The 124425-nt window shown below is 46.8% G+C and overlaps 4 protein-coding genes across 9 annotated transcripts; 2 read left to right on the top strand and 2 right to left on the bottom strand.

Moving 5' to 3' along the window:
* Window positions 1–3099: 3099 nt before the first annotated feature.
* MYBBP1A (MYB binding protein 1a) lies at window positions 3100–62979 on the bottom strand. 3 transcript variants are annotated; one of them, XM_082328356.1, is made up of 27 exons: window positions 62807–62979; window positions 62581–62676; window positions 61678–61761; window positions 61214–61288; window positions 60684–60791; window positions 59442–59632; window positions 58984–59151; window positions 58606–58723; window positions 55922–56211; window positions 54911–55018; window positions 54173–54298; window positions 53206–53409; window positions 52515–52623; window positions 52030–52117; window positions 50764–50915; window positions 49957–50046; window positions 49138–49278; window positions 48502–48666; window positions 47275–47432; window positions 46320–46454; window positions 44967–45078; window positions 42513–42644; window positions 40571–40639; window positions 18689–18802; window positions 7006–7107; window positions 5720–5844; window positions 3100–3745 (listed from the first exon to the last, which is right to left on the bottom strand). In XM_082328356.1, the coding sequence occupies exons 1-27, from the start codon at window positions 62972–62974 to the stop codon at window positions 3214–3216; spliced, it is 3960 nt and encodes a 1319-aa protein (XP_082184482.1). In that variant the 5' UTR covers window positions 62975–62979; the 3' UTR covers window positions 3100–3213. The 3 variants fall into 3 exon arrangements, with proteins under 3 accessions (XP_082184482.1, XP_082184484.1, XP_082184483.1); XM_082328358.1 differs by lacking the exons at window positions 3100–3745; window positions 5720–5844; window positions 7006–7107 and adding an exon at window positions 11174–11279; XM_082328357.1 differs by lacking the exons at window positions 3100–3745; window positions 5720–5844; window positions 7006–7107 and adding an exon at window positions 15000–15162.
* A 1022-nt stretch (window positions 62980–64001) lies between these two features.
* EIF4H (eukaryotic translation initiation factor 4H) lies at window positions 64002–75915 on the top strand. Of its 2 annotated transcripts, XM_082328216.1 has the most exons (7): window positions 64002–64118; window positions 69755–69936; window positions 70945–71009; window positions 71119–71218; window positions 71890–71955; window positions 73846–74004; window positions 74129–75915. In XM_082328216.1, the coding sequence occupies exons 1-7, from the start codon at window positions 64060–64062 to the stop codon at window positions 74263–74265; spliced, it is 768 nt and encodes a 255-aa protein (XP_082184342.1). In that variant the 5' UTR covers window positions 64002–64059; the 3' UTR covers window positions 74266–75915. The 2 variants fall into 2 exon arrangements, with proteins under 2 accessions (XP_082184342.1, XP_082184343.1); XM_082328217.1 differs by lacking the exon at window positions 71890–71955.
* A 7386-nt stretch (window positions 75916–83301) lies between these two features.
* Window positions 83302–101146, top strand: LAT2 (linker for activation of T cells family member 2). 3 transcript variants are annotated; one of them, XM_082327952.1, is made up of 13 exons: window positions 83302–83391; window positions 88648–88753; window positions 89498–89537; window positions 91080–91123; window positions 91986–92040; window positions 92603–92646; window positions 93243–93281; window positions 93860–93890; window positions 94043–94098; window positions 95891–95956; window positions 96773–96841; window positions 97720–97804; window positions 100232–101146. In XM_082327952.1, exons 2-13 carry the CDS (start codon window positions 88666–88668, stop codon window positions 100248–100250), a joined length of 636 nt encoding a protein of 211 aa, XP_082184078.1. In that variant the 5' UTR covers window positions 83302–83391; window positions 88648–88665; the 3' UTR covers window positions 100251–101146. The 3 variants fall into 3 exon arrangements, with proteins under 3 accessions (XP_082184078.1, XP_082184079.1, XP_082184080.1); XM_082327954.1 differs by having other exon boundaries at window positions 83304–83396; XM_082327953.1 differs by lacking the exon at window positions 93243–93281.
* A 3385-nt stretch (window positions 101147–104531) lies between these two features.
* On the bottom strand, window positions 104532–111999 carry RFC2 (replication factor C subunit 2). Its single transcript, XM_082327909.1, has 11 exons — window positions 111812–111999; window positions 111062–111131; window positions 110356–110397; window positions 109829–109935; window positions 108521–108622; window positions 107814–107914; window positions 106957–107114; window positions 106524–106589; window positions 105950–106030; window positions 105490–105603; window positions 104532–104813 (listed from the first exon to the last, which is right to left on the bottom strand). The coding sequence occupies exons 1-11, from the start codon at window positions 111934–111936 to the stop codon at window positions 104703–104705; spliced, it is 1077 nt and encodes a 358-aa protein (XP_082184035.1). The 5' UTR covers window positions 111937–111999; the 3' UTR covers window positions 104532–104702.
* Between the last annotated feature and the right edge of the window lie 12426 nt (window positions 112000–124425).

Below are 124425 nucleotides of genomic sequence, written 5' to 3'. Positions count from 1 at the left end.
AGAGCTCTCTCATCCAGCTCACTCCAGTGAGTCAAGTCAAACCCTGCTGTTTAAGCCAGTCATACATTGGCAGCAGCAAGCTAGAAAGAGGAGATACAGAAAATCATGCCTATCCCTAGCAAAAGCACTGGCCTTGCCCTGTGCCGGGGAAGCAGGCTTCAGCCTGCTGCGGCAGCTCTGCGGACAGCACGGTGAAAGGCTCTTTCTCCAACACGGTTACTTTCACCAGGACCTTCTGCTGTCCCACGGCTCGGCTGCGGTTGCATCTCTGAGCCTGCAAGTGACGGAGAGCTCACCTGGTCCTTAAAACAGCTCAGCATGCTCCGTGGGGCAGAAACCACACCAGCTGAGGGGGGAAAACACTCGTAGACAAGGCTTCACCCCAGAAGTCTCACAGGGGCAGAAGCCCCTGTTGTGAGGCCACAGGACCTGCTCTGCCCACCACCTGCCAGGCCCAGGAGCAGGCTCACGTTCCCACAGAAGAGTGAGGTGGCAGCATCCAAACTGGAGAGCCTGGTGTGGCATGGCCCTGGCACTGCTCCAGGCTGCTGGAGGCCCTGCGGACTTGAGCACCAGGCTCAGCTCCCACAACACCGTCCAGCTGCTGCCCCGCTGCACATCTGAAGAGACGGCCCAGTGGGCTCCAACGCTGTCTTCCCACTCCCAGCACACCCACGTACCTGTGCGCTCGCCTTGCTTCCCCCCACACACCTGCATGCTGTTTCTCCTCTAGTTCTGCAGGGGCAGTGGTACCAAGTCCCAGGATGTCCTGCTTACAGGCACAGAAAGAAGGAAAGAAATCTTTACTGAAGACAGTGTTCAGATTTGAAACCCCTGCTCCCCTTCAGAGCATCTCCAGATCATTAAACACAGATGGCCCTGACCTGCTGGCCTCTTGTGTGCTGCATTTGCATAACATATTAAAAGTCATCACTCAGGAGACATCTGGAAGGGCTTAGCTGGGATTGAGGCTTTAACAAGGCAATGAACCAGCTTTCAGCATTAAATGGCAGAGGCAGGGAAGCCTCGCCAGTGCCAAGTCCCCTTTGAAGCAGAGGCACCCTTTTTCTTGGAGACAAGACTGGCAATAATAATTGCCAGTAGCTCCTGACTGGGAACAAAGACTTGCAGCTCTTCTGCGGGCTGCAAGAGCAGCTCTTCCAGTCAAGACCCTACAACAACCTTCACATTAATAAGTGGCTTGGGAGAAAAGGTCCAGCAGGACGAGTCTGGCCCTGAATTGCTCAGAATTGGCTGGTGTTTGAGGTGGGGCAATTCCAGGTGTGGGAGCACCACAGAGATGCAGGCACCAGCCACTGAGGGAAGGTCTGATCTGCATTGTCCTGGTCACCTACCTGCAGCCTAAGCCTCCACCCTGCTTGGGGACCAGTGGCTTCCTGCAGCCCCGGAGGCTGGAGGCCAACACTTAGTGCGTGTGGGCAAAAGGAGAGCTTCCCTTCACATGCTAAGGCACCTCGGCAGCCTTGCAGAGCTCCCCTTCACCTCCTGCCCCAATCTTGCCCCCACTACCTGAAGGCCGCTTGACTTGCAGAGTCCAGCTCTGGTCCGCCTACGCCTCCTCACCCAGGACAGACAAGGGCTGCGTCCTCCAAGGCAACGACAAAGCGCTCCTCTCTTCTGCCTCCCTCGAGTGCCAGAGGCGGCCAGCTGTGAAGGCAGAAAGCAAACGGCAGGGAAAGGAAGGACGTTCTCTGCTAAACCCTGCCAGCAGATGGGCACGGTAACTCCAGCCCTCACCTGCTGCTAACGGGCGCCGGCGCAGTCCTTGGGATGCGCAGCAGACCTGGCAGATCGCTGCTGCGACACCGAAACGAGAAGGGAGAGGGCTGCACCTACCCAGGGCTCTGCAATTGAACGTGTCTGCGGTGCTGCCAGCAGCTGTCTCCCAGGGAGTTTTATGCCTTTGGAGAAAAGAATCATTGCAAAGGCAGATAAATAGCCACAGGCAAACACAGCCCTTTGCAGCTCTTCTCTCACTCCTTCCAAAAGCATCATGACATTTCCTGCGCCCTTCTCTCTGTCTGGTGGTGCAGACCCACCTCGGGAGGAGAGCTGAAGGCACAGCAGGAACAGCCCTGCTCCAGGGCCCTTCACTCTGCCAGCAGCCGCCTGCTTCTGACAGGAGCCAGCACCAAACTCCTCTGCAGGAGGACGGAGAGCAGCTGGGCCTTCATGGGGACCGCTCCCCCCACGGCTGGGAGAGGAGTCAGGGCCAGCCGCCGGCCCACACCTTCTGGCCTCCAGGAGCAAGGTGGTCAGCAGGTGGGGTGAGGAAAGGAGGGAAGAGGCTTTAGAGGCAACTACAACACGAGCAGGGTTTCAAACACTTTGAGACTCAGCTCTGAACAAGAATCAGATACCCAACGCGTCAGAAAACCTGGCCCTGGCCTCTCCAAAGGGGTGATGGCATTCAGGAGCCTGGAGACAGATAAGCGGATGCAATTCCAAGCAGTCCCCTTCATAGCCTGCTGTAAGCCTGCTGGTAACGGGTGCCCTGCATGGCTGCACAGAGCCCGCTGGCCCGGCAGACCAGCAAAGCCATCAGCCGCTTCAATTGTTTCACCATTTTATTGATGTCCCTGTGCTATCACAGGGGCCATCACCCCTCCTGCACCCAGCAACAAAAAGGCAAGAAAGCCAGATCATGGTAGTTACTGATGACACCTGAGTGGCTAAATTGGATATATTTGACCCCAGAATATGCATGTGCAAGCCCATTTAACCCCAGGCATGTCAGAGGCAGCATCTCCCAGACTGGAAAAGCTGTGAGTACTGCCGGGCCTGGGCAGGACAGAAACGTGCCTGTAGGAGTTACTTCTGAACCTCCCACAGGGCTTGACCGCAGGACTCGGCAGTGCCAGCACACCTACCGCAACTCCCCAAGAAATCCAAACAACTTCTGCCTTGGGAAATCGGGGAGACGGGAGTCTGTGCTCCCAAGCACAGGCTGTTATGCACTGCCAGAGCAGAGAGAGTGGGCATCCACCAGAGCCTGGAGGGTATGCGACCTCCTGAAGCTCCCTGTGCTCTAGGCTGAACCCTCCACACAAGTCAGACCCGCAGCTTTAGAGCTCAGCATCATGGAAGGTTTATTTAAAGTCATGGAGGACATAAAAACTATAGTTATAAAAGATATTAAAACAGTCCTCTGAGCCACGCTAGCCATGCCAGGCCTGGGTGAGTCCACAGAGTTTACTCCTGTAGCACTGGAGTCTTTTTCTCTTTTCTTTTCTTCTTGGCTTTGCCCTGCTTCTGCTGGTTGGCTTTGCCCTGCTTCTTCTGGGTCTCCTGGCTGACATTCCCCTTGGTTTTCTTTGCAGCTGGAACCTGCTCAGCTTCATTGCCTGCATCACCTTTTCTTTTTCTGTTCATATTCTTCTTCTTTTTCTTCTTCTTGTCAGCCACAGCATCTCCTCCATTAGCAGCTTCCTTCCTGCTGCCCGCCATTGCCACTCCGTTCTCCCTGACCCCTCTGTCCTGATTCTTGCACTTGCTGCTACCGGGCACGAGGCCTTTCTTCTGCTTGGGGGTTTCTGTTCCCGGGGGCTGCTCCTCTGGGGCTGCTGGTTCTCCATCTTCACTAGATGGTGTTACCCCATTCTCCTGGATGCTCTTCTTGCGGTTCTTGCGTTTCTTGGTCTCTGGCAGGAAGCCTTTCTTCTTCCGCTTAAGCGGCTCTGCTTCCTGCGCAGGCTTATTGGCTGTCTTCTCTTTCTTGGGCTTCCTGCAGAGAGAACGCCAAAAATCAAGAGCAACTTAGTTTACAGCCGAGGAGCAGTGTGATCCATGCTACAGGCAGTCCACGAACAGGCAGAAGCACAGGAAAGGCGCAGGAAGCACAGGCATGCTGCAAGGACGAGCGTTATCCCTGGAGGCGGTCCCCAGTCTGCACGGGGAGTGGGTAAAGGAACAGCAGGAGCCAGGCCAGGACTCAAGAGGGCACAAGGAGACTCGAGGAAGAATCCCCAGTTCCACAGACCAGATAACGCTGTACTTACCACTTTCTCGAGCACACCCGCCTGTGGCCCTGTGCAAAGCTACTGAGACACCGTCTGTCCAAGATGACAGCCCCAACAAGGCCTTCACTGCCCTAACAACCCCAAGAGGTCTTCCATAAGAACCCCCAACAGACCATTGCAGTCTCATCTAGGCAGCCTTCGTACGCATGCCACACAGCCACTGCTGCTGCTCTTCTCTGACCGAGTCCGTCAGCAACTTCACCACCGCCCAGCCCACGCTGCTCAGCACCAGCTCAGTCCCCAGAGAGGAGTCCTGCAAAGGAACCGGGCTCTAATTCCGTGGCCTGGTTTTCAATGTGAAGCTTTTCAGAGAGTTTTTCAAGCTGCATCTCTTCAGGGTGGAAAAACACCATCCTGACAACCTGACGTTAGCACTCGCCTCTCAGCACCTCCACCAGGATCCTGTGCACAAACCACAGCTGCTGTAAGCTTGTTCCAAGCTGCTGTAAGATTGATCTCTGCGTGTCACAGCAAGACAGCACCAACAGCGACAGCAGGCTGCACCCCTGAACCCCAATCCCTTCCTCAGACAGCATGCACAAGCTCAGCGTTTCCTACCTTAGCGATCCCCCTCCTAGCTGCAGTCTCTCCTAGCTCCTAAACCAAGCCTTCTCCTTGTGCCAGCCCTGGCAGTACGATGCCAGTGAGATTGGGAAGGGGCCTGGAGCTGTGTCATAGGGCTGGGTGAGGCCACCGTGCTCTGCAAGCCTGTTCAAAGCATGAGAAGGGGCCGCAACAGCTTCAGCTGCCTTGTACAATTCCCCCCTGCCTGTGAGCCCTCTCACAGTGAGCCACATGGAAGCATTTCCCTGAGAGCCTCTTGCTGGGCTGAGATACCACAGACCAGGCCACCCACACGCTGGGACCGCAGCTCCTAGTCATGAGCAAAGCGCCCAGCATTCCCTAACGCTGTGTGTCTCGCTAAATACTGCCAGCAGGAAGGGGAAACAAAAGTTCTGGTTGCAAGCTATTGATAGAAAGGAAAAAGAGATCCTATACTTTTTTTTAGCCCTGGAGCAAAAGTCAAATCCAGCTGCCATTTAACACAGGAGCACTAAAGCATAAACACTGAATGCTCCCCAGCTTTCAGAGCCGCAAGGCAACCAAGCATCAGGCTGGGGATCCAGACACTAAGGAGCCCAAAAATCACTGGAGAGGACTGAAGGTCCCGGCATGTACGCTCTGGTATCCAGTCACTTCCCAGGACAGCTACTCATTCCCTCCAGGCTCACATTTGCAGAATCAATCCATAGCGATGTGGTAGGAGCTTAGTGACTCATCCTAGCCTAGAAATTTCTCTGCAGCTTTGGCGATGGCTCTTAAACCAGGCCACCACTTGGGACTGCTGAAAGCAGGCGCTCTAACCTTGGGTGATCAGCTGTCCTACCTCTACTGGCAAGACACGATCAGATATCAGATATCCATTACAATCCTTTCCCATCAAGGGCCAATCCTAAGCATGTAAGCACCTGGAACAACGAGCCTGGCATTATTCCAAACAAGCAAAACAACAAGCGTTTCAACCTCACCAACCCAGGAGGTCCACTTAACTCAAACTCCAGCCAGCTCGCTGCCTTGACTTCCTTTCTCTTCCTACTTCCCCACATCAATAAAGACAAGTAGGAGAGGCAGGCAGTCCCCCAGGCAAGCCAAGAAGCCCGAGTGCCAAGCACACATACGTGTAATTCAGCCAGCGCATGACGTTCCAGTAGAGAGAGTCGAGACGTGCCGAATTCCCAATGCCTTCTGGCTGGTTCAGAGCTACCAGCACTTTGTCCAACTCCGTCAACTTCACACGCAGCTTCTGCAAGAGGCAAGTACAAACAGACAATCTGCAGAGCGAACACAGAGGGGCACTCGTAGCTGCAGGGCACAGGCCATCCTCGGGATAAGACTATGGCAGGAATAACCGATCCTGTCCAGCTTCTCCGACCTGCTGCCCCGAGCCCAACTGCAACACCACTCCAATTTGGGGGCAAAAACCACGCCATCAGGTACAGGGTTTGCTTGAAAACTGGGTCTCTAGCATAGAAGCATGAGTCTAACAGCTAGAATTGTACTGGCATAAAAAGGAGTGAAAGGTCCTTGGGCCCTCTTTCCTTTTCAGTCCATGGCTGGGAGCAGGGGGAAGAAGACGCATTACTATGTACCTATCTAAAAGAAAAGCAGCAGCATTTTCAGTCTGGTTTCTAAAGGACAGAATCACACTGCCTCTGGCTGCCTCTACAGCTTCCCTAACCCACCGGATAATTTCAGTAAAGCCAGACAGAACGGGGCGTCTCAAAGGCTATTCAGTTCCTACAAGAGCCTTGGAAATAATCTCTCCCCTCCACCCACTTTCCTATTAGGTCTTCACAAAGAAACAGGCTGTGGTGCGAGCTCAGTGCTTATCAGTAGGAAACTGGGCTTCAGCAATTCTGCTGCTTGTGTTACTTTGCTCCAGTAAATAAGACCATGTTGGAGACTTATTTTGTCACCTATAGAAAAATCTTCTTGTGTTCAAAAAAGATGTTTTTCATTAGGGAAAACAAAGCCCTAGAACTTCACTCCCACTCACAAAGCTTCTGATTAAGTCTCAGTTTCTGGAAACTAAAATCTCTGGAGTTCAGTGGAGAGGACAGAGCAGTCATCTGGGACAAAACCCAGCTCACTCTCACTGTATCCCAGGCCGTATTTCTGCTGATAAGAAAGAAGATGCCACATGCATTTGCAGAACACTGCACAAATCCTTCAACAAACTCTTGGAGATCAGCTCTCAAGAGCTGTGGATCACTCCTGTAGACACAAGGGCTTTTCTGTCCTCAAATCCAGCTAGGCATTCCCTCCAGGGGTACCTTCGGTAAGAAATGAGGTGGGATGTAGCGATGGAGCAGTCACAAGGTAAAATCCAAGCGTGACATTTAAAAGAGGCTTTGGTGGTATTCAGAAGAACGGCCATTTGCCACACATCGGGTCACACACTCACCTGCTCTGTCACAGTTTTGAGGAGCAAGTTCAACAGCTCCAAGCTCTTGGCAACTTTCTCTTTCTCAGCCTTCAGGATACACTTGCCAACCGTTTTCAAACTCTGCAAATTAAATGGGGAGATGGAGAAGAAGCACGCATTAAGTGGAGAAACAAATCACTCTTCTCAAGAGAAAGCAGAAAATGAATAAGGGTTGGCGGGATTAACCTGTCACCAAAATAACTCTGGAACACAAAACCCACCAAACTCTGGAAATGCTCAGGAGGGTACATGGTGGAAGCTGCTGATGCCCAGGTTAATTAAGAAACAACTGGACAAAACAAAAGCAAGCATACCACAAAGGCACAACCCTGCTGCTCTCCCTAGTTTCTAAGCTAAAGCACAACTGGAGACGTGTTGCTGCCTCCTGGAGAAAAAGAGGAAAGACTATATCCACCCCGGCACTGGAAAGGCCAGGAGGCTGCCAGACAACAGACTCACCTGAGGGACAGCAGCTACTCAGCTGCAGAAGCTGGGATTTACGCCCAAAGTGCTAATGCAAAAATCCATTAACACTTACGCCTAGGAAATCCCAGTTGCCAGCACTAGAACGGGGCTTGTCAATCAAGCTTAAATTCACTGAAATGACTGAGAGAAAAATCTCATCTCTTTGTGTTCCCTTTATGTACTGCAGGGTTTCTGAGACACTGAAAGGTCTGGCTGAGAGGAAAATCACTCCAAAGATAGGTCAAATAAAAGCCAGAGTTATTTACAAGTGGAGAAGGGCAGAAAATAGCCATAAAAAGGCAGCCGGATCAAAGAGGTGGCCCAGGGGCACTGATCCTCTGCCTGCAGCTGGCCCTCGCAGCCCCGCTTACATGGTGGTTTTCTTCCCCACGATGTATCGGTGTGGATGCACGCACCACAGCAAGCCCCGCAGCTTGCATGGATTACACTAATATGAGATCGGAGTTGCAGGGACAAGCTTATCGTAGACAGTGGCCTGCCCCATCACAGCCTATTTCTCTAAAGCCTGCCTTTGCTTGGAGTTTGAACGTGCCGGGGTTCACCCCAGGCTCAGCATCCTCGGTGCCTCAGGCGACACGCATCGCTCGGAAGTCGCTGCACCAAACCTCTCCCCAGCAGTGGAAGGCCGTAGCTCTCCAGGAGATGCAACCTCTCCCATTAGACCATCTATTGCTTTTGCTCCATTCAGACTGGAAGTAATTTTAAGGATGCAGAGCAAACTATTTTCCATCTATATCAGCATAAAGCTGGCAAATAAGGTAAAAATCCTTGCAGACACAGACAGAAGTAAGAAATTTATTCCCCAAAAGCTAGCTCTTTCAGTAATGACACCCACAACAGAAAAATAATGATGGCCAGCAAGAGCGTAAGGAACACTTTTAGCAGAAAAAAGCGGGGAGACCAGATAACATATCTGCAGGAACAGCAGCCTTCAAGTAGCATCATTTACTATCTGTACAGGCTCCACACCCTGGCAGTATCTTTTGAAAATAATAAAGACACAGGTATTTGCTGATCAGGATGGTCCACTCAAGCCCTGTATCAGAAAGCCCCCATGTTCTGCTGGCTGGAATTCACGCTGCAACTTCATCTGACTGTCAATAACTTGCTAATTAGTCTCTCCTGATATAGATGCACTGCAACTCTATTCCAGAGCTGTCATTAACCTACAAGGTCATACAATTCAGCAGCTCTAAAGTCTCTCAGGTAAAACGAGAAACAAATACAGGGTGTTTGATTTTTAAAAAAAAAAAAAAAAAAATCTTCCCATGTGGGATAGAACACTCCATGGGCCATGCACACTCCATTTATTAGGCTTACTACTACTACTACTAATGATCAGCAAATCAATAATGAAAACAAAACAGACTGATTTGCATAAAAATTTTCTTTGCAATTTGAAGGACAAGATATTGCCAGGCTAACAGTCATTACTTGTGGTTAAAGTAGCTTTCAGAGAGGCTATTAAGTTGAGATCCCTATTTTGCTAAGTTGCATACAGGTTCACAGTGAGAGAAAATCAGTATGGATTGTCAGCTCTTCAGGACGAGAGGAACCAGGGCAGTACTGTGAGAAGGAGCCACAGTGAAGTCAACTGTCATTTCATCTTTTTAATATATGAACATTTTGGAATTAAGAAGGTGTTAAAAATAAATTGCATTTTCTCTTCACTGTAGATGAATGATGTAGATGACTGCATTTAAATCGCGCTGGCTGGACTCTGGCTGTTCTTGCTGCCATCCCTACTTCCCAGAATTGCCCTGATGCTTTCAAGGGTTTGAAATAAATCCTGCTGAAGTCAATAGAAAAGTCCTATAGCTCTGAACAACACCTGAGGGGCTGATTTTCACAAGTCTGCAAGCAGTTTTCAGGTGCTTGGGAAATTGGGACATGCGTCTGGTTTGGGGTGCCCAACCAAATTCATGCAGACCTGTAGAACGAAGAGGGTGGCTTGGCCAGCTGGAGATGGAAGATAGCACTGGTCTAGCAACACCAGTGCTGTAAGACTAAGCATCTATATTAAAAGCAGTGTTTTGCATGAGTCTGGAAACACAAGCACAGTTCCACCAGCACAAATAGCCAGAAGCAATCCCATACAATTTAGGTGCTCTGCAAACAAATAGCTCCCTACTGAAATGGATCACTTTTAAACAGCTCTCAAAGGCGAGGAAGGAACAAAGAAGAGGATGGGGGTGGGTGAAGAAGCCAAAGGAGCAGCAAAGAAGCAGCAGATAATTAATTCCTACAGAATGTACAATTCTCTCTAGTCCAGAAGCAGAATGGATTGGCTTTAAGGAAGCTGGATTCAGATAAAGCCTTACTATTTCTCAATGTGTCTTTTCCCTTTCCCTTCTGCTACAAAGGGTGTAAAAGGAATTTACTCCAAAGAGCACAAAACCGCCAGCACCTCTGTATGCGGTGTGGTTCAGACAGTCAAGCCTCCTTAAAGACTTGAGTCCAATTCCTGCTCAGCTCAGTGTCACTTACTATCCTGATCTCATCACCACTGCCTCAGAGCACTTCCCAGTTACGCATTACATGAGATGGTATCTTCTGTCATGCACTCGTTGCTTCCCTCTCCTCCTCCCATAGCAGGGAGCATACACAGCGGAGGGTTTGCCCCACGGGATTTGTGTTAGCATGCGACATCAATACAAACTTGGACTGGGGCTGCTGGCAAGCCTTGGGGAACCGCTTCCGAGGAATGAAATCCCAAGTCTCTTCAATGGGAATTGGGTCCAAACCTCAAAAAGCAGCTTTCCCAAGTATTTGTCATAACTTCTTACTACATAAGGTACCAGCCATTGTCTGTACGTTATGGGCTCGCAGAGCAGATTGCTTTGGTCTGCTCCCTTGCTCAGCTATCTGAAAGATGAAATTAGCACTGCCACCCTGATTGCGCAGGTCAATCCTTTTGCAGGCCGACCGTGATTTCATTTGGGGAATGTATAAAATGCAATCATAAAATTAAAGCAAAAGCTATTATGTAACAGATGGCAAACTGCAACACATGGCAAACATGCTTTAAAAAGAAAAGTAGTATTTCAGTCATCTGCAGCATCCTTAGGAGAGCCTCAAACACTGATTAGATTGCAAGACTTGCACAAGGTTGGCAAGTATCTCCATTTTACATAGCAAGACTGAAGCACAAAGCAGGGGTTTTGCTTCCAGCTATGCTACAGGTGGAGGCTTAAGCGAAAACCCAGAAGAACTTGTCTAACCACCTCTTCTGTGATTCCCTGCCATGTGCTGTTTGCAAAGGTATCCAACTCTCCCTTCCCCTGCCCTCTGAAAGCATTACCAACCTGAGTCACACAACCCAATCACTCGGTACTAAAAGCAGAGAGACCGCATGGCTTATATTCAACAGCCACACTTGTATCACTTGCTGATTATGTTGTTTTTCTCCCATTTTCTGCTTTTCTTACTTTGCTCCTTCAGTAACAGCCAGTCCCACTTTGCAGGGAATCTCAGTTCCAGTTACAGCTCAGCAATACCTGTGACGGTTAATCAAGCCTGCACATCGGAGTTGTCAGCAGATCTGGGCAGGTCATTTTCCAAAGGGAAAAAATATGGAGGCAGTTTTCACAGCTGGAACTCCCATCTCATCTCAAGCCAATACAGCAGTACAGTTCCTGCCTCACCCTACATGGGTTCAGCTGGCAGAGATGGTTTTGTCTTCTTATGTCAAACATGCTGCTTCCAAAAGCCTGACTGTTTCTGGTGGATGGCACTCCTGGATCCAAAGTTCTCTGCTTCTAGGACTTCTACAAGGAGAACAGCACACCCCCAGCATCTTATCAATCAGTGCTTTTTCTTATGTTCCCAATTCCTGCACCACAGATGGAGCTACCCCAACTACTGCAGGACCCAACCTTCATTCCACCTCTCATTGCACTTCACAGCATTCCTTCATCTTCACAAAGCATAAAACAAGTTTGTCAGAGCACGGGAAGTAAATACCGGCAGTCACTCAGTCACACCAGTAGGACAGAGGGCTGGCAGCCAGAAAGGGGTGTTAACCACACAGCTCCATGCCTCAGTTTCCCAGGTAGGATTTTAGTCTAAGCCCAAGGCTCCCCTGAAAGCTGCAATACAGCAAAAAGTGGTGCATGTGCATCTAGAGCCAAAGCCAGCATCCCAGCCACTGCCCAGCCCTCCCTGCAAGGGAGATGGCAATATGCTGTTATACGGAGCCAGGCAACGTTTCTGGAAGCCTCCGCATTCACATCTGCCTGCAATCTCAGCCTGTCTGCACCTCTTCCCTTTGCACAGGTACCGCAGCGGGGGACACACTTAGCCCAGACTTAGAAGGCACAGCAGTATCTCGAGACTGCAGACGAGTGTTCTGCTACCAAGAGACGAGCACATTTCCTAGCTGGAAGTTTGAACACCATTTAATATTTATGCATTCCCAGCACATCCTTCAGCCTATTTCATTGTTCAAAACAAACAGCCCTTCCCCTCCATGGGATCAGCCTGACAGATCCATCACTGCTCCGTGAGCTGGAGAAGCCCGGCCAACCTGCATTCTTTCCGCACGCTGCGCTGTCTCCATCCTTCCCCCTCCTCCCCCATAACAGACCTGATGCTGATGGATAAATGTGCAGATTCATGGCCGAGTACAGTGCCAAGTGCCTTCTGCAAAACACATACCTCCACCCACCCTGCACGACCTCACACCCCCTAGCACAGCTCAAGGTTACCAAGGTAAACTCTCTTCTCTAGCAGCAAATAGTTCAGCAAAATTTCCACCCTACTGAACGTCCACAGTCACGACGAGAAAGCGTTTAAGAGGTCTGAAACTCAGCATGCTGACTGTTTTCACACTGTGAAAGCTAAAGCTTTGCCCTAGCTCCATGCTGCATGCAGGGTCCCAGAGCAAAGACACAACCTGGCATTTTGCTGCTGTTGTGGCTCAGGTCCCTATGGTGGGGTTGCACCCAGAGGGGCCCCAGCAAGTGGGTTTGGGGCCCTACGAGAGCGTGCCCATTACCTGAGCCAAAGCAGAAGATTTTCCATGTCCATATACAGGTAAGCTGAGAGGTTTGGGAGGGGCACAGCCTTCCTCTGCTATTTAGAGGCTAATAACAAACTGACAACCAAATGAAGTATTTTAGTATTCTGTATACTCATAACTCCTGTTATTATCCGATGTAAGCACCCTCGCCTCACCTGTAATTACTCTCACATTTCTCCTGAGAAGTAAAAGGTAAGCCAGCATCATTCCCTCCATTTCACAGAGGCCAAGTAACATGACTGAGTCACACAGACCATGACGCAGCCAGGAATCAGCTGTGAGCTTCCCAAAACCCAGACAAGCCGCCCCCAAATACTTTCTTTCATGACAATATTCACTATACAACAGAACCCAAACTAGAACTTAGGGCTAAATCATGGAAGACAAAGCAGGGAGGAGGGAAGAGTATGCCTCTTCAAACCAGTTTCCGTCTATCCACAGAGCCGGATCCGTTTCCAACTCCAGGTACACAAGGTACACAAGCACACAAGGAGAGGTTCCCATGCCACCCACCTGAACAGCACAGCAGCTGCTGCCGAGTGCTAAAAGGAGGAAAAAAAAAAGCCCTGACAGTCCCTCCTCCCTCCATTCTCTCTCACTAAGTTTCTGAAGACTGAAAGTATAAACGTTCGAAACTTTTTTCCTTGCATCTCTAGCAGAAACAAGTCGTCAAGAAACGCTCACAAAGGGAAGGGAACCACCAAGTTTCTGCTTGTCCCTGACCGAGAGAGAGCGGGAAGGTAGGGGACTAAGCATACCCTTCAGCATGTGGGTCTAACTAAAGGGCATTTTTTTTTTTTTCAATGTTTATTTTGGCTGTTATTGAAGGGAGGAGCCCAAAAATCCAGAAGCCATTCTCACAGAAAATGTCAATGCTTTCCCAAGTTTAAAGATCTGATTTTTTTTTTTCCATAGACGATATGAAAATGCAGCAGGGAAAAACCATACAGGACAGCTGAGGGAACAGAGGAGATTGAATTCTCCACAGAGACATCCAGTACTCTGAAAGGACGTCAAAGATATCAGTTAAATCACTACTGGCCTCATTTTACAAGCTAAGAGGCTGAGAAAGGGCAATGAATTAAGATTTTATAAAGACAGACAGATAAAAGTTCAGGCGATCTTCAAGAAAAAAATTGAAGATTGGCTTTTTTAGAGATTTGATGAAGTCACTGTTAATAATTTATCTCCCTACAAATTAAGCCACTGATAATCAAATGTGATGCCCTTCAGAAATGAAGGGCATGTCTACGCTGGAAGGCTATATATAGCATATCCCTCTCTCCCCCCCACATTCTGAGTGGCTCCAGCTAGTTATTTTAAATCCCTACCTGAACAACGCAATAGCAACAAAACTGCCTAAAGCCACACAATAAAAGTCTTCAGAGAGCATACGGTAACTTCCAAACGATATGAGTCTTGGAGAAGAGGTCTTGGGTTATCTATACCATCCCTTGCACAGGCCATGTAATCCCCTGTCTGTCTACATTTATGCCTTTCCACAGAAACATGGTTGCCTGCCCAGTCCAAGTCTAAGTAACCACCTAAGCGGAAGGAGGCACCACGTGCATGTCATTAGGATTATGTGTATATTTATCTGAAAGTCTCCAATACTGGTGACCTGGAGTGCTTTGGTCTTGCACTGAACTTAGGTATCAGATTCTGTGAGCATTTTTACGTTCCAGGATGCCTTGATGCCATTTTGGTTTCAAACAGCCAACCTGAACATTATCCGCTCTGCCCGTCCCTTATCACTTCGACAAAACAAGCAGAGGAAAAAAACAGTAGTAAAGTCGGGCCCTTCCTATGATGTACCTACTGCAGAAGACAGACGAAGGAAACCCTCAGGAAACTGCTGTGTACAAGCCAGAGAAAGCAGTTTTAACAACAGTTTTCTGAGGGCTGTTTTGTTTTGAAGTTGCTCAGCCGTGAAAATATACATTTTCTGGAATATTCCTCAAAATCCTTTCCCGCTTCCCCCTGGCTTTCACATCGTAACTGGGAGTTTCAGCATAAGTTGGGAGTTAGACAACGCACCTCCGTTCCGGAGGGCAAGCCAGTTCCTGGGAAAAGGATGACATAAAAAGGTAATGAAACTATGTATTCCGATCCTGGAGCTTCCTGCCCCAAATCTGTCAGTGAGTTACTAAAAAATTGGCATGGCTTCAGGATCACTCTAAAGCCAAGACAGCAATTTTGTAACGTATCAGAAAGAAAACAGAAATATATCTAACACCGGGAACAAACACCAAAATGTGCCCACAATGACAACTGGGAGAGCTGAAAGATGACATTGAGAGGCGCTTGATAGAGTAAAAAGACAGCGTGAGAGCCCTAGCAGCAACCCTAGAGATCCCTCGCCAAAACCGTGCGACAGGTCCCTGCGTGAAACGGGGAACCCGGGCCTCTCGGGCTCTGCCACGAGCCTCATCGCAGGACTCCGGGCAGTCCCAACTCACAACAGCCAGCGTCCTCCTTAGGTAACATGGGGACGGAGACTGCCGTCCAGCACAGCGGGATGTTCTGAAGCCAAGTTAAGAAACAGATTGTCCATGCAGAAGGAGGGTCTCTGGGATGTCTCAGGAGACCCAAGTTTGATTCTTGGCTCAGCTCCCAGCCAAGTGTGTCATCTGTAAAACAGGGTGAACGACTTTAGTAAACTAAATACATTAGCTCTTGGGTTTCTGCAAAATACTTTCTTCATTACATCAACAACTCACTGGTTTGAATTTCCTTTGTAAAGCGCTTTGAGACCTACCGATAAAAGAACAAAGCTCTCGAAGAGGAAGAAGCCTCTGTCAGATGCTTTAGCATCTCAGGTGAGCTCTGTCATTTACAACATGAAGCAACTCTGTTTCTTTATACTGTAAACACAACTGAGTTGTCTAGACTCCCAACATTAGAATAAACCCGAACCACCGTAGCAAGGTTCTGCTTTGTTTAAAGTAACTAGGACCAGGGAGGCTAAAACTGTGCCGGAGCTATTTCTCTGCCTCCTTACCTTTGCTTGCTGTCCAGTAAAAAAGAGCTGGCAGGGCAGTCCCACAGCTTGTGGACAAGGCTTTCTGCCCAGGCGACCCAGCAGAACGAGCCAAGCGCACCAACCCCAAGCAGGGCTCGCACAAGAACAAGTCAACTCCAAAGTACCCGCTAGGATATCAAGACTTCCCTCGCTGACAGTAAGGGGATGGCAAGCATGAATCCTTCATGACTGTGATATATGTTTTATAAGCATGCTTAAACATTTGGGGAACAAATAAGGTCAAGTTAGCTTATGTAAGCACAACAGCCATTGCCTCGCAGCAGCCGGAGCTGCTATTTCAGGAAGCTGTCTCTTCATTTAAAGTTCCTGGCCACTGATTCTCCCTCATCTGTCTCTTAGTTTTACACGCATAATTCAACGATATCCAAGACTGCAGTTTTCTCACATTGCTTCTTTCCCAGTTCCAGCACGTATCACTGCCTAAAACCACCCCAGGCTCCCTGCTCCTCACCGAGTGATCTGCAGGTATGCAATGCAACCACTGAGGCAAGGCAGGATGAGAAAGCAGGCACCAGGAGACAGCATCCCACCCTCTCTCACAGCCTTACACCTGCAATGGCAATCCTGCACTTCAAGAGCTACCAGCCCCACAGCTGCAAATCTGGCCAAGGACACAGAGAGCATAGCAAAGCCTTCAGGTGACAGCTTCCTTGCGAACAATACCGCTGCTTGAATTACAAGTGCACATCAGTATAGTCAGTTAAAGAGTTGGCCCTGGGTCAAAGAAAGGTATAAAATTCTGCGTCATCATTTTTTCCTCTTAAGACAGCTATTTGTGAGGGATGGTGGCAGGAATGGCCAATGACACCAAACGCAGACCTTTCAACTAGAGGCAGGGCAATAAAACTTCATCATTTTCCAAAGCATCATGAATTATTGCTCTCCGTCAAGGTTCTCATGGTTAAGCACTCACCCACCTCCGAAATCATGGCCTTCAGTGGAATGGCCCACTGAAACAAGTCTCAGATGAAAAGGGACGAGACTGAGCTGCAGAGAAACTCTCGGTTCTGCAAACGCCCTCCTTACCCTCCCGCTAAGCAGAGGCACGTGTGGACATCAAGGACAGAAAGGGCTAGTGTTTAGCCTAAGCTCTTGCCTAACACAGTCCAAGCAAACTCACCCCATAATTTCAGCACCAAGCCCATAACTTCCACTCAACCTGCAGCTCCTCTTTCAGTGAAGCAAACAATCTCCACCTGGCGATTCAGAGCTAATACACTCTTCAGCAAGTTATTTTAATGGTGAATTACTCTCTTTGACAAATACGTACTTTCTACAGATTCTAAATTCTAAACAGACTCGGTTTCCAGCCTCTGATTTCTGCTACAAGGGATTTTTTACTATCTCCAAAAGAAATCAGTCATGATGTGAGTATTGTTCTACTACACCATAAAGCCACTGCATATTTTTACAGCTATTACTCAAATAAGTGAGCATTTCTGCACCACCAAAAGACACACAATACCTTTTGCAGCTTTAGAAAGTTTTGCAGCACAAGCATCAGCCTTTGGCTATGAACCAAAACTGTTATATGGAATATAAAGTCCTTGATCCCTCCTAATTACAGCAGCATTTAAAGACGCGCAGCTGCCCTAGCACCAAGGAGCCATACCAGCACTGTGTTAGCGCAAGGAGGGAGCAGGAGGAAGGGAGACGAAACCCAATACATACATGCCCACCAACAGAGCACTCCGTAAAAATGTCATGCCAGGGTTTTTTCAGGCCAAAAAGAGAACTAGCACCTATATGCCACTGCCAGTTAATAGTGTGGGAGGCCTCCAGCCCGCAGGGTATACCTTGGACAGCCCAAACAAAGTGACAATATTTCCCAGGAATTTTTCTTTAAACACAGACGACCACAGAAATGAGAGGCACTGAGGCAGCTTTGGTAGCAAAGCTCATTAAAATACTGGATGGGTTGCAAGTTGCTAAACTTTCCCTGACAAGAACAACATGAAGGCATTGTAAATGTTTGTGGTTTCCCAGTCAGCTGCTAGAGAGAAACATGGAGATGACTGGGTTGGAAGGAGTGGCATGTTTTATGTAGCTGGAAAATAAAATCATACCTGACTCCACCCATTGGATTCCTGATGCAACCATTAAATAAAAGCTATTTAATGAAACCCAGGATTACCTGCTTCCTCAAGAATCATAAACAGTACCTCCAAATTCCATGCTTAGATTTTGTCCCTCCTTGACACAAGAAAACCAAGCCAATCATCCTGTTCCAGTATGGTAAATTATAGAATGGCCTAAATCACCTTGTAACCAGCATTTAAAGAAGTAAGTAAATGAAAGCTACACTTAGAAAGAGGTCAATATTACTGTTACGTAGGAACACCAAGACTGGAATCTCCCATGTCATCAAGTTTAGTCACCACATCATAACATTATTTTGGCTGCTTGGTTCCCCTCACGTCAATCCACAAGAATATAATTGAATGGCATTTGCTTCTTCAGTCTCCTGTCCCACAGATCACCTCCTACATAACAGCTGCACCCAAAAACTGTCTTCAGGTACAATCCGCACTTGCCACTGAATCAGGAACCCTGCAATTTCTGTCACTGTTTTTACTGCGCAAATTATCTCCCAATGTATTTTAAGGTTTCCTTGATAAACAATGTTAGCAAGGGAGTCTGGTCCAAAGGGCCTGCAACGCACCAGGAGTCAGGAGTCTACTGCGCTTCAGCTCTCTCTCTTGGGCCCTGAAGTTCATTCAAATACAGAACTTCCATAACATTTTTTGAAACTTTGTAAATGTTCACAATACCTTTCAATTCAAAACTTGATTTTTAAAACCACCTTAAATTGATCCGTATGAGTGTATTCCCTAAAACTCGAGCTCTGTCTGTTGGATCCAGACACAGGCACCGCTGAGCTGTACCCGGCAACATTTCTTGCACTCTGTGAAAATACATCTGAACGGTGGTGTTACAAGAATGCTGTAATGCTGGTGGACGCTACTCAGACCTGGCGCAAGCAGGTACAACCCCTCTAAGATCAGTTAAGTCGAGCACAGCCACGGACTCCAGCTCTGAGAACGAGCACCACAGTAGTAAAAGCAGCATCCATTAGGTGCTATCTATACGTTTAACACGTTGAAGCTTGTTACCTCTGTCACTTGGCTGATGCTTTCTCTGATCAATTCCTCCCACTCCTCTTCTGTCATGAAGAGCTTCAGATCGTGAAGTAGCAGAACCTTCTGGAGAAGCAAACAGGCCTGGGCCTGAAAGAAAAAGGGGAGAGGAGACGTGAAACTCCGCACTCTCTAGGGAAGGTGTTAGCAATGCAAATACCCTGCTGAAGCAAACAGGGAATGCCATATTACGGATGCTGCATATCCTCACCAACATCTACGACGCTCTGTTAGAAAACATTATCTAGACCCTAACAGAGTCACTCCTCAGGAGACAGGGTGGTGGGTTTTGGTTGAATGCACATACTTAAAAGAGAAGGTCAAAGGAGAGGGGAGGGATCATGCCGCCTCTAGATTTAGGCATTAATATCCAAAATATGCTTCAGTAGCTGCTCTGAGTGCATCACTTTCAGTCTCCAGAAGTCTTCAGGCAGCCCTTTGCGTGACTGTGCCCTTCACCGTGCTCTGATGAATGCAGTAGGCACAAATAAACAAAAATAAAAGCTGGCAGGTTAGCAAATGCTTCGTTTCAAAGGAACCCTAGATGGAAACTGCTGTTCAGAGCAGCACTCAGCCTTGCCCTGGAGTCAGACTTGCTCATTAAGTCTCTACCTTAACACAGCAATGAAAAGAGTAGCCACTAGAAAACCAACAGTAATCTGCAATCTTCTTACAAGTCATTTTCTATTCCAGAATTCCTATTTTAAGGCTTTTTTAGGTACAAGAAAAATGCAGCAACAGACAAAAGCAAATGACAGAAATGTACAGAATACACTAATGAGGACTAGCGCAAATAGTTTAGAGGATTTAAAGGGAAAATTTTTGTAGCAGCATGGAGTTAGTGAGCAAATTCTACCCGCATATAAAGAAAAACCGTTGCCTCTAGCTGCCATCACACAGACCGAAACTGAATGCAGGTATAAATACCAAAAAACATTAGGAACTACACCAAGATTTAATCTTGTCCAAAGAAAGCAAGGGCTGCCATTTTTTAACCACACTCTGCAACTGAACCCACCCTACAGAAAACAACTGAGCAGAGTTTGTAAAACTCTTTATCAAAGACACCATTAAGATCAAAAGTCTAAGAGGCCTCAAGAAAAAATACAGCCTGGCGATACCCAACCTGGCCTCCAGATAGCCCTTGGGTCCAAAGGAAGCAATCTGGAAAACATGTAGCAGGAGGCTAAAAACTGGCTATAGGGTACCCGCACTTCTACTGGAGCATTTTTAGGGAACTATTTACTGAAGAATTCGAAGTGAGGGAAGAGAAGAAATCCCTGGATCTCCTGAGAGCAGTAAGACCATCCAAAGTTGTAGGCAGTCGAACAGAACACCTCACAAGCTCAAGGAGGTCTGTGTTTCCTATACAACATCTCCAGACTTCTGGGGGGGACAGGACACTGCGCTGACTATCCCCCACGGGATAATTCCAGCACTCGTATTTGTGTTACAACAGAGCAATGTCACACATCTACGTAAGCTTACCTCCAGTTTGCACCAGTATGGCCAACGAAGAGAATTATCCAAATAGAGTGAGCTTTCACTCACAAACAGAAATTCTGTTCTTTACTCAAGGGACAAAATGCAGCAGGGAACCAACAAGACTATGTCAAAAGATTTATGTTGATTTAATGAGAGAGCACCCTAATGCCATATTTGAGGCAGGCAAGCTTACATATTCCTTGTAATTATGGGGAGGCTGTGTCTTACAGAACAAATTACGGCATGTCTGCATGCATGTACCAAATGTAGTGGAAAGTCACTTCAGTGCAATTACAAAGAGAACGTGACCCTCCGAGCAGATGAAAGGCCATAACTTATTCTGAAAGGCTCAGGCAGGGTCATAAACCTCAAGGCACTGTCTCTTCTTTGACAATTACAAAAGCATTCGTATTGCAAATGGGTGCAAGGCATGGAGAAGGGTCCTGTTAAGCCATCCTGGTAGTACCTCAGGACTACAGATTTACTCAAGGGGCGAACAGAGGACCAGAGGCAACAGCAATAAAGGCCTGCTGAGGAATCGTACCAGTTAGCACTGGGTGGGACCCCTGCAAGTCAATGAGGAAAAGAACTGGAAAGAAATCAAAGCCATCCAAAGGAAGAGGGAGCTCTGCAGACCTGGGACTCAAATGCTGGACTGACAGAACAGACCCTGAATGGGACCTAGTCCTCAGTAAGCACTAAGCTTGAAAATGATTTTAGAAGGAAGGAAAAAAAACCCACCGAACATTCCCTTCTGTGTGTCATAAATGAGGAAGGCAAAACACCCAGTCATCTGAGAATCCTGGCTGGTGCTATCGCTCTTTAGTAATTTTGTCACACTCATAGCTTTCACGCCTCCAGCCCATATATTAGATTCAAGCAAAGAGAAAATAGGTTTTGAGTTTCATGTAATTAAAACATTGCTATTTCTGGTCTCATTACAATCCTGTGTTTCCTGATTGTTTTTTAAACCAATGACAATTTAGTACTAAGCCTGAAAAACTTCTCTTATTTGAAAGAATAAAAATAAAACAAAAGCTTTACCTGCTGGTTGAAATAAAATTTGGCTTAAGAACATCTCAGTCAGAAAGCAAACGTGACGCTAATAACGACAAGGTCCTCAGTGCCCAGTACCATGCTATGCTGTAGTTTAAGGTTATCGCATTCATCACAGAGTCAGTGACTCTTCTATTCCTAGAGCTAGTTATTAACACGTAGCGCTCGTGTAGCCTATTTTTCCAGAGCAAACTGCACAGTTAAATAGTGAAAGTTAAACCACAGGGAGAGGAACTGACATCCACGGAGTCCGCCAGAAAAATCAGGGGCAGAACCAAAGCTAAAACCCAGTTCTTCAATCCCAGTCCAAGGGTAAACCCAGTAAGAAACAGCACTTCCCACTCCTCCGGCTGATGCCATCCCATATCGGCAAGTTCAAACTGAAACATGAGGGGCACCGAGTTTCTTCTTTAGAAAGAGATGCAACCATCACATCTCACTCAAAGCATCTATCAGCATGTGAAAAAGGGTCCTGGATGTCATCAGAAGATTGCTTAACAAGTAAATGTACTCAGAGAAAACAATCCAGCACCCAGGACCACAAAGCTGCCACATCACCTTGGAAAGTAACGGTCCTCAGCGATGGCTTTTCAGGCACACGTTCACCTGTCAGGGCTGAGACATGGCAAACCGCTGGCTGGAAGGGCATGAAACAGCTCCCTGGAGAATAGTCCCTGGCAGGATTCGCAAAAAGGATTTTAAACACTCAAAGAGGAATCGCTTTCATGACCTCCAGGAGCTTCACTGGGTAACATACGCTTTATCACCTAATGTAAGAGGGGTTGAGAGTATGAGCACTCCGCAGAAGCAAGGGAAGACCCAAAGTGAGTCAGATCTCTACGAACCGTTTCCTTGAGGTCACAAAGAAACAGCTCTTTGCAGTTCATTTTCCTTGTTTTATCTTCTCAAATAAATTGGACACAATGCAGCTGAAAGTAGACAGAGGTCTGAACACTTATGCATTTGGAAGTGAATGTTCATCTCCCCCTCGCACCTGCTTTAGAGGGCTAGTCAGAGTTTCCAGATGCCACAAGCCATCTTACTTGCCCATCCTGACACATCACACTAGCCTGATTTTTGGGAGCCCAGACACTCAATATTTTCATGAAAACAGCCTCAAAAGAAAAAAAAAGGCTGCTCAGAGGATTTTTCAAGCCATCTCCTGGAATGAGGCTCTTCCCATAGCTAGCCACTTCTGAAAACACACACCACTACCATTTGTGACAATACTAGTAATCTCAAAAGATCCTTCAGAAATAAAATAGTCACAAAATCTACCTATTTTCTGTTCCATGAAAGAGGTTCTGGTGTGTGTGTGCATGCATGCAAGAAAATACATGTGTGCAAGAAAATTACATGAATACAAGCATGCAAGATGTTTTCACACACGTTTAAAAAAAAATAAACAGCAGCATTTTACAGGCTTGCGCTCGAAGACACAAGCCCTCTCCTTGCTGAGCAGCAGAAAAAAGAACCAGCAGCAAAAAGACACTTTCCCAGCGCACACATCACACGTCTGATTCCTGTCTACTTTCTTACAGCTCCCTCAGAAGCAGCTGGGACCTGTTCACTACAGGAGGCACCGACCTTACACAGCCAACCAACTCCTACGTCCTCACCAAGACTTGTGAAGTGCAAGGCCACACACAAAACACCTTAGGAGGAGCCAAGCCACCCCAGCTAGTTCAAATCTTTTGTATCAGAACACTATCAACCCCCATAATTCCTCGCAGTCCATCATTTACCCTTGAAATCTTCATGATGTGACTTTTATACACGATACAGAGACCAGCTACATGTTTTACCATCACATCACACAATTAAACGTTTGGAAAGTACTCCTACAAAATTCAGCACAGACCTGGAGCTCAACAAGTACCCAGTTCTGTCCCTCTCCCTCCTGCCCTTCCCAGCATCACTGAGTTTTTTGAATGTCTTACAAGCATTTGGCAATTTTGGAGGCTGCCAGAACAATACTGTTCCCAAGAATATCACGGAGGATTCTCTGCATTTTCTCAGTGCCAAATCAAGCCTGCTGTGTTCATGACAGCCCTGTGAGAGCGCCAAGTATTATCAACACTTCACAAATGGACAAAAATAACGGAAGACCCAAGAGTCCCAGCTACCAAACTCCAGTCCAGTTCAGAAGAGAAAGTTGACGTCCCCCCATATGCACAATCTCTGAAATGAGAAGGTGTGAGAGTAGTTACAAGCAGTTGACAGCCACGTTAGAGCTTTTCATTACGGGCAGAGGAGAATGCTGCAGCCCATCCTGTGCCCTAGGAGCCACCCAGCTGCCTAATGAAAACATTTTCTCCTTAATGTCAGTTTTTAAAAAGAAAGACCATAAAATAGTACAAAAATAAATAAAAGTGAAGTCTATTCAAGCAAGGATAGTAGATACATACATACACTCCCACCTATATCTATCAACCACATGACTAAATGAGGCAGAAACGCTCATTATCAGTCCACGTGGGAGAAGAGAACACACAATAAGTGCAGTGCTGACCCTCTGCTTTATTTATTTCTTACCTACAATGCTTACACAAAATACCGTTCAGTAGAAACAGTCAAGATTTCTTTCTCAAATAGTAAACGTGCTGACTGCAGTAACAGAGATGTGCTGGTACTTCCCAGATGTGCTCACCCACCTTATTTAGACACTAAAAAGCAGTGCAAACTGGCAGGTTGCTGGGTTATACAACCTACCTTTACCCTTTGCAGTAAAGGACAAGATATACAGCCTGACTATTTAAAATGGCAAGCAATGGATTAACCCCTAGCAATTCAGCCACTGTTTTCTTATCGAAAGCAAATATCTGGCACAGGCACGGTGTAGGCTGGCACAGCAGCTCTCCCCAGTCACCATCCAGGTGACTCACCTGAGCTGGACGGGGGGGAACAGATCTAGGATGTCTTTCAGTCACTGCAGTTGTGAAAGAGAAAAGCCAAAACCAAACAAGTCTTTGCAACGATGTAGGGATTCTGTTTGCAATGTTGAAGAGATGAAGGCATGACCTAAATTCAGGGTTGTTTTTCAAAGAAAAGCACACTGTTAGTAAGAAGACACTCGTTTCTGATGTGAAAAGAAATGCTTTTCTCGGTCCCAAGTGTTTTAGGAGCCTGGCTGGAGGTGGCTTTGCAAGCAAGTGACAGAAGATACCGCACAGACACGCTCCCCTGAGAAAAGACACTGAAATCAGCAGCCACCCTCTGCCACCATCAGAGGAGCAGGCGGCTGAGGATGCGCCCACTGCAACACGCCGAACACCAAGCCCGAGGTTTCACACAGCCGTTCTGTCAGATGATCTCAAAGCAGCTTGCAGGCTACAGCTGATTAACCCTTCCAGAGTCCCTCTCGGCCCTGCCAGCTCACAGGAGAGAGGCGGTACGTTTAACCGGCTTGCCTGAAGCACGTGGCAGGACAGAAACGTCTCATGAGGTCTGCCCCAGGACAGTATTTCAGCTGCATCAGACCTCCCTGCACGTTATAACAGAAGCCGTGGGGAGTTTAAATGCTTACCGAAGACATCAAGATGGATTTCCCCCACCTTGTGCCTATCATTTTTGCATCGTGGAGACAGTTTTATCAACATGAAGCATGTCACCAGCGTGGCAAGAGCTTCTTTTTCCCTTTATATATATAATATATATAAAAAGAAAACGTTACCTGGAAAATTACAAGTTTGTGCAACTCAAATATATTTTTAGAACTGAAAAAGCATCAGGAGCTTTAGTGCTATCATCATTTCACTGCTCCTGGAAGTCCAGGAGACAAAAATATAAAGGTGGTATCACACCAGACAGGCTACTGGTATTTCAGAGCGCTGATGTCTCCCTCCTGGCACACACAGCAGCAAAGCTACAGCATAACCTGACCTGCCAGCACATCTGATTCAGTGCCAGCGCACATTATAAAACAGCAGTATGTAATCCTCAGCATTAAGACTATTCTACAATCATAAGGATACGGCAAAAAATAATTGCACTTCTAGAAATTCTCACCTACTAAGCCCTTTGAGACTGCAATCACATGAATCATATACTGCATTCGTGACAAATGCTGCCAGGAAAGCTGGGGTAAAAGAACATATGCCAAGAATATGGGAAATTCTAAAAAAGCTTTCTTTGAATTTTAAGAAATAGTCAAACTATGAAATAAATTTCTCAACTATCTGCAATTTGTTACACGTTTAAAAAAAACCAAAAACCCAAACCCACTGCAAGCTCCAGCTAACAGGACTATTGGTTATAGGAGAATAACCTGCCATTTCTTACTACGGGGCAGGATATCCAGGGCACCACAGCAAAAGTCTCTTCCAATTACTGTCAAAGCTTTTGTAAAAAGAAAACAAACAGCATGCAAAGCCACGAAGCAAGTGTCAATCTATCCCCATTTCTGCTCCCACGGCTAAACGGCTCTATTTTTACACTTACATGGGGTGTGGGATGGAAAGAAAGGCTCCAACAGAGCAGTCTTGAGTTTCAGGGCTTGCTTTCCATTTCTCTACCACATTTGTTTCGTGCATTTGAGCATTTCTGAGCCTATAAGCTACAAGTTTGTTTGATATGGTTTGGCAGGCAGGGTCCAAGTTAGGACAGCCTAGAAGCTTATTCAAAATGGCAAATTACGAAAGGGAAAGAATAAGGCCCACAACCATGGTGCTCCCTGTTCCGTACAGCAAATTCACAGCAGGTAGGAAGAGAAGCAGCAGCAGTTCAATGTATGCTATATACATGCAGGTTCCCTAACGTTCCTTGACACATTACAATCAGATTTATAAAAGACTGAGCACTCCAACACTGTGGGCCAGGCAGTCTTCTTGGCTAGGAACTGTCATGACAATACTTAACAGAGGACTGAAACTTGTGACTAAAAGTCTGGAGTTTCACACAGCCTGTTGACCTCAACAGGACCAAGCTGCAAATTCTCTGGGGGAGGCGAGAAGAGGAAAAAGAAAAAAAAAGGACTCCTTCCTAAGTTAAGGACAAACAAAAAAATTATCCTTCAAGATCCTTAACAAGTATCCTCACTGAACAAGCATCAAATGCCAATTATTTACTTAAAACATACAAAACTTATTTGAAGGCTTTAGATGTAAAAAGTGAAAACCAGAGGTGATTAAGAAACACTTCCCAAAGCAATTTTCCTCAATCCACAAGCTGTAACTGCAGTATTTCACACAGGGCGCATACACACACATTCCATGTTTCAAATTCAAGGGGGAGGATAAAGCAAAGCCGCGGCTGTGGCTTAAAAAAAACCTATTTTTGAGAACAAAGATTAATTTTTAACCTCCTCAGCACTGCTGAAACAAGGCGCACACAAGCAGTGAAGTCAAGATCCTCATTTAGCCACTCTCTAAAAGGTCTCAGAGGGACAAGTGCTAGCGCCTTCTGGGATAAATGGGACTGTTAGGACAACACGGCTAGTACGTTTGGTTATGCAGCACTGCCCATGCCAGGACACCTGAGCATCTCCATAACTACTTCTTGGTTTAAAAATGTGCTGCCAATGCTCCAAGGCAGCATTATAAATTAGACATCTACTTTTACCCCAAATTTACCCTGTTGTCCCCTCTGATGAAGGGACCCAGGGAGCGCCTTTCCTGCACCCTGTTGCCGGCTGCCTGGCCGGAGACGTGGCCAGGCTCAAGCGGAGCTGGAAGCCCTGCTGCGCACCACGCTGCAGCAGCCGGTACGAGAGAGCCTCCTGCGCAGAGCTCCTGTCTGCAGGGCCCGTTGCACACAGGGACGCGGGCACCGCAGGCCTGCGTGGCGGCACTGACACGGTGCGGTGCCCGGGCTGCGCGGCCGGCTCTCAGCAGGAAAGCCGTGTTATCCGTCACTACACAGGCTCCTGGTGCCTGCAAGCAGGGTCAGAGAGAGCTCATGCTGGCCCAGGAAAGACCATGAAAATCTCTTCTGCACGATCATCTGGCTCAGGAGCTGAATTCAATATTTCTTCAGACTAATCAATCAGCTCTTTCAAGATGTTCCCTCAGCCAGCCTTGACAAGGCCCAATAGCGTTGTCTGGGGTAGGCAGAACGTGAGCAGGATCCAATCTGGCCAGCACAGAAATTATCCTACCAGACACCAATTTCCAAGTCTGCAAATTTGCCCTCCTGCCTCCAGGAACAGACAAGGCACAAAAATGCAGCAGAAGTAAAGGCTGATCAGAACCCCCCCATCAGCCGCTGCCCCCTGCTCCCGCACCTTCCCATGCCCACACGCCAGGCTCTGGGCCAGGGAGTTTCTTCCCAGCCCTCCCTCAGTCCGGCCTTGCCAAAAAAACACCACATAGGAGATTTACGAGCCCAGGAACAAAATTATCCTTGCCAAAAAAGCGATCAAAACAAATGATGTTTTACAGCTTAAATTAAGTTCCTGCGACAAATGGATTTGAAAAATTTTGCAAGGCTGGTTAATTACAACATGTAAAGCATTTAAGTGACACCTAAATCACATTTTACAACCTTGGACGAGAAAGGCAATCTTACCCAGTGTACTCCCACCAAACATCCTAGGTCATCAAGCTCTTGCAATTTTCAGCATTTTAGAATAAGCCAACCTGCACTGCAACCCAGTTTCATACAAAGCAGATTGCACCTGTTCCTCCTTCCTAGTAAAAAAGAGATTTCCACAGATGCAGCAGGATGCTTTCCATCCAGGAACCTTTAAACAACTCACAACAGCTTGCATATTAGCACATTGAAAATAATTGTCACACGTGAGACACATTTTGCTCATTTGATCATCATCATGTAGATGATCTGTTTAGGCCTTCCCGAGTGCAAAAAATTATCAATGACCTCTGTTGGGTTTGTGGGTTTTTTAATGATAACTTTTATTTTTAAACCTCTGAAACAGCCAACATCCCTCTCTCTAGCTAGTTTCTAAACAAGCGAAACAGTAGTTTGCACACAAGGGTTCGTGTATCCTCTCAAGCCCTTGGAACATACGACCCCAGTAATTCCTAGTGTGGGCCAACTTCCCAGTCACTATCTCAGCAATGGAAAAAATGGAAAAGCAATCACCTGCTCATCACCTGCTAGGTAGGGTGTTAAGGCCCTTCGGTAGCAGGCAAATCGGGTCTCACCTCCACGAGAGAGGCTCAACACCCACGACTCAGGGATGGTGGAAATCTCTTCCTAAAAGGCCTGCAAGTAGGGGAAAATTGCACACAATGTGGTGCTATGCTCAGATCTTGGTCCCCACTTTGGAAGCTCTGCTTTTGGATTTGAGGTTTTACTACCTTGCTTACTGAAAAAGAACAAAGCCCCCTGGAAGACAGCAATGGAGACAAAACTGACTGGGAAGAAATCTCCATCTTTCTACCCCTCCGGCTGACTCCCCTCCCCTCTTTATTTTTGTTATCCTTCATAAACCTCTTCACCCGTGGCTCAGATGTCCTGCTTTAAGCAGCAGCAATGAGAAGTTAAGAAATCTATACAATTCTACTACTATTCCCAAGGCTCTGAGCAGCAGCTGTCGCATCGATCAGACGGGCTGTTAACTTCATCCTGCTGGTACTGAGTAGTTGTCTACACTACGGAAAGTTTTATCACATTAGCTATGCTGGCATATCCTCCTCCTCCACAGCATGCAAACAGCTATTGCAAGACACAAGCACTTAAACCACCACCGCTCAATCTGGCTGAAAACATGGAAGGAGCTACACCCCATAGAAACCACCTTTATACAGGGCAGCTGCACCTACACTAGTTATGTCAGCCTTAGCTCTACAGGTAAAAACAGTCATTGCCTTCACTGACAAAGTCACACCAGTATGGTTTTGTAAACGTACTTGAGCCAGCAGAAAATCCAGGACTAGCAGTCAAGACACTGCAGCAGCCTGCCTGCAGACCAGGGCATATATACAGTATTCACTTACATACAGGTTTCTTCATGCCCTAAAACATCGTTACTTAATTTGTTTAATCAGGGACTCTGCAAATCACGTTCTCTCCACTGCTGCTGAGGAGTGGATTTTTGCCATGCTTAGTTCCTCTGCAAACAGTGCTCTGGAGGATGTTCTTGTCAGAGCAAAAGCCCCGTCTTGCACGTGCCCAACCAGGGGAGCCCATTTGTGAGAGCTGGCTCACCGCAACGGGACATTTGAGCCCAGTACAAGTGGGCACACATACAGCTGCTTCCTTCAGCACTGTTCTGTTGGCAGCTGGGAAAGGAGGGGGGAAAATAATTACAAAATAATTAAAAAAAAAAAAAAAAATCAAAGCTTCCTCCTACGGTCACCACAATCTAACAAGAACTAGTGACAGAAATAAGATATTGCTAGATTTTAAAGGCAGTAGAGATGAGTCAGCACACACAGGGAGAAGATTTGACACGGCAATTTTTCCGAGGCTATCTGCACGTTAAATACTAGGCTTCACCGGCAGGCTTTCTGCCTGAGCTGAAGGGTCTGCAGGACGTGGGGGCAGTCAAAACAACAAACATATAAAATAATACACTGGACCCTGGGCCAGGCCCGGCTGATGGCATTAGATACTAGCTTTGAATATTTCCTTTGCATACAACAAAGATACAGCTAGTGAGCATTCAGGGGAAGACATTTACTTTGTGCTCTTCCTTCGCCAGAGGCCAACAGGCAGACCCTCCGGACACAGCAATCCATACAGCACAATCCATATATTGGTCTGCTGCTTTGGTGAACGCAGAGATTCATTTCTCCCAGGGGTAACCACTTACCATATCAGAAAGGCCAATCAGTCTTAATGTTTCCCTCCCCGCAAAAAAGTCAATATCTTATTATCCTAAATTCTTGAAAAATAAAAAGATGCCATAATTAAGTGAGCCATGAGAACACAAGATACATCAGTAGCAGACACAGATTAGCGCCCATGAGCACTGATGTTTTCTTGCTCTTTCTGTAATGCTCAATTACAGGACTGAAATATTGGTGGGGAATATCGGTACCATAGGGCATACTGAGACCAGAGGAGAAAAGAATAGCAATGGATTCTCTGCAATGCATCCAAGTATCTCCCTTCCCGCATTAAAAAAAAATCATAATAATAATCAGGAAATATGCCCATTTCCCTCTCCACTCCCAAATACACTTCTCTCGCAAGTTAAGAACAAAGTCACAATTTAAATAAAAAAAAAGAAAAAAAAAAAAAGAAAAAATCTAAGACAATTTTGTTTCTTAATATGGCACCATTTATTTTGGAGCACTTCCACTTTGAGCAAGATATGCCCTTTTGTTAAAAAATAAAAGCAAAGATTCTCACAGAATGTCCCAGTAGCTGAGGCTCAAAGAAACATCTCCAAATATCAAGAAACCTTTGCAAAATCATCTGGGGCACTATCCTTGCTCTCCACCCTGTCTTTCCTCTTAAAAAAGAAACAAACAACAAAAAAAACGAACCTATGCCCAAAGCTTTCATGTTGTCAATTTTTATTTTACACGCATACACGTCGTATTATCTAACATCAAGAAGCTCCACTGACATCTCGAGTTACTTGCACAGGTTGGTAAGACCAAAAGCAAAACTGTCCCCTCCAGTTCCCTCCCCTGGCTGCTCCTCCCAACGCCTTCTAAGCCAGATGTCTCCTCCGCACAACAAAGCCAATTCTCCTCAATTCAGGGGAGACATGCAATAGGATTTTCTTTAGGCTATTCAGAAGGCAGCTACCGCATAATGCAGCCTATTTAAAGGGATTTTGCTAAAGTCAAATTTAATAATTTAAGGAGATTTAAGAGCAGTACGCATTCCAAAAAAAAAAAAAAAAAAAATCCAAACCCATGCTGCCTAGGCACCGTGTGCCTTTTAGCTGCTGTCCCCAATTCACTAGACCAGTCTTGATGTTGCAAGGACAAAGGTTTTCATCTTCTGAGAACATTTATCAGCAGATAATGAAAAATTAGAATTCCAATTCACTCAAACGTCAACTATTGAAGTTTAGCTTTCAAGCAGTATAAAAAAAAAAAAAGTACTCACACGTCAGTAAAATTGTTAGCTTGGAACATTGAAATACACAGCATTGCTAAGCAAAAAAAAAAAAAAAAAAAAAAAAAGTTGGAGATTGTACTGGGTTCAACTTTGTAGATTCATCAATTCAGACACTCGCCAGCGGATCTTTTCAGTTTGCAGAATCCACTGAGAGAAGCACCATGAGATGACAGACTGCACATTGCCCCTGGGGAGAGGGACGTGGCTGAGACCCTGTTCTGCTAGCAGGTTGCTGAGAAATCCTGCAGAGCAATCCTGACTCCTTTCTTGGGCTTTAACGTACCAAAGGAAAGCAGAAACAGAAGCAGCCAAAGCCCATTCCTCCCCCAGGCCCGAACGACAAAAAGGGACCTACCACTTTCTACAAGAACTCTTAAGATCCTTGTCAGTGAACGCAGCCCAGCTGGCATTTCATTTTACACTGCAGAAGCCCTAATCTTTCTTCTCTTGCCAACAAAACGCCCTCCCAACACACTCGCTAGTATTTCCAAACCAAGATCCAATAGCCCACTGTAAACACGGTAAAAATCATTACCCAGAACTTCAACAAAACAGGATTCTATCTTGATGGTTTTATATTTCGTAGCATGAATAGAACTCGAGCCCATATGGCTGAGACAGTCACCAATTTCATCGCAACCACAGACATTTCTTCCCCTCCTGGTTTTGTTACGCTGTTATTAAATACATGGCAATGACCTTGCCTCCAAGCAAACTTTTCCCATTTGCTCTACACAAATATCTACTCATCAAATTGTCGAAGGGGCTGTTTGTCAGGCTGAGCAGAACACACTTGGGTGGTTCACTCTCTTTTTAAAAACTATCAACTCCCCAGGTGTCAGACGGCAATTTTAATTTAGTAGGCTAGGAAATTATTCAGTCTTGGAAAATCACTGCGATATGGTATATATCTACCTCAGCAAGTCCATCCAATATGCAGAGCTGTTAATGCTACTGATCAGTCCCATCCTTGGACAGCTCTTGCCAGCAGCTGTGTCTACAGTAACAGCTAAAGTGTATGTGACCTTTTAATTTTCTTATTTCTTCCCAGCAACAGACTAGAATGTTTCCTCCATTACTGCGGATTTGCTACGTGATCATCAAAACGATCAGCTGAATGGTAGTCAGCAGAATAAACACAGTCTATATCTCCAGAATCAAAACAAAGAGGCAAGTAGGAGCTTTTTCATGTTCCTTTTGTGCTGCACTGAGTACGGTGGAATATAAAGACCGGGGACCGCTAACAGGGCAGTTCCTCTGTGGCAGTCAATTAACGCCTGGTATCGTTATGGATTTCTCTGTGGGCAATGCAGGCATCCATCTGCTAGACACTTTTTGCAAAAGACATGGGGGCCATTAAAAAGCACCCAGAAATACAACAAAAAACCCCAGTATGACGGAAAAAATAAACAACGGTAAACAGCTAACAAGACGCACGATGCTCCAAAGAGACCCTGCAGACTCAGTGACGGGGTCCCTTGTTCAACTGAAAACCATGAGCACACAAAGTTCTCAATGCAAATACCAGTAAAAACTTGTGCCGTGGGATTTCAAGCACTCAGTTTAAATGCAGTCAGGAGGACCTGAAAAATTTAAACACATCTTTTTAAATTTTCAACCGTCTCACAATAGTGAGAAGAAAGGGAGAGAGAAACATGGCTTATAAAATAGTTCATCGGAGAGTGCTACGTTTTACTATGGCATCAGGCACCTTTCCAAAGAACATCAGAGACAAGGTATAGATGCTGTCAACGTCCTCCAACTCACCCAAGGAAGATAGTTTCTTTGAGCTCTCCCAGTGCAAGAGACTTTCTCAAAAATGAAAGGCTGGGATGCAATAATCCACAACTACCCTAAAGATCTAGGAATTAAAAATCTCTACACAAAAATGTAGAGCACTCTGGCCCTGACCCAGCAAAGCACTTAAGCATCCAACTGTTCCCCCCTTTAACTTCAGAGGGACAGTTTACATACCTAAAGCTAGTACATGTCACAGGGCTTTGCTGGCTCATGAGCAGATAGCTCAAAAATGTGCAAGAGCCCACCCATAGTTCAGCTTTACCTTGCAAAACACAGGATCTCCTTGACCATCTCCTCACACAAAATAAAAACAGGAACAGGAGCGGGACACTGACTGGGGCCAAAGCATGTCAGTTTGACACACATTTTCCAGCTGCAAATGATTTCTCTTCATTGAAGAGAGGGTGCATACTGAACAGAGGAAGACAAAAAAGAAGTCGTCCGCAGGCAGGAGCCGCTGTAACACTCTATCACACAAGAAGCTATCGCTGCCTGTGGGTAACTCACCCTCTGAAGGTCTGCTCACCTCAACCAGACCCCGGGATGAGCCCTCCCCGCAGTGAGACCTCTACGGAGGACACAGGCGCAGCGTGTCCCGCCTCGGCCTACCTCTGCCGAGGGGATGCAGGATGCTTTGAAGGAATGGTACCTTCCAGTCGTGGCCTGTTGCTTAGCTTGCATCAGCAGCCCCGTTCTCATTCTGATACAAAGGAGACAGAGCTGAACTGGTGCTGGTACTTATCTCGGGAGGTTTACTTCCCTTCATTACTAGTAACAGTTTATGCAAAATATTCCATAACAAGTCCTTCCTATACCACCTGCTGGAAACTATCTGTGAGAACGCAGGCAAGGCAGAGTGCATTAATGTAGCGATCCATTCATCTGTCACAGCACGAGGAGGAATACTCCCCCATAGGTACACAGAGGGGTGCTGGCTTCTGATGCTTTGCCGTGCTTTTGCTGTTCTTGCTCTATTAAAGTTTAATTACTTTTTAACTTAGATATTTACATAGAACATAAACCGTTCAGAAGGATAACCGTCAACCAGCCAAGACCTCTTTGGCAGGACTTTGGGATCATATTTTACTCTCCTGGTGATGGCAGCTCTGGCACAGAATTGCTTCAGTTCTATAAAATTATATATGTTTGATCACTTTGGGGAGACTGCCAAAGCACCAAGATTAATTAGCAACTTACCTAAAATACACTCTCTATTAGATAGATATTAAATGGTTCCTTGTCGTAGACTGCTTTATAAAAACACATTTTGAAATATTAATGAATCTATATGACATAAGATGACATCTTGAACTCTGTCTCAGTGCCCATTCTCATCTCCACACTAAGTAAAATGACTTTTATTAGCTTCATGACAGCTCTGCACTTACATCAGCTTTGCAGAGTTCTAGCCAAATCATAGAAAATAAACTCACTTGATGGACAAATATATCATCATTATGCTCCCAGCTACTGCAACATCCTCAATCAATATAGCTTTAAATGTAAACAAGAAGACAGGGATGTATCCAAACTGATGTGTGACCACAGTGCAGAAATAATTGCAAAGGCTCTTAATTACCGTGTTGGAACGTACACTCCTAACGCCTTTCCCAAAGGAAGAGAACAAGGGACAGGCATCAAATCATTCGCCTAAACCCTAGGAAAAAGTTACAGACCAGAAGTGGTCTAAGTGTCTGCCAGTACAAGCGAGATGGGGACACCACCTTACTGCTGGTAGCAGTGGATGTTTCGTTTACTAGCCTTCCTTTCCAAACTGGTTCCAATACTGCTGGTCAACGAGCTGCATTTCTCAGGGAAAAGCATGGTTGTTCCAGTCCAGGCTTCCAGAGAGGCTGTGCTTCAGCCTGTTTCCAGTTCAGAGCTGGGACGTGGAGTATGCACTTGCCTGCGGAACCCCGCATCAGCAGTAAGCCCGGGTACCGCAGTGCAACCAGCCACACATCTTTCCTTCTTCACCTGACCCTCAGACTAACCGAGTTAAGTTATATGGGTAGAAGCATTAGTTCTCGGACTCATCCAGTCCTCCAGCAGCCCCGGTGTGCGGGGCGGGAGACGGGACACACACGACACACCGCAGTAAGATCACCACCAAAATTAGCAACACCCCAAAGAGCGGTTTGTGCTGTAACAGCATCCGAGGGACAGCCCAAGACCACACACAGTTACAGAACGAGATGTTACTGTGGCTATGCTCATCATACTGATGCTGCTAAAAATAAACCAGGAAGACATTCCTCACCTAAGGCTCAGGAGGGTTCTGGTATGTAGCTGAGTCATGCAACAACCATTAAATTAAACACATCTTGATCCCTGGTTCACGCTCCACCAGCACAAGTCAAAAAACCCAAGCCTTTTGTGTGTATTGAAAAAGCAACACTGCACCCACTGAAACAAGGCACAAGGAAGTAATTTGAAGGTCAAGGTCTCCTGGAAAACAACTGCAGTAGTAAGATCAAATCGCATTAAGAAAGGAGGAAGTGAGAACAAGCTCGCGCACATTTTTTTCCAAACAGAATTTGAGAGAATGTGTTTAGTGCTTGTGGAAGACATCGGACTGACAGCAACATCCTTAATCAACAAAACAGCACCAGCCTCCCCCACCTGTTAGCACCACACACGTTCTGCTCGGCTAATTGCAAGGCTTTGCACTGCCAATGGGATCATCCGCGCCAGAAGCTTAACACAATTCATTAGCACTAGGTCAACTCAAAGGTGTAACACAAGCTCCATTTTTGATGACTTGTCATTTTCCCACACCAGTCTTATGGTTGAAGACTACATCCCTAGCTGTCACTTGTAACTAAGCTACTTAGAGCACATGTATGCATGCAGGTATGGGATTCTAGAAACGTTAGCTATACTTTACTCGGCTATAAGCACCTTCTCAGTAAGAGAAAGCTATCAAATCTGCCTATATGCACAAAAAGATTATGATGTGTGCACCGGTCCCATTTTCCTACCACTGCAGACATTTCTGCTGGCCATTGCAGCAAGTACAAGGTCATAGTTAGTGTGACTGATTTTCAGGACCTCACTCCTCAGAACTGCATCCAACAAGCTGGATTAGACTACCCAATACATTTCATTCTGTACCACCTTCTTTCTTTTTTACTTTAACTTGTAGCACTTCTCACACACTGAAGGTCCTCTTGAAAAACTTCATAGTAGCTGCTTGCAATCTAGTAATTTCATACAATTTCTATCCACTTCTTTCTACAGCAGACAACAGCGCAAGAACACATCACAGGCATGAGGCAGGCCATATTCTGAGAAGACAGTGCAGCTTTAAGTTATATGTTGACTTAACTTACACATATGGGAAAGCAAGGATCAACAAAAGTTTAGGAAGAAGATCCCGACTGCTACTGTAGTAAAAAAAAAAAAAAAAACAAACACCAAACCACAGCAAAACCCACCAGATTTCTCAGTTCAATAAATGAAAGACATCCAAACGGTAGTGTGTTCATTTTTTAAAACCTGAAGCATTTTAACTTGCACACAGGCACCTCTGGACAGCAGTCTTTCTTCTTTAGCTCCACACTTCAAGAAATGCAGAGTTCGAAAAATAGGCCAGCCAACAGGTAACACCGAGCATTCAAAGCAGCAGCTGCCAGAGTCACAGTGCGTTTGAACTGGCAGAAGATGATTCATAGTGTCCTGCAGTCAGTGTGGTCTCACAGAAGGTGAGAATTCCAGCTCAGATGCATGAACGCCCTGAAACAAGGTGATTTTGCAGATCCACTGTCACACAGATTTTCATCTTGAATCCTTCTGGTGTATAGGTTTAAACAGGTACTAAGCGAATTCAGGGTGGGATGACAACCGCCCTTCCCTGGTCAAGCATCCCTTGCCCTTTGCTCCCCCACTCATAAATGACACCAATCTCTCCAGCTCTTTCCTTTTCCAGGGAAACTGCTGTATTACTGTCTCCTGCAGGCATCCACGCTCCAGGAATAACATCAGAGGAACAGAACTTGGCCACATGTACAAGTTCAGTCTCAATAGGACCATTGCAAATTCACCTTTCCAGTCTAAAACTTGTTATACAGGTTGAGCCTACTGCTAGGAAAACGTACCAACCCAACCACTGAGAGCCAGGTTTAAAACTGCCTTAAGAGCTCTCACCCCCCAAAGTGCTGTTCGTTTTATCTCACAAATTACTTCAATATGGAGGTGAACAACCTTACTGCTGCTTTAGGCGTGTAGGAACAGCGTCAGAGGAAAAGGGTTGACTTGATGTCAGTCACGCTATCTAAAGTTTTTGTTCTAAAGCTTCCTTTTTTTCTGCTAAGCTTTGCATCAGGGTGCACTCTCTGACACACCTGCCTTCGGATATCTCCAAAAGACCCTCCTCTACAGCAATCACGCAGGCCAAAGAAATGCACCTCCCAGAAAGGCACGTAACACCCATCCGATGGCTACAAACACCTCCGTCTTCACAGACACAACACTGCTGCTGAGGGTTCGATGCTCGCCGGGTTTTAGAGGTGAGCAACGGAGGGAGACAGGATGCACAAAAAGGCTGCAGCAATGCAAGACCCAGTTGCCCGAGCCATAAGCCACAGCCAACAGTCCACACAGACAAACTCTGCCTTCCAATATTCTCGTACTCCCTTCACAGAAGCCATAATTTCATGTTAACGAACACTGATGTTTGATGAAATAAATCACAGCTTTCACCCAGCCACTCCTGCCCCTGAACTGACTATCCCTGTGCCCTGAACAAGACCAGTGAATTGATCAAAGTTAATTTTAAAACAGCAAAAGGGGGGGGGGGAATGTGCAAGGGGAAGGTACGTTTTCAGCCAAATCATCCATATGTCCATTTTGCAACATAACTGCATGAACGCTCAGGCACCAGACAGACAGCGAGGTGTCCAGGGTCAGGACAAATGGCTGGGGCTGGAGAGGCCAGACTGCTCCTCTCCAAGCCAACGCCAGCTGAGCAGCATTTGAACGGCTCCCGCATTTCCTAGAGGATCCTCTCTCTGTTACAACTGCCCAGAAATGGAGTTCGACAGACCTGCAGCAGCCCACAACAGAAGGCACAGGAACAACATTTCACACACAGTTTGGGTTTGGGCTTTCTTGGCAAGAGCCCAGGCAGGTCCAGGCCTCGCTGTACGCTGCGTGGCTTACCCAGCACACAGGGAAACATGCCGCAGATCACCTCAACCAGGCTAGTCCAGGGCCATCGCTTAGTGATCAAGTTTGACTTTACACTAGAGGCCCCAGCAAGAGCAGAGACCCCTGAAGTAAGAGCTGGACATGTACGCCAGTGGCCACAAGATCTTTTCTTAAAGGCCTTAAAAGACTCAGGGACCAGTCTGGCTGAGAGGAGAGGTGGAACAGACCCCCCACCTCCGTGCTGCTCTCACAAACTCCCAGGTTTTCGGGGTGAGGAGGAAGGAACGCCCCCCGCACATCCTCCTCATGAACCACTTTTCCTTTTGTTCAAAACTACCTAAAAGCCCAACCTGAAGGTGCATCTGCTTCTCCTACCCCCTTGGGACGGGGGATAGTGGGACAGTGGCCAGCAGCCCTGCTGGGCCAGAGCCCCGGGGTGCATTATCAGGCCAACGCCGGACACCTGGCCAGAGCTGTGAGCCTCCCCTTCCCATGCAGGGCACGGCTCTCCCCAGCCAGCACGGCCCCGAGGACTCCCTGCCAAAGGGACCTGCAGAGCCAAGAAGTCAAAATCACAGTGGGATTAGCTGTTCATACAGATGCAGCAGGCACAGCCAGAACAATCAGCATCAATAACAGAAGTGTTAGAAGGGGAATTAAGCCCCACGTCTCTGGGACTAAGCTAGTTTAATGATTAGAGGCCAATATTCAGGGGCTGAAAATGGGAGACTACTCCACTTGCCTATCAACCATCGGGGCTGGCCAAGACCTTTGGTGTCTTCAGGACTCTAGGTCAGGACAGCCCTTTTCGTAGCTGAGCCCCTCCACCCCGCTCCCCCAGAGGCTGCCAGGAGCTGCAGAGACTCCAGAGAAGTTATCCCCCTGCTTTTCCCATGCCATCACTTTGCCACGTGCACCCACCTAGCTTGCCCCCCTATCCTACCTCCTAGGATACCACCAAAGCACATTTGCATTGAGAATCAGTGGGAAAATTTAATTGAAAATCTGGCAAATTGGACGTTTGATGAGGGGAAGCCAGAATTCCTGAAAAGGAAGCAGTCCACAAAAAACGTAAAGCTGCAACTCCGACCTCCACAGGCTTTACATAGCTTACTCTCCCTGTTGCCTTTGTTTGAACAGCAGCATATCCGCGTTCTCTATCTGGTCTCCCACAAACAGCTCGCTGCACGTCCTCCTCTACTCCTCCCACCCACAGATAAACAGGCTCTGGAAACAAAGCTTGAGCAGATAACTGTGGAAGCCCTGAAAGAAGGACAACGCTATTCCCTGTGGGAAGCAAAGATACCCACATAAACGAAGCTGTCTGCCTGGGACGCTGTTCTTGGTCTCTTGAGGATAGGATCAAGTATGTGCCCTATAATTAATTTGTTTGTTATTTGCATAACACATCCTTATGTCTATCCACTGAAATTACTAATAGCTTAATCCACTCTTTTTTTTTTTGCTCTTGTTTAAATCAGAGCCATTCCTGTTGGGTAAAAGAGCCTGAAATGCAATTTACACTGACAGTGTAAAACGGCCTTACAGTAAACACATACCTAGCCCTCCACATTCCCTCCAATGATCAGAAACAATAAAACAGCTATTTATGAAACAGAAAGGTCAATCTAGGATGCACTTCTGCAGGGGACAGATGCATGTTACAGCTAGGGGGTGGGAAAGTTGGAGACACGGTGCTACTGGCCTAAAGGGGTTTTGGTTATTAACTGCATGGAAAGCACCCCCACTGCAGTGCATGCTGCAGTGAAAATCCAGGCAGGCCTCGTTCCCTGCCCATACAACAGCGAGCTGTGCAGTCACCCTGCAATGTTTTATTGATAAGGCTCCACTAATTTTGTGTTAGTCAGGCACATGCAATCAACCATCAAAAATCGGATCTATAGTACAGGTGCTTTTAAACTAGACACAGAAGCATGTGGCCTAGAAAATGCAGAACAGCTGGCAAGGCACGGAACAGACTCAAGAAGCTAACCTTAAGCTTGCATTAGGAGGCAAGGGTTACAACATGCTGCATTAATACAGAGGAACATCTTACCGATAAGAAAGTAACCAAGGAATAAGTGACTGAAGTCAACCTCTACAATAATCAGGCCCCAACCCTGAGAGCTGCAGACAGTTTTAAAAGGAGACACTACCAAAGAACCCCCGTGACTGTGAATATACAAGCTACTTCCACATCTTCAGTCACATACCTGAAGCAGCAAGGCAGTATTTGCAAAAGCTCTCCCCCCAGGAAGCCCACTTCTCAAAATCGGGCAGCCCTAAAGGCAGCCATAAGCATGTTAAGCATCATCTGAGCTGCCGTGATTAAGTGACTTCTCCGATTGACTATTTAATACAGCTTTGTTTGTTTGCTTTCTTTCTTACCTGCTGATGTTGCCTGGCTCCCGCTGTGATAGACTTGACAAGAATACCTACTAATGGCTTACACATGATCTGTAACAAAGAAAGACCCAGTCTCTTATTAGTGGTTTGCTGACAGACAGGTTTGTTTTTCAAGCAAAACAGTCTATATTTTACACAGCTTCTTGAGTAAGAAGCAAATGCCACAAGAAAGAAAATTGCCCAGAGATCAGCAACAGCTTATTTGAAAATTAACAGCTTTGCTCACACCAGCCCTGAGTGAAATCTTGATCACAAGGAAATCCGGAGCAAAACTCTTAAATTGAAAAATTCAGGCAAAGATTTCACCTCCTCTGTTCTGTCTGGTTCTTGATTTAAGTCTGCACCTGCCTGATACTTTATGCAGGCAGTTCAGTTTGCACAGAGGAACAGTCCCAGAGGCAAAGGAGAACGTGCTGAGTTACACTGGAGAATGTCAGAGCTTGGGGAAAGATCTGAACCCACATGCTAAAGGGGCCAGAAACAACTGTGTCAGGAGGAAAGCCTCCCTGGAGGCAGCTTATCTTAAAGTTGTCCCCTGCAACAAGTCTTGATCAAAACAACTTTTCTAGAGGAGGGGTACCTGTCAGCAAAGCTTGATTAACCTGTGTTCTGGCCTAATCCACCAATTTCTATGTTTATAGGCAAAATACTTCCAAATTGAGGGGCACAAGGAATCCAGACACAAGAAATGAGAAAGCATCTGGATTGCAAATACCTTACTGGCATACCTCTAGTGTTGTCTATCAGGCACTGGAAGGTCTGGCCCTGACAAAGCACAGACAGCAGTTTGCTGCACAGTTCACTGACATATTGTGCAGATACACACCACCTGAAATGGCTTCTGTTTTGGGGTAAGACTACTGAAAGAACAGATAGCTCTAGCAAGTGGGCAAAGCCCAGCTTTAAACAGGCCAGTATCTATGTATATCATTACCTTTCTTTCACGGAAGGGATGAGCTTAAAGATTTTAAAAGACATTTCTGCAAGGAACAGTCACGTGGAATCCACAGGCTCTAGAAGCCTGCAGATGGGATCCTACGCCTGCTGTCCGTGTGGGCAGCACACAACCCTTCTCTTCCCCCTGTTTCACTAACTTGTGTAGGTGGCATCGTGGGCTGGTGTCCTAAGAAACCTGGTGTGCAAAAGAACTCTCTCCTGCATGGATTCCCTCAGAGTTTGAAAGCATCTGCCCCCAGTTACACAAGCCTATGTCTCCTCCCGCCCTCCTGTCAGACATAACTTCTAAAAGGTTGAAGCCCTTGAGAAAGGGCTTCTGGCAACCGCCTCTACCTCACTCTGACCTAAATATCCCTGAAGAACTGTATGACATTCAGAACCAAGGCCTGTTTCTTAAAAACTGGCTGTCCTCATAGTGGAGACCAGCTCCAGGCGTAGGTCAAGTTTGCAGGAAATTCCTCAAACATTTCTGTTTGACACAGACACTGCCTGAACATCCAGGTTGCAGATTAGATTCTAATTAGACTCTACGCTCTACAGTCGTCTTGGAAGAAAATTGATAAACTGAGCATGCAGTCAGAGCAAAGCTGGACAGGAGCTACATTAACTGTTTAAACAAGCCGGCCCATTCTGCCTTTGTGCAAACCTTGCTCATCCACATTGTCTTGAATACTGGTAAAAAATTAGAGCTTCTTAGGCTATACTTTAAAGAGCAGCCTTCTGTTCATCTACATTCTACCATGCAGTATCCCAATCCAAACCACAAATGAGATCCTGGCCTTCTGCAGCGTTGCTATCAAAACACGCAGTATTAAGAGTCTGAGAAGGTGAAGGTCCTAGGAAACCTTACAGCAGTTTCAAAAGCCTGCAATAAAGTGGAGAAGTTTCCCTCCCTACTTTCCCCAGAACGAGAACTGTACTTTGGAGCCACCAGAAGACAACATACCACACAGTCAGCAACACTTACCGGGAAGCGTGTGAAGAGATCCTGGAACATGGAGCTTGTAAGGGCACTGTTCCGTTTAGTCAAGAATTGCGTCAGTGCTTGCTGATATATTAGAGTCACCCTCTCCATATCCAAACAACCTGTGCTCAAAAGCTACAGGGAAAAAGCAGAACAAAAAAGTTTGCAGTGAAACGCAAGGATGAATCACTAGCAATGAAGTAATTAATTTCTACCATGGCACACACGATTTTTCCAACAACTAGATATTCTTGGGCAGTTTATATGATACAGGCCTATGAGATACAACACAGAACCATGAAGAAACAACAAAGTGGGCCCCAAACATGCTATCCCAAGTACCGATAGCTGTATGACCACATTAGTGAAGGGCAGTACAACTTTCTAGCAAGACTACGTACACCGCATGTAGCGTGGTGTAGTGTGGGGGCTGTCCTTCTAGGTTTGTGGTGGGCATGTCTGACGCATCTTAGGTTCACAGAGTACTCAAAGACCATCCTGCAGCAGCTGTGCCATGAACATGGTGTTCTCAGCTGTAGAGCTATCTGAATCTGTAGAGATTAGTGTATGTAGAGATCTAGATCTACGTACACTTAGCAGCTCTGTCCAGGCTTTCTAGATACCCAGCAGACAAGCCCTAGCTCTGATCAGGGATCCAGCAATCCCAGAACTGTGTAAATGCTCTAAATATCCCCCTCTGGTGGGGAACGAGAAACCCAGACAGGCAGCAACCAGCCGAGACCTGCACAGGCCACATGGACCTAAACTAACTACACAGGGGTGAATGAAGAGTGAAGCGCAGAGCATCGCATCCTGACATTCCTGACTGTTCTCATATTGCCAGGCCCAGGAGGTCAAAGCTGTGATCTTCACAACAGTGAAGGCCCTTTAAGAACCTCTGCCCAGGCAATTTTTCCATGGCCCCATAGCAAGTTAAAGCCACGTTAAGGTTGTGTCCCGTTCTCAGGTCAAACTCCCAGTGCTACTGCAGCTGAACACAGGCTAGAGTGGAACAAGGGAGATGGATCTTGAAATATATGACCCCTGTTTCCTACTGAAGTGTCTATACTTAGCACTTCCTTGACATACACATCTGCAGGTTAAAAAACGGATTCCTCCTCCCATGCAGATGTTTACTGTAAAAAATTTCTTATGGGAAAGCCTATTACTATAGAAATTTGGCCACTGCATCATAGGGTCTGCTCTAGTTCCATGTTGCTGCCTACTGAAAAGCTCCAGATTATGCTCACAAAGCACTGCTCACTGGAAACACACCACACCTTTGCCTTTGGTTCCCCACTGCAAAACCTTCCCGGCCTCAACACAATGTCAGCACCAGCAGCATCCCACAAACTAAACTGTGTCACTTCCCTCAAACCAGCAACTCGCTTCAGCTGCTGGCTGTGCCCTTGGCTGGTCAAGACCACAGCTCTGTTCCCGCAGGAATAATAGCCTTCCCTGTGAAGCTACACAAGGAGGCGGTGAAGCATGTCTCACTCTAGCCTCAACGTCAAGTATGTTGTTTATATTCCCCACAGATCTCCCACTTTGTTTTTCTTTCCAGAAAGGCCCAGCACAGAACAAGAGCTGCTTGGATTAACACTCTCAGTCTCTCACTAAGCCTTACAAACATGGGCTATCTTTTCAGCCGCTAATAATATCACAGTGTTTGTAATTTCCAGGCCCTCCCTTGTCATGAGGTAGCCCTGTTTATTCTCCTCCCCACAAAATGTCAACAGGATTAAGGCACTAATTCCTGCACATATTTGAGAGGTTCAGAGGCAAGTATCAGGCTAGCTGGCAAAACACTACTTGCTAGATTTCTACGGAGGTGACTGGACTGGGCTGCCCGATATATAGGGTCACCAAATTCAGAGACCTGTGAAATTGAGCAGAGACAGCAGGTGAAAGGGAAGCAGACAGTAAGGCTCCCTGAGTAACAGACACCCACGGCACAACCAGGTGAAGAGTCTCCCTGCAAACAACTACCCCTGAAATCAGGGCTGCCCCACGCTCTCTTCACCCCGCGATAACTCAGCTCAAACCTCAGAGTGAGAGGAGTTCACTCTCATCCACCGTCGTCCTGTGCCTCCCTGCTCCTCAGCACCCTCTTGGAAAAGAACTCAGAGTGACTGCCAAGAGGTTAAGGGATAAAATAGCAAATCAGCCAGCAGAGCACCATAAATATCTATCAGGCTTCTTTGGCAATTACCCTGGATCCACTGTACATCAGCAGCCCCTGGTGGCTATAGGCAAGCAGGCACTGCAAAGGCAGGAGGGTGAGGGCCAGAAGGGGATGGGGAATTTGACAGCTTTATGGAAAAGGAATCATGTAGACAGGTATCGGCAGGCAGCAGGAACAGTGAGACTGAACAAGCAAGGCCCACTCCGCAAACATGGGGTAATGCAACTTTACTGGCAAAAAAACACTGCCTGAAGAGCAGCCTGCTGTCTTACCTGACAAGACTGTGGGATTGTGTTGCTCTGTTTCTTTGGCAGAGGGGTAGGAGGAGTTGATGACTTATCAGACGTGTTTCCTTTCAACACTTTGAGCAGGTATAATGAGGCGCTAAAAAGAAAAGGAAAAGGGGAGAACATAGCAGCTACCACAGTGTCCCGGTGCCACTGCAAAGCCACCTGAGGGCAGAGGCCAAGTGATGGAGGCAGCTTATTCTGTACCAAGGGGGGCTAAAGAGTCCAACAGGGCTCCTTCTCCCAGTCTAACCCAGTCTAGCCAGACCTAAAGACAAATAAATCTTAGGAGGCTGCATCATTTCATTATCTGTCACTGCAGTTAGACATCCCCACTATCAGCCTGGTTTCCTCAAGCTCATGCTTTTGACTAGCACTGCTTGAGGACTTCTGCGTTTGCCCCGGATCTCCAAGCCTGCACAGCTCAGCCAGCGCTGCAGTGCAGCCCTCTCAGCCCAGGCTGCTGTGTGCCTGGGGAACTCGGGCAGAGCAGCTGAGGGAGCACGCAGGCAGTCTGCTGCTTTTGAGAAATGTTGTATTAACTGGGCACGGCTCCACGCAGGACCGCCACTGTCAAGGAGCCATGCGGCACGCTCAGCCAGCCCCGTGCTGCCAGCAAGGACCACGGTTCCTGCACAGCCACGACCCAGGTGTGCTGCAGAGCCAACGCTGCCCGATGGCACGGGGTTGACCATGCAACATGGTACCCACTGCATACACAGTTGGGTTGAGAAATCCCAGATGGGAGTATGAAAGTCCTCCTGAAACTGCCTGCAAGTCACAAGAGAGCCTACTGGTAAAGGGTACTCCCATTTACACCAGGGAACAGCACAAGTGCTCGTGTTTCCTAACAAATACACATATGGCTTATCCTAATTCACCTGCATTCAGCAGCAAAGGAGTGAATACTGGTACGTACAGTCAGGACTCATAATTATTATTGTCATCGTGCTGTCATGGAGACAGTAAATCACTGTATTTACAGAACAATCATTGCAGATTGACTATAAATTACACTCATCCCCGCGCTGAATCACACACAATTCATTACTCCCCGACAAAGCCTCAAGGAAGCGCTTCCCGGCACTATCAGCAAAGCTGTACCAGACCGCTTCTGTATCAGAGAGCCCATAGAAGATGATCACCAAAAAACGGACATCTGTTTGAAAATGCTTCAGACTGCCAGGATGACTGATGAGTCCTCGTGTAAGACACAGGTGCTGGCACCCAGCCTTCATCGAGTCTCTCGCTTCTCTGAACTGTTTTAACATGCAACATTATGCCTGCTTACAGACCAGCCCACACCACCAAGCAGAGACGCTTCTTTTTAACACTCACCTGAAATAATACAGAGCCACGGAAGAGTCAGTGTGCTTGCATGCCTTCTTCACAAGCCTCTCCACAAAACCATGCAAATCTTCTTGCAGGGCATCCACTCTCTTGCAGTACTGCTTAGTTCGGCACAATGAGTTCCTGAAAGAGCATTAGGAACAAACCCAAACCTACAGGAAGAGCTCTGGGAAACAGGTTGCTATAAACCCTTATCGCTGGGCTCAGAGTGACACACAAACAACAACGGTGCTAGCTGTGGGCAGCAAGAGAGGCAGTCATTGCTGTGGCAAGAAGGGTGAGGACACCGACTGCTCTTTGCCTTCAAGCACCTATTTAGGCATCAGAGTCGACTTTCTTCCAGAGCTCCCACAACGGGCACTGGCTGCCTCAAACCCTGTTACTGCAGAACTGCTTCTCAACAGGGGGTAGAGCGCAGCACTGAGGATGTCAGGGAGTGGTGTACAGAGGACACATCATGACACACACCATGCATTATGTCTGTGTCTGGCTTGTGTCATGCCTCACTTCTGGCTGTGAACAGAGAATTTGCACTCTGCCTGTCTCAATAATACCTTGTCAGGAGTTTCGTTCCAGCCACAGCAGCAACTCTGCAAGCCTAGGGAGTTGCTGCATGGTCTGACTCGGAGGTCAGAGGCCTGTGGAGATATTCAGTGACATGGCACCGTGCCTGCAATACCAATGTTTGCTCTTAAGGTTTCCACCTGCAAACAGGTTTGACACTTGAAGTCCCTTACACTAGAAAACCCAGATCCTAATTTCTTTCCTATAGGCTATGACTAAGCACTGTGTGCGTGTGTGGTGCTGGTAATCTAATTCTACAGGATCTATAGGCATAGCCATTGTCTTCAGTCTTAGAAAGACCAATTTCAGGGATTCAACCAACACCACTGCTGTCTATCAAAAGCCATTGCCTAGTACCTGGAGGACGAAGGACACTTACTTGAAGATATTGGCTGTTTTCTGGAGGAAGTCAACCTCCTGCTTGTCAGAGTCTGAGCTCATGCATTGTTCAATCACCCGAAGCAGGGGCTCAATGATGTCAAACACCAAGGGGTTCTCTGATTGCTTAGACAGGAATGCTTCAACCAGATCCAGCACCTGCAAACAGAGTTACTGATGTGAGAACTAATGCAGACAGGGAAACACGACGGATCTGCCCAGAGCAGCTCCTTCAGACTGGAGTGGACTGCATAGCAGCTGGAGGGGGCTGAAGAAAACTATTTGCAGCTGAGATCTGTACACCTTCTGCTATCATTTGTACTGTTAGGGTATGAGAAACTGAAAATTAAAAATTTGAAACAGAAGATTAAAGGCTGTCTGTTACAATTTCAGCTTTATTTTGTGCAGCAACACCATTTAGAAACAGCAGTTATGAGAATCACTGCCACCTGGCCAGACCTGCAGTCACTATAACTTGGCACAGACCTCTGTTAGCACCATTCACTGATAGCTCTCGCCCCTGCAAGCCCCTCTTGACTTCCAGGCAGTGCCTTAGCATAAAATCAGCCTCTAATAGCACAGCACCAGAACGAAAATGCAGTAAAGCCAACGGCTCGCTACACCATTCAGCCTTCCTCTTGGCTAATCTGACACCAGACATTTCTACAGGTGAGCAGCTGGAGCTGTCCCTGGATGCCCAAACATCCTGGGCAGTCCATGCTGACACCAGGTGGCCTGCAGTCAGTATTACAGTCACGAATAACCAGGGGGTGTTAATCATAATCCTCCTGATTTTACTAGCATAACAAGCAAAAAAAAAAAAGCTTACACTACAAAATTACCAGAGGGATTTTATGCATGTCACATTAACGCACATCAAGCTTGTCCAGTTTACAAAATCTGGCAGGCACCTACCTTTGGGTAGGTGTGGGGAAGGATCTAATAAACTGAAGCATTTCAGATCAGCAAATGGAAACCACAGTTCACTTTTTGATAGCACAGTCCTGTTTCTTATTTTGAAGTAGGCACGTGAAACCCCGGTCACTAACCACAATCTTGCTGTGCCAGGTGCTGTAGAAAGCCAGAACAATCCAGTCCCAACCTCCAGGAGCTTATGACATACGTGAATGTCCAAGCTGTTCAGTGCTAAATAGCTCATGGCATGCAGTAGGCCACAACTAACATGCTACTAAGCCACAGTTCTTCACACCAAACACTTATCTCCCACCTTAATCTTGAAATCCCTCCGCAGGATCTTCTCTTTCCGCATCCTGTCTTTCTCATCCTTCTTTGCCTGGATCCGTTTCTGCTGCTCCGCAAAAAGGGCTGAGATGTTCTTGTCAAGAGCCATCATAGCCTCATCATCCAGCTCTTCATCACTCTCATCTCCTCCCTTTTGTTTTTAGAATGCAAAAACAACACGTCACCTCACGTACTTCAGAAAGACAGTGGGGAGAGAACCACAGCCAAGACCAGACTTACAGTAGGGATGCAGCTTCCTCTAGACCCAGAACAACATGGGCAGGGAAGAGAGATGCTCAGACCCATGAGAAATCTCATGTTTCCTATCAGGTAATCCTGGCTACACAGTACTAACATCAGTTCACATCGATCTCAGTTATTACAGGCAGGAATATAAGCTATATCAGGCTAGACTGGACAAGCTAAACCACTCAAGACACACTAACAATAAATAAAAGAACAAGTGACTTATTCCCACAGCTTGCTTTGAAGATCCTGGCCTCCTGCTTCAAATGCCATACAAAGACGACTGATAGGGCTCAGATAGGATGTGGGTATTTGATAATCTTTCACCACCCTAAACATCCTGGTATCTGTATCAAGGTAGGCAGTGAAAACATACCAATGCATTCCCTGCTTGGAGAACGTTCATCAGCTGACTGCGAAAATTATCATCAACTTCTTCATCCTTGTCCTCATCTCCACTGTCATTCTCTTCCTCAGTGTCGCCTTCATCTGAGGAGTCCTCGCTTCCTTCTGCGTCCTGAGGAAGAAAAGTTCATCTCCTGACCCCACCGTTCTTCAAGCCCTACTCAATTCTCAGGTGTTCAGAAATAAAAATTCAAGCCTCCCCTCACCCCACTGCCTTGTTTCCAGCCCGCAGATTCAAGTAAAGACACCTCAGATAATGAGATACCAGGTCTTCACAAGAGCTAAAAGCAGAACATAATACAGACTTCTCTGTCATATTAAATGAGTATCAAAAAGAAGCTTCCGAGGAACATCTGAATTAACAACCCCCATCTGACTCTCCTTTCTGCTAATGCTTGTAATGCTTTGTGACTCGAATCTCTGCAGTTCTTAAAACACGAGATCTTGAATTCAGGTGGCTGCGCATCACAGCAATCATTCAGTCTGTGGCTGCAAAAAAGAGAGGCCTGTGCTAATTTCAGGATGCAGTCGTTTGTTCTCAGGAAGTCATCTATTCAAACAGCCATACCTACAACAGCATTTTCCATCAAGGCCAAGGGACTAATAAATACGCACTTCCAACAAGCCATTTCTGTGTGGCACTTTTAAAATAAATCTTAATAGAGCAACAGCCACTTTACTCAAGACAGAGAAATGCAATTACATCTATTACCACAGATCAGGAGAAACATTATTTTCAAACAGTGAAGGTCTGAAGAGTATTTGTCACCGGTAATGGCACATCAATTACCATGTCCTGTGCAGATTTGATCTTTTTGTCTGATTCTTCCATCACAACAACAGCACTTTCTTCATTTTGCTCTTCGTATGGGTCAAGAACCTGCATAAAAGAGGGACTTGTGTTTTTTCAGTGTTTTGTTTTGATGCATTTCTTGTGTAAAACAGACACGAATTTTGGCACAGTAAGCCAGCTAAATAATGAAATAATAAGCAAGGGCATTCAACTTTCTGACTTACAATATCGTGTTTGTCAATGTGCTAAGTTCTTTCTATAAGTAACAAAAAAGATGGAGAAAACTGAAGATGTTGGTGACGTCACACATTTTGATTTATTACAAACGAAGTATTAGGTTCATCATATAAAGTACCTGACAGCACATCTTTGCAATCCACATATTACTCTCTCAGAAGACATCACCTTACTCAATGGTACGACCAATTCAGATTTTCAGTGACACTTATTTTTAGCACCTCTATGCTTAGCCTTTCTAGAAAAAAGAAGTTGCTACCACTTATACTCCCATATAAAACCTACCAGCTATATAAACTGACCCAGGAATTTCCTCAGCCTAAAACTACCAAAGAATACAGCTTAAAGTTAGCAGATCTCAGGCTCCCATAAAAAAAAAAACAAAAAACAAACCAACCCCCCTCAACAACTCTCTGTAAGCTATATTTAAAATTCAGTAACACACATTGTCAGACATTATCTAAATCAAGGAGGCTTTTTATTTAACCCCAAAATAGAGACATGCTTGTATATCTGTTAGGGACAAGACAGGCAAACAGTACAATGCCCTGCTAGGGCCTCACTTACATCCAGGATCAGCTGCAAGCCCCTCTTGGTCAGGTTAGGGCATATCCGTACAAACACGCTCTTGGAAATCCGACGTATGAGTAGGCTGGGCTGGGCAAGGAGGGAGAGAAGGATTTCCACCATCACCTCAACCCATCCTGGTTCTGCGTTGTCTGCACAGGAACAAACCAACAATGACAGGAAGGGGCAAAACCACTGCACTAGCACATCAATAGCAGACCAGAAAAATTCACCAAAGAAAAAAAGGACAGTCTTTCTAGCTGACTATTGGAAGTACTCATTCAGCAACACAGACTAGAAATAATCAAGCATGAAGCTAAAGATTGTAGCTGTACTGGAAGGCTAGTAACCATAGGGAGAAACATGCCTGAAATTGTCTTTAGGCCACTGCAAAGCCTTACCAGGTTAACAAAACCTTCTATTCATGAAGTCATTACGTAGATTAGCAGTTCTGCAAATCATGCGACACCTGCCTGGCCATATTAAACCAATCAGCAGCTAGTCAGCAAAAGTGTGTTTGTGTATGTATATATAGTTTCCAATGAAATCAAGAGTCACAGCAGCCCATGAAAAGTGGTGACATTTGAAACCGGTCCATTAGTCCAGAAGTCTGGTAATCCTGATCTACATACAACCAAGCCACCATAGAATTACAGCTTTTATTTTCACAGTACCCTCAAATTTACACCGAGATTTAAGGAGAACAAGATGACCATAGTTAGAGAGGAAGTCAAAAGACCAAGCCAGGTTCTTTCCTGGTCAAGTCCCAAGCTAGCTCCGAAAGCCCTAAACGAGGACTAGCCTAAATCAGGCAAACAAACAGGACACATTTAGTTTGCCCAGAACCTGAGCTCTGAAAGTACCAAGTTTCAGGCCTGCCGGCTACTAGGAGAACCCACAGCTTTGCCCAGGCAGATACCACCACTTCAGTCATGCTCTTGGCCAGCACAGAACAAGGACTCAAAAAGAGTCAACTCCCTTGGACACTGCTTATCTGAACGATGGCCAGCTCTGAAGCCCACCTAACCTTTAAGAGGCACACAGGAACACAACCCACTGAGGATGTGGACACAGAGCTGGAGAAAGAGACAAGAGATTTCGAAAGGCAAGGCAAGGGAATGAAGGAGAGCGGGTTCTCCTGAGCACAAGTGCATCAGGCTAGAACCAATGCAGTCAGAGTGCTTCACTAATGCAGAACCGCCATCTTCTGTCTTTTGACAGACCGTTAGCAATCCCACTCCATTTCTTTCCGTAGGAAGGACTCACCAGTCTTTTTCTTCTTAGGTTCTTTGTTGAACGCCCTCTCCATGCAGTTCAGAAGGTCACTCAGAACATCCACTGTTTCAGACGGATTCTGTTTGATCACAAGCAGACAGTAAACACCTTCTCTGAATTCCCCACTACCAACAGAAGGAATACACCTCGAATCTAAGGGCCTCTCTAAATAGGTAGAGATATTAAAATCAGCTACTACAACCTCTTTGCAGAAGAAAATATGAATCTAAGTAAAAATCGCTCTGCTCAACAGCAAATCAAGGGCAAAACTAATGCTCAAGCCAAACTTTGCCCCTGTAAGTTGTCTACAGTCAGTGTAAGAATCACCATTTATTAGCTGCCAGTTGCCCATTTCTAGAAGCCAGAGGCTGTGAAAGACTGGCTCTCTGAACACAAAGAAATTCTCCAGCTCAGTGTTCAGAAATCCCAGCTATCAGCCCACTTTACACCACTCAAATATGATTCAGAGGTCTTACCTTGAAAAGATGAATGGCCATTAAAAGCAGAAGTTGCTGGAAAGCAACGACTTTGGCACTGTCTGATTTATTTTCCTTCTTCTGCAGATTCTTCACAGACTGAAGTGTTCTGAAGAAAGAAACCCTTTTGAGTCTTCCACAATTACAACAGCAAGTCCTCTCTTATGATCAGACTAAAAACATGACCAAATCTATTGTATCATTTTCTGTACTTGACATTTAATTTATTGAACTTGTACATATATATAGTATAGAATCTTAACCCAACAATAGCATCTCACCTTGTGTGGCTTATAAAAACCTCCGCACTTGGGCACAGGCTAGATTCCTAATACTACAGCCAAGGCATAGACCTTTAGGGGAAATCGAGCTCAGAAAAGAGTCACTGAGAAGTCAGCACAGGTATTATTAGGGGAAAAGATTAGCAGAGTTACAGTCATGTTTGGGAGAGGGATTATGAGCAAAAATAGAAAAGGACATGGCCACCTACACCTAGTTAACACGCAGAAGGAACAGGAAGAAAGGAACGGGGTGATGAGAAAGAGAGAGGCATCCTGAAACCCAATTGCAGGTGCAGGATCTTCAAAGGGAAGAAACAGAACTGCCACTGAGGTGAAATGGCTCTGCTACAGCGGCCAGAACAGGAGGAAGATGAGAGAAAACAATTTCTCTTTTATTGGCCCAATCTCACCTCTCCCAGGCATCCCTCTGTCCCTTGGTAAAAGGCTTCACAGCTTTGACATGCTCACTGGAGAGCAGCTTGTTGGCATACTCAACAAGGAGAAAGATCCACAGCTTCCCATCTGCAGTCACACCATGGATGTGCTTCTCCCTCAAGGCTGCAGCCTTTGCTGTATCCCCCAAAACAGTCAAGCTGTTTAAAGTCTGAAGTAACCTGCAAAAAAACCAGCCAGCATGTTACTGTCAGAGGAACCAGGCGGCCTTCTCACTTTCCAAAACAATGCCCACTGGTAGAGCACTCTCACCCCAGAGCTCTGGTCACTCATTGCAACCCAGATTCACACGGCCTAAGTTTCAACCCATGCATGTATCCAAGCATAGTAATGTATAGCTCATTGTCTTGGTGTCCCCAAGCACACCTGATGCCCCCAAGGACACTATTATTCTCAGTTGTTCCCATTCTGTGTCCCACCATGTCCTCTGCTTTCCCTCTACTGAGGTTGGAGCACCAGCTTTGGCGATCACCTAAAAGCATCTATTATTACCAACTCCATCTCCCCTAGTACAGGGAGAACCGTGGAGCCATCAGCAGCTCACATGCGGAGTGGACAGAAAGCCAACAGCAACCCGCACAACCCCACCACCTCTCTCTTGAGTCCTTCCGCTTCTAGCTTGCAACAGAGGCAACAGAAACCTTATGATAAAAAGCAGTCTGAGCTCAACTCTACACCTACCTGATCATCACACACATAGTCAGCAGGTCTGCCATGCAAAATTATGTTTTTATTGGACAAAACATAAGGATCTTTGGGAAATCCATCTAGGATCTCCTTAAAAAAAATCCATTCCTTAGTCCTGGAGTCAAACAAATGCTCCAATAGCAGCTCTCAATCCCAAACCTCTTGCCCTGCCATTCATAGGCTGATCTTATCCTCAGGAAAAAAGTGAAGCTTAAAACATGCAAGCAAAACCCTTACCCAAAGAAGTAGCTTTCTGCCACTGAATGCGCCTGTTTGTCCAGGGGCTCTGATGGAAGGACGTTTGTCTCACGTATTTGAGAAGTCTTTTTCTTAGTCTCAAAGAAAGCATGGAAGAAGCAAAACCTAGAATGGACAGAAACAAGAACAAAATTAACAGCCAGCTTGGTTGTAACAAAGCAAAAACAGCCCGTGTGTGCAAACCAAACAGTGCCACGTATTCACAACATGTTTATTCAAGGATGTCCAAGCACTGAAAAAAAGTCACTATTTACAATAAGACCCTTTCCTCAAGGCACACAGGGTAAAGAAGAGAAGGATGCCCAGGACTTCACAAAAGTGAAGTGCCAACACTTGAGGCCACACAATACAATACTCAGATTTGAGTCGTATTCTCCAAGACACTTAAACTGACAGATAAACACTTATTAAGATCTGATGCAAAGATTCGAAGTAGTATCTTCAGGCAGCCTAGGTAACCAGAAACCTAAAATTTACTGAAAACAAATAGGACTACAGTGATTTTAAGTGCCTGAAGTAGTTATGACAAGAGTTTGTCCAAGTTTGCAGAAGGTATTTCGAAAACAGAACCTAGTCTCCTGAAGGATTTATGTTATGGAATATTTCCACTACTGAATTTGCCTAGTGTCATGGGGACAGCTTACTTGGAATATTGCTATAGAGCTAAACATAATTATTCCAAGCACATGTGGCATTAAGTCTTTAAATCATTCTTACCTGGAAATGTCCATCACAAGGCTCTCTTCTTTTTCCACTGGACTTTCAATGATGTTAGCAAGTCGGTGGATGACCCATTTTCTTAGTCGAGCAATTTTATATTGTGCTCTTTAAATAAGGAAGCGGACACCATAAGTAGTTTGAATACTATCCCGAAACAAACGCAAACCACACAATCCACTGCAGCAAGAGGTGACTTTCAGATATTTAGAGGCTTTACGCTAAAGATGGCAAAGTTACGTAGTAAGAAAGCAACAGGTACATGAGAAGAGATAGCTTCTCAAGTTTGCTTTTTACTATGCAAAAGACAGTCTATTTACCCCACTGAGGTACTGCAGGCTAGCAAAAAGCACTTGAAGAATTGCAGTAGTGCACCCATGACCTCACTCTACTGACAAGTAACACACAGACATACTGTTTTAACATCTTTGGAAGAAGCCCCTGCAAGTAGCCCAGTAGCCACAGCACTAAGTTGTGGGTATTCAGTGAGCAGCAGCACCGAGGAGAATAGAAATTTCTCTTGGGAAATTTTGCTAGCTGGAAATTGCTACAAATGCCTATCAAGGATATAAGTATTTACAGGCTACTCTTGAGACATGGAAGTGGGCGCTTTGCTGTGGGCCAAGGAGACGAGAGCACTCAGGCCCGTCAGATAAAAGGGATGCACAATTCCTACAAAGACTGTAGTGAAAAAGGAAGCCACTGGACATTTTTGCCAAAGCAGTTGTCAGGGCTAGAAAAACAAGAGAAAAGGCTGCTTTGGTGAAGAAAACAGCCTGCTTTGGTCAGGCTGGCTGGTTCTCACCATGTTTGCTCCTGCTTTTGTCCCAGCGAGAGAGTCAGATGCTGGGGCTAAACCTTCTGGGACAGAGGAAACGGAACAGGCGACAATTGTCAACTCATGACAAGGGAACCACCAAATGTTGGCTGTCCAAACCAGACTTCACACAGGTAGCTACTCTAACCACAAAACAGAAAGAGAAGAGCAACGTGCATCATCTATACACTCACATGTTTGCATTTTCCTTGTTCTGTTTTTGCCGGTTACTTGAGAAGTCTAAACAACAGTCAATGTCTGGCCTGAGGAACATCTCTTTGAGCCAGTCGATGTATTTTTGCAATGCTGCTGGCTGCAGGTGTCTGACTACCCTGGAAGAGCTGGCGAACACTGGATAGCCTTGATTGGTGAGAGTCGAGAAGCCGATCATCACTGCCAGCTGCCTCTCCAGGTCATCACAGCCATTCAGAAATTCATCTATATATTCTTCCATTTCTGGAGCAAACTTAAATCGGTCTGGAAGCTGAAAAACACAGTCAAACAAGCAGGTTAGGAACCTCACACTGCGTCTGAGTGTCTTCGTAAGCACAAACCACTTTCCAGTTTTGACTGCAGTAAGTAAATTAAAGTCACATGCTTGAACATTTGTCATAAGGCACACAGCAGGTCACCAATTTCACCCCGTGGCCTTCCTCACATAGGAGCAACCACTGTGAGCAACCACAGAATCCTGCCGTGTACCGACTTCGACCCTTTAATTCGCACCTTCGCAAACAGTCAGCCTTCAGCGGGCTGGACTACATGCTGGCCAGTGCAGCCAAGCTCCTAGGCTGATCAGCTCTTATTTTGGGTGAAAGTCCAGGGTGTTTCTCACATCATCTGCCTTAGACTTTCCCTTGATTTGGAAACACCCCCACATCAATTCCGGTCTCATCTAGCAGCCCTGGAGCCTGCTGACCGACAGTGGGTAGAATAAATCCCACCTCCTCTCCCTGGTGTCTCAGAAGTGTTGAGGCATTCTGAAAGGAGGGGGAGTTGACATGTTTAACCTAAAAACCATATCCTGAGGTGCTGCTGTTTCGTGCCAAGTCCTATCCTCAGTCCTGCCACTGATCCACAAGCCATACAGCTGGCAGGCTGCTGGCCTTGGAACACCGTCCAGCAGCATGCAGACCACCAGGACACGTCCCATCTCGCCACACATCCCATTCCCTTATGTTCCTTCATAGCCCACAGTGTTCAATCCCACTCATTTGTTCCGGAAAAAACCCAAAAGCATAACTGGAAAAAACTTTGAGGAGGGCAAGCTGTAGCTTCATTCCAAAAATGCAATGCAACTTTTGTAAATTAATAAAACAACTTGTTTGCTATAGTGTCACAATCAATACAGTGACCTGGGAGAAGCAGACAATAATGAAATTCTAGAGAACACTGTTCTTTTAAATATAGGGGCTACAAATTCCTAATTAACTACAAATCCATCCGATTATAACATAAATACCCCTGCAAGAAATCTCACACAACTTAGCAATCTCCTGCTTCCACTGTTGGAGTACTCAAAACTTGTGCATCAGTATGAAAACTGGGAGGAAAAACTCCAGGAGAGACTGCTGTAAACAGGCTAATAACTCACGATAGGGTATGAGTTATCTCTCATCGATCACCTCTAAACAAAAGCAAATCAAGTACATTTGCTCCCCTGTTGGAAAAAAGTGGATTCGGGAAGATAACTGTCAGTAAATATTACACTCAAGCTTTGTCTAGTTCCATCTCCAACAACCAGAATCCCATAAGAAAGTACAAGATAACAGTATTTGCTTTCCAAAACAACCAACCAGTGTCAAGGAATGAAACAAAAAAAACCCACAAAACCAACAAACTCAAACTAAGATCTTTTCTACTTCCTCCTCCTCAACAATATTAGGGGTTTCTCTTTCCATTTAGTCAATCGTTGTCTTCAGTGGATTTGTATGTTTCAGACAGGAATTAAGAAATTTTTGATGTACATGGAAGAACACAGCCTAATTCACTGTGCAACAAGCATAAAAAGCAAGAAACAGGAAAACAACTCAGTCAGTGGATAAACCCTGGAGAAAGTTGGTCCATACAGGGAGGTACCACGGTAAGCATTATTTTCAGAGCAACCCCACACTTCTATTGCTGCTTTGATACCAGAACAGAAAGACTGCAAAGTCCTGTTCCTCCCAAGGGAGAGCAATGATTTTTGGGCCCACATGAAGAGGCTTAAGATTATGTTATCACAAAAAGCCATGCCAAAGCCTGTTTTTATCAGTATTCCTCTTTTATTCTTCCTCCCTTCATTGCAGAGCTGTGTTGTTTGCTGGCTTCCCAGGAGGAAAGGAGGAAGAGGAGCTCCAAAATCCAATTCCCAAATAAAATTTGTGCTTAAACCTCAGATGTGCTTATTGAAACAAGCACTAACATAAACAAAAGCATGAGTTGTCCCTTTTTGTCTTTGCCTTCAAACGTTCATGCAACACCCAGCACAATGACAGACAAAAAGGAGCTTCTGGACACGCAAAATCAAAAGGACTGTTAAAGGATGACATATGACATTGTCAATATGCTGAGGGCTGCCCTTCCTCTGCTTCCCCCATCGTTAGAGCTTTCTCAGCAACATCAACGAAAGCAGGTGGGTCAGTGCTGAACAATTTCAAAACCCTTAAAATAAGTCTGAGAAATACACGAATAAGCGATGACGATTAAACACAATTTATACCCAGCTCACTGCAACAAGTGGTCACACAATAACCTTGTTTTTAGTAAGAGTCTAAGGTCTAAAATTACATAAACTTTTTTTATACAAGACAACATGAAACTCGAAAGGGGGGCAGAGACGACTTCTGCTCAGGACAGGGTCTTCAGCCCTGAGCACGAGTGCTTTCAGCAGACCTACCTGAGTCGTTACCACGTGTTCTCCGTAGTGCTGCATGACCTTCCCTTTGAGAACCATCTGTAGCTGATCCAGAGACAACAAGGGGAGAGCACTGCCCAGCAGCCGGTAGCACATGTAACTGAGTGGAAACAAAGAAGATTCCCTCAGGCAGAGGCACAGCAGTAAAGCCACACACAAGGATAACACAGAGAAGAAGTGGTGGGGCAGGCTACATGGAGCATGCAGGAAGGCAGAAGTCAAAAATTCATTGATCCGGTGTTCAAAAATCCTACTGCCCAAAGCTTTTCTTCTGACTAGCATAGCTGCTAAGATCTAAGAAAGACTGGGGCAAGAAACAGAAGGATAATATGGAAAACAACAAACTATGTTAAAACAAACCTCACAGGTCCCGATTTCTCCTTCAATAGCCCATTCTCCACACATTCTTTCCAGAACAGTTCAAAGGCACCTTCCTTCAGTGAAACTTGTAGCAAATCAAACACTACGTTGGGCAATTTCTTGTCCTTCTTCTCAGACTTGGCAGCACTTTGCAGAAGCTCTACAAGTCTAGAAGAAGAAAGAAAATAATGCAAGGGATCTGGCCTGGAAAGGGATTGCTGAAGGCCAAATTCATCCTGCTGAAGGACACAGAACATTTCCCGAGCACTGCAGGCTGTGCCTCTTGGGGGAAATGACAGACCTATAATTTAGGAACCTGCATAACAGTTAGCGCCTAACTCTTAACAGCACCTGCAGTGGCAAATACAGGCAGGTATCAGAATGAAAGCCACATTTCTCTCACTGCTAGCCGAGAGACCAAGAACGTTGCATTTAATGCTCCTTATTTAAGAACTTACCTGGGAATATTTTCCTCATTTACAACAGTAGGTGAGCCAAACAGCTTCTTCAGATTTTTAGGTTTCAGGACACCAGGGAATTTCTGTATGCCCACAAGCAAAAGGTGCAGGTTCTCTGGAGATGTGAAGGCTGAAGCTAGGTCACTTTGCAAGATGCCAAACAGGACCTCCTCAAACACATTTTCAGGAACCTAGACAGGAATGAAGGTGAGAGCATGAGAGAAACATCTGAGGACATTTTACTAACTCGCTGTGTAGTATGTTAAAATATCTGCATTGTAGGGCATTTTACTAAAAGCTTGCAGTATTCTGGAAACTTTAGAAATAGTCTTTATGGTGACACAACCAAAAATAAATAATGGATGTGTCCAGTACTGCCATACAGTCCCCAGGTGCCAATATGTTGTCATCAGATAGCAATGCTGGTCAACCGACTCCAGCTGCAATCGTTCTGTTGCTGTCTGACTGCTGCTGTCTGTACAGCCATGCAGCCCAGGGAGGAGGAAACACTCTTGTACTAGCTTTTAATTATATTTCCCAAAAATAAGTTACCTGTTTCAATAAGATTTGCTGGTAAACAACTGTGTTCAATGGTTTTAGAGAAAACTGGATCCAACGTTTTCATCAATAAAATAAGAAATGCACAAAAACTGCTTTAATTTGTATTTTTTACAGATTGGATTCAAAATACATTTAAACCTAACATCAAGACTACATGATCCAGAACACTTCCATACAAAACATTATTTAATTTTGATTTAACACTGTTAGTCTTCACATCTACAAACAAAATCCACATAAAAGAAGGAAATAAACAAACTCTCTTCTTTTACTACATACTCAGAGTTCCTTTACTCCATGCCCCTACATCCTTTCACTCCCAACAGCCCAAAATTCAACCTTAGGCCCAGGCTCGCTGCATAAAAAAGAAGGTTTGCTGTCCAGAGTTTTCAGCATACTTCTATTCAAAAGAGCAGACGGTCTAACGTACCACCCGAGCAAGTCAACTGGGGAAAAAACAGACTATGGGTTTGTCCATGATGAAATCAGACTAAGCTAAACCAGAGCATCCTTCCCAGAATAAAAGCATCTGCCCACAGACAATACAGGAAACAGCTCCCACAGCTTAAACTCGCTCTTCCACACACCCCCTTTAACTTTCAACTATGAACAAACTAAGGAAAAAGCAGCCCCCGAAGCAAAGCCCTCCCTCCTCCCACCCGCCACATCCTCTGGCTATACCTCCGACATGATGTCAACAAGAGTTTTGCGAGGGAGATCTCTGAGGTGTGCTTGGTGATGTGCCAGCTGCTGAAGAAGCTGGATGCTCTCTAGCAGAGCTTTCCGGTCCTAGAAAGCAAAGATAAGCCAAAAACAGAGGACATATATCAAAGATTAAGCTGAAGGCTCAGGTAATAATGCACTCTTGAGACCCTTTAGCCTACTTGTAATAATAAACCTATACAATTGCCTCCTGATAGGCCACTCAGCTTTTCCCAAAATGGCGTTCCCTGGCTGTATACGGCAACAGATCCCTTCCTTCCAGGAGAGGTGGGAACCTCCTGTACTATCTGAAGCAGTTCCTACATTCTAGTCAGGAACAGACATTTAAAAGGCACAAAAAGTCCATGGATAATGCAAAAGAACTGAACTTGATCCTTCAAGCCCATCTCATTGACTAGCCAATGACCCAGCCTTTCTCTCTTAGATCCCCTCTCCACTTCAGACAGCCCTAGAGCCAGTACCGACAAACAACAGAACAGTAATGTTACCTTAACAAGCCGGCCAGATTGAAACAGAGCCATAACTCCAAAGAAGTTTCCAAAAGCAGCATTTCTCACAAGTTTCTGAAAAGGAAAAAAAAGGGGGAGTTAAAAATCCACTTTGCTTAGATTTCATATTCAGCTACAGCTCTGATCAGCGGAACGAGATGGATGGAAGATCTAGCCTGAACACCCTGCCGTACGAAGATAACACACCGAAAAGCAACCCCCTGCACTATGTTTAAGAACTGTCCTAGATTATCTTTCTGTCACATGGATGAATCTCAGCTAAAACAGGCCCAGATGACAATGCCATCAACTTCCAGTCTTCACAAATATTTTCGTTATTTCATTACGGTAATTTGCCTTGGCAAGCACCCCAAAACTACAGTATCCAGGCACGGAGCCTTCAAAGAATAGAGAACGGTTAATTTAAACTAGCTGTTGGCCAGTGCTGCTATGAGCCGACTCACCTTTTTCACTTTTTCCAGATTGTGTTTTTCTTTTATCTGTTCCAGGACACTGCACATTGGAATTTCCTCAAAAGCCTGTAAAACCTGAGGAGATGGATGGAATAGTTCAGTTTGCAGTTCTTCCATTTTATGAAGTTTTATCGACTTCAGCCGGAATAGAGCTGAACAGTTGTTCAGCATAGCAGATGCGCTGCTTTATTAGGCCAGAATAGAGACAACTAGATAAGTAGAAGATGCGTCAGAATAGGAACCAGTGTAGACATAAATATACCTGCTGATATTCCTTTTTTTCCCCCCCGTATCTGACTTAGCAGGATTACTAGTGAGAACATTTCACTGCAACTGCATAACCCTGCAACAGCAGCAACGAAACTTGGGCAAGGCTCTCCTGCATTATCAACTTGTTCGGTGAGACGAGGCCAGATCCTGCTGGTGATCCCAACTGCTGGGACTCTTCGCTATGTTACAGACTCAAACAGCAGGGAGAGAAAAAACCTTTGAAGCATGTGTGAAAGGGTTGCCTTTTCAGATCTCCCGCATAAACAGCCCAACACCAGGAGCACGTCCATTTTAAGAAGTCACAATAGTTCTAAATGGAGCGTATTTGAAAACCTAGTCAAAGTTTGCAAATTAAGGATGGTTCCTGAAGCAGGACGGAATTTTGCAGCATGGGTGTGTTATTGGTACAGCTTATACCTTTATAAGTGCTTCTAAAACAGGCTGGCACCATTGAAAACTGCAGTTTTTCTGCGCGTGCTGCAAGAGCCTTCTCTGCCGCCTGCCTGCAGAAGCTGGCAGATGGGAGCCCTCCAGCCTCCTCGCAAAGCGGGACCCCAGGAACCGACCGGGCTTGGCGAGGGGCCACGGAGCGCTCTGCTCTGCGCTGCTCTGGCAAGCACTGACCTGCGCCAGGGCCAAGCTGAAGCCGGGGCGGGCGGCCTCTCGGGTGGCTCCCAGTCCCTCCACCAGACGCTTCAGGGTGTACTTCAGCTCGTCGTCCTGAAAGAGAGACCCAGCTCCGGCGGTGCCCACGCTCCTCCGAACCCAGCGGGGTCCCCGGCCGGCGCGGTTCGGGCAGGCCCCGCCGCCCCTCCGGCCGCCCCGGCCCCGGCCCCGGCCCCCGCCTCACCTTCCTGCCCTCCCGCAGGTGCCGCAGGAGGTTCTCGGTGGCCGCCAGCCGCACCTCCTGCTCCGGCTTGGCGATATCCCAGAAGAAATCGAGGAAGGCGCGGCCCTGCCGCAGCACCCCGCGGGGGTCGGCCACCGCGCCGCCGCCCTGGCCCTCCCGCTCCGCCATGCCTCCGCCGCCGCACGTGGGGCCGCCGCCGTCCTCCGCCCGCCCCGCCTCTTCCGGGGCAGCGGGGCCGGGCCTGCCAGCCCCCCCCGGCCTGCCAGCCCCCCCCCCCCGGCCTGCCAGCCCCCCCCCCCCGGCCTGCCAGCCCCCCCCCGGCCTGCCAGCCCCGCCGGGCCGCCGCCTCCCCTCCGCGCTCGCCGCGGGGCCGCCCCTCGGCGCCATCTTCCCCTCCCCGGCTGGCAGCGTGCCGCCGCCGGCCTCCTTCGTCCCTCGCCAGCCCCGGGGGCGTCCTCCGCTCCCCGAGCCCTGGTCCGCGGCTTGGGAGGGAGCGTTGAATCCGCTCCCCGCGGGAAGCGGGGCTCGGTGCGGGGAGAGGGCTGCAACCCTGCGGGGCGTCGGAAGCAGGGCGGTCCGCCGCTGCAGGGGACACCGGGCACTGGCCATTGCACGGGTCCGTCGTGGTGCTGGTATAAAACCTGAAATAACGGCCTGGGAAAAGGGAACAAATCAGTGCAAAGAGTACGTTTTTAAGGACACCAACAAGCTTTTGGGTGCAGGCCGTTATCTTTCTTTACAATAAAGTGAACTATGCAGAAACTGCGTGCGCTTGCTGCCCTCCCCTCCAGCCTCTCGCCCCACGCCGGCCGCAGGAGCGCAGGGAATAAGCGCAGCGCCCGGAGCGGGAGCCGCCTCCGCCCCCGATCTTATCAGCAGCGCCCCCGAGATGGTTTGGGGACAGAGGCGAGGCCAGCGACCGGCACGCCGGGGCGGCTCAGGCACGCTTCACAGCCAAAGGCCTGGGCTTCTGTCACCGATAAACGCCCAGCCGCCCGCACCGGAGGCCGAACCGGGAGCCCGCGGCCGGGCTGGGCCGCGACGGCCGGGGAGCGCCCGTGTGGGCGGCGGCGGAGCGGCCGGGCGGCGGGACTTGCCGACAGGCAGTAGCGCGGGCAGTCCCGGCGGGGCGGGGAGCTGGAGACAGGCACCGCGCGGGGCAGCCCTGGCCCGGGCTCCGCCGTATATAAGCGGCGCGGGGTCCTGCGGGCGCGGTCCTGTCACGCTCGCACGGGGAGGAGGCTGAGGTGGCGATGGCGGATTTTGATCCTTACGACGATCGGGCCTACAGCAGCTTCGGCGGCGGCCGGGGGTGAGCGCGGCGCTGCGGGCGGCGCCGGGGCCCGGGCCGCTGGGGAGCGCCGAGGGCTCCCCCCCGGAGCGGGGAGGGAAGGAGGGAGTGGCGCTCCGCGCCCCCCCGGCCGGGCGAGGAGGGGGCGCGGCCGGGCAGGGCCTAGCCTGCCCCGTTCCCTGTGGAGATGGCGGGCGGGCACGGCGGGGGGGCGGGCGGAGAGAGGGACGGGGGGGACGCTGCCTCTGGGAACCTTTCGGGCCCGTCTCGCCCCGCCGCCTTCCCTTCTCCGGGGGAGGGGGCTGAGCGCGGCGGGGCGTCTTTCCCTCCGGCCTTGGCGGGCCCGCTTTGTGAGGCGAGGAGGAGGCTGTGGTGTCCCGGGAGGGGGCAGCGGCCGTCCCCGCGCTGCGCGGGCCGAGTGCCGCAAGGTTTAGGGCCTGGCGGCTTGGGAGGGGCGGGAGGAGGAGGGTGTCGCTGCGTTCCCGCCGGCCCGGAGGCGAGCGGAGGGGGGGATTTAGGGAGGCGCTGGGCCAGAGCCAGGGTAGGCCGTGCGGAGCTCCCGCAGGGACCGGCCGGGCGGGGGGAGGAGGGAGCTTCCCGTGAAGGACTGTAGGGGGGCGAGAGGCCCCTGTTTGGCGGGACGAGCTCCGCACGGCGAGGTGCCCGGCGGCGGGGGGAGCCGCCGCGGCGCCCCCGGGAGCGGGCAGCATTGCGATGCCTGCAGCGGGAGGAAATGGGAGGGCTCTGCGGTGCCGCCGGTCGGGGAGGGCTGCGAGCCGCTCTCCTGCGTGATCCGGGGCTCCGGGTGCTGGCTCCAAATCTCTGAGCCTTGGGAATAAAGCTTGTCTCATCTCTGTTTCTTTGCTGGAGAGTGCATGTAGGGGAGGAGCTACAAAAACAATAACCAGCAATTACGAAGTTTGTCTTATATTAGGTTAGGAAGATGCAATTAGTAATCGACTTTTTTGAAGGCTGGTGCCATATAAGTTTCTCTGTGCACTAAAATAAAGCAGTAGGCATAAAACTATGAAATAAACTTGTCTTTGTGAACAAATCTTTAACGCGTATGCTATTTTATGATCTGATGTTTCAGGATGTGTTTCCTGATCGACAGTGTTCTTTCCTGTTCTTAGAGGAATAAATCAGTTTCATTTTAGATTGTTGAGGCAGCAGGGAGGAGCTCCTGCTGAGGTTATAAGAGGAGTAAGTTTTCTTGTCTTTGTGACACTTAAGCTTTGTAAGCTCGTTTTTATGCATAGATACCCTTTGTGTCTAAAGAAGAGATGCCCCAGAGCAAACAGATGATGTAGCCACTTACAATTCTGTTATTTCTTAAATTCTGTAACAAATAACCTTGGCAGCAGCCTAAAGTGGCACTTGACACTCATAATAAATTCAGATGTTACTATGCAGTCTGCCCTAGTCAATGTAGGCACGTTCTATGAAGTAATGAAATGAAAGTTAAAATGTTATTTTCATATTCAGATTTCTTCAATAGAGTACTTAAGCTTTCTCTCAGGCAAGATGTGGATACTTGCTTTGGTGAACTAAAGGTGTCCTGCTGATTAGTACATACCTGTGCAGATGAGAAAATGTACTTTTTCTCAATTAGCTGTAGTTTTAAGCCTCAGATACTCTTAATATTAGAGTGCAACTTGTACTTGCATCTAATTTATCAGTATTACTAGTAAGTTAGTAACAGCTAATTCACGATTTCAGACCTTAACAGGTCTCTGTGCTTTTTATAAAGTCCTGTAATATGTGTAACGTAATGAAAACATGACTGTTCTTCTTGCAGGTTCTGATTAAAGAATCCCATGTTAACTTAAAGTGATTCTTATGCATTTTTAGGCGCTCTCAACTGAGTTAACACTATTCTTACAGTCCTAGATATAATAGTTTTTGTGGAAGTTGCATTTGGCATAACCCTTGGTCTGTATGGAGAGTGAGCACAGGATTTAAGTGTGACAGATAGAAAACAGTAGTTCCCAACAAGTTCTAACATATGTAAGATACCTCCCTCTTTCTCATATTCTTCAAAATTATGATGGAAGAGCAACAGAATATGACTGTAGTGTGATGAGACAGGGGATTTTGCTAGCGCATTGGTTAAGAGCTGAAGCGTAATACTATGGTATGCAAAAGTCACTATTCCAGGTAAGGAACGTGCTTCTGACTTTAATAACAAAAGGATTACTCTAAAAGCTTTTTGGTAAGTGTTTTGGAGCCCAAAATTTGACACAAAAATCTGTACTAAGCATACTGAGGCCTAGCTGAAACTCTCTGAACAGCTGTAGAGCTTCTCAAAGTTGAAGGAAACTGAGTATTTATCACTCCCGACTTGCTGGTAGGCTGTTTATTTAGGTGTGGCTTTAAGCGCTGGGTTTAATAATGCTGGCCACCTTACTCAAAGGTTAAGATTCATCTGCTGAAGTAAGTAAAAATAAGTGAAAATGGAGAGCCAGCCTTTATCCTTCTGGCATTTTGGATCCTGTGTCTTACCCATTTAGCATTAATAAACATCTCCTAATTTTTAGGCTGGGGTAAGCTTTTTGTTGAAGACATCTACTGCTTACTGTAGAGATGTACTGGATTGCTTGAATAAATTGGGTATGTATTTAGAGTTGTGGTCCTGGAGATTCTCAACAAAACTTGCATCCTGCTGAGCCTTATGCTGCCTCTGGTAAAGCACTAGCATTGGAAGGAATCCAGTTAGGTTGTTGTCTCTGTGCTGTCCAAAAAAATAAATACTGAACTATTGTTTTGATTTTTAGTGAAAGGCTATTAAATTCAAATACTAGCTTTCAAAATATTCTTTGTTTTGAACTGATGTCAGATCTTGTTTTCTGGAGAGAATAACTAAACTTTCTAAAAGAGGAGCTTCAAAGCGACAGTTTATTGTTCTTTCACCCCAATATGGCCTTATGATGTCATTTAACTCAGTCCACCAAAAAGTAAGTCTAATTATAGGGATGTTTGCTTCTGCATTTGCTAGAAGCAAGCTTTCCTCTTTAGCTTTCTGCTTTGGTTTTCTGAAAAAAGAATCAAATAGTTGTCTTTCAAATTCCCACATTAAGATGACATAATTATTAGCTAATTGTGTCTGAGCAGAAGTTACACTGAGTGGGAAATGTGTTACCCAGTTCACTTAGTTCAGAGATGTTTTTAATTATAGTTGACTTTTTTGTCCTGTTTTGTTACAAATGAGAGCATCTTCTTTCAGTCTCATTGTTTGGTTACTGAAGTCAGCCTTATTTTTTTTTTTCACTGTTTCAGTGTTGAAAAAATGTAGGGAAGTGTAGAAACAGTTTCTTTTTGTGTTTCTATACCTGGATTCTGTAGGAAATTGAGTTGGGAACCTAGGTATTGACATTCCTATTCTTCAAATGGAAACTAAAATACCAAATATATAGTTATATATTTGATAACTGAGGCCTTAATGGATCAAATTCAAAAAGAATACTTCATTTTCTGACTTAGTATCAGTAGGGATTGCACAATAGGGTATGGATTTCCATACACGCACCCCATGAAGTTCTGGTATGCTATGGTAGAAACAAGGTTTGTCTGGAGCACAAAAAATTCTTTTGGGGATTGCTAACTTGAGGGTGTGGTTTCAGAAGCAGCTCAAATGGATCTGAGTAGAGGTTGCTGTTGAAAGCTGCAGTTCGAACCCTTGCTTTCGTTTTCCTTCCCATCTTGGCACCAGTGCTCTTTGCAGCTGTCCGTATCACCTTGTTGATCTGGCTGAGCATTCAGCTGTAGGGTGAATTTTCAGGTGAATCAGCTCACTGAGCCAGATGACTGGCAGTCCGAGGAGCACGGTGAGAATGTGTAGAAGGAGGGTGTGCTCCTTTTAAACTCAGCCTAAGCAATTTTGGTTTTCCTATAGAACGTTAAAAAATTGAGATTTTTGGCTGCAAATTAAATCTATGGTATTTTAATAGCTGTTTGTAAGGCCATAGATGAGAATTAAGATCAAAGACATGGAACTGATTCTACATATTATGGAACTCAGCTTTCTTGGAGTTCCTCCTTAAAACTTAGTCTTGTGACTAAAGTTAATTCTGCTATACGTACACAGCTCTCAACTATAGCGGCTTTAGTTCTCAAGTATGTTTTTGACTCTGACTTGTTAATGAGACAAAGGCAGATGAGGAATATTGTCAAAAATGCTAAAATATGAACCTGGGTGGACACTAATTAAAGATATGTAGGTTGTGATTTAAGTACATTTAGCAGCATGGTTGATAGTGTTGGTGACAAGTGACTCTTGCACGGAGCTGCTACCATAAAAAGGCACAAATGACAGGCTTACCTAGAAAGAGTTAAGGAATCTTATTCAGGATTTCTGCATTATCTGATTCATTAGTAATAAAATATTTATTCTGGAATGAAAAGAAAAAAAAAAAGGCAGACAAGTACATCGCTTGCCCAATGGATTTTCTGGCTGCATGCAACCAGCCAGAATAAAAGGAAATAATAGAATCATTTGACCTTCTGTATTTTAGGTAGGACTCTGCAGAAATCTAATTAGTCCATGTCACTAGCAAATCCTGGTTTGGTACAGTTTGCATTCCACCGTGCTTTTAAATGCACAGTGAGCCTCTGGGAAAGGGACCAGACATGAACAAAGCCCAGTAAAAGTAAGGCGTTGAAGAGAACACAGGCAGAGTAGTAGGTAGGCATCTTGGGGAAAAGTCAAAGGTTGCTTAGGTGGAGTGGATGGCGTTGGTACCAGTGGCAGCGGCATCCTGTAGTCTTGATGTCCAGGAGCTGTATCTGAAGGTTGCCTTGTGCCCACAGTGCAAATCTTGCTTTCTGTAAAGGAGATCAAAGTTAGCCTTAGTTACATTAATACAGTAAAGAATTTAGCTGGTACAGTCTAGTTCCTCAGCAACCCATGCCAATTGCCTTAATTGAGACTGAGGGAAAAGACAGGAAAAGACAACCTAGTTTACCTCAGTCTGTAATTCATGAGAGACAAAGGAAGAAGTAGACATCCAAATAGCACTGAAATTGGTTTCTCTGCCTTAGAACACCTTGCTCAACCAAGTTGTTTATTATTCCAGTCCAGATGTCTGCCAATTGTGGCAGTAACTTCGGAGTTAGGAGAAGATGTTTCTGTTGGGCTAAATGCTGATGAAATAATTTAGATGATTGTGGTGTGGATGTTGATAATATACTATTTAGTTAAAAGTATTGGATCCAGCTTAATTTCAGAATATGCTGACAAGCTTATGCCATGCAAGTATTTTCTTCACTGCTATAAATTATTCTTAAAATCTGGTCTAGGATGTGTTTTTTAAGAAGTAATGTTTCTGAGTAGGGGACAGTAGAGAGAACCTTGTATTGCTTTTCTTAATGGCTTGTGGGATGAGAAAGAAGTTCATTCATCACTTTGTTACTGAGTTCACCTGTAATGTATTTAAATAAATTGTTCATTTGTTTTCCCCCTGAAGTACTGCATCAGGTAATACTAGAAAGGAGTTGGCCAATAGTGGAGGTGGCAGGTACAGGCAAAGGGATAGAAAAACTAACCAAAGTTGTGGAAAAATCCATTTCCCAACAGTCGAACAGCACCTGAGCAGTGCTATATACTTATTACTGGCTGTGTTGGTAGCCAAGTTTAGAGACACTGTGCTTCCTTTCAACAGGTCTCGTGGTGGCGGCCTTGGTTCCCGCAAACAGAAAGAGCTGCCGACAGAACCCCCTTTCACAGCATATGTGGGAAATCTACCCTTCAACACTGTTCAAGGAGACATAGATGCCATCTTCAAGGATCTCAGTGTAAGGAGTGTACGACTAGTCAGAGACAAGGAAACAGACAAATTTAAAGGTGAGTGTTCAGAGTTATTTTAGTTGTAGATGGCTGACCGGTAGGAGAAAATGAGATATTTCTAAAGTCACTTTAATGGGGAATTTCAGTCCCTACTCTAAAGCGCAGTTAGCTTGTTGATCTGCATTTGTTTTTTATGTTGACTTACGCGGGTTTCTCATTCACTAACAAATAAACATGTCATTTGAATGAGATTCGCTGTTAGTTCCATCATCTTAAGATACAGACTAACCTGCATGACAAGAGTCAATATTTGCCCTGCCATAAAAGGACTTTCTCAAACCTTGGTTGTCTTGTATGAATTGTAACAAAGCTGAAGTGTCTGACCCACTTAAGATCCATGACCTTAAGTGTTGAGTACTTACACAATCTTTCTTTAGTTCAGAAGGCTCCCATTGCTTCAGTTCTGTGTTTTTTTTAGTAGACAGGGAGAAAAAGCACATAGATAAGCCATTCAGACAGTTGTTTTAGAGGACGCAGATCCGATTTCCGTGGGAATTGGCCAGTGGAAAGGGAGTATATTTGTGAGTTACTTTTAAGGGAGTCAAAGGCTTAACTCAGGTAACAGAGGGTCTCAGAAAAGGAATAAATTCACTAAATGATGTGATGACACAAGATCAGACCGCTGGCCAAGCAGGTACTTCAGCTTCTTGTTTAAAAGTACTAGTAACCAAATGTCAATATTCAGCTAAATGACTGTCTAAAGGCATAGATCACATCTAATCTGTAATGAGAACCCTACAGTAAAGGGAATAAATCAGGCTCTTGGCATTTGCGTAGTGCCCATACAGACTTCTGTTTCAGGATTTGTCCCCATCGTTAATAGGCATAGGTAAATACCTTCATCGTTAGTGATGTTTGGTTTCTGAGCTGTGTACATCTTGCACTTACCATATCGTAGCTCATCTTTGAAAGAGAAGGGAGGCTATTGGCAGATATGCAGGAAGAGTAGCTTCTTACAAAGGCCTTTCAAAGTGCTGGTATTAACTTGTGAGGTTCTTCTTACAGGATTTTGTTACGTAGAGTTTGATGAGGTGGAGTCACTCAAGGAAGCTCTTACATATGATGGTGCAGTAAGTATGCTTGCAATTAATTTGTAACATAAAAAGATAAGCACAAGTCTCAAACTCCTTGGCAGCCCATATGGTACATTCTGAAGAGATTCTCCCCTTTATTTAACAGCTTTTGGGTGATCGATCACTCCGAGTGGACATAGCAGAAGGCAGAAAACAGGATAAAGGAGGCTTTGGCTTCAGAAAAGGTGGCGGGCCTGATGACAGAGGTGACTTCCATTTTTCTGAATAGCTTCTTAAATGCAATGGTTGTAGTTATGACTTGTGGTGCTAACTAATGCTAAGGCAAGGCATGCGAGTAAACACGAAGGTCACGTAGGAAGGAGAAATTTTATATGTACACACATATTTCTAACCTAGCTGCTGCCGCTCCTGAAATGTCTGGAATAGATGTGCTTTGTGTCCAGAAGCTGAATATGTTGTCACTCCTAGCCCAGGAAGTGCGACCAATACCCCTAGTAATGTACAGTGTCTTGCAGAGGACAATCATAAGCCCAACAGTCTGATCTGCTACTATTTTATTATGATGTAAGAAAAGCGAGTAAGCTAAGTAAGCACAAGTAGACAAATACTTATTTTGGACTATCTGTCTCCTGTTCCAGTGTAAAAACAGGCTTTACTGTAGTTGAAGCTTAATTGAACCAGACTCACTAAAGGTTGCCGTTGAATGCATATTAGAGAAACTTTTCTGACCACTTATTCTTGGTTAACTTAAACTGACGTTTTGTTCCTATGCAATGGAACTTGCTAGTACCGAAGCGAAAGGATTTTCCAGCAGCATGACTTTGGATATTGAAGGACTGAAACTTTGGTTTGGTATCCCCTTGATCAGTCTTTCCCACAGCTTCAGACCTGAACACAATTGTGGCTTTTTTCCTAGGAATGGGAGGAGGTTCCCGAGAATCCAGAGGAGGTGGATGGGATTCCAGAGATGACTTCAATTCTGGTATCAGTATTAACACTTATACAGATAGGCAGCCTGAAAGGCACAGAACTGTTCTCATTTTTGTGTCAACTACGTTTGTCCCCATTACTGTTTTGATTGAGTCTACTGTATGCCAACTTTGGACGTCCTACAGCTGCAGTGGGATTCTTCAGGGGGAATTTTCCATTGCCTTATAACAGAGGAAAGAGTCTTGATTGTGAATTTTATGAAACAATCCTAAATGACAGAATGCTTGTTCAAATGTAGCCTATGGTGTCTAGGTTTTAAGCGTTTCTCAAATGTGAGGCCAAGGACATTTCTGAATAGTAGCAGAAACAGACAGATCATGTGGAAAAGCTGATGATGTATTCTTTCAGAGCAGAGGCTTTCACCTTCTTAAGGAGATGTGGCATCATAATGATGTGTATCCCTGAAGCAGCTGACTTCTCCAAAGATATATTAGTGTTCCAAAGCACTTTTAAATGCAAAATGTTCCTAAACTTTTAGACCTGTTCCAGTAATGCAAGTTGCAGCAAATGACTGAGCTTGCTCAGTGGAAGGTAGGGATGGAGCCACCGGGTTTGCTCTTGACTTCCAGTCAGTTTCCAGCTATTAGAATGCAGGGTGACATTAACAATTTCTTTTGTCCTCTGAAATCATGGGTTTGGTCCATTTTCTGATGGGGAGATGCTGGCAAGTGCAACTTTGCAATGTCTGGTCTCTGCGTGAGTGGAATGGACAAAGTAGAAGGAGCGGTAACAAAGCGTGCCCTTGGTACTAGCATGAAACTGAAGCATGGTGCTGGAGAGAGGAAGCTTGCTACAGCGCTGCGCTTAACCTGCCTTCATAGCTAAGCATTCTGGTGTCATAGCTTTGTACCTTTTTTGGCAGCTTCTTCAAATGCAGATGCATTTCAGCTTGTTAGATGCTGGATGAGTGATTTGCGAGCCAAAAGTTTAGCATTTAAGTCTTAGTTGCTACAGAAGCTTTTCTTCTCAGGTTGTACAGCCTTGCTCTGGATCAAGTCTTTAAAGATGGTTGTTTGGCACTGAAGTAAGCGACAGTTCTGCAACTCTGCCAAATACTGAAGTGGAAGGGAAGGTCTCAAATGGGTGCAAAACAACTTTCTTTTCCAGGAGGCTTCTGAAAAACTGAGTATATTCCTCTTAGGTGTGCTGTTAGCCTGAAGCGTACTCTAGGTTAGTCAATTCTGTGATGACCATAGAGAGTCACTCTAGGTAGTACAGACTGGAACTCTGGCCCGTGACGGACAGTTCTTGGGGTTTTTGGTACCGAAACTGAAGAAATCCCATCAGTTTCATACTTAAAAGTCTGCATTGCCTTTTCCCCAGCTCTTTCATTAATCTAGGCAATGCCGAGTCAGTTTATAGTACAACTAAAAAGCCTTGGGGTGTTGCTCTGTTTTTCAAAGGCTCTGTTTTATGAGGACTGTATATTTCACTACTCCCTCGCTATTTTCCCATTTACTCTGCTCCTGCAGATGTCAGGCGAAGGCTGTAGCCAGCGTGGTCTTCTGGCTACAGAAGTACTCTGGGTACTTCTAGTGTTGTCTCTGAATTCAGCTAATGGTGTTAACAATCTGAAGTTGCAGATGAAGCTCATATTTTAAGCCGACTTGATGACCCACTCTCCAAAACTCCAGTAAGCCTCTAGGTGGATAAAGCAGTTTCCGAACTTGGCATAGTATGCTTGGTTTCAAATGGAATCCGTATGACTCTTCTAGAATGTGTTAAGAGATCTGTGAAGCAATGTGTCTACAGACAAAGGCTCTCAGTGCATCATCTTGGACTGACAGCAGTGACTTGCAAGGTTTTCCAGTCACCCAGATAAAAATCTAGATAAAAAGCATTGCAAAATGTACTCTTTAAATTCACTGTCTTCCGTCTTCAGGATTCAAAGATGATGACTTCTTGGGAGGCCGGGGTAGAGGAACCCGCCCTGGAGACCGGCGACCACCAGGTGCCTCAATGGGAAGTGGTGGCACTGGTCGCTTCAGAGACGGGCCTCCCCTTCGTGGATCTTCCATGGACTTCAGAGAGCCAACAGAAGGTAAACTCTTCCTATCTTCTGTAATTCAGCCTGCCTTCATGAAGGAGACTGCTGCTTTCTTTGTCAGGTTAAAGCTGCTGCCCTTGACAGCCGGATCTTAAAACCTTAATGTTTTTTCTTTCAGAGGAAAGAGCACAGCGACCCCGACTTCAGCTCAAACCTCGAACAGTTGCTACTCCCCTCAATCAAGTAGCCAACCCAAACTCTGCTATCTTTGGTGGAGCCAAGCCCCGAGAGGAAGTAGTAAAAGAGCACGACTGAGTTTGGGGTTGAGAGGGAATGGGGAGGCGGGAGAAAAAGCAAGACAGTACAGAGTGACTAGCTCTGCTGGAATGTCAACCCTGCAGTTTACCATTCCTGCCATCTGGCATTTGTCCTCTTTGAAACCGAAAACACAGAGCTTGTGAATGCATGTCAGCTGTTAACAAGTGGTTTTTAGTACGTTCTTGGCTTTGCTGTATCTAGTGCCTGCTTCGTGCTGAGTTTCCCTCTTCTGTTTCCTTCCAAGCAGCACAGTTGCCAGTAGATAAGGCAGTGTAGCTGCTTCCACGAGCGTGGAGGTCTCTGGACAAAGGTGCTGCTTCAACTTCTTCCTTTCTGGGTTTGTTTTACTTTAGAAGCACAGGTTAGACTTAGTTATTGCCCTGTATTGTTTCCTTTTACTTCCTCAGTGCTCCTCTTCTGACCTGCATGTCTTGTTCTGTATTGCTGTGGCTCTGAAGAGGAAAACTGGAGAGTCCAGATGAGTTGAACAGAGAAATTTTCAGTTCTAACCACGTAGTGAAATACCATTTACGACAATTGGTGATAGAGTTACTGCGTACAGCAGAGCCCCTTGTAAAACTAAGGGGGACAGCTGCCCTTTCACACAGGTTACCAGGAAGTATCAATTTTATAGATGCAAATAAAATTGGCTGACAAGAAGCCTGGTGACTAGGTGGTGGGATCAGTACGGATAGAGCATCTGCCAGCAGACTCTTGCTGGTGGCTGTTGACTTCAAAATGGTATGATACTACACCTCTGAGCTCAAGGTTAGCGCTGCAAAAACGTGCCTCTTTGAGCACAACCGCTCACTGGCTCTTTCTGCTTACTTTTTTTTGGGTTTTACATGTTTGGTAAATTTTTAAACGAAGTTTCTACAAATAAAATTGACTTTTTTTATTTTTGTTTAAGGAGTGTATACTTTGCCATGCAGTATGTAATCACCATTATCCCCTGTATTTCTTTGCCCAGCGGTGTACAGTTTTAAGACCTCTGCTCTCAGAATACCCTGAAAATGGGCAGATTAGAAATCCTTCTGCTATAGATTCTCTTCATGTAGAAGTTTGGGTAAAAAGCATCTCTAATTGCTGCATCTCTCTTCACTTGAAATGTTTCTTGCCAGTGTTGTGTGGGAGGAGGGAGGAGAGGGGAGGCTGGAGCAAAAGGAGAGAGCTCATTCATGTTTAAAACCAAAACCGGGATCTGCAACACTGAAGCGTGGCTCTGTCCAATGCATGAGAAAAACTTGGGCCCCTAATGCTAGCGCTGACGGCTTTCAGACACGACGCCAGCACACCCGAGTACTTGCGAGAGGAGTTTGGAAGCATGGCTGCTTCACTGCTGGTAGTGAATTTCCTCCCTGAAGTTACCTTTGTAATGTCAGAGTCCCAGCAATTTACAGAACTACTCTTTCCTTCCTTCTGCCTGTCACTTAATCTGCTTCTGAGATAAGAACCATTTGTCTAACACTAATCCTTAATTTAAGACAGACATGCATTTGTGTGGTTGTATTCCAAACCGATAATTGACCTATTTACATCTTCAATGTGGAAAAGATTTTAAGAACAAATTCCCATATAAAAACTCACTTCTAGTCAAGACAGTTGACTTTTAAATGTAAAAACAAAAAAAAAAAAAAAGGAAAAGAATTCCAAACACTTAACACATTCTGCTTCATAACAAAATAAATTTATGGATATGGTATTTTGTGAATGATCTTTTAAATAAAAGAAAACATTAAGTAATATTTAACATTGGTCTTTATTTGAGTCTGCTGTAGCATGTTCCCTCCCCGCCCCCTCCCCCCCCAGTCTTCAAACATTGTGTTAATTTGGAAATTTGCTTCCCTAAATTTCCTGGGGAAGCAGTACCAGACCCGTTCTTGCACAAATAAGGGGGGCGAGGAAAAGATAAAGGGGAGGAACCTGATCTAAACAAGCGCTGGAACATGCAGCACCCGGTGAAGTAAAAATTGTGTACAAGCGGAAGCGAGCCCACGGTCTTTGTCCCGTGGCTTCTGTATAAGTGCAGTTACGCTGCTGAGGCTGCCAGGCAGAATTTGGAGGTGCTGTAGCCTGCGGGTCACCTCGCTCTTCGCGCCGTTTCCCTCGGGCTGGGTTCTGCTGCCCGCTGCCCCGTACCGGGCAAAACGTGTCTCCTTCCAGTCTGAGTAGCGGTGGGTTTCACGTGGAGTCTTTGTGGTAAGACAAAGTCAATAGATCAGCTTGCTGCTGCCTTGCCCAGTTTCTCCCAGTGCTTTCAGCTGCCCAGTTTCCCGCGAGGTGTAACTGTTCCTGAGGCCGTTGCCCTCTGTCTCTGAAGTACGTGTGCTGCCGGGGGGAGTTAAAGAGGGAGAGCCGTGTTTTTGTTGAGGAAATGAGCTCTGACCTTCCCGCTGGTTTTACTGCTTTCCGTAGCGTGAAAGGGTGGCAAGCGTTCCTGCCTGCCGGCTGCTCCGTCCGCTCTCTCCAGGCTTGCTCCTATCCACAGCTCCAGCAGAGAATCCCACCCCTGCTCTGGAGCCGCTTGCCGAAGCAGCGTCTGTACTAGCACCCGGCTGTCCCACGTGAATAATATAGGCCGAGTTTTACGCGTAGGAGTGGGGCTAGCTGGGTGGAGATGGCCTCCTTCAGCTGCTCCACCAGGCTTGCTCCTAGCTGGCCTCTCACGCCTGATGGGGGGAGCGATAATTTCATCACTGCACGGAGGAAAGTAACGCTGATTTGTGAGGAAGGTAGAGAGATGGAAAATGGCTCAGCTTAGTCTGATTAATATTTTTCTCTATCTGCTAATATTTGTTTGGTCAAGCGTTTCCCACCGGTGAATGCAGCCTAATCCCAATATCGTTTAATAGCTTTTTTTTTTTTTTTAAGTAGTTCTTTGTATGCAAATATTAATGCATTGCCTCGTTTCTCTGCATTATGCTTTCCACATGGCTCGGGTCAGGCTCCTCCAGTCCTTTTTCTTTCCCCCCTGCAGAAATTTATCTGATGAACATTTTCCTGTACAGGAGCATATCAAACTAGCTTGCGTCAGCAGTTGACGAAACTCTATTTAATATATGGATGTGGCATTTAAGTTTCGTACGAGGAAGCAAGATTATTTTTTCCCCACCAGCAAAAAAGCAGTTAAGGTTTAATCTGTAATGCTTAATTCTACCTGCAGCTTAAAGCTAAGCCTGGCATGGCAAAGCCTAGACCAAGGAGGTTACCAGCAGTGGTAACAAATGGATAATTCACTTTGTGGCTATTCCTGTGCTCACTGAGTTGTTTCTAGTAGCTGTGCAGAGCTTTCTTCAAGCTTGAGCTTAAAACTGAAGTCAGGAATGCAGCAGTTAGTTGTTGGAACTGAGCTTGACGTAAGGCTTAGCACCGCTTTGCTGCTGTGGGAAGTGCTTCGTGGTGTTTCTGCAGCTGGGGAAGGCTGGGGCGGCGTCTGGAAGAGCTGTGGGACGGTGCAGGAGTAAGCAGCGTGCGTCTGACGTGCTGCAAAACTCCACTGGCAACCGCCGAAAGATAAACCCCACCCCGAGCCGAGGAGCGGTCCTGGGAGAGCTGAGCCCAGTCCCCAACGGCAGCAGCCCGGCGCTGGCGCGGGTGCGTTGCCAGCTCGCTGGGCCGTGCAAGCCTGCAACGGCACCTGGGGGGCTCTGCGCCTGTGGTCACGCATGTCCTTCTGATGGGCGAAGGGCGAGCTGGAGGAGTGGTCCCGGATTCAAATGATGGGCTGGTGAGAGCCGCGGTAAATTTACGCCCTCGAGGGTGGCTTACTCGCCTTCCTGAAGTAGCAACAGGATCTTAACCTACTACTGAGATGCGCTGGCACTGCTAAACGGGTCTCCACTGCTGACCATGAATTTCGGAAGTTCTGCTAGGCGTCCCAGAGACGGTTGTGACAGAGAGCGATCGTGGCCAAGACTCGCCATCCCAGGGCGGTTTTGGATGATGCTGATATTTTTCAACTTATGAATTCTATTAGTTTCAATCCTGACGTAGCACATAGTATAGTAGGAGCATTTGCTACCTGTAGTACTAGCTGCTGACTCGTCTTCAGAATAGATGATGATATCTTGAGAATTTTAGAGCAAATCCTGTGATGTTGCAACCCCTCCTTGTTGTAGAAAAGATTTAATAATAAAGCCAGCAAATTTTGAAATGCATGTGCGACCCCTTCCTCAGAGCGCTCGCGCGTAGCAACTTGCAGAGCAGCCCTCGTCCCGCCGACGGCTTTGAACAGAGCTGCTTGGCCTGACTTTTGGGCAAAGGCTGCGTGCCTCGACTTTGCTCCAAGCAGCGCAGTTTGAAGCCAGGCATAGGTCAGTGGTTTTCTACGCCGACCCCATTCCTTCTCAGCGCGTGGAAGTACGTCTCGTGGTTATTCGCGCTGGCTTGCAGCAAGAACACGGGCAATAAGCCGTTAACGGCGAGCACCTTTACATTTGTGTTAAGTTTATGTTTTGCATTCTGATGGTTTCTGTGTTCCGCTACCCGATGAGAGCGAAGGCTCTGAAGGAATGGGGCTGCTCGTGTATCCTGGCACATTCTAGCGCAGAATCAGTTCCCTCTGTTGTTTTCAAGGGCACTTCTCTGGACTGGGTTCTTGGGATGCAATTTTGTAGCTGATGCTTGTCTTAAATTTTTCGAAAGGGGAGTTTCTGTGGATGAAGAGGCATTTGATTTCCAGCTGAGATTGGAATTTTCTAATCTGGTAGCTGAATCCCTCCTCTCGAATGCCACTCATCCCCTGCAAGATTTCAAGGAATCAAGTATATTTGCAGTGGCAGAGGGCCATCTTTTACCGCGTGCATACATTTTCTGTATAGTCTGCAATTTATTCTGGTAGTTGTGATACCGCTCACTATATCAGTATTAAACCAAACCAATTAGAAGCATTGAAAATGGTGTAACCATATTCTTTGACCTTGCTTTCTGAAAGGATTTAACCCTTCAGCGCCAGACGCTTGACTCTCCAGCCTGATGCACATCAGTTAACAGCGATATCCCGATGACGTTGTATGCTCTGGAGTAGCTGGAGAAACGTCCTACCAAAGCTGGAGGTGCCCAGCTTGTACCTGGCCTGCGCATCAGGGATTGCGCGGGAGCTTTGCTGGTTCCTGCCCACGTCTGCTCGCTTAAACCCGAAGCTTAGACAGGCACAAGAAACGGGAGATGGGGGGTCCTGGTCGCACGTGCGGTGTCACGGTGTGCGTGCGGCGTCGCTGTTACTGGGTCTGAGATCATGTTCCTCATCTTGCTGTAGCTGTTTGGGTGACTAGATCTAAAGCGCTTGATGGTTTCCTTTTCCATAGCTGCAACGTCTCTGTTACCTGACATTGCCTGCTCAATGGCAGGTTAATTTGAACATCAGCTCCCCTCATTTCTGTCCCCTTTGCAGCAAAGTGCGTCCGAGGGCTTTAAGGCCCTTCAGCGCTGTTAGAGGAACGACCTGCTTACCTGTAAGCTCACAGATTCTTGTGCGAAGCTCTAGAGTACCCCCGGGTTGATGTTTGGGGTATGGCATTGCCGGGAACGCTGCCACCGCCTTTCCGCCCGGTGGGTTTCAGCCAGGCTAGCGTGCGGCACGGGAGGGATCCGCTTCCTACTCTGAGATTGTTTTGTTCGTGTCACCGTGCTCCCAAGATCTGCCTCTTCCTTTTAAATAAACCAAAAATCACTCAGTACCTCTATAAACCCCTGCAAAATCTGTACTGTAATGAATCTGTATAATTTGTATTGCTGTATAAAAAAATCAAATAAAAGCATTCGAACCTTCTGGGTTTTTGTGTTCAAATTTAAGAATTACGGTGTCTACAAGGATGAACTGAGCAGGATAAGAATGGGAAGAAGCTTTATAGCGCCGTAGGGATGTACAGAATTAGTCTTTGCAAGCCTGCCTTGGCTAAATTTTTGTGAAGCACCCAGAAATCCTCGCTGTGAGCTGTCTTTCCACTGGGTGGTAGCAGCATGTATCTTCAGCTCTAACGGTATCTTCAGCTGTAACGGAGCCGCTTTCGGTTTCAGCTGGGCGAGATGGGGTTTGCAGTGGGGCGTGCAGCTGGGGCAGGGGAGGAGGTGGCACTTCCCCTTCAGCGGGGGAAACGCTCGCGCAGCCACAGCCGAGAGGAAAGCCGTTTCTTGGTCTGTACGAAAAAGTGCGTGCACTACTTCAGCATGTCAGAAAATTTCCTCCCAAGACGTGGCTTTCGTTAAAGCTGCCGTGAAAATTTGGCAAAACAAATACTTAGTGGTTGGGGTGAGGCATGCTCATTCTGGTCCCGAAGCAAGGGGGATTGAACGCTGGTCTGCTGCAAAGTAGGCAACGCTTGGCTTGCAAAGCTCACGAGCTCTGGGAGAAAGCCCGTCCGAGCTCAGAAACCTTTCCTCAAAGCTTTCAGCGTTGGGTGTGTTTCTGCAGAAGGGTCGGGTTTAGATGATGCATTGATTTCTAATCGTCGTTTCACTGAGAATTTCTGATCAGCATTAGTCATAACACCTGGTTCGAGCAAAACCAGCTGGTCTTTGAGCAGACCCCACCTTTATCCGAAAGGATGTAAACTGCTCCCCAGGGCCTTCAGTCTCCCAGCCCCAACAGGTAAGCTGGGGAGGGTGGAAGATGGAGTCTCATCACCTCTCTGGCCCCAAAGAGCTATTTCTACAGCTGGTTAGCTATAGAATCATAGAATTTTTAAAAGGGAAATAAAAAAAAAAAGAGGGTTTGGTTTGCTGGTAACACTGACTGAATGAGTAGATGCTGTGTGTTTGTTATGGGGGGAAAACAAAACCAAGCTGAAATGGGCAAGCTTTGAAAAGGACGTGGAAAGGTGGAATTGTAATGTGGTATTTTACGTAATTTTATCGCAGTAGATAAAAGCGTGATGGTCCTCTGTCTTTGCCCTTTTATCAGACCAGAAATGGCTTCTAGCAGCAGGTGTAGATGAGGCGCAGGGGCTCCGGGAGGGAGAGGACAGACGCGGGACGGAGCCCGGTGTCCCAGGCTGGGTTTGGTGTCTGAGGGGTGGCTGTGCGGGTGTCCCAGAGGGGGCTCGGCCTGGCCTCGCGGAGAGCGAGCTCGTGGTTGTGTTAGCGGGTGCTCGGAGGGAGGGCTCTCACCCTGAACCCCTACATCGAGCCCTTTTCATGAGAAATACAAAGAAGGGAGATCGTATCTATACAGCGGTGTGTGTTACTGCAGTAATTACCTTCTAATTAAAGTTAGAAAGCAAGGTGGTTGGCCTCTGCAGAGGACCGATGGCTTCAAAGGGCATCGCTCTCCCCAGGAGCTGTTGGCACGCCTCGGGGTGACCCTGCTGCTTTGCACCTCGGGCCCGGCAACAGCCTCTCCTCGCTGTGGAGAGGCTGGGCAGTCGCCTGTGCCGGTCCAGGAGCCCTTCGGGGACTGACACGAGGTGCCTCTGCTGCAGCCCGTGCCAACTGCGGCAACGTCCGTACCGCGGCGGTGAGTCATCTCGGAAGCCGTGAGACCTGTCGGAGAACCCGTAAGCAAATACGCGGTGCATCTTTAGCAGTAGCTGTTCCTAATGAAATAGTTTTCTGATATGAAAGACGAACTGTAATTGGCTCCAGCGTGTTCAGAGCATCAGGTCTGCTATAAAGAACTCGTTTGTAAAACTTCTGTTACCAGCTCATGTTTAAATATGTAAAAAACCTGCTAGAAAGCCTCTAATAAACTACTTCATAGCTAAGACCTCTGCTAGAAAAGCCAATTCTGTAGCAACTGTTTTAGCAGTCAGAAATGCGTTTCACATTACATAGTATTCCTTATGCAGAGGCCAGCCAAAACCCATACAAATAATTCAAAGCTGGATCTCTCTTCTAGTCTTTGGTTCAGATTATACGTACTGATTTCAAGATAGGCTTCTGCACCCAGATTTCATGTGGGAACGGCTCTGAAAGGTGCATGCAAGCAATGATTTTTGCACCTTGGGTTAGAATTGGAAGAGAGAAAGGCTATATGTATTTGCACGTACAGTGGTTAACTATCTTATCAAAGCCACGTTTCCTCTGAAAGCTTGATAGCGAAGTTCCCATCCCAGGGTTGCAAAAGTTGTAAACGGTTGGCTATTTTATCATTTTTATGGTAGGAGAGCCACCTTCTATCAGAGAGAGAGGGATGTAGATGACTGGTGGTGGTAGCTTGAGAGTGCCCCAATTTAAATATAACAAAACCTCCCCTTACTGACTCACTTGCATGGCTGTATGTAAGAGGGATATTCTAGAGCCTTAATGAGAGGCAGCATGAAACATGGTTTTGTTTGCGGTTGTAAAGCGTGTGCCCGGCTGGCTGTTGCGCTCTCCGGTAGCTGCAGCTATGCAGGGCCGTTAGGTGCATGTGCAGGCTTTCCTATTCCTCGAGCAGGATACGTATTTCATGTACTGTAATGGGGCTCTAAGCCAGCAGATAAATTCCTCATTATTCATAAACCTTCCTTATTCTATTTAAGCACAAAAAAAATTAAGGAACTTTTTTTTTTTTAAGAGTACGGTGAAATTGTGTCTGATGTCTGCAAACTGCCAACACTAAAGCATAAGAAATAGTTTTATTCTTACAGCTCTGGACAGGAGCTCCAGGTTTGGCTGCTAGCAATGGCTATTTGCTGCCTTTGGGACACGGTATCATCTTTTCTGTAAAAACTAAGAGAGGACTTGCTATTTGCTTTATCTGCTCTGAGTTTTTCCAGGCAGCATCCGCCACTTCCAGCGTGTGGTGTTAAATCCTGCAAAGGTCCTTTGCTAAAAGGGAACTTTGAACTTTTTTGGGGCACCAGCCCCTTCTGAAACTCAAGGGCTGCTTGGGAAGGGACCTTGGTGGCGTGCGTGGTTCCTCGCCGCCCGAGCCTCTTCCTCTCCCCGCGGCAGATAAACCGAAGCGCTCCTGCGAGGGGCTGCCCCGGGTGGGTTTGCGCAAGCACCGCCCGCGGGTCCATCTCGGAGCTGGCGAGGGGCTGACCGGCCGGGCGGCGGATGTTGGGGTTAGTGATTCAGATGATGACAGGAAACCAGCAACTGGCGGACGAGCCCCGGAGGAACCGGCTCCAGCGTCGGTGGCTGTGGCCGTGAGATGCAGGAGGAGATGGGACAGATGGGGGAGAGCGGCTGAGCCTGTGGGTAAGGTGGGAGAGGAGGGTGCCTGGGGGTGCGTGGGGTTCGTGCGAAGGCTTTGGGGGCAGGTGGGGTGTCCCGCTGATTTCGGTGAGCTCAGAGATCCTAGGCTAGACCTCCGGGACCCTTTTAAAGAGGGTTCAAGGTCATCCCTGTAAAACCCTTATGCAAAGCATCATGCTGGATGCTGCTTGCTGCTGCTCTTGGCCACCACCTGACAAGCTCCAAGGTAGGAAAATTACCAAATATCTCTTCTCAGCAGCACTTACGCCCCTCTGGACCCAAGGTGAGAGTCTGCCTCATACAACCTGGATTGCCTGTTTTATGATACTATTCTTTACATCTCCCCGCTCCATCTGCTGATGGCAGCATGGCTATTTTTTAATTACATTATTTCTGCATTCACATCTACTAAAATGTTCGGGAAGATTCAGGCTGAGCTGAGCTGCCCTCATCCTGTTCGCTCCTGCCTACAGCTTCTGGGACCGCTGCAGCCCACGATGTTTCCCCCTCCAAAGCCCCATCCTACCAAACAGCTGACTTGAACTACGCTTTCTGGGTTTTCCATCGGTTTCGGGGCTGACTGGCATCGTGTATATGAATGTATTTATTTTACTGCACGTAAGTGCTTGAAATTCCTAATCCTAGATGGAAAGAGCCTTGTCTTTGCTTCGGTTTTCTCTTGTGTTCAATGTTCAGTGCGATATGGGCCATGAGGTAGGCACTTTAGCGAAACGGAATAATTATGGGATAATCTTGTGTGATATTGGCTCATTTGCATTGCCGTGGAGTAAATAGGAGTACGTAGTTGCATATGTACGGGTTGCCTATAGCTGCAGTTCCTAACGTGGCGTCCCCCCGGACCCCGCAGCGGTGGCAAAGGGTGCTGCATGGCTGCCACGCTGCCCGAAACGGGGGGAGTTAAGGACAAATACAGATATTTCTGTGAATTACCTCCTTGTGCAGGCATGCATGTCGTGATTAGGATTTTGCGCTGTATTTTCCACCTGAGGTTTTAAAGCATTTTACAAAGTGATAATTTCTTAAAGTTGACTTTTCAATTCCAATTTTCCCTCTTGTCCTATCTTCTACCAAAATGCATCTACTGCTCCCCTGGCATAAAATAAAGCATGGTCTGCTTGAATAGCTGTACAGAACCAGACTTTATCTATACTGCAGCAGCTTTCCTAAGAAAATTTACACTGGCATAAAATCTGGTAGGAAACGGGGTGTGCAGACCTCTGGGAAGGAGCTTTTCTGGAGGCTCAGCGCTGGTCATTGAAGTGGTTCCAACCGCAGGAGCTTCCTTGGTCTGAGCGTTGAATGTCTAAATTGACGGGACTTTCTGCAGCAATCTGTGCAACGTAGACAAACAGAAAGTAGTGTTTCTTTTCTTAGAAATGCTAGAGACACTGAGTCAAGCTGAATATTGCATCTGTTCAACAAGTCCCTGTGCTAAATTTCATATGGCGAGGTTTTAAATAAACTCTCAGCTTTATATTTCATGCCGGTGACTCATCCAATCGGTCTGAATTAGCCTTAATTTATTGCAAACTGGCGCAGACCACAAAACTTTCTGGAAGAGAGAGGAGAAGACTCTTTTATATTTGCCTTTTGGGCATTTTTTAACAAAGAGGTTGAATACATGACCCAACCCAGCGGTTTCAGTCTTTACCTTGCAGCGTGAGCGCGGGGGGTGGGCTCGGTGGCCGCAAAGGGCTAAAGTGACTTCGTCAGAAATGGTCTTGCAGAAAAGCAGCCAGTTTTGCCCATGCCACATCAACGCATTCCTCGCTCTCCTGGATTTTCAGCAAAAAGTTTAAGTATGTCTTAAGTACTCCTAAAGGGTTTTTAAGTGAGCTTCTTGCCTCTTCTGCTACTGTTGGAAAGTTCTTCCAGACTTTCCATCCATTAGGAATTTTATTTCTAGCCTGTGTATATCCAGCTTATACCCACTCCTTTTATAAACCAGTGTTGTCTTATTTAAATCCAAACAGCTTTTCTCACTTCGGTGGTTCTCTCTCGGACAGATTGACAATGAACGTCCGTGTACTCTCACTCTCCGCTTTAACAGAGACCTTTCAGTCCTCCCTGATAAAGCAACCTCTCCTTCCCGTGGCTGTTTATAGCAAGCCCCGTTACTGGAGGCTCCCTATAACTTAGGTCTAGAAACCTTCTGTGCCAGCAGCCGGCCTGACAAGACCTAGCACATACAGACTGGATGATCTTTTGCGAGTTCATTAATTCTTCCCATTTAAAAAAAAAAAAAAAAAATTGTCTCTTTGATTGCTAAAAATATCTGAGGCCATGAAAAGAGCAGCCCGGCTTTGGGAAGGCGTGCTTCCCCCTGGCAGGAGAGGCCCCGTGCTGCGGGGTCACGACTTTACCCAGCCTCCAGCGGGTTGCTCTCCCTGGAATCGCTTACCGGGGCCGCGGCTCCCGGGGATTTCACGGGGCCGCGGCGCTCGGGCAGCGCTCGCTGCCGGAGGCAGGCGCCGTGGCCGCGCTGGCTTCCTCGTGCAAGGAGACACTTCTGTCGGCAGAAAAAGGCAGAAAAACATATAAAAGGAGAACAGAGAAGTGTATAAAGGGAACAGGGTATTTTGCCGCGCTCTGAATTTTACTCCTGAAGAGCTGAAACGAAATGGGAACCTGTTTTCTGCCCGTGTTTGAATGCAGCATCTTGAAAGCAAGGCTGATCAGCAAGTTATTTACTCTGCGTGCCCTTCTGATATATCTGGAGCTCGTCACAGCCCTCAGTGGCTCGAGCCTATTTATTCTCCTCACCGTCTCCCCAAGGCGGAGAGCAGGGGAAGCACGTTCAGCCTTCCAAATATTTTATTTATATCCCGCCAGCTGTGAGTAAGTGCCTCCAGCCTTCTGCTTGTCATAAATCTGTTCATCGCCTCCTGCCGTCAGCTCCTTATGAGAGGAGGTTTTGTACCAACAGAAAGGATTTCCATGGACCTGAGTCTTTGGGAACATAAATACTGACCTCCGGGCTGGTGCCGTGCTTGTGACTGGGTGCCGGGATGGGGATGGGACGTGCGGCGCCCGTTCAGCAGCCCCTGCGAATGCCCACCTTTCGTGTTCCCGGTGAGCGAGGGGCTCGGGAGCAGCCCGGGTTCGCCGTGTCACTGCCCCGCTGCAGAGAGAAAACCGGCTCTAGACGGGAGGTGGTGGCCTGTCCTACAACGGTGTAAACTAGGTCAGTGTTATCGGGTGCCTTCGGCTCTGCCTTGCCTTTGCTTTAAAAATGGGGGGGGAGAGAAAAACAAAAAACCAGACAATAACCAAAAAGCCCTCACAAGCAAACCAGCAGTGTTACAGCCCTTTGTATAATGAATTTTGGTCGCCAGTGTCCCTTAGCTGCCTCTTGCAGATGCTTTAGGGATGATCCACAGCTCATGGTTTCCAGGGGGGATGTTGAGCCAAGGAAAAACAATGTGAGAAGCCACATGGTTTTGACCAGGCTCTGTCCCCGACGTGCTGGCTGCAGCTGGGGGTGCTGGTCCTGCGCCTCCAGGGTGGGTGCTGGGCGCACCATTGATTTAAAACAACTCATCCCAGCTTCTTTGGAAGGTGCTGCAAGAAACTGCAGGGAAAGGTTCCCGGGGGGTCTGTAAAGAGGGAAGCCACGGTGGAGCGAGTGCTGGGAGCTGCCGTGGCCTCGCGAGTCTGGGTGACCTTGAAGGGAGTAGAATAAACCCAGTTTGCTCACAAGCAGAGAGGGTGGTCTCAAAGCCGAGTCATCATCCTGCTTGATTTAGGGGCTTTTGGGCAGTCGGGCCGCCACCGCTGAGAGGATGCTGACGCCGAGCCCCGGGCAGCCCGTCCCGTCCTTCAGCGGTCGCTCCCTCCTGGCCGGGGCAGAGCAATGCTGTGCTCGGGGGGCTGTCCGGAGCAAAAAGGGGGGCTGTGTCTGCCCCACAGTCATTTACACCGTGCCCTGGTAATTAGGACATCGGTGTAGGACTGGGAGTCCAGTGCCAAACCAGACCGCAAACCTCCCACCAGCATCCTCGGCCGCACGGGCAGGAGGGTGCTCGCTCGGCACTGAGAGGCTGGGCTGCTGCAAGGACGTCTCTGGGTTTTCTCCCACGCGAACGGGCTGTCGGTGCGGCTTGCAGTTTGGGCAGTGAAACGTTATTTATTCCGCTTTACACAAGCGGAGGCAGAAGGTGCTGAGCGGGGCAGAATCAAGCTGCTGTTTTCTATCGTCTGTTATTGATATTTAATTATTTTTAATTAATTAATTTTTTTATATCTATATTTTCCCCCTATATATATATATATTTCCTCCCCCCATCCACAGTGGCTATACCAATGCAATACAGGCTTAAGCTGTAATAAGGGAGATTCAAGGTAGGCAGTGGGAAAGCTTCCTCCCAGGCAGAGTAACGACGTTCTGGCCTTTGGCAAGTTGAAGTGTCTCCATCCCTAGGGGCCAAAGAAGTTTATTAAAAACAAAAATAAATTAAAATAATCGGTAAGTAAAGAAAATCTGGCCCTGGAGAATAGGAATGGGCTAAACAATCCGTCCCAGTCCCAGCAGGCTGTTTTCTGTGATATTTATAGGATGTTTTGTATTTTAAAGGAAGACATTGAAGCCAAATCGTGCTGATTATTACAAAATGTTAGCTGCTGTTTGTGGAAGAGCCTGTCATGGAGAGGAGGGGAAGAGCTGGTGTCTGAGCCAGCTCAACACGGAAAAAAGCATGGGGAATTTAACATTTAAAGTAATTCTGCGCTGCAGGGAAAGAGCCAGAGCGCCTTGTACAAAGGTCTTGGCAGCTTTGAGTATTTTCAAGTGCCTCCCTTTTTGCCCTGTCTTCTAGATATTAAAAAATAGTATCTGCTGACAATGTTTGATGGTGGCAACATGGGTTATGGGATTAGGAATGAGTAAATCCAAGTAGGTTTTTCCTCTTTGTGCTGGTGTCCCGAGGGAAACCCCATGAACCTGTTCTTCCAGAGCCAAACCCCCCATTTCACCGCAGGGGATGCACTCGGGTCTTACTGGAGTGGAAAGTGTGTGGGCAGCCGCTCGGACCGGAGCAGGGTGGGAAAGGGTACTTCCTCTGCCGCCTCGTGGTAATAAAACCCTAAAGTCTTTTCTGGATCCTCAGCAAACGCCCGGCTCTTTGCGGGTGTGAAGGCAGCTAGCACATGGCTCTTCGGGGGGCAGAAGCTTTCCGAGCGGAGGCCGCGCAGCCCCGCATGCCCCGATGCTCACAGGTTCCCCTCGCCACTGTGTTTCAGGCTGGATGCGGCCGGGCCATGGTGCAGCTGGAGCTGCTGTGGGCGGCCGCCGCGCTGATGCTGCTCGGAGCTGCCGTCAGCCTCTGCGTCAAGTGCCAGCTCTCCGGTAAGGTCCTGCCCGCGTGCTTCGGGGTCCTGCCCGTGGCCCCGGGCTGGGCTGGGGGGTCACGCCAGGCAGACCCTTTCCTTTTGGGGTGTCCCCTCTTGGGCGGATTCGGTCCTGCTCAGCCATGTGCTGGCCTGGGCAGCTTTGCCCTCGTGGGGATGCTCCCAGCTTGAGCTGGGAAGGGTCTCTGCTGGTGGCCAGAAAGCAGCTGGGGGGGAGGGACCCCCCCGACCCTGGGGTGGGCGCGACGCCGTGGGCTGCAGACCCCTCTCCACGGACACCGTGGTGGGTGGCTTTGGGCCACCCCGCACAGGACGACCATATCCAGGCGCACAAATCCTGCGGGGCTCTGGGGCAGACGGGCAGGAGGAGGGCAGGCGCGGAAGGATGGGTTGTCTTCATATACGCATTAAATACAAAGTGAGCGGGGTGAGCCCCCCGGCGGGGGGTCGGGCCCACCTCTCAGTGCTGGGCGGGTTTTACTGGGAGGGGCTGCGGGGTGGGGTTTTGGGGACAGGGATGGCTTGCTTGCTTTGATGCCTGAGACAAATACTACACTTTAGACGTGGTTTAAAAAAAAATAAATCAAAACACAGTCGCAACTGCGGCTCACTGCCTCTGCTGTCCTCTCGTGCTCCTGGTTGAAGAAGTTTTCTGAATGTGTTTTATTGGTCTTTCTGATCTTTAACTCCCAAATCATCCTTTTCTAAGAGGTTTTTTTTTTTTTTTTTCCTTGTCTTCCAGCTACCAAGCGAGAGAAGCAGCCGAGCGAGCGGAGGAGCCCGTAAGTTGCCTTTCACAATCGTGCTTCTCCCCCAGGCAGCTCGCCCGGGGTGAGACCCTGGCCAGAGCCAGACCCGCGCCATGCCTCGCAGCTGAAATCTGGATTTATATAAAACAAAATAATATAATCCCAGAACGGGGCATGCAGGGCGGCGTGCCCCAGCCCAGGGAGCTGCTGAAGGGGTAATGCCTTTACCAAGAATAATCCAAAATTAAACTCAAGCTCTGACTGTGATGCCTGTGAGTCATTAACTAGTTGGAAAAAGGTCTGGGAGAATTGAAGGGCAAGTCCTTATCCTGTCCCGTCGTGCCCCGAGATGAGGTAGAGAGGTTGGTAACTTCATAAACAAGCCCCTGCCCTTGGCCGGTGCTGGTGGGACCCTGTGCCAGAGCAACCACCAACCTGCAGCATAAGCAACGAAGGAAATGCATCGTACACACACGCACCCCCCCTTATTTCCTTCAGCAACAGACAAACCACAGCTCAATGATATAAAGAAGAAGAAAAAAAGCTGGCTTGTAACCTTTGATAGAGGAGCAAACGTGGTGCAAAGGGGCTCTGCGAAGGCCTCTGTGGGGCTGGGGTGTTTGCTTCTGCTCCGCTTGCCCGGGACTGGGGGAAAGGCTTCGGTGTGGTCCGTCGGAGGCTGATGGAAAAGCCAGCGCAGGCTCCGTCCCCTGCAGGCTCATACTGAATCGTTCTGATTTCTTGAAATTTATACCTGGATTAGCTGGTTTGACTTCAGACTCGTGGTATTGTGTGCTCTTTTTAGGGATCTGTTTTGGGCTAGTTAGGGCTTTTTGCATGCAAAGTGGTTTAACTGTGTATATTTGCAGACTTTGCAATGAAGTCCTTTGCCCGGCACCTCATCTCCCCGCCAGCCCAGTGCTGCGAATACCGGCTTGGGATGGGGGTGACCCGAATGAAAGGAGGGGGGTGGAAAGGGAGACTTTCAGGGTCCTAAAATCGGAGTTAATAAGAGCCTGTATGCACTTGTGGATGAAGAGTCATTGAATCCTCTTGTGCTCTGAGAGCAGCTCTCCTGTTAACTAAAAAGTAAAGAGGATATTGGGCACGTAGGTTATTTTTATTGTTGATCACATATGTTATGTTTTTCAGGTTGATGTTAAGGGATGTTGGGAGGGGCAGGGACAGCAGCGGAGGTGAAGCAGTGGGCTTTGAAGCCATTTCACGGGTGAACACCCAGCTTCTCCTGGGTGAAAATGCTCTTCTGGCCTTAACTGGTACATCAAGTGTCAGAGTAGGAATTATCCTAAACAATGTTTTCCTCATCCCTGGGTCCTTCCCTTGGCTGGTTTTGGCTGCTCTGCCAGTGGTCCATAAGCACATCTTGACTTTAAAGGGTCTGGGAAGCTGCTCCCGGCTCACGTGGGTCCCGCATGGCACGCTGAGCGATGCACCGCGGCGTTTCACCCAGCCCAGCGTGGGGGCTGTGCTCTCTTAACGGGGAGGTCTCTTGCATCTGCTTTCCTTGTCATAGACCCCAAAATTCAGCTGAGGTTAGACCTCTGTCTTTTCCAGGCTCGAAAGCCAGCAGAGGTTTGAGGTGATTCGATCCCATTCCAGTGAGTATGAACGTTGCACGGGGCTCCTGCGTTGCGGGGTGGGGGTCCTGCACGCACAGAATGGGGGGAAAGTAAAAATAAAAGGGTCACCTTGAAGCCGGGCGGTGAATTGATATTAGAGCGAGATTGTCAAAGCCACCTTAGATGCTTCTAGTGATGTGAACTCTGAGCTCTAGGAAAAAAATCTCTCTTTGCATTGAAAATAAATCACCCAAGCAATGTCACTGAAATGCAACACCTTATTAACTCGGGCTTCTTCAAACCGCTCTGTTTGCCCTGTGAAAAGACAGTGTGGGTGAACTCGAATCGACAGGAGTGACTCATTTATCATCACCCCCTTACTGCTTCCTGCAGCAAGCTGGGTTAGGCGCTGACCTTTTGATTTTTATCCTGAAACGAGTTGCTGACAGGGTCTGTATTAAATGTCACTGCCTGCAGACGGGCTCTGCGGGGCTGCTCCTTTCCCTGGGACCTTGCTGGGTCTGAGCCCCACAAACCCCCTACGAGTCCTTGCTTCAGCCCAGCCCGACCAAAGCTTATGACCTACGGGTGCTGAGTGTGGGGAAGGCCCCCAGATGAAGCAGGTTTGGGGGAGAATAGGCAATAAGGCAGCGGTTGGGACCGTAGTTTCCTCCGATGCATGTTTGCTAGCTCTGCAGTCTGCGCAGACACCAGCTCTTTCTCTGTTTGCTTCCCATTTTGGCCACTATGTCCTTTCAAGGAACGATTTGGAAGCTCTTTTGGGATGCATTAGAAAAATGCTTGTCAGTACTGAGGAGTCCTCTCTGTTGGATGCTCTGTGCTCATTGAAATATCTGCTGCTGCCATAATAAATAACATCTTGTTTTGTTCTTGGTCCTAGCTGCAACCCGAAGGCTGGAACAAATTAAGCAACGTGAAAACTCATCAGTAGCAAGGTAGGTAAAAAACCAAACAAACCAAAAACTAGCTATAGGGCCCAGGTAGGATGAACTTCACCCAACATATGTGAATGTTCAGGACTTGGGGTTGGGTTATGGACCCTGTAGATGGGGCTTGAGCTATACTTAATTTATTGATGCTCAATAGTGGGTTTAGACTTTTTCTGGATTTTCTTCAGTCTGACTGCGTTCTACTGGCAACCGTTTAAATCAAACCCGAGGAAATGAGCTGTGGCTGTCCGTAATCGGTACATCATGAAAAAGAAATGGCCATTCTTTACTTAGAAGCAGTTTGAGATGAGAAATCCCCTTCTCCCTGTCACCAAAACCCCCAAGAACTACACGGCTGCAATAACTCTGCTGCAGTATTCAGGCATAGCTATTCCCATCGTGGGATTTGACCCCAAACTCTTCATTTCCCATTGCCTGATATGTTGCCTGTATAAACTCACAGGGAGGTTCCACGGATGGTCCTTCTGGCTTAGTCACTGCTGTGGTTTGTAACCCCCGGTCCAGTTTGCTCAGACCTGGGATTTTAGCTCCCTTTTCTGTCTTTCAGGAAAACCACCGAGGAGCTCGGCACCTCCCGCCGTGCTGGATACGGTGAGCATCTCCCCCGGGACGGGCACCGGTTCCATGCTCTCCCCATCCACATGGCCGCGGGGGAAGCGCCTCCTGCGAAATTCATAAATGGGGATGTTGCAAATCTCAGCTCGTTTGTGTAGGTGCCGGCTGGGAACTCGCACCGGTTTTGGGAAGAGGGAGCCTCTGAGAGGCTGGTTACTCACTGCCGGGACCCCGGGCAGGGCACGGGGGCGGTTTATCCTGGAAACAAGCTGGGTGATGATAAAATTAACTGCTGTTATTAGCACCTACTCATGACGCTTGTGGCTGGTCTGCACAGCGATACTTAATAAGAACTAGCCTGGGTCTGAGTTTAAAATCCAGTCCTCATCCTGCTATGGCTGACCAGTCCTGGCTAGAGCCACGGGGCCAGGTTATTTAAAATATCCCCCCTGGCTGTCCCAACACCTCCGCCCTGGGGCGTCCAACCTTGCAGCCGTGTCCCCCGGCCCCGAGTGAGGAGCTGAGCGGGGGTCAGAGCTGCCGATGCCCCAACGCTCGCTGGCTCCGTCACCGAACGGTTCCCATCGCTCAGCCTGATCCCGAGCGTAACGTGTCCCTCCGCTTTTCCCCAGGGAGCGGGACCGAGTGCAGGTATCAGAATTTCCTGACAGGTAAATGCTGCAGCCGCAGGTCCAGGGGTGTGGGGAGGGAAGGCTGCCGAGGCGATGAGAGGTAACCGGGATGAGAGCCGGCAGGGAGCACGCAGGCAGCCGGCACTGCAGCTGGCGGAGCTCTGGCTTGGTTAATTTAGCGATTGCTTTGTAAGACACGCTGATCTGATTAACGGTCAGAGTGGAGGGGGACGGGATGCTCGCAAACCCCCGCTCCCTCCCGGGGCAGCATGAGCTGGTGCTCGCCCTAAGAGGATTATTGGTGCGTCGAGCTGCGCTCCGCTTTCCCAAATGCAGGGGGATGTCCCCGATCTCCCTGCCAGCTGGCAGGATCTGTCCACGAGAAGTGGTGAGCCCTGGTTTTCTCAGGGCCTGGGGTAGATTGGGGCTGCCTCCCCCTGCTCCAGCTTCCTGGCTCTGCTTGTGGACGAGCTTCGGGGCCGTGCCGGGGCTTTCTGGCTGCTGGGGACATCTGCTATAGCTGCGCCTGGGAAATTCGTCCCGCCGTGCTTTGGGACGGGCAGTTTGAGTTTATGCAATGGTACGGCGTGCTGACGGCAAACCCTTTGTGCTTGCAGAGGAGTGCCTGCGAGGGGACGCTGCCTACGTGTAAGTAGCTGGCTGCTGCCCGCCGGCGCGATCGAGTGGAGCCATACTGGTCCCAGTGCGGTCGTGCGCTCCTGACTCTCCTGTAGCTCAGGCTGGGACGCCCGTGGGCTGCCCTGGGCAGGAGGAGCTAACGGCGGCTGCTCTTCTCGCAGGGAGCCCGTATCTCTGGATTACTACAACTGTGCCCAGTTCTTCACACCACCCAACGGTAAGGTCTCCACGCGAGCAAGATGGGTTTCTTCTCAAGCCGCCAGCCTGGCTGTCCCGTGGCTCCAGGGAGCCTGCAAGACTTTTCTCTCCTAGGATGTGCGTTATTGCCCTACGGCCTGAAGCAAGCGTGGGTCCAGGAGACACGTTCGTTAAGGGCTGTAGCGGAGCCGTGGGGCATGAGGGATGCCCGAGCCCCGATCAGTCCATCCATTTGTTATAAACAGGACAGCCCAAACGCATCCACGGCTCCCGTTGCACAAAACACTTTGTTCTCACCCTGTTTCATCTCTGGGCAGCAGCAAATTATCCAAATTAGCGTTTGGGGTAACGAGGCCATTTTCCTGTTGTAGCTCGGTCTGGTTTGGGTGAGCGGAGGCTGCAGCCCCTCGGGGTCCTGCCCAGACGTGCGGGAAAGGGCACGGCCTTGTCCAGAAGCTTTTTGCCAGAGGGAGGCCATCAAATATTTTATATGCTTGGTTCACGAGGCTAGCGAATGAAGGTGGGATGAAACGCACCGCTCCATTCAAACACATCTTTTCAAGGCAAATATTGCATCTATGAAATGTTTTCACTTCCCTGGGTATTCAGCACTTCTCTGCGTTCAGACATCAATCGATTTTTATCTAAAATTAATTTCAAAACATGAATCCTATTTTTTATTTAAAGAGACTGGAGGGAGGAAAAAATACTTTAAAAAAAGGAAAAAATATCTTGTTTAGAAAAAAAAATTAACTTATTAAAAGAAAGAAGAAAAAAAAGGTGAGAAAGAGAAACCTGAATGTATTACCATGAATGTTTTTGTATCCTTTATTAGTTTTAATACTTTTTCAGTGGCTGAGGACTACCTAAAGGTAGTGTCAGTGTGTAGCCGTTGCGGAGCTGCTCTGAACGGCTCGCTTGGCTAACGCCTTCCCCTCCTGCCCCAGGTGGCTTTGGGCAGCGCGGAGGGTCGTGGGGTGGGCGGCAGCGGTGCTTACGCTGTCTGCAAACTCTTCCAGCTTAGACCCGGTGACCACACTTACTGTCGGGTGTCAGTGGTGTTTTCAGCATTGGTGAATGCAAGTTTTGAGGTTAGCAATACAGGGACTCACATCGTTCAGCTGCTCAGGGGCCCGTTCGGAGAGCTGAAATAACCAGCAGCAGAACAAAGAGCTTGGGGTTTGTTTTTTTTTTTTAATTCTTTTAAGCAGATTTTCCTTCTAGATGCTAATAGATTTGTGTACTGGGCTCAAACAGATGTTGTGCTTGGAATGGGGCTCAGTTCCTTCCCAGAAATTGAGAATAAGCCCAAGAAGACACTGCAGTCACAAGCTTAATGCTCAGTGGGAAGGAATACCCTCTCCCAACTGCTACCCTGGGCTGGGTGCCTGGGGATTCGCCCCTTGCCGGAGCCAGCCCTCCCCCTGTTCACCTTAGGGGCTGCTGTAGGACCAGTAATTATGCTGATTGGTATTTATTTCTGTCTGTAAGAAAAGTCACGAGGCCTCGAGACTGGCTTTGGCCGCTCGCCCTCGGGTGGCTCAGAAGCGGTGCTGTGGCTGGAGAGGCTCGGCCGGTGCTCCACGGCGTCGGTGGTGATGGTGCTCCCGTGGGGCGGCGATCGCCCAGTTCAACTGCACTGGGGGTGCCCCAGCCCCGGGTCAGTGCAGGCTGTCATGAAGATTAATGATTATTTAGCTAATGTGTGCTTCGTTGTGGGAAACAGCCCTCTCCTGCAGGTGCTGAGGGATCTTCCCAGGTCACCTATGCTTCCTTAACCCCTTTGTCCCCCTCTTTCTTGTTTCTGCCAGAGAAAGAGGAGGATTCCTATTCCTATCAAAACGTCATCATTGGAGCGTCCCACGGCTGTGATCCAGGTAGGTGTGTGGCTGGCATGGTTCGTGTGTGCTGTACGAAGGTATCTGGAAGCACAGAGAGGGACAGGGACCTGCCCAGCTGAGGGAAAACCCCCTCGTTCGCAGGCTCAGCTCTTCCGATCGGCTCCGTGCTGGTGGAGCCGGGGTGCAGGGGCTGCCGCAGGCGCAGAGCAGATGTGGAGCGTTTCCCCTTTCTGCAGGAAAATGCACATGGTGATACCTTACTGGGCGAGAGCTCACCCCCGAGCTGATCCCTTTGACTTGGAGGTCTCTGCAGCCGTTCAGGAGCTTTGGGGTCTGCATTGCTTCTCTAGGTCTTTCAGTGTAGTTACAGCCAAGGCTGATCGCGGTTCGAGCCCCCAGCTCAGGTTTCGCACCACGTCCAGCCCAAGAAGGCTGAGTGAGCTGCTGGAGGATGGCATTGCACCACAGTCTCTGCTTAAGGGTTTTCACCTTCTGTCCTGGGATGTTGCAATCAAAATAGGAAGTCAGGCTGGTTTCCTTCAGCAAATTAACACACAGCTTTCCGCACTGCTCGAGCCTGCCCTGCTCCCGCCTGGCTTTGTACAGAGCGATTAGAGGAGGCAGGAGCAGCGGGGACCAGTCTGATCCCCATCCGTGCCCGCCGATGTCCAGGCGCGTGGTCAGGGCTGGAAAAGCGATGAGGCAGCATCAGCAGACCTGCGGCAGGACGGCAGCCGCCCGGCTGGAAACTCGGCCACGTGCACGGGGCAGTTGGGGTAGGAGGGGGGTTTCACAAAGGTCCATTTTTAGTCCACTTGCTGTTCAGCATCATCCTGTCCAAACTCTTCTTAGTCACAGATGACTCTGTAGACTATGAGAACAGCGCGGCGATACACACATGGAAACTCCAGCAAGCAGAAGGTACGCTCTCAGCAGTTGTTTCCTATTTAGGGATGGGGCTCACGGGCAGGGCGCCCGTCATGCTAGACCGGTACAGACCGCCCTCAGGGTAATGCAGCCATCACCCCCATCTTGAGGTTTTTTTTTTTCTCTCCAATCATCCATGATAAACATCTAAGGCAATGTCCAAATTGCTACACGCACTTGTAATTAAACGTCGCTGTGATGGGACGTGGTGTTTCTAGTACTCAAAAGGCCCCCATGCAGGTGGCTGTCCCTAAACCCTGACCACGGGACACTACAGAAGAATGTCGCTCTTCGTGTCTTATATCCTCTTAGGTTTTGAAGTTGCCCTGGTGCAAGCTTAGCCTTGTAATCCCCTCCGACAACGAAACGTGCAGCACGCGCATCCAGTGGGTCAGCCCGCGACTCCCCTGCAGTAATTGGGGGTGCATATTTCTGAAGCTGACCTTTAAACAGCAGTTTAATCTAATGTGTGGCTTCCTGTGCAGCGCAGGGGGTAATCTGGCCTGGGAGATAGTGGTGAATGTACACACATCTATTTGAGAGCTTTCTGTCTCTGGTGTGGAAGCTGCCTAAGCAAACTGATTCTTGTTATCCTGGTTGCATACCCTCTAGATTAAATCTAAGTCGGTCTCTTTTGGCTCTGAAAAGCTGTCCCCGCTCGCTGCTTGCGGAGCATTTGCAAATTTGCTGTGGCCATTTTGAAGCCCCTTCAAGGCGACCTTGAGACTGTGACCTGAGGTTTCTTAGCCCAGGCGCAAAAATGTGTCGGCAGCGAAGGCTAAATATTGGCAGGACGCACAGTGTGTCTATGGTGCGCATGTGTTTTTAGATCAACCCGCTTACTGATCAGTGCTTCCCATCCTCGCTCACAGCTCTGCAGGCAGAAAGCCCAGATGATGAGCCAGACTACATCAACACGGCCCCTGCATCAGGCCCAGCCCCTCTGCCAAAGCAAAGGTAAAGAGAAAGCAAATGGTTGATGTATTTATTTAGAGGTGGGAGGATTGTGTCTATGCCAAAGAGAGCTCGGCTGGAGCTTTGCCCCTTGCCGGCGCGGCCAGCCGGTGCCCCGCAGCCCACGCGGGCAGTGCAGGGAGCAGGGCAGCCTGCTCTGTGCCGTACCACGTCTCTGGCCGATGCCAAGCTGACTAACGCCGACTGTGGAGACAAGTTTGTCCAAGTCCGTGTCCCAGCCCCAGCGCTGCCCTCCTCCAACAGGAACTCAAAACCGCTTCAGAGCGGCTTCGGGCGGCGCTGCTGCCTGCTGCAGGCAGGAACCCCCAAACCCCCTCCGGTCTGTGCAGCCCGGAGGCTGCGCAGCGTAAGGGATTCCCTGGGCTCAGCTGAGCCCTGCCTGCTGTGCTAAGACCGCATATCCTGCCCCACCATCAGCAGCAACCTGATGCTGATGATAAAGAATTACTTAAGGCAGCTGAAGTAAAAACCATCTGCGGAGAGCTGCAGGGAGATTGCATGACACTGAACGAGTGGGTGATATAGCACGGTGTCAGGAAACGCATGGCAATGTATGGAAGAAAAGCAGCCCCAGATATACCGAGCACAGGGACAGGTTCTGCATTAGCTGTTACGGCTCAAAATGGGCTCTCGGAGGCCTTGCAGAGCCTCTTCTCAGCAGATGAGTGTATGTGATCGCTGGGAAGTGGAAAGAGGAAAACAAACCACTGCTGTGCTAGCGTATAGATCTGTCGTGTCTCTACGTGCTGGTTAGAGCACGTAGTGCTGGTCACCCTGCTCCAGACTGGACTAGGACTCCAGCTGGGAGAGGGACTGGGACCAGTATTGCTTTCCTTGTGGGGTTTTTACTCTCTGAGCACCTGCAGAGACCCAGAGGGATCGTCCTTTTGCCACATGCTTGCAGCTCCAGTTACAGGGTTTTACAATCCCCAAACTGTGGGCACCGGCAGTGGGCAGCCCCCAAAATCCGATCTTTCTGAACCTGTGCAAAGCATTTAAGATTTGTGCCCATCATGTAAAGCACAGTCACCCTGTTCTCCACGTTACAGCGTTTGCTTTGAACTTCAGCAGCCCGTCCCAGCAGCGTTAGCTCTTATTCACAAAGACTGCTGGAGGGGAAGCTGCACCAAGGGCAGGCTGCGTTTTTTGGTCAAGGATTCAGTGTGTGTCACTCGTGGCACACAAGTCACTTCCCACCGGCTCACACGTGTGGTCTGGCCGGCAGCAAACACAGCTCAGCCTGGTGAATGCCTCTTCCCCTGCCCACGGGCACCCGCTGCTCCCCACGGCCCGACTCCAGCCTCCGCCGGGATGCAGCCGAACGTGGGAGCCCCGGCCCGAGAAACCTGCCACAGCGGTACCTCGCTGCCAGGCATCTCTCTTTGCTTGAGCTGGAGCAAACCAAGAGAATATGATAAAAATGGACTGCTTCAGTTGGGGTTGCGGAGAAACTTGCTTTTGTGCAGAGAAACTTCTTTTCAGAAGGTGTTTCTAGAACAGCCAGGCATTGTGTTGGCTAAGCGTCTGGAGGAAGGAAGTCAGATTATCCATCAAAAAATGAAAAGTGCTATAATGGTAACTCTTATGAGCAATTCTGCATTTATTCCTCTTCCACAGAGCAATTTCGAGGAGGAGGGGATTACGTTTCTGCGTTAGTCACAGCGTGGCCCTGCTCTTTGCTCTGATAGTGGCTCCGTGGCACCGGGCACACCAGACTGCTCCGTTTGCCATTTGTAATGGGGAGGGTGCCCACAACCTTCGGAGCTGTGAGAGGAACAATCAGGGCTGATAGATGCCAAAAATGTTTCGCAAAGCTGCTGTAACGACCACTCCAGATTTGGTGGAGAGCAATGACCAAAGCAGCACAGGGGCTACCATAAATCCACCCCCCAAAGTGATAAAGGATGCTGGGAAGGTAGAAGAGGAATAGCTGTCCTGCGAGGCGCTGGTGATGGAGATTTTTTCTGGGAAAACCTGCAGTCGTAAGCCCTAGCAAAATGCTGTCATGGCTGTAGTGTAAATAGCTTCTGGCAGCTCTGTAAGTAAGCTAAAATTGCCAATGCCCCTTTATATATATGCCCCAAATTGCCGGTGACCATTATAATGATGCCTCTGTTATAGCCTTTGCTAGCAGAGTAACGCTATAAAATCCCCATGTCCAACCAACCAACGCCAGCACAAGCTCCCCACCAAGGGAGGGTGAAGTTGGGCTGCTGGCACCTTTGTGCCCTCTGCTCAGGGATCGTCGTCCGGGAGCACGGCTGGGGCTTCTGCTTAGGCGTGGGACATCTTGTAGTGTACCTCACTACTTGTCCCTGGAAAGAAAATGTAACAGGCAGCAGAGTTAAGAAGTTGAAAGCAGGGATTAACAGTCAGTGGGCTTACTATTTTTTCCCCTCTTATTTCAAGTGTTCTGCGTAAAGTCTGAAGAAGTCCTTTGCTGAGCTGTAAGAGCGCACCCAGCGAGCACGCACACAGGGAGAGGGGAGATTTCGATCCCTCAGAGAAATCTCTTCTCCAAACCGTGCCCAAGATCATGTAGAAGGGGTGCCGCTGAAAGGAAGAAATGCTCCACTTGAAGTCCCACAGAAGTCCAACTGCAAACCTGCAACTGGAGAAAGCACTCTGCCCAGCAGCGACCACGGGCAAGCCAAGAGCTCGTTACCCCGTCTCGTTTCCCTGCACGTCTGCTCGAGGGAGGATGGCCAGTCCGTGCAATGTTTTCTCCTGTCAAGCATGAAATTAATCTTTAAATTGCTGAGCAGTAACGCAGCCAGCTACTTAATTTGTCAGGGTGACTCACACACAGTAGTATTAAGACATAGGGATTATGTCCTGATTTAGTTTCTCTGCTCTCCTGCAGAAGTGGTTTCCTACAAGACAGGAACTGGCAAGGCAGAGGTTGCTTTCTCAACAGCAGCGGTTCTCTTGAGCTAAATGAGATATGAACCTGTTCACGAAAGCGAAGGACTAAAGAGGATTAAATCCCTGCCTTCTCCACAGCTTGTAATTCACAGTATCTCTCTGTGGCAGTTTTCCTTGGGTTTCGGTAGCTGTTTTATAATGATACAAAGACCCTGCAACAACTGAGAAGGTCTGAGCCACAGCTGCCCGCCTCAGAAACTGCACCAGTCTTTTGGTGTTGCCATAGGGAACATCAGTCCTGAAACGTAACCCTTGTTTCTTGAGCCCTGATGCACAGATTTGGCACCATTGTACCCCTTATTTATTAAAATTGAAAAGCCTCCAAAGAAAACCCAGTGTTTTTTTACGGTTTGCTATGATGCAGATGTTGTCTGCATGGTTGGGTGAGACAGACTGAGATGGGAGCACGGGAGATGACATGGAATGGTGTGCGGGATCTGATGGGGAGAAAACGTAGCTCCTTAAAGCCTTCTTCCTCAAAATCAGCTCAGAAAACTGTGCTTCAAGAAGGGACACAGCCCATACTCACGTCTCTGGGACTGGTAAGAGTAAGCAGAGAGGTGGAGCTAAGGGCGAGCGAGCCCTGGCGCGGGAGAAGGGGACGTCAGGTGCTTTCTCCTGCAAATGACTTGGCTGTATTTTTAGCAGAATTGCTGGGACCATGGGTGGCCACTGTTCATGTAGCTGAAACAGAGTGGTTTGGAGTGTGGCTTGGGAGATTTACTTGTAACTCCTACAAATGCCTTTATTCCTGCTTCCACAGGACTTTTACAACAGGGGGAATCTAGTGCGCTTCAGGGATGTATACACGCAGTCAGCTACAGCCTGGTTTTCTGCTTACCCCAGCCCAGCTTCTACTTGCACCCTCTGGTTTCCTGATGTTTAAATGCTCTGCAAAAAAGTTCGCACAGGTTGGGGACACCAGCATCCCAGGGAGCCTGGAGCAGAGACGGTGACAGCCACAGCCTGCGCTGCCTCTGCACAGGCTCACAGGCAGGCAAGGAAACGAGGAGATGCCTTCGTTACTGAAACAGCGTGCCCGGCCCTCGCAGGGCCATGACATCGTCATCCTTGCTTCATCCTTGGCGACTACCTCAGCACCTGAAGCAGCTCCCACTTCCCATGAAGTGCTGCAGACTGTGGATGTTTTGCTGGAGGGGAAGGGCGAGCTCAGTTTTCAGTGATGTGCGGTGATGTTACACCTACCGGTGATTCATCTCGGAACCGAAGGGAGCCATTAAATGATTAGGAGAAGATTAGCAGCGGTAAAAGATCCTTGGCAGACAGTAATAGATCCAGCTAGAGAACTCCCAGAAAGTTCTGGCTGTTAGGTGAGTGCAAAGCCAAAACATTAAAAGATTTACTGCTCTCCTCGCTAAGCAGGGAGGCGGATTAGATTAGGATTTCCTGGTATAAGATTCCTCCGCTGCCAGGATCTGAGTTTGAAAGTTGCGGAGCCAAAACAGGCAGGGCAGGAGCTGGATATGGAGTATCTTCCCTCCTCTTACTGGGATTCCGAGCAAATCCCCCCCTTGCAGCTCTCTGGAACAGCCAGCTGCAGAGAGGGGTAAATCCTTTCTCGGTACTTTTCAGCCAGTGATCTCATAACGCTGGAAGATGTCCAGGGACTGTTACGGGAACTTTCATCAATGTTATTACAGTCTTGTTCTGAAACACCTTACGTTTTTTCTTTACAACGAGCGAGTACGTACGTGTGAGTGCGTTCACTGACGCACTGTCCTTTCAGGACTCGTTTTTAGGTGTGCGAGGATTTCTGGTGCTCAACCAAAATTGCCAGATCCTGTGCTGTCAGAACGTAACGCAAGGAGAAATGACCTCTCCCCTGGGTCCGTGCATCTCTTTCCTCACACTAGGTAGGCAGCCAAGTGAGCAATTCGCTTCCTGTTTTCAATTTAAGATGCATTAGAAAAGTAGTTTTGGCACCGCTGGTGCGGCTCTCGGATGGAGCTGGGGAGCCTTAGCTGGCTGCCAGAAAGCAGTACCTCTGCACTCGGAGAGGGTGAGCAACCACCTTCGGTAGAGCAGGCTGCACTGGCGGCCTCTCGGATCGATACTGTTCCTCTTCTCGGGAAAAGTGAGTATGATTATGTCCCCCCAGTGCTGCAGAGTATTAGCCCAGAAAAGAATCGGCTCCAAACGGGAGCTGGAAAGCAGCTACTGAACAGAGTCAAGAAGAAAACGACGCCAGCCAGGTAGGAAGAGGAACCGTGGCCCTCCGTGTTTCCCACCCTTCCCCTGGTGTTCACCACCACAGCACACCCGCCGGCGCGCAGGGGGGTACAGCAGTGGGGTGAGGACCACCCCTGCGCGTCCTCCTAATACAATGTGTGCTGTTTTATGAAACCTCCGCTGTAACGCCTCTTCCTTCCCCGTTCAGCAGTGCACGTGTTTAACTCAAAGGCAAAGACAGAGTAGGCTGGCTGTGATGTACAGCCAAAGCAAAATTAACCTACTCTTTAAACGTGCCTTATTTAAGCTTTTGGGGACAAAAGCTGTGACACTGTGATTGTAGAGAACTCAGCAGCTTAAGCCCCTTAATACTAAATTATTAGTCATATTTTTAACAGTGTTTGTGCTAGTAGTGACTATTCACTGGCTGGGAATCAAAAGGCAAGTTCAATAAATATCTCGTGAAGGAAGAACGTACTTTGAGTGTTGCATCCATTATTCTAAGAGCTGTTTGCTTGATTCCATTTGGGAGCAAGCTCAAATGTGTCTGCGCTTTAGCTGTCAATTAACTTCCTCTCCTGCACTTTGAATTAAAAAGAGTTGTTTTCAGGCTCTGGCAGAGGAGCTGCAGAAAATCTTGGTGGGGCAATTTATGATGCTGTCAGCTCTTGCTGCCGAAACTCGTTACCCCTGTGCCCGAGTCAGAGAAATGGAGGGTGTAACCTGCCACTGCTTCTTTACACTGAAGCCAACTGAGGCTGCCAGTGAAGATCAATTTGGCGCAGAGACAGCTGTGGTGTGGGCAGTTGAATACTTGGGGTGGAAAACTTCAACAGAATGGGAAGGCTGAAGTGCAGGCACCAGTAACTTGTACCTTTGTTTGACTACTATAATCAGAATGTACTCAATTATATTAAGATAGCTCTGCTTGGAGACACCTATCTCACATCTGATATGGAGGTGTTCAAATTCAACTTACATTTGCTTTCACTCTGAATTTCACGCTTTATTGCTCATCCACACTGGCAAGGTGGTTTCCAAAACCAAACAGACAGGAAAGCATGATGCTGTAGGTTTTTGGTACACTGAAACTATAGTAAAATGATACTACCTAACCTGGACAACAAGAACAGAAAAGGGAACTCAAATGCAGAGCATCCCAGCATTTGGTAATTTTTTTAAAGAAACATCCAGAATAAATAGCTGGCACCATTAAGAAACGTGTAATATTTCTCCCGTTTGGTGAAAATATTTTCCTTACCCACAGCACATCAACAACACCCAGTAGTGGCCCCTGCCCAGCATGCCTCAATTGTAACTTCATTAAACGCCTTATTTGGTGCAAAAATTTTTGCTGCTTGGTCTCGGTGAGACCACCACTTGTGACCAGTCTTGAAGTGTAATCACTAACAACGGGATTCAAGTTTTGTTTCTCCTGCTGTTAGCTCTCGGTACCACTGACATAAGCAGTTGCGCTGAGCGCACTAGACAGACCTTACTGCTCTGGACTGTCAGAGTCCTCTCTTCTACCTCGGTTACACAACAGGTAAGAGTTCTTGGGTTAAAGTAAATTTTAAAGCTTTATTGGTCTAAATAAAAAAAGTACAAAACATTTTTACAATAGAACCTGGTTATTTTTTCTGCGATTTAGCAAACCCAAGGGAACAGGCTCTTTGCATGCAGAATTCAGGACACAGACGGAGCTGCTGACCTTGCACGCCCGGCCTTCACCTTCCAGAACACAGGCTTCAGCTCGCTGAAAGATCTAACTTGCTGCAGGGGCTGCGGTCTTCTGACATAGCCTGGCCAGCAGTCCAGCCATTTGTAAAAGTGAGTTCACACCTTCTGCTATCTTCATGTGAGTGTACCCGATTTCCTGGTGATAAAGACATTGTAAAATCTTCTGTTTTCTTCCCCAGTCTATGTATAGTATGACTAATGACTAAACAGAACATATCCCTTACTGCTAAGACACCAACTTCGAGTCACTTGAACTTCAAAGAAGTGTATCTTCTCATGTAAACCAACTAGAATGCCTTTTTTTTTTTTTTTTTTACATCAAAGCCTGTATTTCCCCACTTCCTTTATAAGAAGCAAGGTGCACACATTTGACGACAGGTTTTAAATATGAAGAGTGATTCCATTATACCAGTTTACCGTTTGTCAACTGGCTGTTAATATAATTTAATATTTTACTATCTATTGGACTAGAATCAAGTATGTGCTTGAAGAAAGGTCTCAAGGAGTTATTTGAGGCTTTGATGTAAATAGCAAATGCAGCCAGCATTACATTTGTTATTAATTCTAGCTGAAGTGACTTTTGGCGCTTGTATGGGTGGTTAGACTTTAAACTTCAAGTGGCCATTCTTGCTGACAAACTGATGATGCAGAGTGCGAAAGCAAGCAGTAATAAGAAGTTAAGAAATACTTTTTTTGCACTAATATATAACAAATCTCAAAGAGAAAACCCTAAGGCTGCCCCTATATTAGAGATCACATGTTCTTCTTAAAAAGTCCCAAAAGACCCCACCAGGAACTAGGTTAGTACTAACCTTGATGAATTCCAGTTTCAGATATTCTGGCATTTGGAAGGTTTTACATACACGGAAGATGTTGCCAATCACATCTTCTGGGGAGTATCCAAGTCGCCACAGGTGGGCAAGAATCTGTGCAGGCAAGAATAATCCCTCATTTATCTGCAAAACTTATCAGGTGAGTCAAGTGTATTCACTTTTGGAACAGCTGTATGTAACTACTGGAACTGCATGTACTATTTCTCAAAATTATTTAACCTCAATTGCTTAGCAAGTAATTTCAATAAAACTTGTTTTTTTGCTTGTAGGCTTACTCATCTGAACAGACCCCTGCATAAAAAGGATTTAATTCATCAACTCATCTGCATGGTATTGTCCTTATCCTAAAAAACAACACACACTGTGAATTCTTCATAACAAGCATGAATTTGTAGGGAAAAAGTGTCTGTCTACACAGACACAACACATGAAAACCAACCTTGTATGCTTCATCAATGTTTGCATTTATGCAGTGTTGTATCATTTCTTTCACAAGCAGAGGATGAGGCTCGTCACATACCTATATCAAAGAGAAATATTACACTTCAAAATATTAGAAGACCCTGCATTAAGCCCCTAGTATTTTCACCAAGCTTCTATACAGCTGAAGTACTGAATCAGACACATTCTATAATGCAGATTAAAATTTAACTAATATGACTTCTCTGGTAACACAGCTATCCTGGCATAGCAGACTCAATAGCACGAAATGAGAACACCCAAGTAATAGATTCAAAAGTTATCGCTGTGAAATTTCCCAGCAGTTATGTGATTCCTGTGCTTTGAGAGAGCTGGAAAGCCACGGAGTCTCAGACGTGCCATTAGGGACTGCTAGCACTCTCTCTCCTTTCAAAAGGCACTGGCACTTGCTTACGGCCTAATGCTGTAATTGCTACATATATAGTGCTGTCCACAAACTGGCAAAGCACTTTCCAGGCTTATATATCTGACGGAAATTCTCACACAGCTGTAGTGCTAAACTTCTAGCATCGCCATTTTATGCTGTTACTAACCTTAAAGACATTTTCACTGTTTATAAAGCCAAATCCAGAATATGTGGACTGTAAGTTGTTTAATGCCTGTGAAAGAAAAAATAAGACTTCATTTATTTTCTGAAGTGCTCTACTTCTCACTCCCCTCCTCAGGATGAAATACACTTTCCAGAAAATGATGGCAAATAAGCAGTTTTCAATTAAGCAACAGAGTAAACCACAAATATATGCAGGCTTTGTCTCCCACAAATTTGGTATCCAGTTCCCACCAATTCACTTTTAAGGAGCAGATCTACTTTAAAACTTCACAAAACCAAATAGCTTAGTTACTCTTGTGCCCCAGGTCACGTCCCCTTTGCTTTACCTCTCCAAAGAGAAATCCTTGAGAGCCACAATTCAAAGGTTTTTTTTGCTTTAAACAGAAGCCTTTGTTTCAGTGCCTTTCTTCTTTTACCTGTCTCATATCTCCTTGGGCTGTGAAGATAATGGCTTCTAGTCCATCATCTGTATATGGTACATCCTCTTTCTCAACAATTTTCAGCAGCCTTGCAAGGATTTGTGAATCCGTCAGTTTGGTGTAACGCAGCACTGCACACCGGGATTGAATAGGCTCTGAGGACAGAGATGTGTAATTAGGATTTCCCTCTTTTCTCAAAAAAAAAATAAATTTGTTTTCATCTTGGAAGAAACTATCTCAGCTTCCAACTCTTCATTTGTCGTCTTTCAAAGAAAAAGAGCATGTCTGCTCCTAACAGAATATAGCACCTCCTTAAGCATACACAATTGTTACAGTCCTTCACGTGAGCCCCAATGTGCTACTTGAGTTTTCCCAGATATGTACAAATACACATGAAGCTCAGCTGCTGCTGTTCTCCTGGTTTTCTGACTGTACAGGTTTATCATGCTATTTTAACTGCTAAACAAGAAAAGTCTAAAGGTCTACAATGTGTTAGCCTGTAGGCAAACTTAAAGATTATGTTTCAGAAACAAAACCAAAAAGTGTTCAGTACCCAGTAAACAATACATCCACCATCTTAAACTGTAGCAGAGTTGGATGGAGATTAAGCCCAAAGTTTGAGAAATCTGCTTCTGCATAGTACTAGCCATCAAAAACAGCTGTTCCGAGGGTTCACTGGCTACACAAATACACTCCTCTTCTATTACCTGGATGTACAGGTGGTTTGATTGTTCAGAAGCACCGTGGTTTCTTGGAACAAGCAGGTCCAAGGTATTTCTGAAAACTGCTTTGGAAGTGAGCCAACAGTATGGAGAACGTATGACAAAAACTCCCAGGGACTAGCAGCACTTTACCTATGATTTTGTCAGAGGCATTGCATGCAAGTGCGAAGCGCGTTGTTTTGGAATAAATTTCCATTGTTCTTCTCAATGCTTGCTGTGCTCCATCTGTCATGCTGGGGGAGAAAAGAGTTAGGACAGATTTTGCCCTTCACTGACTTATAGGTGCAGCCTAATAACTATTTTTATACAAGCTTCAGAGTCGACTGATATTAAACAGTGCTTTGTAAATTACTTGATATTCTAGCTTGATAAACTAAGCAGCTTTTTCTAGTCACGTGAACAAATCACCCCGCAACACAGGTAGTCACCGAGACCTCCATAAAACTAACATGCAAAAATAAATCATTAATACTCTGAAGAATACTGCTAAGACTACTATTTATATGCAGATGGAGGAGAATGTCCCGTTTTCATCCAGTGAAATTGTCTACATAAGCCAGACTCTTTCCCAAGGAAAAGAGCCAGTAAACTGGAAGATGCTATTTCATATCCAGCTAAATCACAAAGTGTTTCACCCCACCTCCTTTGAAGCAATGATCTCTGCTTGATATGAGTAATCTCATAAGAACACCGTTCAATGCATATTTATTTCTTAACAAATTATTTTTGATGATAGCCTGATAGAAACATCTAAGACTGTCCAAGACAGCTGCTCCGCAGACAGGATAGATGCAACACATTTCACATAGCGGCTGAGGTCAAGAAAAAACACAACGTACCTGTCTGCTTCATCAAGGATGATGATTTTATGCCGACCTTTTGGAAGTGTGACCTTTTGTTGGGCAAACATTTTGATTTTGTTTCTCACAACATCAATGCCTCTGGAACAATAATTCGAGTGATTCATGATCAGTTGGGTAAAATTACATAATAGATTTTACTCAGCAGCCACAGTGGCTGGAGCGCTCCTGAGCTCCCTATTCTCCCGCTGTTTGTTCCTGCCCCTTCAGCTGTGCCAGTGTAACTGTTGTGAAACCATGTTGTAAGCCAGACCGCCTAACTGATTGAGATTTAAACATCGATAATCCTCATTTTTGGAGGCTTTGAAAAATATATATATATATATGTATATGTATATATATACACATACACATACTGACACTATTAAATTATTTATATATATATATATATCAGTAACCTTACAGCACTGCCACAAAACTACTTACGTTTGGCAAAAGGTAGGGGCAATAAATGAACAAGGGCAGAAGCATTTAACATTTCTTTGCTACTTTGCCAGTACTTCACAGAGCTATAACTCAGAAGAGTTTAAGAAAAACAGCTGGACAGGCTGCATCATTTTAGCACAACACGGATGCCTTCCTAGACAGAGTCCCAACAAATACTTACTTTTAAAAAAAAAAGGATTTTACTTTTTTGTTCGGTTTAGAAAATGAATGTTGTGATTCTATAGCTCTTCTATAACTGATATTAGCAAAGGCAGGTAAAATGTATTGTACTCATAAACAACCCTCTAGGAAATGTCCTCAGAATACTTCAGGATGGGTCTGCTACAGAACTTGGGAAATATAATCAGCCCTTAGTGCCTGATCCTCGGGGTAGAGTCGGTGGCCTCCACGTACCTAACATCCTTATCCTACATTTTAATCCCCAACCGCCCTTATAGCCCCAATTTCTACCACTTCACCTTTTTTTCCTAAGCAGTGAAGAGTTTCATTACAAACAACTTGCTCACTGTTCATTCTTAGGAGGATCTTCATGAATGCTGGAAGCTTAACTCTTTAAAGTACATTCAAAAAACCAGTATCGCTATGGATTCTGCACTCCATCCGTTTCTATTTTTGTGCATGAAAGTATCTATCAAATTTATAAAACATCAAGTAATAATATGTATGTTGATAGCTGGACACCAAAGATTGCCTTACTTTTAGCTGGAAAAACTGCATTAAAATAAGTACTAGAGGCCTTAATATAGCATTAAGCCTATCAAGCCAACCTGAGTTCAACTAAAAATAAAAACAGATACTTGCTTCTTCATTAAAAGTATAACAAGGTTTATTCATTCTCACCTGTCATTTGAGGCATTCAGCTCCAAAACAGCATCCTTTAATGCAGGACCAAGCAGAGCACGAGCCAAGCAGAGGATACTGGTGGTTTTACCTGTTCCTGGGGGACCCTAGGAATGCAACAACCCAGCAATTGCTGGTAAGTTTAACGTCATTAACGTCACTTTCTAAGCTGTACTCTACAAAACTCCTCAGTCACGGAAAGCAGCTGCCACAGAGGAACTGCAGAGAGAACATCAGACTCGAGGCTGCCCGAGTTCAGGATCCTGCCTCCAGCAGAGGAGAGAAACGCTGCAGGGAGAAGCACGAGACATGCTTCAGGAGGCACCGGAGGGCCACGTCGCTTTTAACAGAAGGCTGTTCACCATTTGTGCATTCTGCCGAGAACACTGCTCCGTGACCGCACGATCGACATCCCTCTTACCAATACAGTCGGGCACAGTGCAAATCTATACGGAGAGGCTATTGTGGCTAGATTTCAGAAGCCAGGACCAACACAGTGAAATACAGTATAACACAGCAATACTTACAGCAATTATAATATTTGGTACGTTCCCCTCTTTCGCAAAGACCTAAGAAAGAACAATAATAAAAAAATATATTAAAAAATAGCGGGAACAAGGAGTTTCCAATTCTATTCTATTTTAAGCATGAGAAGCAGAGCTAACCCCTTCTTTTCTTCCCTCCTGTTTTCATTTTTTTGGACCTTGCTGCTTTCGTATTTTTTTAATTGAACCATTAGAAGTCAGTCCCTAGACTAGTATGGAAAAACTGAAAATCACTTGATCCCACAGGTCTTTAGTACTCCTGCCTTTCCTTTGCACCTGTTATATGTTTGCTAGTATAAGCTTTCTGTTAATGAATACTGTGTTTATAAAACAATTTGTCAAGGAAAATATTTTTCTTCCAGAAAAACATTATATTTATGTTTCTGTCTGTTGTTATATAAACTATATTTATTCATTGAAACAATGTTATTATGACAGCTACAAATTTTCTAAGTTGTATCAAAACAGGGCCAATTTAAACAATATCGCAATTCAAGAAGGTATATTTCCTTAAAATACCACTCAAACATGTCCTAAAACCTGTAATTTCTTATGTAAATCAGAAAGTTTTTTTTCCATATACTCAAATATGGATGTAAAAATACAAAAGTGCTTTTACTGGTCTGTGGAGCTATGCAGAATTGTTTTTTGAGCTAACCCATAAAAAGATACAGGGACGGCTACACACCTCCAACCTGCTCACCGTATCTTCATTTCCAACTATTTCACATAATTTCATGGGTCTGTACTTTTCCACCCTGTAAAAGGAAAACCCCACACACTTCAGCACGTCTACTAAAACTTTAATAGTGCTTTACGCTGACGGAAAAGGAGGATTACGTTAAGATAACATGGGACAAAGATGACTTGGTGTGTCTTTAGTGCAAACGCTGCAGGGTCCCCCCTGACTGCCAAGCGCAGCATTCCACAGCACTCATTCCTTACTGGTTGTTTTACTTCGATTAGTATAAAAAAAGAAAAGGAAGAAAAACGTGCTCAACTTGGACACCAGGCTGGTGCCTCAGCCTGACACCAGGGCTACGAGGAGATGCCGCCCAGTGCGCTCTCTTATGGTTAACGCACGGCAGGGCTGACTTTGTCTGGACGGGGTGGGGACTTCTTGGGCTGCGCCGGGGCCGGGGCCGGGGCCGGGGTCGGGGGTCTAGGTCTGGGCCCGGGCCGGGGCCGCCCCACAGCCGGAGGCAGGAGCCGGCCTACCCGATCCCCCCCCTTCCCGCCAACCGCGCGCCCCGCCCTCCTCTCGCTCCATAGGCTGTGCCCCGCCAGGCCCCGCCTCCCGCCGCGCTCTGCACCAATGGCCGCGCGCCCTCGGCCCTTCCTCCCGCCCCCGGCCCCATCTCGCAGGCGCTCCGCGGCCGCCCGCGCTCCCTCGGCAGCCGCCGCCCCCCGCGCAGGCCGCGCCGCCTGCGTCGCTCACCAGGGCAGCTCGTAATGGCCGCCGCCGGCGGCAGGAGCGGCACCCGGGGGGTCGGCGGATCCCCGCTTCTCTCCTGCCGCGGGCCCGGCCTTCTCGTCCTCGGTAGCCTCCACGTCCATCTCCATCCCGGCGGCGGCTGGACCGACCCGGCCCCTGTCCCCCCGTCGCCTCCGCGAGAGGAGGGCCGCGTTCCCGGGCCCGCCTCACGGGGTGGGTCTTCCCCAGCGCTCCCTGCCTGGCCGGGGCGGCCTCCCCGGGGGCGGGCACTGTAGGCGCTCTCCAGCCGGGCCTGGCGGGCTCGGCAGCGCCGTGAGGCCGTTGAGGAGGGGCGGGGCGGCGGCAGGCCGGGCCCTGGGGCTGGGCTGGCTGAGGAGGGTCCGGCGGCTGGGCCTGGGGCCGCTCACGGCACGGCTGGGGGGGCTGGTGCTGGGCTGGTTTGGCGTCTGGCTGCCTTTCCTGCCCTACTGAGTGGTCAAGTGTTAAGATAATTAATAAGAGTAATATGTTTGCACATCAGGAGTCTAAACCGTTGTTTCTTTTTCTAGCTATCTTTATTTTCCCCGTATAAAATGAAAACAATAAAAGATACATTGCACAATACTGTAAGTAGTTATAATGGAGGGGTGCGGTTCTGGTGCCACCGTTAGAATTTGGGCATCAGTGCTAGTTTTAAACCTCAGTGGTTCCCAGGGCCTTGATACATCTTTAAACTCTGCTTATGCTCCATGTAATCAATGACATTTGTGTTCGCTCAGTGAGCAGAGGATATGCCCCTCAGTCTGGGCTCTGATTCATTGGGAAGCGTTTCTAATTCAAGATTGGTGTGAGGCAGGAACTTGGAACTGATCATATTTGAAGCCCTGTGTGAGCGGTGATGCTCTTCTAAGGGAGAAACTTCCTATCGCTTGCCGCAACATTTGCATTCCAATGTTATTGTCAGTGCCTCTTGGCGTTTTGAGATTGGCATGTGAATGCTTGCAGGTGAGAGCGTTGCCTTCAGCCTGTGGAACTGGTTCAATCTGTGGCCTGACAGCGATGGAGTTTGCCGAGGTTTCTCGTAAGGCTCTAAAACTCTGGAGGGTGAAGTTTCCGTTACACACAGTGCAGTCTCGTATCTGAGTGTTTATGTACGCAGTGTGGTCAGTGCTTTAATCTTGTTTTGGATTTTTTTTTTTTCATTAATAGCTGTACATGGTTCCTAGTGGTTTTAGGATAAGTGTTATGTAAGGGTGAAATTCTAAGTGGTTTGCAGCCTTTACATGGCCGGCTGAATTAACTATGGATTAACCTTGCTTCCACTGGAGCTACGGTAGAAAATTAAATAACAACACAATTATGTGGCATATGAGGGTGAGACAGCTGGCATTTTTTTCAGTATTCGGACTGTTTGTAGCACGCATACGGGATGAATAAGCTGTTCCTGCAATAGCTCAAGCTCACAATGTTACTCTTGTCTTTGGATTTAACTTACTGCAGTACTCAGCAGAGCCCAACATGAGACAGTGAAATACTGCAGCTGCATACAGCACTGCTGGTCATAAAAGCCTGTCACTACAACACACGGAACACGCTTTGGTTTCTTGCCAAATTAAACAGTTGTTATGCTCTTAGGAAGTACCAGCCTCTAGATAAGATAGAATTTTTCTGGCCGGCATTAACTCTCCCACTATATGTGTAGGATTGCTGTTGATAAGCATCCAAAGGACAGTAGGAAAGGCCATTCATAAGAATTGTTGCAGAAAGCCTGGTGACAGATTTTGTGATAGTTTCTGTGAACCAGTTGTAATGTTTTTTTCTCTGGAGCATGGTCTTCTAAAGCAGTGCAGCCCCTGTGTAGGCAGTAACTCCTCGCTTATCCACAGCGGTTCTGCAGATTACCAAACACGGAGCAAGTGTTTATTGAAGGCACGTTAATATTGATAGGGATGTGTCGCTAGGGTGGATAGGCAGACCTGAGCCTAAATGAGTTTTAAAACCCATCTGTCCTAAAATGTGAACTGTTTTTATTGTAGTCTGTCTGTTGTGATCACAGGATACATCCAGGATAAAATGAATTCCAAATTCAGTGCTGAAATGGCAGAACTCTTTTGATGTGTCATCAACAGTGCCCAAATACACATGCATGCAGTAGATGTAGTGTATTATCCTGAAAGGAGAATAACCCTGAGTTTAAGAATATTCTTTCTGACCTGTCTCCCTCCCACCCCAAAAGATACATAGAAAAAGCTTACTAAATATTTGTAATTACTGTAGAGTACAGATAAAGGCTTTTTGCTAATGATTTAGTTAGCAAGGGGAATGTTTCTCTTGAGTGTATTCAAACAGCATCTACTACTAGTAATGGAGATCACCATCGAAGACATAAATAGTGATCTTGTGGTCATCCCAGGAGCAAGGAAGTCCCAGCTGCAGGCGTCTGATGTAGGGTCCTTTAAACACCATGTAGAGGCTCTTCTCAGATCAGCTCCAGGCGAGGGCTCATGCTGTAGCTCCTACAGGGAAACTGAAGCCCAATGCAAGAGGTTTCGTCAGAGGGTTGGGTAAAAGCAGAAGTTGTGGCAAAAGAACTGCTGTTTTGCATGCTATGGTTGGTGAAACTGAGGATAGCTTGTTTTGAGTTTGAACAAGAAGTTGAAATTAGTGAAGACATTAAAAGCGAGGCAGTGGTTGAAGACAGCAAAGAGCAACAGTGATGGAATTATGACGGGGGATGTGAGGTGTAAAATCCAGAAGGCAATGGAAATAAAGGATAGGAGAAGAAACTAACTTTAGGCAATCATTAGTGAAAGTATGTATCTGTGCTGCATATTCACTACAGCTAAGTAATAAAAAAATTCTTATATACAGTGGTTTTGGGAGGGAGGGAAGAACTGTTTAGTATTCAAGGTCATTTTGCTTTTGGGTTAAATCTGTGATTTCAGCTTACCGTTACTGTTAGGACTAACACTAATATACATTATCCAGCAGGTCTAGAAGGCCAGGGGCTGAGACTTTAAATTACAGTGTTAAGAGAAGTGCAAAGTTCCTTGGGCTGTCCATTCCCCGTCCCCACCAGCCCTGCAGTCTCAGTTAAAGCTGCCACCTCCTATTGCAGCGTGCCGTTGTTGCGCAGCCACAAGTAGGTCACGTAGCACAGATGGTCTCGCTGCCAGGGAAATGCGGAGTCTGCAGTCCCCTTTGAGGCTGCTCCCAGTTCGCTCTTGCTCCCTTTCGCACAGTTAGGTTGGAGATAGTGGAATGAATTCTGATGCTACCAACCATTTTATCTTGTGTTCACTGAGGCTGAAAGCATAAAGCAAAGCTGGTACAAATACCAGGAGTGAAAGTAATGACGGGGTGGTTAGAAAGGAGGCTGGACTGGTGCTTTATGAAATAGGGCATCGCTGCATTAGGGGGTTTCATGGGCTTGACATGTCTGCACCCAGACTGACAGAGGCCTTGATGCCTGGAGAGCTGTCGTGCTTGAGCTCCAAGAGCAAAACCGGGGATGACACTGTCAGTACACACAGGGTATTAATTTGTTCTTGTAGCATGCTAGCACCCTCTGTTCCTCGTGTATTCATCTATAGACTGTCCCTGGGAGGTACAGTTGTGCTGATCTGAGCTAACGTTATGTGTGCCATTTAAAATTTCTTCCTAAATATAATGGCTGAGGTCACGCATTTGCTCTGCACCAGCACACTGCCGTCCCCTAGTTTTATTTCCCCATCCACTCCCTCATCCTTCCTTTCTCGTTAGCATCTCTAGTAGCCGCCGAGCAAGGGCAGCTCACCAGAACAGTCTGGGTAAATGCAGCATGACATCTGCCCTCCCTGTTACCTGAGCGCTTTTATTTATGGCATCTCATTGCTTTTTATATTTTCATTAAGTATCTTTAAATGTTTTCTTTAATGCTGTCACACGAAATTATAAGCAGCATGCTGTCTTAGTCTGCAGTTAGGAAATTCATACTGCCAGAAGTGAGGCAAGTCCCAGACTGGGGTGACAGAGTAGCTAGAAAGATCAATTTCAGCTTATTGCTACCAGGAGACTCTAATGTTGTATATATTTACAATTCTTTTCTATAAGAACCTGAAAATACTTAAAAGAGTGGATTTAGATCGCTGCAATTTTAAGCCAGAGAAGCTTTATTATGATTTTTATGTGTGTGTTGAGGAACAAATTGTAATTTGTCCAGTGCTTTACACTAGATTACAAGAAAAGGATTCAGGAGCAGTGACCTGTTAGTCCTACTCTGCTGCTCTTTGGATGCTTAAGACTAACAATGTAATTGAAATCTTCTTTCTTTTTTTTTTAAGCACATAATAGAGAATGACGAGTGTCCAGTACAAGACCAGACGTGTGGTTACAGCTTTAGTCAGTAGAGGGAGTATGGACACCTGTATTAAAAGCCACAGAGGGTCACCCGTGACAGGCGAGAGAATAGACTTTCTCCTAGAATTCCTTCTTTGTCTGCAAAAAAAGGTAAATTCTTTAAGCACACATTTTCCTAGATGCCAAATGCAGCTGTTGGCTACTAACACTGTTGATAAAGCTGAAGGTGTAGGAGGGGGAAGTAATCCTTTGTGCTTGCCATGCTGTTCTCCTTGCAGCAGTCACCCCATGAGCACTCGGCCACTTGCACCCGCAGCTTGGGGCTGGTGTGGAGCAGTACCTTTTCTCCTCCATGTCAGGACCTCACGTCACCATTAGTGACTGCAGCAGGGTTCTGTTTGCGCAAACACCTGCCTCTGGAGAGGACGCGGACTCCCCCTTTTCACTGAGGAGGCTGAGAAAGCGATTGTGTGCGTGACTTCTGTGGCCTAATGTAGATGTTGCAAAGAGCATCCTGCAGCAGTGAGAGCCTTGCTGGGACTCCCTTGCGTAAGAGGAAGGATCTTGATGATGAAGAACAAACCTGATGGCTCTGTGAGCCTTCTGCTTGAAGACTCAGCCCTGAGCCTGTGCAAAACCAGAGGAGTGATTTGAGGGCTGTGTCAGCTAAGCTCTGATGAATGGTACCATCCAATAGTTTGAAATGGAGGTAGACAGGCTGGGTTCATCCATTCTTTTACCAGTGTGCCACTGAGTTTGTGTTTTCAGATGTAACGCTTGGTCTACGTGGCCTCTGTTTCCCATAACGATGGGAATGTGGACTGACTTGATGTTTACCAGAAGCTTCAAAACAAATTTGCAATGAAGTTGATACAAAGTGGATCTTATTTTTTTAATAGTTACAGTATTGCTTGACTTTTGGTCAGGCACAGTGCAGCCATGATATAGCACGACGCTTCTGTTTAGTGCATCCGGCATTTGTACCTTCTTGTGTCTGTTCCTTACGTCAGCAGCCTGGTAATATTCTCCACTGACTGCCCCTAATTGGTACTGCCTGACATTATGCAATCCATTTCAGCTGCATCTAGTCTCTTAAATGCTGGGCAAAACTTGATCAGAGACCTTGTTTGGCTAAATGCAACAAAATAAATCTTAAATAATGTTCATTTGTGCTCATTTTCTATATGTAAAAGATGAAAATGCAATAATGTTGTTGTTTATCAGGAGTCCAGAAATTACCAGGCCGTAGCACTCTGGATTCCTTCAAGTCCGCAGAGCATGGATTTAGCACATCAGAAGGAAGAGCTGCAGTATTCCAAACCAGGAAGTTCCTAAAGCATAAAGGAGGAATCTAGCTAAAGATTAAGGTAAGGGTCGAGTCTGGCTTGACTGTAGAGTGCTCATGATAGAGGAAGTGAGAAAAATCTGACAAAAATAAAAATGTGGTTATCTTCAGACTTCTGTGTGTATGGGTGAATTTTACTGCAAATGTTTGGTGTGGTTTTGCCTAGATATGCAATGAAAAATAGGACTGGTACTCTTAAGATTCATTTTAGTGGCTGCATATCAATTTGGGATTTAAATGATGACTTGGTGTATTATATTAAGTCTAGAGCGTAACACCAAAATAGGCACTCAGACTTTGATTGTCCCAGGAGAAAATGGCTTGGGAGCCTTTCCTTAGTGTGGGACAACATGAAAGGGAACAGTCCTCCCTTCCAGTCCTGGAACAGTCCTGGGTGAAGGTGTATTCTGTTTTAGAGGGCTAAAGTCTAGCGAAAGCCAGGTGCTGCACTAGCTGGCACCGTGCAGTTAGAGTTGGCCGCAGCCTAGCGCGGTGCCAGGTCGGTCCTAGAGCTGCAGGCAGCATGTTTCAAATGAGATGTGACAGGACACTCTGGTGGAGGTAAACCTTTGGATATTTATTAACCCTGCAATCCAGGCTTCATTCCACCTGGGCTAACTCCCTATATTTATAGCTGCCTCCCTAAATTTCCCTTGCCTTAATTACGTTCAGTATATCCTCTGATTAAAGACATTTGTTGTTCATGTTTCTAGCACTCCAGTACTGAAGTTATCACAGAAGTCTGAGAAATGGGGGTGAGGAGAGAAAAAGTTTCTCTTTCCTGCATTAGTCATCTGGGTTTTGCCCCTTCCAAGTGAACAAATCCTATCAGAGCATGCCTTACTGAGCAAGTGAGGCTCACTTGCGGGTTTGAACACAGGCTGGAGTATCTCCTGGTGTTTAGTAACTTCCTTGAAAATACCTGATTTTCCTGCAGCCAGGTTGCTCTTTTTCTACTGGCCCATTGTAAAGTGGTGGTCCTCTGAAATGCAAACGCAACGGGCAAGGGCAGTAAGTTCCAGTGTGGAGAGAGCTCCATTTAAGCAGCAGAGTAATTTGTCACTTCATTGATACTGCACTTAAGCGCTATGTAAGAACAGGACATTTTAAACAAAATGAGACAGTGCCTGTCTTGTCTAGTATCCAGTAAATCTTGCTTTAATGGTGCGTCAAAGTTAGAGTTAATCTAATCAATTAAAGTTAAACATTAGCTTATATATCCCTCCCTCTGTAGTTTTTTTTTTTTACCTGCACTTCCTCAAAGCAGCTTTAACTGTAGCAGGAAGGAAAAATCCTTCTATCAGTCTCCTTTGTTTCATGCATCTAAGAGCACTTTGGTTGCATAGAAGCTGTGCTTCATCGGCTTCCTTGGTTGGCTGCATAGCTTTCACGCTGCAAGTCACAGGAGAAAAAGTTTCTGTCAAAATTGGCTTGGAGAAGCCTGAAAGCACTTCTTTTATGTGGATTGTTTATTATATTTTTGTTTGGTAAATTGACAGGCTGTCTTTAGGATATATCCAGATACTTAGATATGCTTATACATTTGCAGGCTCAGTGTCAGATTTTGTAAAATGCTTTTGGGCTCCCTCTGGATAAGTGTAAGACTACTATAATCGTTACCAGTCTTACAGAGGCCAGAGAGATGCTACGATACAGTACACCTAGCATAACCATTTGTGATGTGAGGATTTTGCTCACCTTTCATTTAAATGTTTATTTTCTTAATAGCTTGATTTTTAGTAAAGCTTTTAAAGAGCTTTGAATTTAAAAAATGTCTGTTTAATTTGGCTTCTGGTTAGAGCACTTAAACTATCTCTCTATTCTAATAGTTTTTAAAGTGTTTTTTAAAATTTTTTTCTAATCTCTGTTGTACATATTTGTGGCTAAGTTTTATTGAGGGGGGGAATTGGGGTGCATACATTGCTAAGGGAGAAGCTGTCAGTAACTGAAGAGCAGAGAAGTGTCCTGGCTCTGAAGTCTGAGGATTCTGATACCGACTCGGAATTTGCCTGCCTGAACTTCAGTTTCCAGTGGGCTTTGTGCGTTTGCATGCTGGAGGCAGCTGGATGCGTTTGAGTGGGATTTTCAAAATAAGCTAACTAATGAGAAATGAGTGTAGTCCTAGTCCTATGGCAGTGCAGGAGAAAACTCCCACGGACTTGAGTAAAACCAGGATTTAATTTAGGGGTGGTCTTTAGGGGTTTTTGTTGTTTTAAAAATTTCTTTCTACAACAGTAATCTTGGGTGATGCTTGCACTGACAGAGAATTATTTCTTCCTCCCCTCACCCCCCATACCATAAAGACCACCTTAAATATGAATTTATTTTTTATGTAATCCCACCACATGCCATTATTAATCCATGCGTTTTACTGCCACCCAGGAAAGCTTTGCATATTAAATGTTGACATTATTAAATGAATGTTGGCTGCTGCATCCCAGGGCACATTTTTCTGCTTCTCCTGATGCGTGGGGTTTTTTATTGTCTTGGTTTTTTCCCTTCCCTTCATTCTGACTGCCCTGCTATGACTTGTTTCTCATTTGCTCAGCCCTGCAGGGGAGATATTCTGAGGGGTAATATTCATTAGACGATAATTAAAACAATGAAGGATGGATGTTAATGTAAAATGCTACATCTCTTTTCTAATTTTCAAGAAATAAATCTTCCCCTGCATGCATCCTCTTTTAGGAATCCATCAGAAAGTAAGAGGTAGCTTCTTTCTTTCCCTGCAGATTCCAGAAATCTGCAAGGAAGAGTTCAGGCTTCTCAGAAAGGTCTTTTTATAGTGCCCTGTGCAAAATAATTAGTGTTCAGAAACAGCCAACCCTGATGGTAAGGCTTACGAAATTAGGAACGGCCAGCGCTGTGCGTTAGGTTTGAGCTGCTCCTCTGCACGCAATTTGAGCTTACAGGACAGTTCTGTGTCTCCAGTTAGTGGCCGGCAAATGACATCTGCAACTTCAGGTCGGTCTTCTCAGGAAAGTGAAGGATTGCAGAAGACTGTTTTCTCTACTGATACTAAGGGTAGTCTTTGTTATTGGGGGCACAAGGAAATGGAAGAGGGCTGTCTGGCTATGTGGGAAGACAAGATCTCTTTTCCCAGGAAGGTGCTTATTCTGAGCTCAGGTGTGCTCCTGTTCTGAAGGCACATGTGGAACAGCCTTTAGGGTGATGTAGTTTTAGGACATGAGAGGAGTGTGGCAAAGTGAGGAGAGAGATTACCTGGAGAACTCAAAGCAACAGCTTATGCGAATGGCTGGGGCAAATATCAGCCTCTCCAAACCAAACCTTGGCGGGATCCCATCCTGGTGTGCATCCACACCGACCGTGCAGCACGCGTTCCCCCACGATGCAGCAACTCCCTGCAGGACCCCCACTGCAGGACACCGGCCAAGTTTGTTCCCTGCTGCACCGGGTCACCACACAGGACATGCAGGGTGCAGTCTGCCCTGCGCAATCCTCCTTCCTACCATTGCAGGAAGGCTGGTAGGAAGGGAGCTTTCATGCTTCCATCCTCCGCCCCCGCCTCTCCTTCTTGATGTCCTGGACACTTGCCAGCTTGCAATCGAGTGCCCCCAAGAAATATTTACTTCCTGTTTTTTTGCTTAGACCTCCAGAAGCCTCGTTTTTCATGAATAAAATATGAGCTGTTCTCCTGGAGCCATGAAGGGAGGAAACCACTGCCAGCTGGTGTGGCCGCTGCTTTTTATTGCTGTGGTTGTTGATGCCTCCGCCCTCGCGGGCAGGGAGACCAGAGAAGAGGAGAAACAGCTCCAGGGTTTGGTTTAGTGACTGTTTCCAGTGTGAACTGTGCTGTCTGGAGCCAATACTGAGGAACAGCTGGCTTTGTAATACCTTCTTTCAAGCAGTTTGTAACTGAGGAATGGAAATGTTTCAGTTCGAACTGAAATTATCCACAATTTATCTTTTGCTCAGAGCACATCACTGGCTAATGTTCAGTTTTCAGTCTGTTGTAACCATATATTTCCCTGGTGTTCCCTCCCTCCCTTTTTTTTTTTATTTGTCCGGATGAATGCGAAGTTGTACAATCACTTGTCTTAGCTGAATCACATTGTGATTTTCCCATCTGTTTCCACAGTTTATCAAGATTATTTTGCATTAGCTTTGTTTTTCTGCTTTTCTTGCAGCTCCTCTTGTTTTGGCATCTTGTTCAGATTTAATAGACATGATATGCAAATAATAATGTTAAATAATAGCATTTACCCTCTTGGTGACTGTACTTGTGCTCCCATACTTTGAAGACAGAACTTAATGGATGAGGCGAAGGGGTTTTGAATGCCACTTTCTTACCCGTATGAGTAAATAGCAATGCGTTGTCTTACCCACAAAAATATTTCTTCCTGGGCTTTGGGAACTTTTATCTCCCTAAACATCATTTGTCCTGGAGATTTCCAGGCTGCTGAGCAAAGCTTTTCATGCTTTTGACTATTAGACTGGTACCAGAGCTGAGAACAGAGACTGATTCCTACACCGTTACTGCTGCTCTCTCTTGATCATTCTCTTACCATAGTTCCTGAATTCCATACTCATATCAGCTGAGAACACGCCAGTTTGCTAGATATAAGTATATTTTTATAATAGTTTCCAAGTCTGCTGTGGGATTTAGCTTTCCAATTCTGCAGGTATGCTTGCTAGTAATATTTTCATAGAATCTTTAACTGAATGGCTAAAAACTTCATTCATCCAGGCAGCACACTTGCTGGAAAAAAGATACTGCCGATATACAGGTGGCGGAACTGGAACAGGAAAGTTTGAAATGTCTTGCCCAAGAAGACAGAGTTTTGGCCTAGAATGTGGCCTTTGTCCACTATATATCGTACAATTGACTTCTTCCTTTAATTACTTACACAATTACATTTGTGCAGGTTTTATGCATGTTAATAAACATGTCTATATGCAAGTATTTATATGTTTGTACGTGCAGGACATTTGTGTATGACACTATATAGGTTTACTTGGTTAAATACAAGTTGACCAGAAGCTCACAAAAAGACCTTAGACATTGAAAAATACTACTTTTAACCTCTAAACAGGAAACATAGATTCCCCCACCCCTACAATGGTTATTTGGTGATTATTTGGTTATTTCATCCACTTCTCTAGATGCTAAAATTAAATAAATGCAGTTGTTCAAGTTACTTGTTCAGTCTTTCAGTTGTCATTAATGTAAGTTACTGTTTACTGCTGCACTACAGGAGGATTCTTAATCAGGTACGTTGCTTCCCAAGCAGATAGGGCTAGATAAATCAAGTGTGCCGAAGTCCTCTGTGATTATACTGTTCTTCAGAGACAACCCTCTTTGTCCGATCCGTGAATTCCTAGTTAACAACCTCCTGAAATGCATGCTGACATCAGGTGATAAAGTTGCTGAAGGGCCAGAAAATCTTACATACCGTCATTAGGGTGAGTGTGAGCTGGGCTCGAGGTGTTGGCTTTCTCCGCCCTTCAGGAGTTCATCTCCTGTAGACAGACGATACAGTAATACAAATGCCACCTGCACTGAATTACTTCAGCTTAGGAGATGTGTTGGAGTGGAATAGAGAAAGACAGAGCTGCACACATAATCTTTGTTGTAAAATGAATACATAGCAGCTATACAAACGGGTTTGATTGTACAGTTTATCAGTCAGCTGCTTCATTGGGCTTACCTGTTAGTGGATGTGAAGGTTTGACACGATACAACCAGAATACAGCAAAATGCCCTTTATGAACATCCCTTGTTTCAGTGCATTGTAATATACACAACTGTGCTTAGTAAATCTCATCTCAGAATGGAAATATTATTATTACTTACGGAAAATAACCTCATGATAAAGGTGCTACAGAATGTCGTGTGCGTACACATGCACGTCGAGTGAAAGCAGTACAGATGAACTAGACACACCTCATCTGGCAGGATTGTAGGTTATAAATCGGTTTATTGGAACTGGTATTTTATGGAAATGAATGATTGAAAAGACATCTCAGCTGCCAGAAATAGTCTTTATTTCCCCAGTACATCAGTCAGTGTAACCTTGAGCAAGGCATCTGAATTCCTTATGCAGCTGGAAAACAGAGTAAAAGGCAGGAATATAACTGGAAAATCAAATGGTGCAGCAAAGTGTTTTTTTCTTGAAGAAATAAAGGATTTACAGACTAAAAGCTTAGTGCTGTCTCTAACAGCATCCCATTGCACCTGTGTTCTGTTGCCTCAAAACAATATAATGCAGGGAAAGGCCTGATCCTGACAGGGGGCTGTGTACCTGCAAGCCGCAGTGCACACTTGGTCTGGAGTTGACCTTCATGATGTGTCTAATCTAATTAATTTCACGGGGATTGCTCCTACACGTGAAGTTAAACCTGCACTTAGGACTTCTGCTAAATTGGGGCCTCAGTTCCCTACCGAAATCAGGAGACTGGGAGCATGACGTGCTTCCCAGCACCGGGTGCTTGGATGCGATTTCATTGCAATGGGTGACAAAAACATCTTTCTCATTGATATAATCATACAGCCTGCTGTAGGCCAGAGGGTTGTGGAGGTGGAAAATGATTGCAAATAATTTTCTGCTGCAGAGATCAGAGACTGGCTTCCAGCAGGGCTGGGTGGCAGCGCATCCTAGCTAAGCCCATGGCTTTGGCAGTCTGCAGGCACAGTTCCCGTGAAAACAAGTGCTGAAATTGTTGCGGGACAGGTCTTGTTTTGTGTTGGGAATGACACCCGCCTCCTTCAAGCCTACACTGGTACGGGAGAAGTATTTCACCCTTCTGTCTGCTTCTGTGATATAGGCTTACAATATTTTTTATGCGCTCCACACCTCTCAAAACAATACAGTCTCAAGGCAGCAATGATGGAATGAATCCAACGAGGTTCTAGTTTCTTTTTGTCTGCTGCCCAGATTGACCTGCTTATGTACTTCTAGATTTACCAGGTACACAAACTGATCTTTAAATATAG

This window comes from Platalea leucorodia, assembly GCF_965183815.1.
Source record: "Platalea leucorodia genome assembly, chromosome: 16".
In the NCBI taxonomy this organism is placed as follows: Eukaryota; Metazoa; Chordata; class Aves; order Pelecaniformes; family Threskiornithidae; genus Platalea; species Platalea leucorodia.
This window is presented reverse-complemented; position numbering and strand designations above follow the sequence as displayed.

Excerpts from the sequence above, each read along its gene's own strand:
- MYBBP1A (XM_082328356.1), bottom strand. The coding sequence starts at position 62,974 with ATGGCGGAGCGGGAGGGCCAGGGCGGCGGCGCGGTGGCCGACCCCCGC. Across the intron at positions 60,792-61,213 it reads AATCTGGCCGGCTTGTTAAG|GACCGGAAAGCTCTGCTAGA; the intron begins GTAACATTACTG and ends TTTGCTTTCTAG. Across the intron at positions 48,667-49,137 it reads TCCAAGCAGGGAATGCATTG|GGAGGAGATGAGAGTGATGA; the intron begins GTATGTTTTCAC and ends TAAAAACAAAAG.
- EIF4H (XM_082328216.1), top strand. The coding sequence starts at position 64,060 with ATGGCGGATTTTGATCCTTACGACGATCGGGCCTACAGCAGCTTCGGC. Across the intron at positions 71,219-71,889 it reads TGGCGGGCCTGATGACAGAG|GAATGGGAGGAGGTTCCCGA; the intron begins GTGACTTCCATT and ends CTTTTTTCCTAG. Across the intron at positions 71,956-73,845 it reads CAGAGATGACTTCAATTCTG|GATTCAAAGATGATGACTTC; the intron begins GTATCAGTATTA and ends TTCCGTCTTCAG.
- LAT2 (XM_082327952.1), top strand. The coding sequence starts at position 88,666 with ATGGTGCAGCTGGAGCTGCTGTGGGCGGCCGCCGCGCTGATGCTGCTC. Across the intron at positions 89,538-91,079 it reads CCGAGCGAGCGGAGGAGCCC|GCTCGAAAGCCAGCAGAGGT; the intron begins GTAAGTTGCCTT and ends TGTCTTTTCCAG. Across the intron at positions 92,647-93,242 it reads CTCCCGCCGTGCTGGATACG|GGAGCGGGACCGAGTGCAGG; the intron begins GTGAGCATCTCC and ends GCTTTTCCCCAG.
- RFC2 (XM_082327909.1), bottom strand. The coding sequence starts at position 111,936 with ATGGAGATGGACGTGGAGGCTACCGAGGACGAGAAGGCCGGGCCCGCG. Across the intron at positions 111,132-111,811 it reads GGCCATTACGAGCTGCCCTG|GGTGGAAAAGTACAGACCCA; the intron begins GTGAGCGACGCA and ends TTCCTTTTACAG. Across the intron at positions 105,604-105,949 it reads ACATTGATGAAGCATACAAG|ATTCTTGCCCACCTGTGGCG; the intron begins GTTGGTTTTCAT and ends TTGCCTGCACAG.